This window comes from Eptesicus fuscus, chromosome 9 (genome assembly GCF_027574615.1).
Source record: "Eptesicus fuscus isolate TK198812 chromosome 9, DD_ASM_mEF_20220401, whole genome shotgun sequence".
Classification (NCBI taxonomy): domain Eukaryota; kingdom Metazoa; phylum Chordata; class Mammalia; order Chiroptera; family Vespertilionidae; genus Eptesicus; species Eptesicus fuscus.
In genome coordinates, this window is record NC_072481.1 from 4,696,298 (window position 1) to 4,802,726 (window position 106,429).

Genomic DNA, 106,429 nt, shown 5'->3' on the forward strand with positions numbered 1-106,429 from the left:
CGGGGTTACCGAAACAGCCCCCGCTCCCCCGGAGATTGCGAATTATTATTAGCAAGACCACCCCCTCCCGGGCCGGCACTGCGCGCTCCTGCGTGTGTTGCAACTCCGGCCTCTGGCCCCGCGGAGGCCGCCCGGCGTTTCCCAAAGACGCCTCCGGAGGGACCGACGCCTCGGCGCCACCCCGCGCGCCCCGGCGGCCTCGGTGGGGCGAGGAGGGAGCGGCGGAGGGGGGCGGGGGACACGGGAAGCGCTGTCCGCCCCCCCCCCCCCCGCCCCCGCGGGACCGCCGGCGCCCCGCGCCCTCCGCCGCCCCAGCCTCACGCAGCCGCCCGCACGCCCGAGCCCGGGGCGGGGCGGGGGGGGGGCGGGGGCGGGGTCAGGTCGGGCCGCCCCCCCCCCCCCCCCCCGCGCTGGGCTCGTTTTTTTCACTTTAAAGCCTTCGGTCGCGTTTTGTTCTTTGCACAGAAGTCGCGCTCGGGCGGCCCGCGCGCTCGCACCGGAACCGGCTCCAGGCGCTGGCGCCGGGCCGCGGGGAGGAGGCGGCTTCGGTCCCTGCGGCGGGCGCGGCCCGGGCGCTCGAGCCTCTCGGCCCCGGAGAGCGGGCGGCGGCGGCGGCCTCCCCGGCGCGGTAGGCAGGGCCGGGGTCGGGCACGGGGGGCTGCGGGCCGGGCGGGGCGGGCTCGGGGATCGCGCACTTGGGGACCGAGTGGGTGGGCGCGGGGCCGGGCACGGGGACGGCGGGGTCCCGACCTGGGACCGTAGGGGGCGCGGGGAGCCTGCTGTCGCCTCGGGTCCCGGGAGAGGGGGTCGGGCGCCGCCCGGCGCCGCTGACGATGCCGCCGCTGCAGGCGCGGGCGGGTCGCGGCAGCCGGGGGTCCCCACCTGCAGGGCAAGACGGGGCGGGGGTCCCCGCGGCTGCGACGGCCGTGGCGCCCGGCGGCTGCAGCCCAGGTGGAGGGGCCTCGGGCGCGCGGCCCCCGCCGACTTCCAGGCGCCGGGACCCCCCGGGCCTCTGTTCCCGTGGCCGAAGCGGGGGCGCCCACCTGCCCCGCCCGCTCCGCGAAGTTAGTTTCGCTTTTCCCGCCAGTCCGCCCGCATCTGCAGCGCCGCGGACCGGCCCCTGGCTGTTCCCCCGCCGGCCCGGGAGCGCCTCCCCCGGGGAGCCCGCTGGGCGACACCCGGGCGGCGCCACCCGCCCGCCTCCCCGGAGCCGCCGCGGCTCGGAGCCGAGGGTCATGTCGGGGGATCGTTAAAGCGGAGAACCCGAGCGGCCTGGTCCGTGGGTGCAGCCCCGCGATGGTCACCTGGTCCGGGGGTGAGGACCGGGCGGTGGTCCTGGTCACGTTCAGGGCACAGGCTCCTGGGGATGTGCAAGCCCCGCTTGGCTGCGCCTGCAGGTTTGTGTGTGAGTGAGTGAGTGAGTGAGGGTGGTGTGTGCCTGAGCTGTGTGCCCTGTGAGTGCGTCCCTGTGAGCCCGTCTGTGTGGGTGTGTGACTAGGTGTGTACATGTATGTGAGAGTGTATATGTGTGGCTCTGAGGTATGAGTACACTTCTGCATACATGTGTATCTGGGAGTGTGTGTTTCTGAGTGCATGTGTGTGTGTGTGCATGTCTGTGTGTGAGTGCATTTGTGTGTGTCTCTGAGTGCATTTGTGTGTGTGTGTGAGTGCATCTGTGTGTGTCTCTGAGTGCATTTGTGTGTGTGTGTGTGTGAGTGCATCTGTGTGTGTTTCTGAGTGCATCTGTGTGAGTGTGTGTGTGAGTGCATTTGTATGTGTGTCTGAGTGCATCTGTGTGTGTGTGAGTGCATCTGTGTGTGTGTGCATCTGTGTGTGTGAGTGCATCTGTGTGAGTGTGTATGCATCTGTGTGTGTGAGTGCATCTGTGTGTGTGTGTGCATCTGTGTGTGTGAGTGCATTTGTGTGTGTGTGAGTGCATCTGTGTGTGTGTGCATCTTTGTGTGTGTGAGTGCATCTATGTGTGTGTGTGCATCTGTGTGTGAGTGCATCTGTGTGTGTGTGCATCTGTGTGTGTGAGTGCATCTGTGTGTGTGTGAGTGCATCTGTGTGTGTGTGAGTGCATCTGTGTGAGTGTGAGTGCATCTGTGTGTTTCTGAGTGCATCTGTGTTGAGTGTGTGAGTGTGTGTGTGTGTGTGTGTGTGTCTGAGTGCATCTGTGTGAGTGTGTGTCCGTGTGGAGTGAGTGTGTCTCTGAGTGAGTGTGTGTGTGCCGTCCATGATCACCTGGCTGTGGACCCTCTGGTTCCTGACTTTGGGCTGTGTTGGACCCCACACTCTGGACGAGGGGGCCCTGCTGGTGCCAGCTGAGGCGGGTGCAGATGCCTCTCCCTCCCCCTCTCTCTCTCTTTCTCTGAAAATGAACTGTACGCTTTGGGGTGAGTTGGCAGGGGCTGCTTCCTGAGTGAGTAATATTTAATTAAACACTCCAGCCGGTAGCATCAGAAACTGGTCATGAGTGAGTTTTAACAGGTGTTGGTGGGAAAAGCGCCGTCCAGTGACTAAGGTTTGGTGTCCCTGGAATAAGCCTCCCTGGGATAGGTGGGGGAGGGTGTGGGGTGTGAGGAGAGCAGCAAGCCGGGACCGGCTGCTCCTCCCTTCTCTGCCCGCTCCCTGCCTGGGCTCCCACTCTGGGTGCTGGGAAGCGCTGGCTGAAGCTCTGGGGCAGAGGCTGGCCTCCAGGAGCTGGGAAGTCCTGTCTTACAGGATATCTTCCCCGGCAGAGGCCCAGAGAGGGTGGCTGACTTACCCAAAGTGCACAGCCAGGGCTATGGACCAAGTCTTCGGAGCCCTAGCTGTTGCCATTGGTTACTGTCCCCCCGGGCTGAGGTCATGGGCCAGGCACTCATGCCTCCCCAGCTGTGAAGTGATGGGTGGATTAGATCATTTTAAGCACTCCTCTGACTGCTTTTCTTCTGCAGAGAGTGCTTTACCAGGAGATGGGGGGGGGGGGGAGAAGAATGTGCATGTACACGGATGGGGGTGTGGCATGACCTAATGCAATAACTTTATTAAGTCTTCCTTTTCTTTCCCAGGGAAGCACAGAGACAAAAAAGCAATGGCATGTTGACTGCCTTGGCTCTGACAGCCATGAGCCAGGACGGATGTGGCTTTAGGGAGGTCAAGGGTCAGGGGAGAATCCGTGGGCTCTGGGGGTGCCAGGAGGGAGAGGTCCTGTTGGGGGCGCCAGTGATGTCACTCGGGAGCTGGGTGGGGCTGCATTCCGTGGGCTGGTCCGGCCAGGCTGAAACCCCCCTCCCGGGCTCCGCAGGGCTGCCTCTCAGAACCCTAACGCCCTGGGCAGGCCGCGGGGCGTTGAATTTCTCTGAGGGTCAGGGGCCCGCTGGTGGGGGTCACGCTGGTGGAGGACAGAGCTGTGCCTTCCGCGCTGTGCCTGGTCCTGGCACCCCCTCCTCCTGGGGGAGCAGACACGTGCCTGCTGAAACATCTTCACATTGAGCCAAACCTCTGACCCTACGGCGTTCCCGAGCTTAGCCTGAGAATTTAGCACATCCTTCTCAAGACATAGGTTGTGGTACGTGTGAATCGAATTATCTTTTTGTTCCTGAAAAGTTTGCAAACGAGTGTCTTTTTAAAAAAATATTTTTATTGATTTCAGAGAGGACGGGAGAGGGAGAGAGAGAGAAACATCAACAATGAGAGAGAATCATTGATTGGCTGCCTCCTGCACGCCCACACTGGGGACCAAGCCTGGAACCCAGGCATGTGCCCCGACCGGGAATCGAACCCCGACCTCCTGGTTCACAGGTCGTTGCTCAACCCCTGAGCCACGCTGGCTGGGCGCCAAGGAGCGTCTTTATCAGACCAACGTGCAGGGTAGGGACGGGTGCGTGGTCTCCCTCCGCATAGGGCACATCACCTGCTGCGGGTCCTTCCCCACAGGCCTGGCCGACAAAATCCAGACTTAAAGGGACTTTTCTTTTGGATGTTCCACCTCCTTCTCACCCTGGTCCCCGTGATCTCATCCTCCCCGCCTGCGAGGAAAAGCCCGCCCCCTGCCCTCCGCTCTCCGCCCTCCGCCCCCCGCCCTCCGCCCTCCGCCAGGGGCCAGGCTCAGGCAGCAGGTGCTACGTGCCCCATGGGGGACCTTGTTTGACGATGACGATGACGACGATGATAGTAACATTAATGCTGGGAAACGGTGTTACATGGGTGCTAGGCCCAGGCTCTGGTCTGAGTCCTTGACACATTCACCCTTGTTCTCTGCTAGAACGCTGGGCACCAGCAGGGCTGGCGACGGGGCCTGTGGAAATGGTTTGTCACAAGCTCTGGACCCGACTGACCTAAATGCACGTGTCACCGGCTTGAATTCACCGTCTGGGCGATGGGTGGGGGAGTGTGGGAGCATCTGCGGGTACCTCTGGGAACATGAGGGGGGCAGTGGGTGATGTGGGCCAAGACCAAGGGCATGTGGGATGGCAATGGCGCAGGCAGCAGGATTCTGGGATCGCCCTGGTGACGGGGTCCGGGCGGCTGCGCCAGCTCCGAGTGCCCTTGCCAGACAGGCCGCTAACAGGAGGGTGTGTGCCGGGGTCTCTGCAGTGGGCACCAGGGTGCCCAAGAGCCACCTGGGAAGGCTCTCTGGTTTAGGGTTTTCTACGTTTCTCTTGAAAAGAAATCACAATAACACCCTCATAACATCCAACTTACCGTTTTCACCATTTTTGAGCGGACCGTGCAGGGGCATTTAAACACACTCACACTGTTGTGCAACCATCACCTCCGTCCACCTCCAGGACTTTTCATCCTGCCAATCTGAATCTCTAACACCCCTCCCCCCCTCCCCCAGGCCCTGGCGCCCACTTTCGGTGTCCATGCGTGCGACTACTCGAGGTCCCTCGGAGGCTGTGCCCCTGTGGCTGGCTTATTCACCCGCACGGTGTCCTCACGGTTCATCGTGTTGTAGCCTGTGTCCGCGTGTCCTTCCTTTTTAACCCGCACAGCAGTCCGTGGTGTGGATGGACCACATTGACTTTATCCGTCCACCCGCCGAGGGACACTTGGTCTCTGGTGTTCTGTTGCTCTCCCTGAGTTAGGGCTCCAGGGAGGGGCCTCGTGGTGAGCCTTTGGGGTGCTGTGGGGATGCAGGGGCTCTGGTGGTGGACTTCGGGGGCTCCTGCCTTGCCCTGAGGCCCAGCCTCACAGGCCGCTCGCTGCCCCTCTGGCTGCTCGGAGAAGAGCTGAGGCTGCTGGTGGGAGCTGGGGGGGCGGGGGGCGGGCTGGGAGCAGGGTCTCAGGCCAGGACCCGGGGTCTGGCTTCAAGCAGCCTCTGCACCCCCAGGGCTGCTACCGGGGTGAGAGGAGTGGCCCTCCAGCTGAAGGCCAGCCTCCTTCCCAGGTCAGCACACCTGCTCCCACGTCCTGGCTTCTGCAGCCTGGAGGTCACCCCCTGCCGCCCACATGCACAGAGCTTTCCAGTTCGCTCCACTCACCAGCTCTGCTGCTTCGGTGCTGCTCCCCTGCCCCCTCCTTTCTGCTGAGAGAGCTCCCCCCGCACCTCCTCACCGCCTCCTGCGTCTGCTGAGCCTCCTGGCCCTTCCTGCTTTGTCTCCCCAAACCCCCTCCTCACAGCTCCTTGGGTCCACCCGCCTCCTCAGCAGGTCCCCCCACCCCCCCTTGCTTCAGTCACCAGCATCTATACCCGGTGCCCCCAACGCTGCCCCCCGCACAGACGCGCCACCTGCACATTTCACGCCAACCCGATGGCCTACACGCCCTTCTCACTTAACGTCTAAAAACCAAGTCTCCCCTCGTCCCAGACCCGCTGGTTCCCGGGTACCTGTAGGGAGGGGAGCCAGTCACCCCAGCCAGACACACACTCACCCCTGGAGGCACCCCGGGAGCGGGCTGTGTCCCACCGGACTGTGGGCTCCAGGAGAGCAGGGGGTAGGACGCATGGGTCTTGTTCATCACTGCATCCCCAGTGCTCAGTGCACACAGTAGGCTCCTACTGGATACCCACTGGCCGCATGAGCGCAGCCAAGGCCTGAAGTGGGGTGGTTCCGAGCAGGGCTCGGCGAGGCCTGGACCCGGGCTCAGAGGACACGCCAGCCCCTCCCGGCCGGGTGGCCTGGGCAGACACAGGCTTCCCTTCATGGCCTCGGCCTGCCTGACGGTGCAGGGTGGCTGCCGCCGCACCAGGTGGAGTGAGGTTACAGGGAGGTGACATGCATCAAGACTAGCCACGGGCACAGGGCTAGCCACGGGCATCAGGACTAGCCACGGGCACAGGACTAGCCACGGGCACAGGACTAGCCACGGGCACAGGGCTAGCCACGGGCATCAGGACTAGCCACGGGCATCAGGACTAGCCACAACACAGGGCTAGCCACGGGCATCAAGACTAGCCACGGGCACAGGACTAGCCACGGGCACAGGGCTAGCCACGGGCATCAAGACTAGCCACGGCACAGGGCTAGCCACGGGCATCAAGACTAGCCACGGGCACAGGACTAGCCACGGGCACAGGACTAGCCACGGGCACAGGGCTAGCCACGGGCACAGGACTAGCCACGGGCACAGGACTAGCCACGGGGATCAGGACTAGCCACGGGCACAGGGCTAGCCACGGGCATCAGGACTAGCCACGGGCACAGGACTAGCCACGGGCACAGGGCTAGCCACGGGCACAGGGCTAGCCACGTGCACAGGACTAGCCACGGGCACAGGACTAGCCACAGGGATCAGGACTAGCCACGGGCACAGGGCTAGCCACGGGCACAGGGCTAGCCACAGGGATCAGGACTAGCCACGGGCACAGGACTAGCCACGGGCACAGGGCTAGCCACGGGCACAGGGCTAGCCACGGGCACAGGGCTAGCCACGGGCACAGGACTAGCCACGGGCACAGGACTAGCCACGGGCACAGGGCTAGCCACGGGCACAGGACTAGCCACGGGCACAGGGCTAGCCACGGGCACAGGACTAGCCACGGGCATCAGAACTAGCCACGGGCACAGGGCTAGCCACAGGGATCAGGACTAGCCACGGGGATCAGGACTAGCCACGGGCACAGGGCTAGCCACGGGGATCAGGACTAGCCACGGGCACAGGGCTAGCCACGGGGATCAGGACTAGCCACGGGCATCAGGACTAGCCACGGGCACAGGACTAGCCACGGGCACAGGACTAGCCACGGGCACAGGGCTAGCCACGGGCACAGGGCTAGCCACGGGCATCAGGACTAGCCACGGGCACAGGGCTAGCCACGGGCATCAGGACTAGCCACGGGCACAGGACTAGCCACAGGGATCAGGACTAGCCACGGCACAGGGCTAGCCACATGCTTGGTGCACAGCGTGTGGGGTGGGCGGTGGGCGATGGCATCTCTCTCACCGAACCTGACTGTCAGCTTTTCATTTCTAGACCAGAATTTCCCCTCGGACCCCACGGGAGGTCAGGAACTCCAAGACGAGGCCCCTCTCGTGAGCTGTTATTGGGCCGCTTTAACGCAAACATGTATTGAGCACCTACTGTATGCAGCCAGTCTCCTGGGGCTGAGGATACAGAGGATGGAGAGGGGGTCTCGCTCCATCTCCGTGTGGTGGGGGAGACGGGCCCTGTGATGGCAGTGCCTAGGGCAGTGGTTCTCAGCCTTCCTGATGCCGCGGCCCTTTAATACCGTTCCTCATGTGGTGGTGACCCCAACCATAAAGTTATTTTCGTTGCTACTTCATAACTGTCATTTTGCTACTGTTATGAATCGTGATGTAAATATCTGTGTTTTCCGATGGTCTTAGGCGACCCTGCTAGCGGTTCTCAACCTGTGAGTCGCATAATTACCTTATGAAGTAGCAACGAAAATAGTTTTATGGTTGGGGGTCACCACAACATGAGGAACTGTATTAAAGGGTCGCGGCATCAGGAAGGTTGAGAACCACTGGCCTAGGGCATTATGGGACGGTGACAGGCAGAGGCAGGAGGCATTCCTGGTGGAAGGGTGGCAGGTGTAGACAGTGAGCATGGGCCGGTAAGAGGCTGGAGAGGAGCTGAGTCAGGGCAGAGAGGCAGGAGGATGGCAGGGGATGGATGTGGGGGGAGGGGCTGTGGACCTGTGGGGGGAGGGGCTGTGGACCTGTGGGGGGAGGGGCTGTGGACCTGTGGGGGGAGAGGCTGGGCGCAGGGGATGGACTGTGGCGGGAGGGGCTGGGCGCATGGGATGCTCCTGGAGGGTGAGCTCTGACCTGACCCCTCAGGCAATGGCTCAGGGCCTCCGGGGTGATTACTTTTCCCTGTCAACTGCCCCCCTTCTTGGCCTTGGGTCCCTGCAGCGGGTCCCTGGGTCCCTGGGCCTCCCTCGCGGTGGACGCTGTTTCCTGCCGTTTGCTTTGCGCCTTTTCACCGTAAGTAGCCAGGCTTTGACCCGTGAGCTTTCTGGGCACAGCAGAGGGGGAGGGGGAGATGCCGTCCTCCTGCGGGGGTGGGGATTAATTGGACGTATGGAGCGAGGACAGAGTGGCCCCAGGTTTGTGAGGAAATGGGGGCTCCCGGCAGCAATGGGACCAGTGTGGCTCAGTGGAAATCAACTCCAGGAGGGCTCTAATCCTCTCAATATGCTGACGGCTCTGTGACGTGGGCTCATTAGGGTGGGTTTTTTAAATTGAGGTGAATTTCACGTAACATTACAATGAACCATTTTAAAGTGGACAACTCGGTGGCATTTAGTGCAATTGGCCCTCTGTCTCCTGCGTTCCGCATCCGTGGATTCAACCAGCCGCAGGGTGAGACGGTTTGGGGGTAAAGTTTTGTGGCTGCCAATGTGCTCTGTGGTTGTGTCTGTGCAGAACACATACAGGCCTTTTTTCTCGTCATTATTCCCTGAACAATACAGTATAACAACTATTTTCACAGCACTCCCATTGTATTGGGCATTATGGGTAATCTAGATGTGATTTAAAGTAGACAGACGGGAGGCCCAGCCAGCGTGGCTCAGTGGTTGAGTGTCAACCTATGAACCAGGAGGTCAACCTATGATTCCCGGTCAAGGGCACAGGCCCAGGTTGTGGGCTCGAGTCCCTAGTAGGGGGCGTGCAGGAGGAAGCCAATCCATGATTCTCTCTCATCATTGATGTTTCTCTCTCTCTCCTTTCCTCTCTGAAATCAATAAAAAAATATATCTACACTAATAAAAGGGTAATATGCAAATTGGTCACGATGCCCTCACAGTAACGACCAAACAGCAGGCTGCGTGGGGCGACAAGGCTGGCAGGGGGGTTAGTGAGGGATGACCAAATGACTGAACAGCAGGCTGGCAGGGAGGGCAGTTAGGGGCATCAGGCCGGCAGGGGGGGGCAGTTAGGGGCAATCAGTCAGGCAGGCAGGTGAGCAGTTAGGAGCCAGCGGTCCCAGATTGGAGAGGGTGCAGGCTGGGCTGAGGGGACCCCCCCCACCCCGTGCATGAATTTCATGCACTGGGCCTCTAGTATATAAAATAAGTAAAATAAAGTAGACAGGAGGCTGTGTGTAGGTTATATGCAAATACGGCGTCATTTTGCATAAGGGACTTGAGCACCCGTGGATTTTGGTATCCGCAGGGGGTCCTGGAACCGATCCCTCGCAGATACGGAGGGACAACTGGGCATGCACGGTGCTGTGCAACCCCCTCTCTCCAGTTCCAAAAGGAAACCCTATATCCAGTGAGCAGCCACTCCCCACGCCCCGCCCCAGCGCCCGCAACCACCACCTGCGTCAGTCCATGGACGTGCGTACTCTGGACATTTCCTAGGACTGGAAGCGCCCACCCTGTGACCTCCGGGCCGGCTTCAGATTACGGTGTTTCCCAGGAGGAAGCTGGACTTCCCTTCCTGGTTCACTGGAGGGCGCCTGGGAGGTGGGACCAGAGTGGTTCGGACAGTTTGTCCACAACGTCCGCCTGGAACTGCAGACACCTGCCTGCCTCTCCCCTTCGTTGCCACCAGAGACCCAGCCCCGTCCCCTTGTCGGGAGCAATCCTTCTCATTGTTTTTCGTTTTTTCCCAGTGATCTTTTAGAAATGAACACTTGGAGCCCGGCCGGTGTGGCTCAGTGGATGAGCGTCGACCTCTGAACCAGAAAGTCAGTGTTTGATTCCCGGTCAGGGCACATGCCCGGGTTACGGGCTTGACCCCCAGTGTGGGGCGTGCAGGAGGCAGCCAATCAATGATTCTCTCTCATCATTGATGTTTCTCTCTCTCTCTCTCTCCCTCTCCCTTCCTCTCTGAAATCAATAAAAATACAAAAAATAAAAAAATAAAAATGAACACCTGGGAAGCCCTGGCCGGGTAGCTCAGTTGGTTAGAGCGCTGTCCCCGTATGCCAAGGTTGTGGGTTCAATGCCCCGTCAGGGCATATACAGGAAGCAACCAATGAATGCATAAATGAGTGAAACAACAGATCAATGTTTCTCTTTCTCTCTCTCTCTCTCTCTCTCTCTCTCTTTCTCTCTCCTCTCTCCCTTAAATCAACAATGACAACAATAAAGAATACCTTGCAATGTCAACTCCCTTCTTAAAGCTCATCAGCAGTGACCATTGCTTTTAGGGTACATTCCCAAACCTGTTTTCTGAGACCAGTCAGGGTCTGAAGGGGGTGGACTGTCTCTCAGTCATTTGAAGTTTGGCCCAGAGCTTCCTGCTGGTCTCCGAGGTAGTGATGTCCTGACCAGGGTCAGCCAGCAATCGTGCTATTTGCTCTCTGCCTGCCCTGACCGGTCACCGGCATTCTAGCAGTGGGCCCCGGCCCGGGGGCCCCAGAGCCATGCTACCATGACTGCGGGTTGGGGGGCAGCTTGTAGAAAGGAGACCGGTGGGTCCTGGGTCATTGGAGCCCCCGACGTCTTTTTCCTGCCTCTTCCCTCCCACCCTCCGGCTGCCTGCCGTTTAGTTCAGGGGTCTCCGCTCCCATCTGCTCTGAGCAGGATTCTTAGCCTTTCTCCAGTGCCTCCCGCGTGCCAGGCCCGGTGCTCACCCCGTCGATGGGTTTCTAGTCCTTCCGGCGGCCCAGTGCGTCAGGTACTGCCTCGCCGTGTGTGGACGAGGAAGGAGTGAGCTGCAGGCGCATCTTCTAAGTTGCCGGAGGTGACAGGGCTGCGTGGAGGGTGTAGTTGGCCTGATTCCACAGCCTGTGTCCTTTCTACTGTGACTATCGAACACCTGCCATTTATTGGGCGCTTACTGTTTACCTGCATGGCTCTGGAGGCATGAGAAGCAGTGAGAGTCTGCAGTGGAGCAGGTGGAGGGACAGGGTGGGCAGGAAACGGCCATGCTGGTGGGTCTGCCTCTGAGGTGGGTCCCAGGAGCCCCAAGCAACCCCGCGGTTAAACACGGGGTTCAGGGTACGGTGGGTTTTGTGCAAGGCCAGTTCTTGAGGGCCCCTCCGTGGATTTCCGCGGGAGGGACCCCTGGATAGGACAGGAGGACCCGGGGACCAGAGCCTCGCTGCTTGCTTACCCTGAAGATGGGGGGTGGGGGAGGCGCCGTGAGAGGGTCTGCCTCTCAGTTTGGAGACTTTGAGAAGCTGTCATGAGAAAGGTCCCCTCGAGTGTGAAGCTTGGAAAGCCATCCTAAGGGTCAGCGTGGGTGTGAAACGTATTCGAATTATGTCAAATTATGTGCAAATGTCAGGGTCCCTTTCACAAAACTTCCTGTCCTTGGAGGGATGTGATGTTCAAAGGGCAGGTCCCCGCCTTCCCGCTGTGGCCTGGGGGCCAATTTTGAACCGATTTGCCGGGTCCCTTTGCCCTGCCTGCCCTCCAGGGTCCAGCAAGCCCGTCGCCCTCACTAGCGAGTCACACTCAGGGGTGTCTAGACAGCTCAGGGTAGCGGGTTTTTTTAAATTCCTTCGTCGTTCAGCCAATACTCCGTGAATGCCCGCTCTGTCTGGGCTGTCGCGGTGCCTGCGCTGAGCCGCCCAGACAGCCCCGACCCGGGAGGCCACGTCTGAGCGGAGGCCTGGGCCGTGACTGGGGTTCCTCCCCGCCCCGGGGGGGGGGGTGTCACCACCTCTGAGGCTGTGCTTTGCTGTAGTGTTTACATGTATTTTTTTTTTCATGGAAAATTTTGAGCCCCTGCGAGAGCAGAATGGGAGCCGCACGCCGTCACCGCCCCGCGCACGGGCGGCTCTCCTCGCCCGCCTCCTCGATGCCCACGCACGGCCTCCTTTCCGGGAAGATGGGGCTCTTCGGTTTTTTGTTTGTTTATTTAAAATATTTTTATTGATTTCAGAGAGGAAAGGAGAGGGAGAGAGAGACAGAAACATCAATGATGAGAGAGAATCATGGATCGGCTGCCTCCTGCACGCCCCCTACTAGGGATCCAGCCCGCAACCCGGGCATGTGCCCTTGACCGGGAATCAAACCGTGACCTCCTGTTCATAGGTCGAAGCTCAACCACTGAGCCACACGGGCCGGGCAGCTTTGGGGGTTTAAAACCATGTCCTGGTTTCCTGGGCAGCTCTGACGAGGGGCACCGAGCTCCCAGGGATGCCAGCCCTCCTCAGCTTGCCTGGCTCTGGGAGGAGCTGCGTGTGGGCGCCGCTGCCCCCCCTTCCGCCCCCCCACGCCCCCAGGGTGGGAAGACAGGCATTGGACCCAGCGCAGTCTCACTCTGATCTTTTTTTTTTTTTTTAAAGGGGGGTAGAGTTCTGTATAAGACTTAATTTGGGGTGCGGGGAAGTGCTTGAACTGCTGAAAGTAAGTTGGGGGCGGGGAGTAACTTTGGGGACCACTTTCCTAGAGGCAGGCGGGGGGGGGGGGTGGTCTTCTCCCGCCTCCCGCCTCTGCCCTCTCCCCACACCGCTTCGGGAACTGGCAGCACCCAGGGTGGCTCTGCCGGAGCCGCCGGGTGCTGGGCGCCACGTGGCTTTATCCACCAGGTTTTGGGGTTCGGGGTGCGATCTGTGTTTTCTTCCTGGGAAGGCAGGTTTGGAGCCTCATGGGGAATTCTCTGCGGCAGCCAGACCACACTTCAGGCCCAGCCGGGGAAACAGCCGTGGGGACAAAGAGGAAACGTGGGGCTGGGTTTCTCTCCTGAGGCCGGAGGGTCAGGACGCACCGAGACGGGAGCCCTCGCGATGACCCGTGCTTGTCTCGCTGTAACTGTTTCCCCTGAACTGCTACTAAGACAGGCGGTAGCGCCGACCTTTCTGGCTGGGGAGCAGTGGGATGCTGTCTCTTGGGGATTCGGCGTGTATACAGCAGGCGCTAATGCAGGATTCCTTTCTAGCGTTGCAGTTCACATGCTACCATTGTACATGCCCACTGTGTACAGCTGGGCAACCCTAACGCCATCAGAACCCATTTCTTCTCAGAACTGAAGCCTGCCGGGCAGGTGGGGCCCGGGGCCGGGGGTGCAGCCATCCTGGGTCCCCTAAGTGCTGGTGGCCACGTAGGCAGGTGCGGCCATGGAGTTTCTGGGGGAGCAGCCCCCGAGCTGCGCACCTGCCATCACGTTGGAGCAGGCAGTGGGGGAGAGCCCCTCCCGACGGCAGCGCAGGCGGAGGGTGTCACGTTAAGGTGACCAGTGACAGGGCGTGCCGCTTGTCCCCGGCCGGGCCCGAGGCCGCGGTGTCCCCAGCAGCCCGTGCACAAGGGGCGCAGTGCAGTGCACTGGAGATTTCTTGGGCTCCTGCAATGCGCCGGGCACTGTTCTTTACCTTACTGAGCGCTGCCACGGGCTCTGTTCAGTGGGGCTTCTGATGCCCACTTTAAAGATGGGCAAACTGCAGCACAAAAGTCACATCGCTGGTCGGGATCACACAGCCACGAAGGGAAGCTGGACGCAGACCCAGTGTGTGCTCTGCAGACCCAGTGTGTGCTGGGTCACTGCCCCACACGGCCGCTGAGTGCGAGGAGGCTCCCGATGTGGTGGGGACGGGGCTGGGTCAAAAGGCAGCAGTTCTGTGATCCGGGGGTGCCGGGTGCCACGGGGGAGGTGCCAGGGTGCCACGGGGGGTGCCGGGTGCCACGGGGGGTGTACCAGGGTGCCACGGGGGTGTGCCGGGTGCCACGGGGTGTGTGCCGGGTGCCACGGGGGGTGTGCCAGGTGCCACGGGGGTGTGCCGGGTGCCACGGGGGGGGCGGTTGCCGGGTGCCACGGGAGATGTGCCGGGTGCCACGGGGGGTGCCAGGTACTAAGGGGGGTGCGCCGGGTACCACGGGGGGGTGCCGGGTGCCACGGGGGGTGCTGGGTGCCACGGGGGGGTGCTGGGTGCCACGGGGGGGTGCTGGGTGCTAAGGGGGGTGTGCCGGGTGCCACGGGGGATGTGCCGGGTGCCACGGGGATGTGTGCCGGGTGCCACGGGGGGGTGTGCCGGGTGCCACGGGGGATGCCGGGTGCCATGGGGGGTGCTGGGTGACACGGGGGGGTGCCGGGTGCCACGGGGGGATGCCGGGTGCCACGGGGGGGGGTGCCGGGTGCCACAGGGGATGTGCCGGGTGCCACGGGGATGTGTGCCGGGTGCCACGGGGATGTGTGCCCCTGCCGTTCTCGGTGGCCGGCCCCCAGCAGGCGCTCCGTGGAGGTGGATGAACTCTGTCCCTGCGGAGGCGAGAGGGTGGAGGCTGTGCGTCTCGTGCTTTCCGCTTCGGGAGTGACCACGACAACTTGAAAATGCCCTCAAACGTCCACCTGACACTTTCCAATCTCTGCTGGGCTGTGAGTAGACCAGCTGTGTTCCTCCTGACCCTGCCTCCCTTGGCCCCCCAATAAACAAAGCAGCCGGGGGCTCCCCGTTCTGTGAGCAGCTGTCCTGGACGCGCCCGAAGCGGCGTCTGGACCCCCCGGCCCACCTCCTGTGTGTCCAGAGGGGGGACCCCGAGCAGGAGGCCTCTCCCGGCTCACCCGCCGGAGGAGGGGGGAGGTTAGGAAGGAAGGAAGGGCAGGCTCGGCACCTGCCGCTGCTCTCTGGCCCGTGAACCACATGAAGAGTTTCAGAAAATTACTGCTTCGGCGGAGGGTTTCCCTCGGCCAGACTGGGGCGTGGGTCTTCTTACGTCGTCTTGTTTTTCTGCAAGAAAAATCAGCCTTAACCGTCAGACTTCAGTTACCGTCCCGGGGGATACTTCCTGTGAACGTTTCGAGTGGAAAGTGGTTCATGTCACGCTTCTGAGTAAAATTGGGGTTTTAAACTGGGTCGCAAACTCAGATGCCCCAAGGGGCCTGGAAGAAGGTGCAAGTGAAGAGTGGGGGTGAGGCTACAGGGGCGGGGGAGGACTGTGGCAAAGTAGAATCCCCGTGTCCTGTGTGAGGGGTGGCCTCGCTCACCTGGAGGAGTGGCGTCCAGGGCACTGACAGTGTCCGTTTCTCTTTCGCGCTAAGAGAAGCCAGGAATCCAGTTTTTAAAAGAAATGTTGGCAAATAACTTAGTGGGGTGTTTGTTTGTTTGTTTGTTTGTTTTAAAAGAAACAACGCAGAATAAACCGTCTGGACCCTCCGTGTACAGATGAGGAGGGCAAGGCCAAGGAGCCCAGGGGGTCCCATAGCTTGGGGCTCAGGGCGCTGGGACTAGACCTGTACCCGCTGGCGCCTGGCCTGGCCACTTCCCCCCTCACATGCTGTGTCCTGGGGCGAGCAGGAGGGCTGGGCACTAACTCAGCCAATTCCACGGCACCCCGGGGGACAGGGCTCCGGGGGACAGAGCCCCCAGACAGGGACACCCGCCCATCTTAGCTCCCCCCGGAGTCAGCCCTCAGGGCTGCTGCTGGGGGCCAGGCACGCAGCGCTTTGTGGATGTCTCTGGCGACCCTGACAAGGCCCCTGTAGGTTCTGGTGCCCCATCTTCCAGATGAGGAAACCGAGACTCTGAGAGGCTCCGCTCCCTGGATGGCGTGGGTTTATTCAAACGAGGGTCGGATTCCTGAGGCCAGGCTTTTAAGCCATTGCATGTCATGACCGGGGCCCCTTGTGCCATGCACCCTCGACCTGTGCAGGCGAACGTGCCCTCCCGACGGGCCATCCCTTCTCCTTTGGACCCCTGCCCGGGGCACGCCCTGCCGTTCGGTGTGGAGGTCGGGGCCACCCCACGCCCCTCTCGGGTGGATGGGAACCTCGAGAGCACGGAGGCTCCGCCCACCCAGGGGCCGCTCCCCTCCCCGGCTCACCGTGCTGCTGACTAAATTCTCTTTGCAAACGGCTCAGTTTCACATGCTCAAGTTTCCAGTAACTACGTGGGTGGATTTGTTTCATTTAAGGAGAAAGCAAAACAAAACAAAACACGGAGGGGGTTTTCTTTCCCGAGAAGAGGGCTCGCCAATTATGGGTTTTGGTGTGTGCGGTCCGGGCATCCTGGGCCGCTTCTGCAGCCAGCGGGCTCTTGGCAGGCAGGCCCCGAGGTGGAAATCGCTTAGTCATTGGCAAGTGGGGACGGGAGCAGGAGGTCAGGGAGGTGCAGCGGCCACCGCCACCGGTTCCTGCAGAGGGAACCGCGGCCCCAGCTCTTCCCTACGCAGCCTTGCCGGGCAGGGCAGGGGCGGGGGAGCTGGGGGAAGGGGGCCTGGGCTCGGAAGGAGACACTTCCCAGCTAGCCGCACACGCTGCGGGGCCCGCTTCAGGTGAGTTGGAGATGGAGGTGCACCCAGGCACCTTACATTCTCCGGGGGCGGGGTGGGGAGGCCGTCCCCAGGGGACAGCGAAGGGCTGCGGGCATGTGTGCGCGCGCACACGTGTGTCTTCCCAGGTCATGTTAGCACGCTGGTTTGGGTGGGTCCTGGCCGAGCAGAGAAGACTTCGGAGTCGGGTTTGGGCAGGGTCCTGGGGCCTCTGTGATGCCAGGCCTCTGGATGTGGGGGTTGAGGGGAACCTGGGGGGTTCGGGGCCGACACTCTTTCCAACACATCTGGGAGAGTGTGGGTATCTTAGGGGCCCTGCACCCCTTCAGAGCACCGCAGACAGACCGTGTGTGACGTCTCTGGTTGATGGGTTTCTTCTCTGCAGGAGGCCACCCAGAAGCTGGATTTAGTCTAGGAGTGTTGGCTGGAGCAGGTACAGCCTGGCCGGGGAGGCAGATGGAGGTGGCTGGAGTGTTGCTCGGGTACTTCCTTCTTCTGTGACCTGGGCCTCAGGTCCCCATCTGTGAAAGGGGGTGGTAAGAGTACCTCGTGGATGGAAGGGGCTGGTGTGGGGCGAACTGTCTGGGGCAGTCCTTCCCATAACGGACCCTAGGCCTGCGGTGCAGTGGGGCCTCACCTTTCATCGCCCTTTCTGCTCTGGGGAGGGAACATGCCTTGGAGTTTCCAACCCTTAATCCTGGCCCTTGAGAGCTTGCTTCCTGAGCTTTCTGGAAGGGAAGAGGGCAAATCTACAGTTAACCCTCAAACAGGATCATCTTAGGCATCACCCGCCCCAAGCTAGAGCAAGGAGAGGCAATTGGAGGTCTGGGGGATTTTGATGAGAATAAGGGTTTACGCTCAGCAAGTGAATCCAGGGAGACTTCCCGGAAGAGGTGACATTGGGATGTGTAAGAACTAGAGGGGAGGAGGAAGGGAAGAGGTCTGTCACTGGTGGAAGGGCATGTGGGCATGCAAAGTCGCTAGGGGCTTAGAGGGTAGCTGGCACGTAGTAAGCACTTAATAAAGATCATTGTAAAACTCAGTGTGACTCCAGGATTTTCAGTTTAGGTATCTGGGAGAAAGAGAGAGAGAGAGAGAGAGAGTCAGTGAGTGTGTGTGTGTGTGTGTGTGTGTGTGTGTGTGTCAGAGAGAGAGAGAGAGAGAGAGAGAGAGAGAGAGTGTGTTTTTCAGGCCACCAGCTAGGGGAAGAGTTTCAAATTGTATGCAACTGATTTCCTGTGGCGTGGGAACTGATTTCTTTTTTTTCAGCCCTGCAGTGGCTCAGCTCCTTGGTGGCACTCTTCCTTCTTTACCTTCCACCCGTCCCACATGCTCGCACGAGCCTCTGAGTGCCGGGCTTGTCCTGCTCCGGCGGCCTGGGGGCGCCCCGACAGGAAGCAGGACACGGGCGAGGACCTAGGGGAGTCCCGCCCTGTCACTGCTCGGTGGGGTTTGAAGGGCCTGCTCTCCTGGAACTTCCCGGGGCCCGGACCGGCCTGGAGAGCCCTGGCTGGGTGCGCGGCCCCGGCTCTCGGGCCCTGGGAGCCAGGGGAATCGTGGGCCGTCGGGGCTCCGTGACGAGCCCGGTGGGGCCACAGGAAACAGCTGGGCGCACTCTCCCTTTCCGGGCAGGTCGGGGAAACGTGGCGCTGGTTCTGGGAAGCTCCAGCCCGGGACAGATGGCATTTCCTGTGGCCTGGTGAGGGGGGGCCGTGGGGTCCGGCTGACAGCGGGCGAGGGGCGAAGGTGGGCCTGGGAGACCCATGACGCACCCCTGGCTCCTTGGCTGGGACACCCTCATGCCTCGGCTGCCACTCCACGCGGGTCCCTCCCGGCCTGGGCGTCTCTGCTGACTGGCCCTCTGGCCGCGGCCTCTCTGCTCTCTCGCTGGCGGGATAGCCCTGCCTGGGGCCCGGCATCCTCAGGCTGCAGGGGGCGCGGAGGAGACAGAACCAGGGCCGCATCCTTCGCCGTGGCCCACAAGGCCTTCCTCCGTGTTCTTCTTTGTCCCCACGGCCCCCGCCGCCCCCGCCTCAGGCGTCCAGCATCCCGGGAGGAGCGTGAGTTTTGATTCTGGCTCCGACCTGGGTCCCGGACAATTACTTGGCCTTTCTGAGCCTCAGTTTCCACATCCATAAAAGTGGGCATGAGCCTGGCTGGCATGGCTCAGAGGTTGAGCGTCGACCTATGAACCAGGAGGCCACGGTTCGATTCCCAGTCAGGGCACGTGCCCGGGTTGTGGGCTCGATCCCCAGTAGCGGGTGTGCAGGAGGCAGCCAATCAGTGATTCTCTCTCATCATTGATGTTTCTAGCTCTCTCTCTCCCTCTCCTCTTCCTTCCTCTCTGAAACCAATAAAAATTTAAAATTTTTTTTAAGTGGGCATAAGACCCATGTTGCAGGGCAGGGACCGCTGCGGCTCCCCCTGAAGTCGCGTTGCGGAGGCAATGGGGACATTTCGGGGGGGGGGGGCGGTGAAGTGTGGCTGATGATGGATGGGGAGGCGGCCGGACCGTGGAGCAGCCCCAGGTGTCCGCCGGGAGTGGGGAGCGGGGCCACGGGGCGGCAGGGGCGGAGGGGAATTGGATGGGTGAGGCGGGGTGATGGAAGTGCCCGGGTGTGGCTGGTGTGGTTTGGGCGGGGGCGGGGGGTGTTGGTGAAGCACTGTCCAGCCTGGTGGTTAGAGACAGGACAGCCCCTTGGAGTGAGCTCCCGCGTCCACACCCCCCGGTCCTGGGGCGGGAAGCTGCTTCCCGCCTTTCCTGTCTGCAGGCATCCAGCCCACACCTCCCGGGCGGCCCGGCCAGACACCTGCCTTCCTGGGCCCGGGGTCAGAGGCAGGGCGCTCCTCAGGAGGGAGGACGGGGATTCACACGCTCACGCCCATGGAATGCATGACTCCAGGGGTGGCACCGGACTTCCTGCTCGGCACAGGGCTGGGGTCCCCCGACAGGGGCTCCGCATGTCCGGTTGGGGTCTGCTTTTCACTGTTTCTGGGCACTGCCCCCCCTCCCTTAACTTAGGTTTCTCTTTGCCGCCCTCTTCAATGTTCGTAGCAGAAGCTCCTGCAAATATTCCTGAGCACCCACATGTGCCAGCGTTGTCCTAGGGTGGGGCGGGTGGGGCGGGGTGGGGTGGGGTGGGGTGGGGCGGGGCGGGGCGGGGCGGGGCGGGGTGGCGGCAGGAATAGGCAGGCTCGGGGAGGGTTACCCAATGTCTCCGGGCAGCGCTGCCCTGTGCGGGCAGGTGGGTCTGTCTTCCACCTGCAGCACCTCCCCCCTCCCTCCCCCAGCCGGATGGCTTTGCCCTCCTCTTGCCTTTCCTCCCCGTGCCCTACCTCAGCTGTGTGCAGATGTGGGGTGCCCCTGCCCCCCATTTGATTGGGAGGTTGGAGAGCCTGTTCGTCGTGGTGCTCTGGGGCGCACTGTTGCTGGGGGTTTACACACGGGGTTCGCTCAGTGCTTCTCCTCTATCCCTGGGTCCCCGGGGGAGCGTGCGCCCCCCTGTTCTGTTTGGCAAGTGTTTCAGGCAGCGGAGAGGAGAAACGGGCTTACCCCACATCACCGAGGGAGATGGGGGGGTATCTCCGTGCTCAGTGGCTCCGAGGACATCCTGGGGGATGTACTAGGAGTCGCTGAAGCGTCCTGCAGGGCAGAGACCTGGGTTATCACGGGTGGGTCCTGGGGCCCACCTGGCGCAGTGGCTGGGAACATGGGGGCTCCGTGGGAACTTGCCGAATGGATGAATGAATGAATGAATGAATGCCAGCCTCTTCAGGACACGGAAGAGCTCGCGTCCTTCATCCAGGCAGCTCAGATTTCACGGCCGTCTGTTAACTGTCTCCACGAAGGCAGAGCTCCATGGACCTTGTCCGGCAGCCCCTGAGCCTGGCACAGTGCCTGGCACACGGTGGGATGGGATCGGCCGATTGCTTTTCAGCCATCACTCCATCCAGCGTTAGGGTCTGACCGCAACTCCTGAGGGGCTGCCACCTCTGGCTGACCAGGACCTTCCTTTCGAAGGTGCCCTGGAGGCGGGCTCTGTCTCTTGTTTCCTTGTGGGGGGCTTTTCATGGTCGTCACTGGTGTTTCTGAGGCCGGTTTTCGGGGGGCGGAATTATAGGAAAGGTTGGTGTGTGACCCGGAGGGGTCGCCCCGAGGCTCCAGGGGGAGACCTTCCCCCTTTTCAGACAGGCATCTTGCTGCTCCTCCGCGCGGGTCCCCTCGCTGAGTCCCTGCGGCTGACACGCGCTCCAGGCCCCGGCAATGGGACGGCGGCTGGAGCAGGCGGCGGTGTAACTGCAGGGACTGGAAACGGCCCTGTTTTCCTCTGAGCCTCCTCCTCCTGCCCCCGCCCGCCACACACACACACGCACACACACACACATACACGCACACACACGCATGCACACGCACACACACACGCCCTACGCTGACAGACGCTCTTAAACCTTAGTTTAGTCTGCAGAGCATCGCAGGCGGGGGCCTTAAACATTTACATTCCTCGGGCTTAGCCGGTTCTTTTGGATCCTTTTGTGTCGCATTTCTGGGTTAGGGGTGGGGTGAAGTCCCAAATGTCCTGGATGGCACGGGCGGCCTCCGAGCACCGGGCCGTGCTGGGAGAGGCAGAGCCTGCGCCCCTCCGTGTGACCTTGCCCGGCCTGCTCGCCATCGCCCTGGTACCCACGGGAGGCGCCTCAGGGGCTCGGCTCTCAGACCTCCGGTGAACGTGGCTGCTCAGCCCGGACGGGGTAGGAGAGCCTGCGAGAGCCTGTGACCCGGGAGGGCAGTCGCGGCAGCCCGTGAACGCCGCGTTTCATCACATCCAGGACCCACGAGAGGAAGGGGCGCTGTTTGTCATAAGCTGCCCCGACCGTCGCTGTCACCTGCCATCGACTCCAGGCCCAGCCCGAGAGCCGCGAAGGGAAGATGTGACGCATGCGGAGTCGGGGAGACAGGATGGGGGCATTGGGCTGGCCCAGACGCTGCCCAGTTCATGGGAGAGGCCATTCGGCGTCAGCGGGTACCGGGGGGCAGTTTGGGGGCAGAGCGGGCCTGGGACCTGCAGCAGCAGCAAGAGCAATGCCCACGGGCACCGTTGACCGAGTGCCCGCCGCGTGCGGCCCCGTTTGGGCCCGAGCTGCCCATTTTCCCGCTGCAGCCCCTCGCCCTGCGGGCGCAGCCCCGACGTGCCTGTTGTGCCGACGGGCAGAGGCCTGGCACAGCGCTGGGCAGAGAGTCAATTCCCGCGCTCCCCGCGCTCCCCAAGGGCCTTGATTGGCTCTTTATTAAGGAACCAGATCCCAGGGCGCAGTCCCTGGGGCCCGGCTCCTCCTTCGGTCCGGGACCCGTCCCTGCAGCTTCTCCTGAGCGAGCACTCAGCACGGACCAGGCCCGGGATGTGCACCAGCACCATCTCACCTTAAACCATCCTGGGAGAGAGCGCCGGACGGAGAAGCTGCAGCGGCCGCTGCGACCCGTCCGGAGCCCCCCTCTTAAAGGGGACCATAGTCCCCGGAGCCCCCCTCTTAAAGGGGACCATCGTCCCCGGAGCCCCCCTCTTAAAGGGGACCATCGCCCCGGAGCCCCCCTCTTAAAGGGGACCATCGCCCCGGAGCCCCCCTCTTAAAGGGGACCATCGTCCCCAGAGCCCCCCTCTTAAAGGGGACCATCGTCCCCGGAGCACCCCTCTTAAAGGGGACCATCGTCCCCGGAGCCCCCCTCTTAAAGGGGACCATCGCCCCGGAGCCCCCCTCTTAAAGGGGACCATCGTCCCCGGAGCCCCCTCTTAAAGGGGACCATCGCCCCGGAGCCCCCCTCTTAAAGGGGACCATCGTCCCCGGAGCCCCCCTCTTAAAGGGGACCATCGTCCCCGGAGCCCCCCTCTTAAAGGGGACCATCGTCCCCGGAGCCCCCCTCTTAAAGGGGACCATCGTCCCCGGAGTCCCCCTCTTAAAGGGGACCATCCCCATCCGGCGTCGATAATGGAGGGCGCGGTCAGAGTCTCCTGTGTGCTTTGGCTTTGGCTCAGCTGCCGGGGAATCGCGGAGAGCCCCGCTGGGAAGGCGGCGAGGATCCCGCGTGTTAATGGCTTTAGTGGAGGAGTATGTTATCCCTAGACGATGGCCGCGTTTCTCTCCTTCCCGGCGATGTCCCATCAGCCTTTGCATGCTGGAATCGCCTGTCTTAGGAACTTCAACAGGAATGCTGTTCTGTTGTGGGGAGAGGGGGATGCACCTACCACCTAGCTTCTGACGGCCACTGGGGGGAAAAATACCAAATAATAATAATAATAATAATGAAAATCCCAAAACAACAACCACAGAAAGGAATGAAACCCCTAATTGCTCGCAATGTAGTGTGACATCCGAAATCGGCATCTCCGTAACAAGTGGCTGGTGGTCAGTTTGCTGTCCCAAACGCTGGCCTCTGCGAAGTAGTGACAAGTCCTCACTGAGCGGCGATGGTGCTAGATGCCCGCCTGCCCCTGCCCCGCCCCTCCCGGCCCGCCCCTGCCTCTCTCTGTGACCGGTCTGCGTCAGTACAAGTGTTAGCACGCGTGATGAATAAAACTTCTGTGTGTCTCAGAAACACGCATGCGCACACACGCGCACACACCCCCACACACCCTGTGAGACCCATAAGGTTGTTGCCCTTGCTTTGTAGGTGGGGAAACTGAGGCCCAGAAAACCTCAGGTCACAGCCAGGGAAGGGTCAGGCCTGGGATTTGAACCCAGGGTCGTCAGCTCCATCGCCCCCGCCTGCCTCTCGCCCCCACAGCTTTTCCCCAGTCTCGCTCGCTCGCCTCCCAGGTCGTGTTGTGACTGCACCTGCAGGCAAACAGGATTTACAAGTCCTGACGTGGTGGTCGGCGGGGAGGGCGTCTCAGGAAGGCCCGGCGTGGCGAGTGTCGGGCACAGCCGTGTGGGGAACGGCACGCTTGCCCGTGAGCGCCGAGCTTACAGCGTCCTGTGCTGAAGGCCGGGGAGGCTGGGCCCAGCCGGGCTCCACGGGGCTGAGACGGACAGGACCCCCGGAGGTCAGCAGGGCCAGGCAGGGGGAGGCTGGTGGAGCACGCTCGGTCCTGCTCCGGCCGCCCTGGTGGTCAGCTGGAGGCTGAGGGGCAGCCATGGGGCCCCCGTGATGGAGGGGAGCGCGTGCGGGACCATCAGACACCTCCGCCCTCCCTCTCCCTCCCCTTTGTTGTCTGGCCGCCGCAGACGTCTGGGCCTGCAGGGAGGTTCCTGAATGGGCCTCGGAAAGAGGTCACTCCCTTCCCGTGCCGCCGGCACTGACCCACACGTGACCTTCCCCGTGGTGACAGTGTCTGGCCGTCACTCTTTGATGCTGGCCGTGCAGGGACAGGGAGTGTCTGGGAGCAGGGTGGCCGTCCCTCCCTGCTCTGGCCTTCGACGGCCGGGCCTCCCGTGGGCCTGCCAGTGCCCCCTCCCCTCTGCCATCTTGGAGAGGGGAAACCCACACGGCTGACCCTCTGTCTGAGCATCCGACCTTTTCCGCTCCATGGCTCCATGGGGCTGGCGGCTTTGACGGGCCGGACGGGACAGACTGATTCCTGCTGGGCCAGCGCCGAGGGGGGTGGCGGCTGCACTTGGCCCCTCTCCGGCCCCCCAGCCCCTCTGCCTGGCGCTCAGCAGCGGATGTCTCTTCCACAGAATCGCTGGGGTTTTCCATTTCTCCCCCAGCTGGCCCGGGCGCTGTCCCGCAGGGCCTGTCGGCAGAGATCACGGTGCATCTCGGAAGATGCCCTGTAGCCCAGGCGCCAAGGCGGACCCTGAAGGCCCACACCGTGTCGCCAAGCCGCCCCGCGCCTGCAGCCCTGCGGTGGGGGCCGGATTCGGGCTTCCCCTTAGTCTCCATGGAACCCACCCGTGCACGGCCCCGTCTTCCTCCAAGGAGGTGGTTCCGGCTGCCTCCCCCCACACCCCGCCCCGCCCGTGACCCCCGGGACCGGAGCCCAGCTGGGCAGATGCTGGGGAAGTGGCCCTCGCAGATCCTTAAGGCCGCCTGGGCCTCAGGGAGACGATGCCACGTCCACACCACGGACGTCTGCAGCTGGGTGTCCAGGGTGCTGAGGCGTGGGTTTCTGCTGAGATGCCCACAGACGGCAGGGGCCGTGCCCACGGGACCGTGGGACCATGGCACTGTGAGCCTCCTCCCTCTTCCCCTCCCTCCCTCTCAGGCCCTTCCTCCTGGTGGCCAGCGGGAAATTGGGGGGACTTTTCCTGCAAGAAGAAGAGCCAGCATACAGACCCCAAAGAGGGGGGGTGGCGCCTGTGGGCTTGTCACTGTCTCCTCTTGGCCCCTGGAATTGAGCTCTGAATCTTCCTGGGGCACCCTGCTCGCTCCATTTGGTCCCAGTTCCTGTTTCCTTCCTTCCTTCCTTCCTTCCTTCCTTCCTTGCTTCCTTCCTTCCTTTTTTCATTTCTTTCTTTTTTTTTTTTTTAATTTTTAAGGCCGTATCCCGTTTGTGTGCCAAGGTAGGGGACCAAATCCCTGCAAGTGATCACACGTTCACGCTTTTCTCAGCAAGTTGGCGCATCCGCTGCAGCTGCAATGGGCCCCAGGTGGGCGGTACCTTCTTCTTGCCCCTGCAGGCAGGTGCGTGGTAGGATTCACAACGATTGGTGGCATTAAGGAATTGAATCCTAATTAGCTGTCATCACATCGATCGCCTGCCCCTGTGGCAGGTTCCACTTCGACCCCATTGCTCAGCACGGAGTGGGTCCTCTGTGAGGTTCCGGTGGGGGACATGGGCTGTGTTCAGTGTGGGGAGCGCGTCCCTTGCTGTCGTCTGTGGCGTCTCTTTGTGCCCGGCCTCGGAAGGGCTGGCTGCAGGGGCCTGGGGCCTGGACGCTGTGTACTCGGCAGGAGGCCGGCCAGCCAGCTGGTGGGGATGGGGCGAAGTCAAGACAAAGGCCTGGTTGTGCCCTCGGAGAAAACCCAAACCTGGGTTTCCCTGAGGCTGAGACTGCCGGTGCCGGCTGCCGGGCTGCCATAAAGGGAACTTTGTGTGGCTCCGGAGGGAGGAGGCGCCCAGACTCTCTGGGAACGGCCGGACCGCCTCAGAGTCACAGCTCACGGCGGAGATAACTCCGGTGACCCTCGACCTCTCAGATAGAGCTGACAGACGGTCATGTTTGGGACAAGTCTGTGCTGGGTGCCTGGGGCCAGCATTGTCTGGTCCAGGCCAGACGCGTGGTTTCTTGGAAAACCGAGTGGGAGGGGGCCGCAGGGAAGGCTCCCCCATAGCCGGGAGGGAGCCACCTCTGCCCCACTGCGGACTGGTTTCCAGGAAAGGGCGGCCGGTGCAGGTGAGGGGCTGGCTGCGCCCTGCTCTCCGGTACTGGCCAGCCCCACACGCCGGGGACAGTGTGGGGTGAGGAGTGAGCTCTGGCCGGGGACAGTGTGGGGTGTGAGGAGTGAGCTCTGGTCGGGGACAGTGTGGGGTGTGAGGAGTGAGCTCTGGTCGGGGACAGTGTGGGGTGAGGAGTGAGCTCTGGCCGGGGACAGTGTGGGGTGTGAGGAGTGAGCTCTGGCCGGGGACAGTGTGGGGTGTGAGGAGTGAGCTCTGGTCGGGGACAGTGTGGGGTGAGGAGTGAGCTCTGGCCGGGGACAGTGTGGGGTGTGAGGAGTGAGCTCTGGCCGGGGACAGTGTGGGGTGTGAGGAGTGAGCTCTGGCCGGGGACAGTGTGGGGTGTGAGGAGTGAGCTCTGGCCGGGGACAGTGTGGGGTGTGAGGAGTGAGCTCTGGCCGGGGACAGTGTGGGGGGTGAGGAGTGAGCTCTGGTCGGGGACAGTGTGGGGTGTGAGGAGTGAGCTCTGGCCGGGGACAGTGTGGGGGGTGAGGAGTGAGCTCTGGTCGGGGACAGTGTGGGGTGTGAGGAGTGAGCTCTGGTCGGGGACAGTGTGGGGTGTGAGGAGTGAGCTCTGGCCGGGGACAGTGTGGGGTGTGAGGAGTGAGCTCTGGCCACGTTGAGGAACGAGGGGCCCCAGAGGGCAGACCCGGGGCAGTGGAGCTGCAGATCAGCCGGGGGAGGGTCCAGACCAGGTCAGGGACAGACAGATGGACACCTGTTCCCCCTTCAGGAAGCTGGTGTCGGAGGGGGAGGCCGAGGCCCTGCTTCTGAGGGGGTGGCATTCTGCAGAGCGTGGCGGGGTTCAAAGTGGCTTCATGGGATGGAAGGAGCCACCCCCTCCTTCAGCAGGTACTCGTTGAGCACCCCCTGTGCTCCAGGAGCTGCCCAGGCCCCGTGGGACACGTGTTCTTGTGCGGACAGGTGAGCATCATTGGAAAGTGCTGTGGAGAGGAGCTGAGGGGGACACGGGGGCAGGAATGCTGGGGACAGAGAACAGCTGTCACTTAAACGAAGGTGGCTGGGAAAGGTGTCCGTGATGGAAATGAGGGAACAGCCACCTGAGTGCCCAGGCCCAGTGTACCTGGTATCAGGCAGAGGGCCCGAGAAGTGCAAAGGCCCTGGGGTAGGAGCTTGGCATGTGTCAGAAACAGCCAGAAGGCCAGTGAGGCAGGCCAGAGTGTGGGAGGACAGAGGGGAGAGGTCGAGGAGGCCCAGGAGGTGGGGCTGTAAGGGCCTGTGGGCCGCTGTGGGACATGCGCTTTTCACTGAGTGGAAACACTGGGGGGTCCGGGCAGAGGAGGCTGGTGCTGGGGACCGGGAGGGGACAGCGAGGTGATGAGGGTGAGCAGAAGCTGCCCACGGCCCATGGCTGGGTCCTGGGCAGATTGAAGTAAGACCGACAGGGTTTGCCTCACCCTCGGATGGGCTTAGATTTCCACCCCAGCGCCCACTCACGATGCAGCCGCGGAGGAGGCGGGCCACCCTGAGGCAGGGGGGCCGTTGTTTGCCCGGTGCCTTCTGCACGCCAGGCTCTGGGCCTGGTGCTGGACAGCCTGGTCCCTGCCTTCCAGGAGCAGAGGCAGGTGAGAAAACAGCCTGGCAGCGGCTCCCCGCCGACCGCGGGGCAGGGCGGGGCTGCTCGGCACATATTTGAGGACGGGGTGCATGAATGGAAAGCACACACGGGCGTGAAGGACGCGGAGCAGAGGCCTCTGAGTGACGCCGGGGAGAGGTCAGGGAGGCTTCCCAGGGGGGACCTGAGTCCAGGCTCAAAGCTCCCCGGGGAAAAGCCTGATAAGAAAGCCGAGCGTTCCAAGTGGGAGAAACAGCGTGAGCAAAAAAGCGAAGTCTTCCAAAAGCTTGGCTTCGAGTCAGGTAGGACTTTTCCAGTGGTCAGGGACAGGCACCCAGTCCAAACAGCCTTCAACAAGCCACTGGTTTGCTGAAGTGGAAGCAGCTAAAAAGTCAGGGGGTTTCAGGCGTGGCTGGATCCAGGGGCTCGGACTCTGGCGTGGGCAATTGCCTCTCAGTTTAAGCATCTGCTTTCCGTGTTCGGGGCCTCTTTCTCAGAAGGTCATTAAAGCTGAAATCCCAAGATGGGCTCTGACCGGCCTGCAGACTCCCTGTTAGGGGGTGGGTGACGCCCCAGTGCAGTGGACTGAGGCGTGTCCCCGCCCCCAGAGCTGCGACAGAGTAGGCGCAAACCCCGGGGCCAGGAGTGGGAAGACGGAGTCTCCCAAGTCAGAATGGAGGGGCGTCACCGAAACAAGAGAGGCCCGGGGCTGGGCAGGCGAGTCCGATGCCCACCCCAGCGTGGCGGGGACGCTGTGTTTTGTGTGTTGCAGCCGGAAGGGCAGTGGGGAATGAGGCCACCATCGTGGTCAGAACCAGGTCATAGAAGGCGTGTATACGGGGAGTTGGATCGCTGTCCCTGAGGTGGCCCCATGAACTGGCATACAGCGGGCACTCGGTGAGCTTGCCAAGGTGGCCCGTATGTTTCATGAACGGCCACCAGCCGGTCTGAGCAGGCCCCATGAGAGGCGGGTTGGAGAGGGCTCTGTGTGGAGGCTGGAGGCCGGCAGGGAGGGTGGGCACTGCCAGGACCTCAGGAGGGCTCAGCACAGCCCGGCCCGGGGTGGGGGGCCCCCCTCCAGCTTCCTCCCGCGGTCTCAGGCTCTGCGAGGCCCCTCTCCCTATGGGGCCGTCTGGACAGATTTGGGTGGCGGAGCTGAAACCTGTCATTAGCTTCGCCCCGGCATCCTCCGTGCTGTCCGGAGAGCTGCTCGTTCACTTCCCTCTTTTAGCGCCGGCGACGGTCTGCGGCGGCCGCGCAGGGCGTTTCTAAAAGCGGCCGCTGCCGGGGCTGCCTTTTCGCCTGGGTGGCCCGCTTCCTGGGCTGGCGCGCAGCTCCCTGTGGCCGCATTTCCTTTTCTCCACAAACACTCGAGGGGAGATGTACTTGGATCCCCTGGTCTGCCCTGGCGAGTCCCGGGAGCAGGGAAGATGCGACGGGGAGTCGGGGTCCCTGAGGCTGGTCAGGCACCTGCACCCCCTGTGGTCCGTCTCCCCCAGCGGTGGGGCTGGGCAGAGGCGGGATCCTGCCGCCCCTGGCCCGGGAGGGCCCGGCGGAAGGCTCTGCGTGGGGCCGAGTCTGCTCTGCCCTCCTGGGGTCCGCTGGGCCCGGGTGCTCACGAGATGCCTGGGCAATGAGGCATCACCCCGTGGGGCCGCGGGGACCTGGTCAGCCCCAGCACCGCTCACGTCACTATTCTGAGCCCGTCTCTGCCCCGTGCCATGGGGGCCACCAGACTCCCCCCGTGCAAGCACTCAGACTCACCCGAAGTGTCCGAGTGGCTGCCCCGAACCACCTTGAACAGGGGCTAAAGGCCTCCAAACGGCCGAGGAGGTGAGACGGGGCCTCGATTCCCGGGGCCACCGACTGTCTGGGCGCAGTGTTCTCCCCGGTGATGGGCTGCCTGGAGGGCTGCAGTGGGGGCCCTGGGAGGCAGCCGCTGGGCAGAGGTGCCCGGCCCTCCCACCCCTCGCCAGCCCCCAGAAGTCCCTTTCCTCCCACTCCCTGGCCGCTGCCTCTGAGGGGCTTTCCTCGTTGCTGCATGTTAGTCTGCGAGTGCTCTGAGTCAAAACACAGAAATCCCCCTGCGTGGCCCTGGTGTCTGCTGTCGGGGAGCAGCCGGCGCCTTCTGTGGGGGGTCCCTAATCCTTCCCTTCCTGCCTGCCCAGCGCCAGGTGGGTGTGGCTCCTGGTCCCAGGACCCAGCCTCCTCCCACCCTGGGGTTTTCCGGGGCAGCGCTCAGGGCAGGCATCAGGATGACCCCTGGCCCTTGATACAGCCACTGCCCGTCCCTGGGGAGAGGCGGGCACAGTGCCTACGTCCGGTGCATGTTCCTAAGACGGAGTCCACCACACAATCTAGGTCTTTTGGGGGTACACGTTTTAAAGTTGGCAAATGGGGTTCATAACCCAAAAAAGGCTGGTAGCTGCTTTAAATGAGGCTGTGGCTTGTGAAGGGAGGGGTCAAGGGGCCCGGGAGGTTTGGGGGGGGGGGGGGACAGACAGCAGGGTCCTGGCACTGCCCTGTGCTTTGGGCACGAGGTGTCAGCTGGTGGGCTGAGCCTGCTGGGACCGGCTCTGGGAGGAGTTGGGAGAGGGGCTGGGCCCTGTTTCTTCAATGGTCAACGACATTTTCCAGGTTTAGACCAAAGGTCAGCTAACTACGGGCCAGAGAGTCAATGCAGGCTGCGTGCACCGTGTGACCTCTGCTGCATTTACTTCACTGCTGGTATCGTGGGCGAGTGAGAGAGCCAGTCAGTATGTGAACAGAAGGGCAGGGATGGGTGCCAATAAAACTTTACTGACAACACCAGGCAGTGGGCCCATCGATTGCCAAATCCTGGTCTAGATTCAGAGGACGGGCCCAACAGGGCTCAGAACCAGCCAAGATTGCCCTCCATAAAGCAAGGCCCTGACCTCTGACCTTGGGCTCGAGGCAGACCGACACGTGGGGGCCTTGGGGACGCGGTGTGGACCTCGCAGAGTTTGCAGAGCTGGAGGTAAACAGCGTCGTACCTCCCAGTGAGCGCGCTCAGCTCTGCCTGCACGTTTAAGGGCCAGGTAAGCGGGGCGTGGGGAGAGGCAGGGGCCCTGCTCGGCACAGAATGGAGAAGCTGCAGAGCTGAGAGGGGTTCCGGGCGCTCCACACGGGCGTCCGGGGTGTCGTGGGAATCGTGCTGCGGGAAGAATGTCCCTTCTTGTCCAGTGTGGGTGCCACAGAGTTAAACACCTGCCAAGCTCCTGTCCTGCAGGCCTTCTCAGAGCCCTTTTTAAAGATACGTTTTTATTGACTTCAGAGAGAGGAAGAGAGAGAGACAGAGCCATCCACAAGGAGAGAGAATCATGGATCGGCTGCCTCCTGCACGCCCCCTACTGGGGAGTGAGCCCGCAACCCGGGCGTGTGCCCCGACCGGGAATTGAACTGTGACCTCCTGGTTCGTGGGTTGACGCTCAACCACTGAGCACACTGGCCGGGCCCTCAGAGGCTGTAAGATGCTGGTGGGTTTGTGACTCTCTGGGGGGGTCTCCGCTCCCATACTCGGTGCTCTCAGGAGCCTGCGGATCTGTCCGGACCCCGTGGGGGAAGAGCTGATCTCCCTCCGCCTTTCGTCTTAGGGATGTGGTGTCGGGCAGCGGGTTCTGGGCGGCGGGAGCCAGTGGCCACGCGTGGGTGCAGGCAAAGAGGAAGCTGAGGGTCTGCACGGGTCTCAGGCCACTGTTCTGGGTCCGCAGGGCACCCTTGCTCACCAGAGTCCGTGAGAACTTGCCGGGCTCTGAGGGCAGGAGGCGCACGCGGAGGTTTGTTTCCAAGTCCAACGTGAGGTCGTGGAGAGCAACGGTGCTGCAGTTAGCTCATGGCTGGGTAGTTAGTTGGTTAGCTCATGGCTGGGTAGTTAGTTAGCACGTGGCTGGGTAGTTAGTTGGTTAGCTCGTGGCTGGGTAGTTGGTTAGCACGTGGCTGGGTAGTCAGTTGGTTAGTTCGTGGCTGGGTAGTTAGTTAGCTCATAGCTGGGTAGTTAGTTAGCACGTGGCTGGGTAGTTAGTTGGTTAGCTTGTGGCTGGGTAGTTGGTTAGCTCATGGCTGGGTAGTTGGTTAGCTCATGGCTGGGTAGTTAGTTGGTTAGCACGTGGCTGGGTAGTCAGTTGGTTAGTTCGTGGCTGGGTAGTTAGTTAGCTCGTGGCTGGGTAGTCAGTTGGTTAGCTCGTGGCTGGGTAGTTAGTTAGTTAGCTCGTGGCTGGGTAGTTAGTTAGCTCGTGGCTGGGTAGTCAGTTGGTCAGGTTAGGTGTTGTTTAAGGTGATGCAGGTCTCCCAGGGGGTCCAGGGCTCTGCATGGTCCTGTGGGGAGGGCCTGCCTCCCAGGTGCGTGGTGGGTGCATTAGTGTGGGCACCTGTGGAGCTGCCTCCGCCCGCCTCGGAGGTCTGGGCTCCTCGGATAGGCAGGAGGAAGCCACCCGCAGCGTCAGAGCAGGAGCGGCCCGGGGGCAGTCACGCACGTTCCTCGGAGAATGCACGCACGCTACGGGCGCGTGTTCCACAGGATGCTCCCGGGGACACAGGCGGTCTGAATCCGCAGTTAACAGGGAGTCGGGGTTTGTTCTTCGAGCCCGTGTGCCTTTCTGACGGTAACTGTTGCCACGATGCAGGCAGCTTTATGGTTGTTGCCGCCGGTGTGGCGCCTCACGGTGAAGAAGTGAAAGATGCTGGGTCTGTGGACCTGAATAAGGACGGATCACCTGACACCGGCCTCGTCACGCTGACGGTTCCCACACATCCGTGGCTTCACGTGCGCACTTTTGGGGGGGACTGTTTCGTCTTTGCCAACCACCCCTCCTCCCTTCCTCCCTTTCTGCCTCTGTCATGCCCGTCCCAATGTTAACCTGGAGCACGTCTTCCTGTCCCTTTTTGAAAAACTGTGGTAATACACGTAACAAAATTTACCATCTGGCTGAGTCATCTTGAGCTGCTCTGACAGAAGACCACAGACACGGCGGCTTGCACAGCAGACGTGTATTTCTCACGGTTCTGGAGGCTGGAAAGTCCGAGGTCGAGGTGCTGGCAGACCCAGTGTCTGGGGAGAGCCCTCCCTGGTCTGCAGATGGCCACCTCCTTGTATCCACGTGTGTGGAGAGAGATCGTCTCTGGGGTTTCTGCTGAGAAGGGCACGAATCCCATTCACGAGGGCTCCACCCTCATGGCCATTTAATCACCTCCCAGAGGCCCCACCTCCATTGAATGTTTTAGAGAGAGGGAGGGAGGAGGGGAGGAGAGAGAGAGATACATCGATGTGAGAGAGACACAGCGATTGGTTGCCTCCCACACTCCAGGGATCGAATCGAGGTATGTGCACTTGATCGGGAATCGAACCCAAGACCCTTCGGTCCGCACGCAGGCCAACGCTCTAACCACTGAACAAACTGGCCAGGGCTGTTTGTTGACTTTTCTCCTGAATTGCCTGTTCGAATCTTCTGGCCATGTGACCGTTGGGCAATAGGAGGGCCAGCAGCAGATGTGACAGGCTGTTGACAGCCGTTCATTGTAGGTGTTGAAAATACGCCTCCTTTGTGCATTTTTTAATTACAGATTTTCCAAATGAAGACAGTGTCCAAGGGAGAGCGTTGTGGGAAGATCGGTTGAGGTCAGAGAGACGCTGTGGGCAGGGGGACCCGCGTGGAGGCTCTTAGGGGCACCAGCCTGGGAGGCGATAATGACTTCACACTGAGAATGGGGACAGGTTTGGGCAATTATGCGCGAATTCGTACCATTTGCTGATAATGTGGGAAGCCGAGAAGAGGAGGAATCCAGGAAGATGGGGCGTTTGGATCTGGGTGACGGGCTGGGAGGATAGGACAGAAATAGCAGAGATGTAGGGGCTGGGAGGGGCCCTATTTGTTTGGGGGGTGGGCTGTGAGTGATGGGGGACAGGGTTGCCCTAAGAGTGCTGCGTTGGACCAGCCTGTAAGCTGCGTGATTGTCTAACCCAGTGGTCGGCAAACTCATTAGTCAACAGAGTCGCATATCAACAGTACAACGATTGAAATTTCTTTTGAGAGCCAAATTTTTTAAACTTAAACTTCTTCTAACTCCACTTCTTCAACATAGACTCGCCCAGGCCGTGGTATTTTGTGGAAGAGCCACACTCAAGGGGCCAAAGAGCCGCATGTGGCTCGCAGCCGCAGTTTGCCGACCCCTGGGCCGCTAACCGCTACGCTGTACACCTGAAACTCGTACAGAATAATACTTGAGTCTGAGCTGTCGCGAGTGATGCTGTGGGGTGGCTGTGTCGAGTTCAAGAGGACCCGTGGAGGGAGGGCCCCTCAGGAACATCTGTGTGTCAGGGGCAGGAGGAAGAACTGGCAAAGGAGCCGGGGTGGGAGCCCTGCCGCACGGGGAGCATCCGTCACGGAAACCAGCGTTCCAAGGTCAAGGGCGTGGTCGGGATTCTTCCACGCGGTGGGGAGGAGGAGGAGATGCTTTTCCGGCCGTTCGATGTATTGATTAGGAGGTTGTGACCTTGAAGGAGTACTTTCCCTAAAGCGGTTGGTGCGAGAAGTCGTCGGCTTGCTGGGTTCCGCAGCCTGAGTGCGTGGAGGGTGACGAGGCCACAGGAAGTGTGGGCGGCTGCAGGAGAGGGTGCTGGGGGCACGGGCTCTGTGGCACTCCGCCTCGGCCTTGGGTCCCATGCTCTTCACCAGCCGCCCTTGTGGTCCGTGTGAGTCCTAGCAGGTTCCCGGTCCCCTGTCCTTGGTCCCCGGTCCCCAGGGGAATCTACCAGAAGCGGCCTCCTCCTGAGAACCCCGAGAGCCGGGGTCTGCCTGTTGGGTGTCTGCTCACGGTGCGGCCCCCAGGGACCAGCGGAGACATGACTCATTTCCTGGACAGCAACCTGTCCCAGCTTCTTAGCCATTTGGGGCCTGGCCTCGCGTCAACGTATCTTCCTTTCAAGGCCCCGTCTGTTTCCTGCCGGCTCTGTCTCCCTGTCAGGTTCGCGAAGCACCTGCCGTGGGAAGCAGTGGGTGAGGAGCCCCATAGACTTGCCCGGGAAGCAGCCTGTGAACATTCAGGTCTCTTCCTTCTTATTTCAAACTAGAGGCCCGATGCATAAAATTCATGCATGGGGAGGGGTCCCCTCAGCCCAGCCTGCACCCTCTCCAATCCGGGACCCCTTGGGGGATGTCCGACTGCTGGTTTAGGCCCAATCCTCAGGATTGGGCCTAAACCAGCAGTCGGACATCCCTCTCACAATCCAGGACCACTGGCTCCTAACTACTCACCTGCCTGCCTGCCTGATCACCCCTAACTGCTCCCCCTTGCCAGCCTGGTCACCCCGAACTGCCCCCCCCTCCCACCAGCCTGGTTACCCCTAACTGTCCCCCTGCCGGCCTCGTCACCCATTACTGACACCCCCTGCAGGCCTGGTCACCCCACACAGCCTGCTGCTCGGTCATTTGGTCGTCCCTCACTGACCCCCCCTGCAGGCCTGGTCACCCCACGCAGCCTGTTCGGTCGTCCGCTCGGTTGCGATGGTTGCTTAGGCTTTTATATATATAGATGGAAGGAAGGGAGGTTGGCAAACAGGTTGAAGGAGCCCGTTAGCCAGGTAAATAAATGGTGACTCTCTGCCTCTGCTGCCTCGAGGCCGCCTTCCCTGCCCAGCACAGCTCCTGGGAAAACTGCTCCTTGCATGGACACTGGTCGACTTACAGATCAGACGGGGCACGGCCAGGGACAGCTGGCCAGGTGTCTGAGCATCGTTCCAGGAGCCTCAGGATAGAGGGGCCCCTTTCATCATGTAATCTTTCTAGGCCTCGGATTTTCCTTTTTTCTTCTCATATAAAACGAAGCCTCTTTTAATTGTGTAAAATACAGGTACCCTAAGATTGGCCATTGTAACCATCATTACGAGTGTGCAGTTCAGTGGCAGAAGCACTGTCCCACGGTGGTGCAACCATCACCACCGCCATCTGCAGGACTTTCTCATCCTCCCAAACTGAGACTGTCCCCAGGAGGGGCCGGCTCGCCCTCCAGCTCCTGGCCACCATCCACTGCCTGTCCTCAGGGCTCTGGCTCCTGCAGGTGCCTCACCTGAGTGCACGCGTGCGGTGTCTGTCGTTTTGTGACGGGCACGTGATGTCCTCAAGGTTCATCCGTGTCACTGGATCCGTGACCAGGCCGTGTCCCCTTCCAGTTCCATTGACGAGACCTACTGCACAGCGATGTCCGTTCATCTGTCCAAGGGCACGCGGCTGCTTCCAGCTTGTGGAGATTGTGAATGTGTTCGAGACCCGGCTTGCCCTTCTTCTGGGTCTGTGTCCCCAGCAGTGGAAGTGCGGGAACACGTGGTACTTCTGTCTTTACTTTTTTTAATATATATATAATATGCTTCTTTTTTTAAATACTTTATTTTTTAAAATATATTTTATTGATTTTTTTTTTTTTTTTTTACAGAGGGGAAGGAATATGGATAGAGAGTTTGAAACATCAATGAGAGAGAAACATCGATCAGCTGCCTTCTGCACGCTCCCTACTGGGGATCGAGCCTGCAACCCAGGCACGTGCCCTGACCAGGAATCGAACCCTGATCTCCTGGTTCATAGGTCGACACTCAACCACTGAGCCACGCCGGCTTCACCATACTACCCTCCGCAGCAGCTGCCCCATTTTACAAACGAAGCATTTTTATCCGGTTTTCTGTAAGGTCTCTGTGGGCTTGACCAGACAGTGGGGGCTCTCTGGTTCCAGGGTCAGTGGCTGGAAGATGACCGTGGGAGTTGAGGTGGGGCCACCTGAGCAGCAGGTGACAGTCATAATGACAGCCAGCGCCTGACACCTGACTGTGTGTGAGGGGCAAAGTGCCCCGAGCGCCCCAGCACAGCGAGGGCCGTGGCAGCACCCAGTATTGTCTGAGGACCCACGTGTGCGGGGGGACCCGTTGGCCTCTTCGTGAACATTCCTTGTCGCCTGGGACTCTCAGCACGCCTGCACAGTCCTCTGCGGAGGCTGCGGGGCCTCCACCCTCCTGCCTCCTGTGCCGTCTGCTGCCTCCCCGGCTGCATTCTCGGTTCCTCTCCCTGTCTCTGTCTCTGTCTCTGCTCGGTATGTGTGTCTCTGCTTTTCTCTCTCTCCCTGTGTCGCTGTCTTTCTGTCTGTCTCTCTCTGTGTTATTTGTGTGTCTGACTCTCTCTCTGTGTCCGCTGGGAGGCCTCGGAGCCAGGGTCTGACTGGGGAGAACTAACCTGTGGGCCGTGCGGGGTCAGGTGGGTGCGACAAGTGTTCAGGTGGCTCCCCTGTTTGTGGGGGGTTTGCACCTGCTGCCACATTCCCCCGCCCAGGTCGGCGGTCTGTCCCCCGAGAAGGCTGGGGGGATGGGGTGCTCCCCTTCTGAAGAGGGAGCAGAGAAGAGAGCATGGCTGGATCTGTGCAGGGCTCAGGTGTAAACCCACAGGGACAGGGGGGCCCCTGCACGTGCCCCTGCCACCTGGGGGAGACCTGGGGGAACTGTCACTTCCTGTACCCCATTCCACTCCGGTTTCCGCTTATGGGGACCTGGGACCCCGCCAGGGCCCAGGCTGCGGGGTGCCCCCGAGTGGGGGAACCCCTTTTCCCAGGGAGGAGGTGGTGGCTGCTTGGGGGTTCCAGGTGTGCGTTGCCAGGAGGCAGTGGGGATCAGTGACCAGGCTGCGTCCCGGGGGAGGGCCGCGGCGTGGGTGCAGCGGGAGCCCGGTGCACAGGCATCTTGTCATTTGCTGGTGAGTTTCTGTCCGTTTCATGACAGGTTGCCTGGGGACAAGACAGCTGGCCGTGCGGGAAGGGGTGCTCGGAGGAGGCTAAGGGACAGTGCTCTCCCGCGTCCGCCCTGCAGCCCGGGCGGGCGGGGTCTGCGGGGAGGGCGCCTCCCCACCTGCCGGGCCGCCTGTCACTTTGCAAACTTGACTCAGTGGCTGCTGAGATGGGCGAGTGCACCCCCTTGCGTCTGTGTGGGCGGCCTCCTCTGGGACCTCAGCCGGCTCTCGGGGCGTCCGTCCCTGAACCGGTGGACGGGTGGGGGGAGGGTCCCTGGGTCCCGGGACGCGCAGCAGCAGGAGGAAGGGCCTGGTTACCGGGGGCCCCGGGCCCCAGCCGCCCTGCTGAGGGCGTTTGAGAACCGGCCGGTTACCTTGTAATTGTTCCCAGCAGTGAGGCCGGTCGGAGGAGCAGGAGCCGCTCCAGGGTTTGTTTGCCTTCTGTGTTCCCCGGGCCGGTGGTAACCAAGGGCCGCTTCCCCTTGGTGACGGAGGAGCTCGCTCCGGCCAGGGCCGCTCCAGCCCCAGCGAGCGAGGTCGGGGGACCCGGCAGGACCCGGCAGGGCCCGGCGGCCGGCACACGGGGCCAGGTGCTGCCTGCAGACCTCTCAGCTCCCCCCTCCGAGGACCGAGGGCTTCTCTCCTGGCGCTCTCCCCCGGCACTGCCCGAGTCATTCCAGAACTCCGGACCCGGGTAGGTGTCTGGGCGCCCGTGAGGCCACTGGCCAGCGGGCCGTGTGGGGTGGACCTCAGGCGGGTGGACCTCAGCCAGCATGCGACGTGGGGCCCGGAGTGACCTTCCTTCTAGCTTCCCGCAAGCCCCTGGGCCCTGAGTAATTCGGGGAGGTTTGCGGGGGAGCAGAGCCAAGCTGTGAAGCAGCCCAGGTTTGGGCCGGGGCAGGCGCTGTGGCCAGAGGGCAGGGCAGGTCCTGGATGGAGGGGGAGGCGGGGTGCGGCTGTTGGTGTGAAAGGAGCAGCATTATGACAGGTGTGGCCACGAGAAAGCAGCAAGGCCGGGTGGCTGGTGGCCTCGGGGATCCTGGAGGAGCAGAGGGGGCTGAGGGGGCTTTACGGAGCTTGGAGGTGGGCAGAGGGGAGCCCCTGCTCAGCTGTGAGCATGGGGAGGGGCCTGGATGTGGTGTTTGCCGTAACCTTGGTCTTCCCGACCCCGAGCAACCGAGACCTTCAGGAAGGCAAGGACCCCCCAGGGCCCGCTCCCGTAGGTCCGGCAGCCCTGCCTGTTACTGGGTTAACCTGTCGGCTTCTGGACTTGGTGTGTCCTGAGCCAGTTTCAGGGCCGGCATCCTGCAGAGGGATGGCCACCCTGTGTCTCTCTTTCTGAGGTGTTTCTCCCAGGCCTCCACGTCAGGAGGACTCCCACCACAGCCCGCACCCGCCTGGGCACGTATGCCCCTGGGTGTCCGGCTGCGGTGCCATCCCCAGGCCGTCTGCGGGGGAGGGGCCCGGGCACTGCCTTTCCAGCAACTCCCAGGTGATGCCTGAGCTGGGTCCCGGCCGCCCTGGTGGGACCCGATGCGGGGCACGCAGGGTGACAAGCGCCGCACCCCGAAAGTGACTGCTTCTCCAGGAAGGAGTTGGACGGCTCCGCGTGCAGGATCCCGGGCGTGCCTGCTTTTCCGTTTGGGGACCTGGAGAGGGGGTGCTGTCCATCAGGAGAGGTGGGATATCGGGGCGAGGGGCCGGGCCACGGCGCGTGGGGCCCGCCCGAGCCCCGCTGTCCGGCTTTCACACGGATTCCTTCCACCGGCCCAGCTGCCGAAGCGATTAAGCCTCCGTGATTCATGGCAGCGCGTTTCAAGGGAAGGCGTTGTGTTACGAAAACGTGGGTCCCAGCGGCTTGTTTTGTTGGCAGGTCTGCTGCCTCAGCAGAAAGGAGGCGCTTCTGATATGGGAACGGAAACTTGGGACCGCGTCAGCCGTCCTCGGCGGAGAGGACCGCGGGCTTCCTGCAGCCATGGCAGCCCGCCGCCCGGGGGGTCCCCGCGCCGGGGGCCGCGTCTGGGCCGCCGGGCTGTGACGAGGCAGGCCCTCCTTGACACAGGAATGCGGGGCATGGCCTCTGCTCCCCGTTCTGCCTGAGAAGGGACGTGGTTTTATTTTACGGGGAGTCCACCGTGCGGAGGAAATACCTCTGCAGCACGGCCTGTCTGAGGTCTCGGGGCAGCCGTGCCGAGGCGAGCACGTGAGCTGTGCATCTGTAGCCCCTGCGTGGATCTAGGAGCCGGGGGGCAGGGGTAGGGGGGCCTGGAGTGGCTCGAATGGCCGGTCCTGGGCTGGCTTACGTTTCCGAAGTTGGGCCGACAAGGGTGCCGGGCAAGCACGTGCCTTCGTTCTTGCTTCTTCTCCCCTCGGCCCTGATTGCCACCCGGGACTCGCCCATTAAATGGACATTGGTCCAGTTTCCTTTTCCCACTTCCCCTTCTTCCTCTGTGTTCTCAGAGGTGACAAGTGGGACAGACTCGCCCCGGGTCACAGTTGCGTTCCTGAGACAGTTTTCTGAGTGTGTGTGTCCCGGCCATCTGGCCCCGGAGACACCGAGGGCCCCACAGACCCCCCGCCACAGTTGCCACCCCTTCCTGGAGCCAGCACAGTGGGGGGCTTCCTGCGGAGGCCTCGCTGTCACCGTTAGTGAGCGTGGGCTGAGGGGTGGGGAATGGGTTTCGGGGTCTGCGTGACTGCTCTGGAGACCCCATTCTCAGGGGACCAACCCCCCGCCCCGTCCTTGGGCCACTGGATGCCAAACCCATCACCGGCGTGGGCTCTTTGCAAAGTGCCGAGCTTTCCAAGGGCTCCTCGTGCAATCCTTTACGCCCATAACGGGGTCAAACAGTCATCACCCCCATTTCAGTGGATGAGCACCCCAAGGCTCAGGGAGGATGGAGAACGCGCCCAAGGTTGCCCAGCACGTGGAGCTGAAGTTTAAGTCCAGGAGGCCCCACTCCAGACTGCAAGTGTCTTCTCCATCGTTGTCGGCACCTCGTAAGCCAGTCGCCCTCGACTGGCCCTGGTCCAGTTCCAAGGAGTCTCAGATAGAGGCAGGGGGGGCCACTCAGATGAGGATCCCGAGGGGTGGACTGGGCCTTGGGGTCACTATAGCTGACCCCCATATTGCAGGATCAGGAACTGGGTTTCCCCCCGTGTACCCAACGTTGATAGAGTTTGGAGATGTCTATCAAGCTCACAAGAGCCTGATGTATAGACCTGAGGCGAAGGGGCCACAAGGTCAGGATCGTGCGTGCCAGAGAGCGGCCGATGGGAGGTGCAGAGCCCGAGCTCAGGGCACCGGCGAGCAGCCCTCAGGACTCGCACCTCTGGCCTGTGGCCCGCTAGCTCTGTGGTCACCACAGGGGTAGCCCTAAGAAGAGCTGGAGTCCTTGGGCCCATGGAGGAGGCCGCCACCTTCCTGGGCTGTGTCTGTGCCCTCACTCGCCGGCACCTTCCTTAAGCAGCCCTTCCCTTAGACAGGTGTGACGTCACCGACTGGGTCATAGCTAGTTGGGGTGACGCTCTGCATTCTGGCTTTCCCACCACCCACAGCCCAACATGCCTCCCCGCTCCAGCCCCCTCGCTGGTCACCCTGCTTCCACTCTGGCTGCCAATAGCCTCGTCTCAACAGCGCCGCCCACAGGGACTCTGCTGCAACGAGTCAGACCGCGTCCTCTGCCTGCTCAGAGCCCTCCTGGGTGTCTCCTCACACCGGAGACGAAACCCAGTCCCCTCCGGCCCCCGCGGCCCGGGGCGCTGCCCTCTGCATGCTCTCACCCTGTCTCCTCCGATAGCCTCTCCGTCCTCCGCTCCAGCCAGGTGGCCTCGGTTCTCCCAACATGCCAAGCGTGCTCCAACTCAGGGCATTTGCACTTCCTGTTCCCTCTGCCCAGAATGCTCTTCCCATCCTCTCCCCCTCCCCCGCTTCCCCCGGGTCTCTCTCTGTGTATCACTGGACCAGAGAGGACTTCTCTGGATTCCCCCTCCCGCCCCCATCTCCTGCTTTGTCCTCACTCCCAGGCTTCGTCTGTCTTGAACACTGACTCCCGGGCCCTGTAGTAGCTACTCATGCATTCCGGGCTTGTTTCTTGAGCACCTACTATGTGCCAGGCTCTGTTCTAGGCATGGGGGCTACCACCGTGAGCATCACAGACAAAGATCTCTGCCCTTGAAGCTTTCGTTAATTGTTCAAATGACTGTTCCCCGTCTCCCCCACTAGACTCCGCGCTCCATGAGGGCAAGTTCTACTTGTGTGTAGATTGCAGGTGCCCAGCAGCTACTGGTGGAATGGATTCCCGCCCGAGTCCCCTCGTGTGGACGTGGGTGTTTTCCAGGTGCCTATCAGCTGACCCTTCACAGACTGCTCTCAGGGTGGGCCCCTCTGCGGGGGACGGCCTTGTCGATGTTGTCGGTTCCTGCCAGTTCCCACCAGGGATGATGCGGGCGGGACACTGCCCTCCTTTCCTGAACTCCAGTCAGGAGGAGTCACCCATGAGGCTCCCAGTTGGGGAGTCACCCACTTTGTTGAGGTCCCCAGGGGCTGAGGAACAAAGAAGGGGGTCTTGGGAAGCCCATCTGGGCTTCGCAGGTGCGTGTGGGATGGGCGAGTAAGCAGCTGAGATTTAGTTGGTACCTACTGTATACACAGAGGCCTTGAGCAGGGTCCTTCTCGGCCAGCTTTTCGTGTTTCACGGGAGTGAGCCTGGCCAGACAGTGTCTGTGGGCGGCGGCGGTACCGGCATCCCCGGGTGGCTCTGTGTGGCAGCTGGTCCGGTCACCTGTGCATTAACCGGGCCAAAGGCCACGCTGGGGCCGCACCGGTGACAGGCAGGCCTCGGCACCGTGGGCGGAGGGAGGAGCGGATCGGAGGGCTGGGATGGCTCCTGCTGTGCCGATGTGGAGCGGCCGCAGGGTGTTGCCTTGCTCTGTGGAAAAGCAGGGCCTGGGGATCCCTGCACGTCTCTCCGCTCGACCCGCCTGGTTCCCAGGGTGGGGAGTGTGCGCACAGGCGTGATCCGCCGTGACATCGGTTCTTCCATGTCCTCATCCTCAGGCCGGCGGCCCTGGTGCGTGCCGGCCACCCCCTCCCACATCACACTTGGGGTGCAGGCGCGGCAGTGCAGGCGCGCATTCCGGATTCCTCCGGAGAAACGCGATCTACAGGTGCCGTCTCGGGGCCGTGGTGTTGCCAAACCGCAGCTCTGCGCTTTTTCCTCTGGAGGAAGGGGAGGGGCGGGGCGCGGGGGACGCAGCTCTGGAAGGCGGACTCCCCACGTATGACTATCGTTAGCCGTGTCCCTGTGTGTCCCCCCGGCGAGCAGGCCGCTTCTCTGCGCTGTGGCCCCTCCCCACTCCCACCGCCTGCCAGGCGGGTTTGGGAAGGCGCACATTTTTCACCTGTGTTTTTATTTGTTGAGGTGAAATCCACACAATAAAGCAATAACCTTAGTACAGGTCCAGTCAGTGGCATCTAGTACATTCACGATGTTGTGCAACCACCACCTCTATCGAGTTCCAGAACATTCTCATCCCCCGCGCCCCCAAAAGAGGCTCGGACCCCGTTAGCAATCGCTCACCATTCCCCCCTCCCTGGCCCTGGGCTCCTGGCAACCACTCATCTGCTTCCTGTCTCTGTGGACTTACCTATTCTAATTATTTCATATAAAGAACATGTAACAGCCCTAGCTGGTTTGGCTCAGTGGGTAGAGCGTCGGCCTGGGGACTGAAGGTCCCGGGTTCGATTCCAGTCAAGGGCACGTGCCCAGGTTGCAGGCTTGATTCCCCAGTAGGGAGCGTGTAGGAGGAAGCCAATCAATGATTCTCTCTCATCATTGATGTTTCTATCTCTCTCTCCCTTCTCCATTCCTCTTTGAAATCAATAACAATTTTTTTTAAAAAAAAAGAATGCAATATGTGACCTTTTACACTGAGTGGCCAGATTATTATGATCACTGAACACATAATAATCTGGCCACTCAGTGTATATCCTATATAATAACAAGTTAATATGCAAATTGTCCCCTCGACCAGGAGTTCGACCAGCAGGCAGGCCGGCCAATCGCCCATGTCCCCTCCCCTGGCCAGGCTGGCCAGACCCCACCCATGCACGAATTCTTATTGATTTCAGGGAGGAAGAGAGAGATAGAAACATCAATGATGAGAGAGAATCATCGATCGGCTGCCTCCTGCACGACCCCCACTGGTGATCGAGCTTGCAACCCGGGCATGTGCCCTGACCGGGAATAGAACCCTGACCTCCTGGTTCCTAGGTCGACGTTCAACCCCTGAGCCACGCTGGCCTGGCAGTACTTCATTCCTTTTTATGGCTGCACGGCATTCCACCGTGTATGTGTTCTACAACTGGTTTATCCACCCGTCCACTGGTGACCATTGAAGTTCACCCCTCTATGGCGTTTCTGCAGTAATGCAGCAACGGTGAGGAAGTCTGAGAGAAAGGGAAACGCAGAAGCTCATCCTCCACACACAGCATTTTCACTTTCCTGGGTCCCTTTTCAGCCCTTTCCCCGCATCTGCCTGCGGAGGCTTTTTCTAGATTTCACTCTCAGCGCAGATACAGTTGTGCCTTTCGCTCCACTTGCCGTGGCAAACCTTTGCCTGTGCCCCTGTACGGCCATCCTTCCGGCCAGCACCTGTGGGGCTGTCATACCCCCGGAGGCGCCAGCGGGGGCGGCCTCCTCCTGCCTCCCTGCCTGCCCCCCACGGGGCCCGCTGGCGCCATGGAGCCTGGCCCCCGGACCCTCCCGCGTGCCGCCTTTGGACTCGCTGAGGCCCTCCCGGGCGGCCTCGGCGGCCCAGGTGGCCAGGACCTTCCGGGTTGACTGGGTCGGAGGAGGAAGGCCGCAGCGCACGGAGGAAGTTCCTGCAGTCCGCGGGGGCCTCCGAAGTAGGTTTACGTCCTTTTTGCACGGACCGGCCTGTGCCGCCCGGATTCACCTCTCCCGGGGCTTCCTGCTGGGTTCCCAGAACCCCCAGGGAGGGGGATTAGGTTGCGCCAGGAGCCACGCTGCCCGGTTTCTCAGAACCCTTTCCAAGTTCATTGGCTGCCGTCCCTTCCAGGCCCCACTGACAAACCTTCCGTCCACTGAGCTGTGCAGGAGCTCCTGAGCGCCGGCCGCCGCCACGGTCAGCTCGCAGCCCGGGACGCCTGGCGAGGGGGTAGACATGGGGTTTCCTTCCACAGTGGTCGGGGGGGTGCTGAGGGCCAAGATTTGAAGGGTGGTGAGAGGAGAGGTGGCCGTGAACGAAACGAGCAGAAACTGCTCTGGGGCCGTCCTGTTATGGAGAAAGTTCTCGCTTCGTACAAACACCTAGAGGTCCCTCTGTCAGGGAACGTTGCGGAAATGATGACAGTGGGATATTGTGCCGCTCCTGACACGTGAACGTGACCTCCGCGCTGATACATGAGTATTTGGGGAAAGCACACTGGGGAGGACTTGGGGGGGGGGGGTCCTTTGCTGTTAAGTGGACTGTCTTTGCATCTGCACCAGAGAGTGGGAGGGGGACCCTTTACCTTACGGTTTACATGTTCCCGGGTGGAGCTTTCCCAGGAGCATATGTAGGGTTTGAAATCTGTCACGTCAAGATAGCACAGGAAGTTTTACAAATTGTGGCTATCAACCCGCGCCTGCCGGTTCTCGTGTCCTGTGGATGGGAGTTTCCAAATATTGAGCTCGAGTCCTTTCAACCAGCAGCGCCTGATCCCCAGGAGGACTCATTAGGATGCAGACGGGGCAGGGGGCCGGGGGAGGGGGCACCCCGCGTCTCTGACTCAGGAGGTCCGGGCGGGGCGTGCCTTTGCGGCTCTAACCGGCGATGCTGATCTGCTGGTGCCTGGGGACCTCACTTTGAGAACCACTCCCGTGAACCCAATGACAGGAGAGCATCCCTCCAGCCTCTGCCCCTGGAGGACGTGTGTGGGACGTCTGCCCTGCGGCGGGCCCAAGGGGATGGTTGATTTGGGGGTTCTGACGTTGTGCCCCCACAGGCAGCTTTGCCGGAGTGCGGCCTCACGGGCGGCGTCCCACCTCCCCACCCTCTTCCCGCCTGATGGAAGGGTGTCTGCGGGTCTCTCCCCTCCCAAAACACCCTTCAAGGTGGGCTGGGCTCCTCGGCCGCCCTGTGAGGCCTGAACCTGGGCCTGCCTGGGCACTGCCTGGCCGAGTGCCCTCCGCACTTGGCATTCACCATTCCATCCCTTCAGGTGTCCACGCGAGTTCGAGGGCGGCGGGAGGGGCGGGGCGCGTCGTGGACGCAGCGGCTGAGGCTGCCCGTCACCTGGGGGAGTGCAGGCTGCTGCCCCCGGCCAGGGAGGGGCGAGGAGGGACCAGTGTCCCCGAGCCTTCCCCTTGGGCTCCCGTGGGCTCTCCCCGGGGAGGTGCCGTGGCACTGCTCTCTGCCCGCCTCCCTGCCCCCTTTCCGTGGGGCGCCCCGGTTCCTACGTGGACCAGGCAGGCGCGGTGAGATAGACGGATGCCCAACCCCAGGCTGGGCGACGTCAGGGGCCCGGCACCGGGACTCCATCCCCACTGCCAGGCGACGGCGGGCCTGCCACTGTCCTGGCGCACTTTCCGGGAGGTCTCGGTGGCCCGCGGTGTGGCACTGAGGTCCCTCCGAGCCCAGCCGTCGCCATCACAGCCGTGGCGGGCTGCGGCGCGCCTGTGAGCTCTAGTCTCTGTATGAATGTCGCTCCCCTTTCCCAGGCCCGGCCCCACGGGCTCGAGCCCGTTCTGAAAGTGCCTGATGAGTCATCCGGGTCCTTCCGTAGGTGTTTACGGCAGGTGCGTTTCTGGTCTTTTGAGGTCAGAGGCTAGAGCTCTGGACCGACCGTGGGGGGACTTTTCCCTCCAAAATCACTCGTCAGAACTTTCCAGAAGGGTCCGACACTTGGGTTGATTCTAGGGGCAGAGACGTTTGCGTCCCTGCTTGAGTGAGCACACAGCTCAGGGGACAGGGGGGAGGGGGCGGGGGCTGTGACCACATGGCACTCATCCTGCTGCGGGGGCACCGCCCCCAGGGCTCCGTGGCCAGGCCTGCATGGAGGATGCCCGGGGCGCTCCCACATGGAAGCGTGGCGGCCGTGGCTCCCAGGAGCCCGGGCCCTCACCGGCAGGCAGAGCCGGCGCTCAGCCAGGCGGCAGAGGTTGCCATCACCGAGCTGCGAGGATCACAGATCGCTCGGGGCGGCTTCTCTTGCAAAACCCTGGGCTGCAACCACCCGCGTGTGGGGCGGAGCTGCAGCGGGAGGGAGCGTGTTTGATCTTCAGGTGAAAGGAGGCTTTATAAATAGGTCACCTTGTTCCACATCCTGAATTTCATTCTTTCCCCGTCTTGGGTCAAAACAATGGTGTTACTGTTCGGGGGTCAGTGGGACGGACGGACGGACGCACTGAGGGGGAACTGAGCGGAGAGGAGGTGAGTGTGTGTCTGCCGCTCCTGTGGGCCCCGCCCCCACCCCGCTCCATGCATTTGTCACCCGTCACCCTGGATGTGCCGCCGGTACCACCCAGAGTGCTGCTCCCTCAGTGAACTCTCTCTGACACACAGAACAAAAGGATCGGTTCGTGTGGGCGGGGCGGGGCGCTGAGCTGAGGGGGCCTTTGGAAGGCTGCTGTGGAGGGGACTCCACGGAGCGCCAGGCAGGTGCTGAGCCTGCTGTCCTCGAGCCCAGGGTTGAAATTCCTACCCCTCTCCGGTCACTACCCTGCCCCCCGCCCCCGATCCCCCTGCCCAGCCTGCAGAGGGGTGCCCGGCCCGCTGTCCAGCCCGGCGGCTGGGGTGCGGGTCTCCCAGCTCGCTCGTTTCCTGTGTGGGCCGGTGGAGACAGACGGCGATCCCATTTCTACGGGCAAATGAACGTTTGCCAGTTAGAAGCAGTGTCACCGGGCATCTCGGGAGAAATCGCTGTAGAAATAACGTCCCCCTTCCCCCCTTTGGGGTGGTTCCAGAGCTCCCGCTGGGCGTTTGGACCTTTAGTTTCACTGTCCGCTGTGGACTCGGGGTGCGTCTCCGTGGGCAAATGAACATGTATCCTCTGCTCGGTGAAAAGGCGCGACACCAGCGGGGAGTCTTCAGGAATCACGTTGGTGGCCACTTGTTCTTGTGAGTGGAGGGTGTTCAATCCATAGTTTTCAGCCTTGTATTCCTTTGGGTGTGCTTAACAGTCATCGTCATGACAATGCAAGTAACATTTGCATCTTTTAAAGTTTCCATTCAATACGTGTTGAAAGTGAACTGCGTCCCCACTTTCCGCGCCCCCTCACCCCCCCACAACCTCCAGGGTAAACCATTGTGAACGGTCTGGTGTTTGTGCTTCTAAACCCCTCCCTCCCTCCACCTACAAACAGATACAGGCGCACAGAGAGAATCTTCTTTTTTTAATATATTTTTATTGATTTCAGAGAGAGATATAAACATCAATGATGAGAGAGGGAGAGAGAGATATAAACATCAATGATGAGAGAGAATCATTGGTCAGCTGCCTCCTGCACACCCCACACTGGGGATCGACCATGCAACCTGGGCATGTGCCCTTGACTGGAATCGAACCTGGGACCCTTCAGTCTGCAGGCCGACGCTCTATCCACTGAGCCACGCCAGCCAGGGCGAGAGAATCTTATTAATCCTGTTCATACAGAGCTGGGATCTCGCGCTGCATACTGTCCTCCAAGTTGCTTTTTAAATGCGAGCATCATGTCTCACTTTATGTGACGCCAGCACATCGGGGCGGGGCGGGGGGAGGGCTGCCTCCTCTGTGCACGGCTGCGGCGTTCGCCGCTCGGTGCGTGTCTTTGCCCACGTGCCCCTGCGCGGGGTTCTAGGGTTTCCTGGGAGAGCGAACCCGAGGGGGGGGACCGCTGGGTGTGTTACGCCTGGGTGGCACCTGCAGGCCGAGAAGCATGTCCCGATTTGGGGTCTGTCTCTGTGTCTGGGACACACCCACACCTGTCCCTGAGAGGCACCCCCACATCCCCTCGGGTCCCTCAACCTTTTGTAACCCCGTGGGTCCCACATCCCGTCCCCTCTCGCTGTCCTCGGCCACATCCCTTCTCTCCGTGAAGTGTGAGGTGAAAACAGTGGGTGTGTCCACCCCCTTGTGTCACGAGAGAATCTCTGCCGCAGATCATTCAAGGCCGGGCCCCCCACACCAGGTCTCCGACCCCCACAGCGAGCCTGGTGCCTCCGACTCCTCCTCGCCGTCCAGGGATCAGCATCCGGTGCTGGGCGCCTCCAAGTCCGACCTGCTGCCCCTCCACCTGTGGGCACAGAGGGTCCCGCTGGGGAGACGAGAGGGAAGGGGTTTGTGGGTGCTGCTCTTGCCTTCTGTGGGGAGCTGTGGCCCCCCAAACCCCCTCGAAGCAGGCCTTTGTGATGCGGGCGCTGATCCCGGGCCCCAGGCTGAGCCCACGCTGGGAGTCGGCCCTGGGAGGAGGGGGGAGGCTTTGGGGCACGCCTGGGTCCCCCTGGAATGCCTGATGGGCAGCCGGCTCTGGGGGGTGCAGGGACAGGGGGGGCTTTTGCCCGAGAGGCACCCCTTTCGCCGTGAGCCATGAACTGGCTTTGGACTCAGCTGATGACGTGTGGGGCGTCGGGGGGGGGGGGGGGTGCTCAGGAGGGGAAACCACAGCCCTTAGTGACTGACTGAGCGCGACCCCCATCCCCTCGGTCCCAGGGCTTTTGGTCGCGTTCACTCTGTCGTAAGTAAGTGCAACATCTGGAAGGCCTGCCACGCTTCTCGTGTGTGTGCGTGTGTGTGTGCGTGTGTGTGTGTACACACCTGTGCACACTCATGCCCTCTGTGTCCCTCTTCAGGGAAAGATGAGTCGGTGTCTGGGTGCAGCACAGGCGTCCCCGCTGTGACCGTCACTCCTGCTTCCCTTGTGTGGGTGTGTGGTCCGTCCCCCGCTCCCCGCAGCCAGCCCTCCAGCGCACGCGACGGGACCCTCACAGCCACAGGCCCGGCTTTGATCTTGGGGACTGTCCTCCTCTCTCTGTCACCATGCCCTGCGGGGGCCAGTGCTGCCGGGCGGGGACGGGACGAGAGGGTAGGTGAGTGGGAGGAGGGTCCGGTGCAGCTGTGACCAGCGGAGCTGAGGGAAGGGGAGCGTGAAGATGAGGCGGCCTCGGGGGCAGGCTCCGCTGCGTCCCCACAGAGCTGGGACAGGGAGAAGGCCTGCGTGATGTGCTGGCCTGGGCGGTGTGCCTGCCACTCGGGGGAGGACGTGTCCACACGACACTTCCCGGGCGAGTGGGGCAGCTCTCACTCGCCCTCGGGCCTGCGAGCCAGACCCCAGCCGAGCTGCCGAGCGGCCGCCGTGCCGACACACACACCTCCCGGGGTCTCGGGAAGGCTGTCCTTCCTCTCCTGCGCTCCCCGCCTGCCTTTATGGCCACCAGTTCTTCTCTGACCCTTTCTGATCTTTAACTGGTTTTACCTGGAGAAAAAGATGCTAGGAGAGCCCAGCCCAACAGGCCACCCCGTTACCCATAGAAAAATGGTCCTGCAGGTAGCGCTCCTTGGAACACGGTGAGCACACGCATGGGGATGTGTGCATGGGTATTCATATGTACACACACGTGCCTCCGCCTGGTGGAATCCTCACCCTGCTGCATTTGCGCGTGTTGACGGCCTCCTCCCCCGGGCCCCTCCCCCAGGCCTGACACCGGCCCTGCAGCCCCAGGGACTGAGGACGGTGGGGACGGGGTGTCGTGTGGGTGATCAGAGGTTTGTGGGGACAGGACAGCCTCCTCCCCCGTGCCCCTCCCCCAGGCCTGACACCGGCCCTGCAGCCCCAGGGACTGAGGACGGTGGGGACGGGGTGTTATGGGGTGATCAGAGGTTGGTGGGACAGGAGGGGCACAGTCCAGGAATCTGCCTGTCTTGAGGGTTGGCTGAGACAGCCGTGGGGAGGAGCGGGCGATGCGGTCTTGGAGACACGGTGGCTGACGTGCCATGTGCTTTCTGGGAACATCCTGCTCATCAGCCTGGATGCCGCAGCTGCTGGTGCTGAGGGTGTGCGCCCATGTGAGCACCCGTGTGTGTGTGCACCTGTGTGTGTGCCCATGTGTGTGCACCCGTGTGTACGCGCACCCGTGTGTGTGAGCACCCATGTGTGTGCACCCATGTGTGTGCGCACCAGTGTGTGTGTGCTCCCGTGTGTGTGAGTGCCCAGGTGTGTGTGTACCCATGTGTGTGTGTGCTCATGTGTGTGTGCCCATGTGTGTGAGCACCTATGTGTGTGTGAGTGCCCAGGTGTGTGTGCACCCATGTGTGTGAGTGCCCATGTGTGAGCACCTATGTGTGTGTGCACCCGTGTGTGTGAGTGCCCAGGTGTGTGTGCACCCATGTGTGTGAGTGGTCTCCCCACGACCATCCTCTCCCACAGCGCCCTTCCCCCCCCCCCGCCCAGTGTCACCTGTCATCATGGTCTCCCCACCGCCATCCTCTCCCACAGTGCCCTTCCGCCCAGCGTCACCTGTCACATGGTCGGGGTGGGACCCTCCTCAGTGAGATTCCGAGGGGCCTTCCCGCTGGGATGACAGAGCCAAGAGCAGGGCAATGGCTGTCCTGCTCCAAGGGGCAGTGAAATGAACTCGGGAAGTTAATTTCCTCCCCGTCCTCCCAGAGAGCAGACCGTGTCCCCCCGGGTCCCGCAGAGGGCTCACTGGGCACCGGCAGAGGGGGGTGTCCACACAGAGATGGGTGTGGTGCTTCTGACTGAAACCCGCTGTCCCCAGCTCAGAGGATGCTCGGATGGAGGTTGGGGGGCATCCGCAGGCCAGTCTGTGGGGTCACCGGGACCACGTTTCCACACCCAGCCTCAGGCTCTCCCTCCCTCGCAGGCCTGGCACGCCAGCCCCGAAGCCATGGGGTGCCCCTCAGTGGGGCCGTAAGGGGGATCCTGGAGGTGTCAGTGGCTCTCGGGGGTCGATGGGACTGAAAGCTTGAAACGGATTGTCCTGGGAGATCCAGGATGTGAGGTCTCTGAGGTCTCCATACGCACAGAACTTTCTGGAACCAGGTGGGCCCCCAGCTGCAGAAGGACGCCTCAGCTCTGCACCGGCTTTGCAGGCATTTGTCACAAGGGGTCCCCAGCCTGTCTTGGAAGAAACGACTGGGAGGGGGAGAAGCATGGCCTGCCTCTGAGTTACGGGGTCCGGGGCCCAGGGTTCTCATCCGGAACGTTCCCTCCGCCCGGAGCCAGCCTCCAGGAGGCCGGCCTGTCCCGAAGGAAGACATCGTCTCCCGGGACTCCTCCCAGGGCAGGGCCAGCTCCGGGCGGCTGGAGGCCTCGGGAGCGCCCAGCCCCTGCACGTCCCTCCTCTCCGGGCCTGCTGGTCCCAGGCGCCCAGCTTCCCTGGTCCCCGCCCTCGGGGCCACGCAGCGCTCTGTCTTTGCTTCCCGGCGGGAAAGCAATGAGCCCACTGCGGAGGGGAGCCCCGCAGCCCCCACCCAGGCTCCCTCGTCCTAGGAGCCCAGCCCCCACTGGGCAGCCAAGCGTCCCGCAGGCCCAGAGAGAGGCTCAGGAGCCCAGTCCCTGTTACTTTCCCTTCTTCAAGGCGGGCACGGGGGTTGGGGGGGGGGGGAGATGGGACGGCAGGGTGGTTGAGTCCCTCAGCCCCACGTTTCAGCCCCTCCTCCTGCTGAGCCCCCTGATGGCGGGGGCGGCACAGAGGCAGTGAGGTCTCTCCTCCCACCCACCACCTGCCCTCCCTTAAAGGAGCCAGCGGCTGGGGCAGCCAGAGCAGGAGTGAGGGGTCTTGGAGTCGGACTTCCTCCCAGAGGGTCTGCTGGAGCCCGAGGAGCCCACGTTGGCTTCCGGTTGAAGGAAAAGGCGGTGGTCATCCATGGGCTGGCCCAGAACGCTGGGCGGCGGGCGAGGCTCATGCCCCCTGGCATGGGGCTGCCTCAGGGCCTCCAGAGGGCGTCACGGGCACCCCAGTCCAGGCACGATGCGGATGTGGGACCTGCTGGAGGGCTGCTGCAGGCTCAGGGCCCGCGAGCGAGCAGAGAGCCCGGGGCTGAGGCCCTCGCTGACCGGGAGTTCCGTGGCTGCCCAGCCCGGCCTCCCTCCCCGGCGTGAGCCGAGGGGCCTGCGGGAGGCGGCTGTGCCGGGAGGGAGAGCGGCTGGGAGGGGCGTCTCAGGGCTTTGCCTCCCAAGGCAGCAGGCATAGGAAGTCAGCCCTCCTTCCCCCCCCCCCCCGTGCTGGCACCAGGGCAGATGCCCACCGCACGGGCTGATTCCAGACCTGTGCCCACTGGGCCTTCTGCCTGAGAAACCACGATTAGGAACGTGGTGCCCCCGGCACAGCGGAGCATCTCGCCGCCCTTCCGGAGCCTTCTCTCTCCCGGCGACTGCCAGGCTGGGGCCTCTCCCTTAGGACAGCTCACCTGCGGGGACAGGGCAGGGCTCCCTCGGTGCCAGGGCCCCGGCCGGCCCGTGTCGGGGGTGATGGGAGCCCAGAGCCGGGCTGCGGGGACGCGTCTGTGGCCGGCCTGTCGCTCTGACCCTGGCCTTCCCGGTGGACCGTCTCCCCCGCCCCCACCCCTGCTCACCGGGTCCTGTTTCTCTTCCCCCCCGGTAGGCAGCACGGACCCCGCCGCCGCGTGCAGAGGCCGCCTCGCCGCCTCGGGAGCAGAGGCCCCGCCGTTGATGCGTCTGCCTTGGGAGTCGGGGACGCCGTGAAGCCGGAGGCGAACATGGGTCAGAAGGTCACCGGAGGGATCAAGACGGTGGACATGAGGGACCCCACGTACCGGCCCTTGAAGCAGGAGCTCCAGGGCCTGGACTACTGCAAGCCCACCCGCCTGGAGCTGCTGCTGGACATGCCGCCCGTGTCCTACGAGGTCCAGCTGCTCCACTCGTGGAACAACAACGACCGCTCGCTCAACGTCTTCGTCAAGGAGGACGACAAGCTGATCTTCCACCGGCATCCGGTGGCCCAGAGCACGGACGCCATCAGGGGCAAGGTCGGGTACACGCGGGGGCTGCACGTGTGGCAGATCACGTGGGCCATGCGGCAGCGGGGCACGCACGCCGTGGTGGGGGTGGCGACGGCCGACGCCCCCCTGCACTCCGTCGGCTACACGACCCTCGTGGGGAACAACCACGAGTCCTGGGGCTGGGACTTGGGGCGCAACCGGCTCTACCACGACGGCAAGAACCAGCCGAGCAAGACGTACCCGGCCTTTCTGGAGCCGGACGAGACGTTCATTGTCCCCGACTCTTTCCTGGTGGCCCTGGACATGGACGACGGGACCCTGAGCTTCATTGTGGACGGACAGTACATGGGCGTGGCTTTCCGGGGACTCAAAGGCAAAAAACTGTATCCTGTCGTGAGCGCCGTCTGGGGCCACTGCGAGATCCGCATGCGCTACTTGAACGGACTCGACCGTAAGTGTCTTCTGCACCGTCCCAGGTGGCCCTGCCCCGGCCGCCTGTGTCCGTGGGGTCCTGGGCGGGCCTGGCCAGGAGCTTGTGCAGTCCTTGGGACTCAGATGTCTTTCAGTAGACGCCCCGGCATCCTCAGGTGCTCAGAGGCGACGCTTGCTTGCCTCTGGTTAAATGGAAAGTTCTCACTGGAGTCTGCCGGCCAACCTGGCAGCACCTCGTGGATGAATGAGCGGGTGGATGGATGGATAGACGGGTGGCAGGTTTGATGGATGGATGGGTGGATGGATGGATGAGTAATGAATGAGTAGATGAGTGGGTGGATGAATGAATGGATGGGCGGGTGGGTGGGTGGATGGATGGATGGTGAGTAAATGAATGGATGGATGGTCTTTGATAGATGTAGTCTGTTTCTGGTTGACCTGCCTTTAGAATTTGCGTTGACCAAGTTCTAGCACAGCAGCCAGCGTGTTGTTGAGCTGGGGTTTGTGGCGTTGGCGGTAGTAGGTCCTCTCGCATAACTGTGCTCACATAGTTGTAAGCAAGTGGCCTCTCTCGCTCATTAGGGTCTTTCTCTCTGTGCTGGCGGCTCCGGGGTCCCCTGAGGGGGTCTGGGGAAAAAAGCCGGTGAGGGACGTGGTTGTTCTAGATGCCCTGCCTCCCCGGGGACAGTGGGCTCTCAGAGTTGAGGGGCAGGGGACCCGGGGTGACCACGTTTCCCGGCCAGGTGCCAGGCGTCCTTCCCCAGTTGGCAAAGACGAGGGATTCGTGTTGGGTTTTGCTGCTTTTTTGTAAGAGCTGCTGCATGTAAAGGGACGGGCACACATGTCCCGGGAGGGCAGTCCCACCACGCGTTCTAGAATCCATCTCACGGAGCATTTTCCCTGCCGCTGCCGGCAGGAGTGAGGCCAGGCCCGTGACGGGAGCGGAGGAGGTGAGGGTGGGGACGTCGCTGAATCCGGGGCACTTCCAAAGCGCATTCATTTAGCCGTGCACTAGACACGGCGTGGGCTCTGGAGCGCGAGTTGTGTCCCAGTCTCCGAGGACTTGGAGAGTGTGATGGGAGCTCCCTCCTGGGCTGCGGTGCTGGGCCGAGCATGGTCACACGGGCCCCCAGGTAACCGCTTCTCCGAGAAACGCGGAAGTGGGCGCATGGACGCCCCAGTTCCGCAACCTTCTGCTCCCATAAATAGCGCCTGATTCACTTCCTGATTCCTGAGCTGCGTCCTGGCACCCGCCCCCTCTCATTCATATAAACGATGCAAATGAGCGAGATGGCACAGCGGCCAGGGCTCACCCAATAGCTCGGCCTCCTCTGCTTGGGAACCTCCTCGGTGGATCCCAGTGGGCACCCAGCTTTGTGGGTGGAGCTGGGTACAGAGCCTGCAGCCCCCAGCGAGAAGTATTGGGGCGAGCGGGGGGCTTCTTGGGGCCTGTTAGCAACCAACCAAAACCCGTGGGACAGGCGTTCCGTAGCACAGCGCCCACACCTGCCTCTGTGGCTGGCGCACGCTTGGCCTCCCCGGCCTTTGGAAACCAGCCAGCCCATGCCCCTGCCTCACTGTTTGGCTCCTTCCTGCGAGATGGGCTGGGGAGGGTGACCTCTTTGTGTACTGAGGCCCCGGGAATAGACCCACGCCTGGGACGCCTGGGTGATGGGTCCTATTTTCAGCTCATAAGGCATCCCAGCAGCCGACAGCTGCCACTCCGGCAGCCCATCGTGGGAGAGGTGGCATGTCTGAAGGACACGCCCTTCTGGTCGCGAGAACCCTCCCTAACTGGGCTATTCAGTGTGGCCCAAAGGTGGCCAGGCAGGGGAAGCGCCCCACCCCCCACCCCTACACACACACACCCTCACCCACCCCCTCACCCCCCACCCCTACACACACACACCCCCACCCCACCCCCCACCCCTACACACACACACCCTCACCCACCCCCACCCCACCCCCATACCCGCCCCATACACACACATACACACGCCACAGCTGCTTTTGGGGGGAGCCGTCGGGCCTGCCCCTTTGGGTGAGCTGCAAAGAGCTGCTGGGAGCTTTCGCTTCACGTTGGTGCAGAAAGAGCCGCACTTTAGCGTTTCATAGACGGATGTATTTCCGTCTTCTGGCCTTGGGCTCTCAGACCTGGGGCCCCGGCTCTCACCCCCCCGAACCTGCTTCCCCATCGGTAGGATGGTAGGATGGGGACCACAGCCCCCACCAGGCACACGCTAGGAGCCCCACGAGCCTCGGCTGCCACTGGGGCTGTGATGAGAGCCACCCGAACTAGGGCAGCCGGACGCCGGCTGGTGCCGGCCCGCTGTGCACAAGTGTCTCTTCATAAGGGGAGAGTGAGTTGACCTGAAACCCATTAAGCCAAGAGAGTGTGATGGGAGCTCCCTCCCGGGCCTCACTCCACAGCCCGGCGGGGCTCTCGGGCCACCGTCAATGGCTGTCGGTGCCTCCACGTGCCTCCGGCCACCAGGGGAAGCCCCTCTGCTCCCGGTGGGGGCTGAGCCACGTCATGAGGAGGAGGGACTGGGGAAGATGGAGGAGAGCCGCTGAGTGGAGGAAGGAAAGCACCTCCAAACTCCCCCACTCGGCCCAGCGGAAGGGCCGCTCCCCAACAGCAGGTCCAGGCCGAGCGCTGCTGTTTCTGGCCTTCGGGACCTCAGCTGGATGGGACTTTGGGGACCATCTGGTTCGATTCTGTATTAACAGATGGGGAAACTGAGGCCCAGGCAGAGGAGTGATCTGCTGTGCAGGGCACAGGTGAGGAGCCAGATCTGGGGCCGCCTGGGCAAGGATGCTCTATGGTGAGGGAGACCCCCAAGGCTCTGCAAGGAGGAAGGGGGAGAAACCCGGCCCTGCTCACCCGGAGTCTGTGGCACCCTTGACCTTCAAGGATGCAAGGTCATTCGGTTCATGCTCCGGCCTCCAGGAGCGGCCCGGGTTCAGAGCACTCCATGGAAAAGGTTTACTACTTCAATTCCTTCTCCTGTGACGGCCCACGGGCGACGGACAGCAGTTGTTTGTCTTCTTCTAAAGCCTGGGATTTAGCAAACGCCTTATCAATCCTAAGATTTGTTTTTTCTAAGATCAGGTTTGTTGAGATGTAATTCATACGCCATCCCTTCACCCACTTAAAGTGGACGACTCGGCGGCCTCTAGTGTATCCACGGCTGTGCAGCTGTCGCCACAATAGACTTTAGAACCTGTCCGTCACCCCAAGAGAAGCCCACCGCCGTGAGCCGTCACTCCCCCTCACCCCGACACCCTCAGCCATAGGATTGGTCCTCAGTAATTCGAGTTTTTAACGTGACTTTTAATATTCTGAGACACAGTGGTGACTATGGGAGAACTTGAACCCATTTCGTGTTGGTGGCATGGGCTCCCAAGGGAAATGCTGGGGTCTCTCTGGGTTTTGGGGGGTCTGGCCTTCGCTTTGCTCACAAAGGAGTCTCAGAGTCAAGGGGCGCCCGTGGGTGAAGCCGCAGACCCGTTCGCGTCACCCTTTCTATGTCCAGAACACTGAGCTCCCCGGGCCCTGCTTTTAGGGACGAGGGAAGGGGAGGTCACCTCGGGAGAAGGGGTGAGCAGGGCCTCGGGCCTGGGAGGGAAGGATTGGCGGGCTCCTGCTGAGGCTGAAAGTCTATCTGAGCCGCTGGCTGCACGGAGCCGCCCTGGCAGGAGGACAGGGCCGGGCCCTCAGGGGACACAAGGACACGGGCGCCCTTACGGGCTGCAGCTAGAGGCCTCTTCCCAGTCCAGGTGCCCGGCCTGTGACCTTGGCCTATGACCTCTGTGCCTCAGTGCCCCCAGCTGTGAAATGCAGATGGGAACAGTACCCGTGGGCAGTTGGGGGTCTCACAAGATAATTCCTTTCCCGAAAGCTTGCGTGCAGTCTGGTGCGGGGCGCACGCAGGGAAGAGCCGGCTGCTGGAGCCCCGGCGGCTGCCGCTCGCCCTGGTGTCAGAGGGGGACAGCCTAGCTTCCTGTCCGCCTAGCAGCGCGACCCTGGGCGTTATCCGGACTCCATCCCTCCGTCCCCTCGTCTGCCTGTGATGGTGAAATCCTCGTCGCCCAGGTGGTGGGGAGGGAACGCGTGTTTGCAGAGAGCTTGCGCAGGCGCCCGGCCCAGGGTGGGTTCTGTGCTCGCTAGGAACGATGACTTTAAGATGAAAATCACCCTGTGAGTGTCCACGCGAATAGGAAGGACGCTCTCCTGTGGGTAGTGTTTGCCCAGAGCCGAGCCAACCTCACACGCTCTCTCTCCTCGGTCTCCGCAGCCGAGCCCCTGCCGCTCATGGACCTCTGCCGCCGCTCGGTGCGCCTGGCCCTGGGGAAGGAGCGTCTGGGCGAGATCCACGCGCTGCCGCTGCCCGCCTCCCTCAAGGCCTACCTCCTCTACCAGTGACGCCGCCAGGACCCGGCGCGACAGCCACCGGTGCCAGCGCCCAGCCGCCCGCGGACCCTGCGCCTCGGACGGCGTCCGCAGCCGTGGGAGGAAGGCCTGCTCCTCCTCCTCCTCCTCCTCCTCCCCCCGCCGCTGCCCTTCGGGACACGGACGCGGACAGCTCTGGACACAGCCTCCCTGCCCCCTCCCCTGCATTGGCGAAGGCCCTGCATGCCAGTCCCAGCCCCTCCTTGGAAAAGGACACAAAGGACCTCCGGAAGCCCGGCCCTGCGCTCCCGTCTGCTCTCGGGTGGCCTGGGGAGCCTCCACCTGCCGGGTCCCGGGGTGGGGCCTGCAAGAGGCGCCCCGGCCCCGAGAGCAGACCCAGGGGTGCTAAGAGGTGCTCAGACAGGGCTTGTGCCGGGACCAAGCTCAGGACGTCAGAAACACGCCGGGACGAGGCAGCAGCCAGGAGGGACCGCCCGCCCACGGGCACAGAGGCTCAGCGTCCGTCCCGATGCCGGTGCCCCGGACCCTGTATTTATTCTCTTAACAATAACGAAAGCCATTTATTTATTCCACTTAGAAAGGGACCTGGCTCCGGTCACCTCGCTGGAGGGCTCTCTCGCTTTTCTCCCACCCGCCACCCCGGGCATGTGTGTGCCTCGCCTGTCCTCGCCGGGCTGTCTGTGGGGTGTCCCCACGTGGGCACAAGTGTCTTTGTTTGGGTCCCTTGACCTACGGTTCCCCGGGGGCTCTGCTCTGAGTTCCGAGCGGTCGGAGTATCTTGGGGGTCACGGCTCCACGGCGGTGGCGGCTCCCGTGTCTCCCTGCCGTGACTGACACGCGGGCTCCCACACCTTTGCACGTGGTTTATTTCCGTGTCTTCCGTGGGCTTTGGGCGTGGGTTTGGTTTTGCTTCTGCCTTCCTCGCTGAGATGTCCCATGTGCACCCTCAGAAGCTCCGGCTTCCCACGGGACGACCGGACCAAGGAGGGAGGAGGAGCGGGTCTCTGTCCCTGAGGAGCGGAGAGCAGGCTGGGGTGCGGGGGACGAGAGAGGCGTCACGCCTCACGCAAGCCCACGCGCGTCTCCGCGTAGTGCCTAGTTCATCACGACCCCCCAGAGCCAGAGGGGCGGGGCGGGGCGGGGCAGCCAGCAGGAGAGGGGCCCCCCTCCCTGCCACAGCCCCCCCACGTAGCAGACCCCAGCCCCTGCCACCACGTTTGCCATTTCTTTATCTCGAAGTCGACTCCGTTCATTTCTGTACAGGTACAATAGATGACTTTATTTGTTTAAAATGTTTAATATATATGCATATATATTTGTCCGTAAGAATTATGTTTTAAACAGCTGCTGTAGGGTACCTTTAAAAAAAAAAAAAAAGAAGTCTTCCAGTGGAATATATTTTTAAAGCACAACCTTGGTGCCAAGACTGGGTGAGGAATGTAAATTGCCCCTTATTATTGTGAGGTTGTTGTTTCAGGCCTTACCTTCCCTGTGAGGCTTTGGAAGATCTGCCTCCCTCCTGTTTCAGGCTGGGTCCCGCTCCGATGAATGTTGCACATGAGAGTTTCACTCACACAGCCCCAGCCTTCCCGCCGGACCCAGCGCCTCCCGCCGCGGCTGGACGCTTGCAGGGCTCTGTCGTCTCTGCACCGTCCCCCCGCCCCCAGCGTCCCCCTCAAGCCCACCGTTCTCTCCTCTCAGCCCAGAGCCCTGTGGCCTGTACAGTCTTGACACTCCCATTCTATTTTATGATGGTTGATCATAGTCAGTAACCGAATAAAGGAAAGTTTATTAACTTTTGAGTCCCTCTTTGTGCCTCAGGGGAGGGGAAAGAGGGGGCCAGCTCCATGGGCCCCGGTTTTCAGCGGATAATGAGGGGATTGCCGCCCCCCACCCCATTCCCCTCGTCAGATGCCAGCCAGAGCCCCCAAAAGAGCAGGAGGACCCTGGATGGGTGATCCTAGAACGTCCCCACCTCTTTTCGGAAGTCGGTGAGCCCGCACCCCGGACTGCGGGCCTTGCTGACCTCATAGGAAGGACTGCACGCGTCCCGGGGAGCCTGGGGCTGGCCCCCGTGCTGTGAAGCTTGAGGTGACAGTGGGCTGTTAGGAGCAGGCGTGGGTGCCCTTGGAGTCCGGGCTCAGGGCAGTCGTGTCTGTCCCCAGGGCCAAGCACAGGGATGCCCTGGCCGCCGCCGTGGGCAGGGTCCTCACACCCATCCCCCAGCCGAGACCACGGGAAAGGCTGGCTTATGGGAGGATGGGTGAGTGATCAAGAGAACAGTTGAGAAATGATCACGTGTTGTGACTAGTTTCCAAAGAATGAACCAGAGTGCATCCTGTGGGCATTTTTCATCCTCAAGGCACGTCGGGGTCCGCTGGGCTGGGGAGGGTGCTGGCCCGACGGCCGAGCCCCTGGGACCAGAGTCCTGTGTCCCTCTCGGAGAGCCCCCGGCCCGCTCTCCCCAGCCCGCCTGCGTCAGCAGCACCTGGGAGGTGTTTGTTAAAATGCACGTCTCCAGGCCCCGCCTGAGCCGGACCGAATCCACATTTCTGGGGCCAGGCCCAGGAATCGGCTGTTTTCTCAAACTCCCCGAGTGACCTGGCCCGAGTCGGGAGCCCACTGGGACGGTGTCAGCTCTTTCCCTCAGAAAGTTGCTGGGTAAAGGGGAATTCTTTCGGTGTGTCGGTGGGTTGGCCCGGCGACAAGCACACGGCCTCCTGAGTCAGACCTGGGCTCAGACGTTGGCGCTGACCCTCGCGAGCGGTGTGATCTGGGGTGAGCCTCCCTGAGGGACGGTCCTCCTGGGCCCATCTCCTGGGAGGGGGGCAGGGGTGAAGTGAGGTGTTAGAACCGGCCGGCCGGGCGGGCACCCTGGCCAGCGTGCAAACACACGCTCTCAGAGCCACACACTGCTTTCTGTTCTGGAAAGGGGCAGTCCAGGCCTGGAATTGGCCTTGGAGAAGGGACCGGACGTTCCTAAACCGACTTCCTGATAAATGTGCTTTCTTCCCGGGTACAGTCCCCCAAGATCACGGTGGGTGTTGGGAAGGGGACCCCGAGATGCCTTCCCCAGACACGTGTGGAGGGAGGGGGGTCTGACATGGTTTTTAGGTGGCGTCTGGAGCTCTGGCTGGCTTGGCCGGGTGGCCGGGGAGGCGTGGGGTCAGGCGGTGGGAGCGGGGCGGGTGTCGGGAACACAGGGAAAAGGAGGGCCTTTGTGCAGCCTGGAGACTTCTGGGGTGGGGAGGGGGGCAGGCTTTCACGTTGAGGGGAGCGGTCTTCATAAAACCATCCAGTGGACCGGCCCATGTGGATGTAATTAATAGCCTGCCCTCCAGCAGGTAGCGAGCAGCCTCTGGATGGGAAGGGCCCTCCCTCCTCCCTCCTCCCTCCTCCCTCCTCCCTCCTCCCTCCTCCCTCCGCATCCTTGTCCATCTCCTGCACTCAGCTCCCCCCACCCTTCCTCCCGCCCCTCGCTCCTCTCCTCGGTGAGATGAGGAATGTGGACTTTACTGAACCATAAAGTATGCCGGGGGAGCCGGGGAGGGGCCGAGGACAGAGCAATTAGTTCATGCTGCAGCCCAGACACCCAAGCGTGGTTGGAGTCCAGCTGCAAGGAATATTTGAAATAAATGAGCTGCCCGGGGCCAGGCGTTTGCTGTGTTTTCGGGACGGGGCCATGGCAACCGGGGAGGAAACCATGAGCTGGGACTGGGCTCTAGAATCAACAAATGATGTCCTGGCCCGCGAGCCCAGAGGAAGCCGCTCACGGCCCTCGGGGGCTCCTGGGGCTCAGCTGCTGGCGGCACCGGCCTGGTGTGCTCGGCACAATCCCCTCCAGCTCGGGCCTCGGTGTCCTCGGCTGGGCTCTGAGATATTTTCCTTTTCTTCTATTTTTCTTTTTCTTTTTTTTCTTTCTTTTTTTTTTTTTTTTTAAGAGAAACGCTTTTAAAAACCACTTCTCCGAACCTTTCTTCCCAGGCTGCTGGCCTGGTGATGCGTTTCCTGGGCAGAGGGGTGGTCCCCGTGGAAAAGCCCGGACTGAGGGCAGCGGGCCACAGGGAAGGGGCGCTGACCTTGCCCGGGGCCTTCCCCCCGGCCCGGTGCACCCCCTTCCTGGTCGGCTCCAGAGGCAGGAAGAGCGAGGCCGCACTCCCCTCCCTGACTCCTCTGAGGGTGACCTTACGCGTCCCTGAGAAAGCCCCCGAGAAGCACACGAGCCACGGGACCGAGTTTGGGGGCTTCCGCGTGAACGTCACCGGCGCCTCCTGCATCACCAGGGGCCTTGGGGGGGGGGGGAAGCAGAAATCCCAGAAACGCGGATGCAGGCGCGGGGCCGGGACGGCGCTGTGAGGTGCCCGTGCTGATGCTGGCACGGTGGCGGGTTTACGTGCTGAGCCTGCTTCCTCCAGAGGCCGCAGGGGCTGCGGTCCGGGGAGGCTGAGGGACCCCTGGCGGCGGTCAGCTCTGTCGGCTCTGGGCTCAGAGCACATGCAAAGGATGCCCAGGCCGGGGCTGCGACGCCGCGTCTCCCCGGGCCCCGACGTGCTTGTCTCTGAGGGAAAGCTCACGGGGGAATTCCGGGAGCCGGGAACCAGCTCGGGCTCCTCGGCCCTGGGTTTCCCCGAGGAAGCGAGTGCTGGCAGCTGAACCGGGAGCTCAGCGTCTCGGGGCCCCACCTTTTGGAGATTTTTCAACGAAAGCGCGTTGGCGAAGGTCCTTCCCGGGGATCTCCGTCAAGCAGGGCGGCCGGCAGGGCTGCCGATGACCCCGGGGAGAATGAACTTCAGCCGAAAAGCAAAGCCCTGCGCCTCGCAGCTGGTCCCCGCGCTGGGGCCGCGTGGGGGGGAGAAGGGCCGGCCCTCGCTGCCCTGGGGATGGAAACCCAAGAGCCCTGTGGCCTTGCCCAGGCTCTCTGACCCCCCATTTCCACTTTGTGTTCGTTTCCTGTGGCTGCCACAGTGAATGACCACCTGCTGGGTGGCTTCATACAACACACATGTGAATCCTTGCAGCTCTGGAGCCAGAAGTCCGAACTCAGAGCCGGGCTCCCTCCGGGGGCTCTCAGGGAGACTCCTTCCTGCCTGGTCTCCCTGTCGGCCTCAGCAGGACCATTGTCATGGATTGGGGGCCCCTGGGTCATCCAGGATGAAGTCATCTGAAGACCCTTAACTCAGTGGCCTCTGCTAAGACCCTCTCTCAAATAAGCTCACATCCAGCCCGGCCGCCGTGGCTCCGTGGTTGAGCGTCGACCTATGAACCAGGAGGTCACAGTTCAATTTCCGGTCAGGGCACATGCCCAGGTTGCGGGCTCGATCCCCAGTGCAGAGCATGCAGGAGGCAGCTGATCCATGATTCTCTCTCATCGTTGATGATTCTATCTCCCTCTCCCTCTCCCTTCCTCTCTGAAATCAATTTTTTAAAAAATATTTTTTTAAGCTGGCTTTGAAAAAACACACAAATGAGGTCACATTCACAGGGCCCAGGGTCAGCACATGGACATTCCTGTCTGCGGGCCACCACTCAACCCTCCACACGCCTTTAGAACCGGGACTGAGACAGTAGCCACTGGTGGGATGACCGTGAGGGTTGATGGACAGTGAGGGTGGGACACAGCCCAGGGCCAGGCCTGTCCGGATGCTGCCGAAAAGGCAAGCCTCCCCATCATTATCGCCTCCCTCCTGCCCCTGCCCCTGCCCCTGCCCCTGGCAGCAGTCCCCTGAAAGCAGATCTGCTGTAGAATTGAGGGGCTTTCTTCTAGGGGGTGGGTGCCCAGGTTGCGCGTGGAATCCTCAGGCTCAGGCTCAGGCCAGATGTGGGGAGAACTTGACACCTGTCCGTGGACAGAGACTTGGCCTCCCTCTCTCTCTCTTTCTGGGTGTCCCTCCGACCAGCTACAGTGAGTGGGTTGGGTGGTCTGGGAAGGCGCGGGCATTGCCCAGAAGTCGTCGGAAACAGAGGCCGAGCCAGGGACGTGATGCCCCCGGTGCCAAGCTCCCCGCGGAGGCTCAGTGCCCGTCTCCCTCCATCTTTCTGTGGGACCGAGGGAGGCGGCTGGCCGCCCCGCAGCTGCCCAGCCGGGCCCACTGGGAATTGATCGTACAAGGAAATGGAATGTGAGCCCCGGGCTATTTAAAGAGCAAGAGCGCCCGGGGGCGCGGCGGGGGCGGCCACGCAGGGTGCCTGGGGGCGGCGGGCTCCGCGGTGCACGCTGCACATGGTTTGATTTACTGGACGGCCGCGAGCAGCTCCGGCTTCAGACAGAGAAGTATTTGAAGCAGCTGCCAGATGTTGTGTCTGAGCCGGGTCTTTACAACTTGCTTACTGGTTAGCCGCCTGCCTCCCGCTGGAGTCCGGCTCGCCCCGGCGGGTTCAGGGCCCTGGCACTGGCCCATGGGCCTTTGCTCAGCGTCCCAGCCGCTCCCTCCCCCACCGCCGAGCCTGTTCGGCCTGAGGGCAGCCAGGGTGGGAGCCCGGTTTCCGAAGCACCTCACCTTCCCGGGGGTGGCAGCCTGGCCCTGACTTCGGGGCGTCTTGCAGGCACCCTGAGCTTATGGAATGTTCTGGCTGCTGGACGTTCTGGGATGGACAGAGACCCCCAGACGGCTTTGCCACGAGGCACCTGCTGGTGCAGGCCCTGCTTTCCAGCCTCTACATGCCGCGTGGAAGGCCACGGGGGACCAGGGCTGGGACCGGTTCCTCCAGGGGGTTCTGGAAGGTCCCCAAACCTCTGGAAATCCCGGTGAGCCAGGGAGTTCCCAGGGAGGCACCAGCGGGTCCGACCTCTGCATGGAGGCCACCGTGTCGGGCCAGAGGCCAACCTGATGAGCGAGCCAAGATGTCCCCCGTGTGAGACTGGGGGGGTGCACAGGACTCAGGTTTGGGGGTGTTTCTCAGCCCCTCCCCCCACCGAGGAGGCCTGTGACGGGAGGCACATGACTCAGTGTTCACTCCTGAGGCCACTTGGAAGGGCTCCTCAGATGCTGTGGGTGACAGGGGGAAGGGGGGGGACGCGGGCAGGGGGAGGGGGTTAATCTCGTTGCATGTGAAAGCGCACTTGTCGGCCCAGGAATCCCGGACGCCGCCCAAGTGGACACAGTGTTCAGTCCCCTCCTGCGAGCGCCACAAGTGTTTTGTCCGCTGGACAGGCAAACAGCCCCGCCAACGTGTTAGCGTTCGGCTCTCCTCGAACGGGACGCCTCGAGGGCCCGCTGGGAGGAGCAGGGTCCCGAGGCTGCGGGGCTGGGGGAGCAGCTCGGGGCCCTGGAGACCCTGCCTCCCCGGGCTGCCAGGGGAGACCCCCTGCATGCCTCTCCGACAGCCCTAAGGAACCCGACTTCTGGGGAAAGAGCACCCCAGGGCACCCTCTCCCAGGAGCCCGGGTTCCCAGAAATGGTGGCGGAGTGTGGGGAGTTCCAGGCTGGCCCAGGCAGGGAGAAGCCCACAGCAACCCAGCAACCGGGCAACCCGCCGGAGCACAGAGAGACCCAGCAGGGGGCAGGGGGCAGGGACAGGGGGCGGGGGGCAGGGACAGGGACAGGGGGCAGGGGGTAGAGGGCAGAGGGCAGGAACAGGGGGCAGGGACAGGGGGCAGGGACAGGGGGCAGGGGGTAGAGGGCAGAGGGCAGGAACAGGGGGCAGGGACAAGGGGCAGGGGGCAGGGGGCAAGGGGTAGGGGGCAGGGGGCAGGGGCAGGGAGCAGGGGGCAGGGGGTAGAGGGCAGGGGGCAGGGACAGGGGGCAGGGGTGCTGGGGTTCGGACTCAGAAGGCCCGTCGCCGATCCCATGACTCAGGACGCTGCCCCTGGGAGCCTCAGTTTCCTCTCCTGTAAAACGGGATAATGACACCTTCCAGCCAAGCTCGTGGTGCTACAAAGACCAAGTGAGTCTGGGTAGGGGCGATGCCCTGAGGAGCTGCAGAGCCCACACATGCCCAAGGTTTTATTATTATAGCATCTATTTATGGGGAAGAGGGGAGATACGCACCTCACATGGGCCTGCCCCTCCCAGGGAGCACCCCTCCCTCGGGCCCTGTGGCCTCTCCTCCTGCACCCGCAGCCATCCCTGAGAGCGGGCACCCCTCTGCGTCTCCCCCGCCCCCAGCTTCCTGGAAGGATGAGCCGAGGCAGCAACCAGCCCAGACGCCCCTCGGAGGACCCAGGCCCTTGAAGTCCTCCTGGCCCCCTCGGAGGGAGACCAGCAGGCTTTTCCTGTGGGAGCAAGAACAGGGGCCACAGCCTCCGTTGTCCCATTTGGCAAACACGTCTGGACCCCTTGTCTCCGCCAGACGCCGGGGTGCACCAGGGATTCAGACTCCGAAAACCAAGCCTTTGAGCAAAGGGCTCAGGGGGTGGGCACAGACCAGCAGACGTGAGCGGTGGGACTCTGAGTGATGCAAGGGAGGGTGAAGGTCCTCTGCCAGGTGACCAGGGCAGGGATGCCCGGCGGGCTTTGAAGGGTGAATAGGAGTTTTTCACCGGGGGGAGGGAACTGAGCCCCTCGGTGTAGGTCCCTATGAATCGGGGTCGGTTGAGCCTGCCGCGGTGAGTGGCCTTGGGTGAGGTGCTGGGAGCAGTGTCTGGCCCACGGTGAGCGCCCTTCCGTGGTGGGTGCCCGCAGCAGTACGACTTCTAGTAACCTCAGTCATGCTGGGCTCACAGCCTCTGCGCCCCACGGGCACCCCTGGAAGGAGCCCTAAACTCAGACCCTCAGGGTCCTCTGTTCTGCTCCCGCCTGCGGCAGCTCCTGGCCCAGGCCCTGGCTCTGGATCCCCCCCACCCCGGCTGCTCCTGTATGTGTGGCCCCTTGAGCCCCACCCTTGGGCGTCTCATTTTGGGGAGCAGCCACAGTGGCTGCTTGGGGCCCACTTAGCACAGTGCAGTGTCCTGGGAAGGGGGTTCGGTGCTCCCAGACCTCTTCTGTGCATGGTGAGCGCGCCCCCCACCCCGACACTCTGGGGGTGTCAGTGGGTCAGCCCAGTGAAGCTGCTGCCATGTGTGGGGGCGGGGGACAGGGCCCCAGCACCCCTAGGTAAATCGAGGCTGCGACAGGCAGGCCGGGCTGGGCCTGGGCCTGGTGAGACATGAGGCTGGCGGCTAGGAAGGGGGGCTGGGGCGCCCAGGTCTCCTCACGGCGCCGGCCCTTTAACTAAGGGGCTGATACGATCAGATCATTGCGAGTCTCCTGCCTGTCACCCAGGACCTGAGTCTGTTTTCATGTCTGTCTCCCGCCATGTCCCTCGGAGGGTATCTGGAAGGCGAGACCTGAGTCATGTAAATAAACGCTCCATCTGTGTTTGTGGGTTGATCGAGGGAATGAAAGAACGAACGAATGAATGAATGAATGAGGTGGTGAATGTGAGCCTAGAGCAGGTGTCCTTGGTCCATCACCCAGAGCCTGGCTCTGCCTTGAAGCCCAGAGAGCAGGTGCCCGGCCACAGCCTCTGCCGGTTTCTGCAGCCTCCGCGGCCTCAGGCCTGCCCCAGGCGGGCACCGTAGCCCTCGTCCCGTCGGTCACCCTGCTGGTGAGGGAGAGGCTGTAGCTCCCGACGCGCCTCTCGCGGAGGAACCCCAGCAGGACGTGCTGGCTTCCCCGGGCCCCGTCCCTCCTTGTTTTCTCTGAAAACATCCCCACGGCCAAGAGCACTGACCGAGCGGGTTACCTTGCTCTTCCCGCCCAGGGTTGTTCCCAGCTCGTTTTTATGAGCTGTTTAATCTGCCGTCTTCTGTTCTCAATAAATGGGGCTGCGCATTCCGGGATGGCCTCGAGTGATAACACCAGCTGTCTAGACAGAGGCCAGCCCACGGACACGATCGTAAATAAAAATAGCTTTGTGCTCGGCTCTCGTGAGCCTGGGGAGGGGGGAGCAGACTCCCCGCGGGCGGCTGGGACTGGCTGCCCGTCTCCCGCCCGCCTCTGCCCCTGCCCCTGCCCCTGCCCTGCAGACCCCAGCCCCACAGACCCCTGCCCCACACCTGGGGGGCCGATGAGCCCACACTGCCTGTGGGAGGAAGGAGGTCCGACCTCTCTTGGGGGGGGGGCTCCTGGGACCCCAGCAAAGCATCCACCCCCTCCATCTGGCCTGGGGCAGTGGACACCCAGCTGGTCAGTGTGGGCTTCAACTTTGAACTCCCAAGTCAGCGCCCCACCCACTGGTCCCAGGCAGGGAGGCTGGGGAACCACTTGGGTTCAAGTGAGAAGGAAGGGCGCCCTCCCCCAGCACAGACCCCGGCGGCCGGTCTGAGCCCTGCTCAGCCCACGAGGTCAAGGCAGACTTTCCAGCCGCTCGCCGCTCCTCCATCATCCATTTGCCCTGCCTGTCTCGTGCCGCGCCTTCATTCCTTCACTCATTTGGCCTCCACTTTTCCTTAAGCCCTGCCGGCGATGGTGGGGATCGGGGCTGGGTCCGAGAGCAGCAGGCCTGCAGAGGGCCCTCAGGGTATCCCCGAGCACAGCTGCACATGCATGTGTGTGCGTGTGCGTGCGTGTGCCAGGAGTGTGCAGGGGCCTCCTGAGTGCATTCAGGCCAGGGAAGGGGGCTCGGCCAGTGACACCAGCACAGGCCGGAGTTCTCACATTTGCCCTCACGCTCCCACATAGGCCAGTTTATGTCAACGCGGACAGCAGCCCTTCACCTGAGGCTGCCTGAGCAGCACGTGACCTCGGCCACCTCTGCCCTCCCCCAGGCCCGAGACTGAGCCCCTGGGCAGAAAGCTGGCTCCTCCTGGGCGGTGGCCTCTGGTGTGGGCTGGGGGAGCCCGGGGTCTGTGGGCAGCAGAAGAAGGAGATTTGCACAGAACCAAGAGGCGATGCTTGGAGATGGCCCCTGGCCTGGGGGTGTGGGAGGGGGCACTGTGGGCTGGATCCACTCGGGACATGCGTGTAAGTGCCGGGCACACGGTACTGGTGCTGTGGATGAGGGGGCTTCTGTTTTCATTACCGGGGCCCTGGGACCGGGCTCCGAATCGGGTGTGCAGCCCACCCAGGACAGGAGGGCCTCCCAGGGGGACTCCCTGGCTTCTCCAGCCCACAGGGCAGGGCCCCTGGGAGCCGAGACAGAGAAAATACGGGGTCCACAGGCAGGAGGGGAGGGGGGCGCCTGGGCCCTCCCCCAGCTCCCCAGAGCGACAGCCAGGGGGGTGCCGGTGCCTTTTCTGTGGGTCTCTGCTGACCTTTGGCGTCTTGAGGGCAGACGTTAGCGAGGAAGTCCCCAAACCAGGCCCGCAGCCTGCGCTGGGAGGGCTGTCCCGCTCAGCCCCCACGCTGGGGTGGCCTCTGCCAGGACCACTCAGACCGGGGTCCCTTCAGGAAGGGGACTGCACACTCCTGGGACTTTTCCTCTTCTCCCCTCTCCTCTCCCCTCTCCCCTCACACCCCCAGCGTCAAAAGGAGAGGCTCTGTCCCACGCATTCGATTGTAAGAGAACGCTGTAAGGGAAGATGCTTCCTGTCGCCCCAAATTACTCGGGGGCCAGTGTCCCTCCCCTCACTAGGAGGCCACCCCAGGCATCTTCCTTCCCTGGCTGTGCGGAAAGGTGTCCGGGAAGTTCCAGGGAGGGACAAGACGTCGCTGTCCCCGTCCCCCTGTCCATGAGCCTCGCACCTCCGACTTGTCGATGCCGGTGGCGTAAGCTGGAGGGAAGTCAGAGAGGCAGGTGGGCCGGCCAGGGACAAGCAGGAGGCGGCAGGCTGTCCTCTGCACCAGGGAGGGCCGGGCAGGGGGCACCTCGCCCAGGACAGGAGCCGAGGGGAAGAGGAGGCCACAGCACCCACTGGCTCCAGAGAGAGGACAGCAAGGCCAGGGCAGATGAGGCCACACCTCATGTCCTGTCCCCCGCACGCCCTCCCCCTCCCCCCAGCTCACAGGAGTTGCTAAACAGAAGCAGAGGTGATTGAAGACCTGTGAGTCCAGGGTCAGGAAGGAGCGGTTTGGTCACCGCTGGGGCGAGTGACCCGTGAAATCAGACCACGCGGGGCTGTCGGATAAACCACCTACCCACCAGCCACGACGTGGCGGCCAGGCCCGGGCAGGGCCCTGGGAGGGTCTGCCTCCGTCCGCTCTCAGCACGACCGTGAGGCCGCTGTCCACCTTGGTTTCACGGAGGAGGAAACTGAGACACAGACGGGACAGGTTTTCCCAAAGCGCCCCTCCCAGCTGGGAGGAGGCAGGGCCCGGGGCCACAGAGAGACGCTCTGATGCCAAGCCGGCCTGGCCCCTCCGCCTCCCCGTGTCCCAGGCCGCCTGGCACCGAGTTGGCACAAAACATGTTTATTCAACGCGCGAGCCAGAGAAAACAGAGCCTTCCCTGCCTCGCTCCCGGGTCTCTGCATTCGCTGAGGATGCCGAGGGAGGCGAGGAGCACAGGACCCGCGGCCCAGCCTTCACGGGCCTCCCGCCTGGCTGGACACCAGGTGGCCAGAGGGGACGGGGCGACACAGGACCCGCTGCAGAGTGTGGCCCGACTGCCAGGCCTGGGGACGAGACGCGGAGGCGAGGATGAGATTGGACAGGACGCGTGTCCCGTGTCCGCTGCGGGTTGGGCAACCTCTCACATCCCGAGTCCCATTGGGTCCTCGTGCAAAGGGCGCGGGATCCTTCCCACAGCAAAGGGCCCTGCGGTCCACAGGGTCGGGGGGCCGGCCGGCGGGGCTCCGTGGTTGAGCATCAACCTATGAACCAGGAGGTCACAGTTCGATGCCCGGTCAGGGCACGTGCCCGGGTTGCAGGCTGCCTGGTGTGGGGTGTGCAGGGGATGCCGATCAATGACTCTCTCTCATCAGTGATGTTTCTCTCTCTCTCCCGTCTCCCTCCCTCTCTAAAACCAATAAAAACATATATTTTTTAAAAAGGGTGAGCCTGGGGTGGGGTGAGCTGATCCAAAGCGCTAGGAGGAGGCAGCCGGGCTCCGGGCTCGTTCACTTTGTGGGGAGCATCAGGCAGACGGAAGGGGAGTTCACACAGCGCCCACGCGCGCGCCCCCCGCCCGGACAGACTGCCCGCGCCCCCCCGGACCTCTGTGGGCCCCTGTGCGGCGGAGGGGGAGGCCCGGGGCCGGTCTGTGTGCCCAGCCCTCCCGTGGCTGCGGGAGCCTGATGAAGCCTGCCCACGGTTCCCACAGCGCTGCAGCCACCGCACCGCCCTTTCCAGAAGTCTCCGCTGCTTCTGCCTCCCTCGGGGGCGGGGGGGGGCGCCCTGCCTGGCATGGGACCCACTCCGGTGTCTTCCCTCGGACTCAGCAGCCACTGCAGGGAGCCTGAAGCCCAGGACGAGAGCCACCTTAGCAGCTGCTGGAGAACGGAGCCGGCACAGCCCACGCGGTCAGGCCTCGCTCCCCACACCCCGCAGAACTGCTCTCCGGGGCACGCAGGCTTTCCCGGGGACCCCGAGGGCATGGCCCCTGGCAGGGAAGCCCGGCGGTCCGGAGCGGGGGTCTAGTGCCACGTGCCCGCCGCAGGGATTTGGGCGGTTAACGCGGCCTCACTGAGCCTGTGCGCCTCCAAGTGGGAGTGATGCTAGCTGTGCAGCCGGAAGGAGGGGGCGGAAGGGCCCGGCTGGTCATCGTATCCGCCTGCATCCCTCCAGGAAACGGGGTCTATCACAGCGAGGTGCCGGGGACCCTCAGAGAGAAGAGGAGCGTGTGGGAGCCTGCGGCTGGCACCCCAAACATGACAGGACAATGGTGGGTGGGGATCAGTAACCCAAGCCCAGCATGAAGGGTAATCGGGCAGAGCGGGGCACCTGGAGGGGAGCAGTGACCTTCACTCAGGGGACACAGCCAGTCCACACGGGCTTTGGAGTGTGTTGAACAGTGTCCCCCAAAATTCACACCCCCCGGGAGACGGCCACCTCATGTAATTAGTTAAGGATCTCGAGAAGGGATCCTCCCGGATTTAGGGTGGGGCCTGATCTATCCCTGGAGAGGGTGCCGGAGAGACAGACAGAGGAGGAGGCCGTGCGAAGACCGAGGCAGAGCTCGGCGCGATGCTCCCACAGCCAAGAAACACGGGGCGCCGCCCCCCCCCCGCCCCCCCCCCGGGCTGGCGGCCCCTCCCCAAGGGCCTCAGAGAGTCCGTGCCATTCAGACTTACGACCCCTGACCTGTGAGAGAATACATTTCTGTTGTTTTAAGCCGCGGGGTCTACAGCTCCAGGAAACTGATCAAGGCCTGAAGGAAGAGAGCGGGGAGAATGAATACCTCGTCCTCGGTCTCCTCCCTCCCTCCAGCCCTCGGTGGGGCTCCCAACCAGAAGGGGTTCCCTGTGGTCCACGCGGAGCAGCCCCGAGGCGGAGCCAGGACCCGAGGGGCAAGTAGAGACGCGAGATAACGGGTATTATTACGGTGACATCCCACCCGGGCCCCAAAGGGAGGGCTGTGGCTCCTCTGTGCCCAGGAATGTACAACCAAGGCCTTGGAGACCCTGACGGAGCCCCGCCTGCGCCCAGCTCCTGTGCTGACGGTGCTAATGACAACGCCGGCAAAGTGCCCGCTTACTCTTTGCCCGTTATCACCTGGGCATCCAGGTGCTTTCCCGCCGTGCCCCCGGGCCTCTGCCCAGACCATGGTGGAATAAAACATCAGAAAAGAGGGTCCCCATTTGCAGGAGGGGGTCCAGAACTGAGGTAGGGGCCACCTGGGGAGGGGTGTTCTCCATCCCCTCCCAGGCCACACAGCGGAGGGGGGAAGACGTCCACGCAGGGGGCTCGCTCGGGGTTCGTGGAAGGTCCCAAATAAAACTGTGGGAGGATGAGTGCAATGCCTCATGATGCCCCCAGCAGGCAGGGGGGGCGGGCATTGCCACTGCTGGCTGTAACCGCAGCCTTCCTCCCCCGCCGAGGCCGCTCGCCTCCGTGCAGACGGCGTTCGGGGCATTGTTAGAGGACTCCACGTTAAGCTAAACAGGGTCTAGTGGTTCCTGAGTCCGAAGGCTCAGCCTGGGGCTGCTCGGGGCCTGACCCCTCTCGGTTCTGGGTTTGACTTCCTGGTTGGGCTCCCTCTCCAGGCAGGTCCCCGCCCCGCGCTGGCCAGATGGCCACCGGCTGCTCCAGGCTTACGTTCCTCCTCCGCCACCTCAGTGGAAAGAGTGATCCTCTCTTCCCCGCGTCTCAGCAGAAGTCCCTGTGGCCGTGGAGACGCGCCGGCTCTGACCTTCCCATCCTCTGATGCCCTGCTCCAGCCTGGGACCCAGCAAGGCCTTAGGCTGTTTCTGCAGAGGCTTCTGATTGGCTTCACCAGCTTTGAGTCCATCTTTTTAAAAATGTATCGATTTTTTTTTTTTTTTTTTTTTTTTTCAGAAAGGAAGGAAGAGCGAATCCTTGATTGGCTGCCTCCTGCACATCCCCACAATGGGGACTGAGCCTGCAACCTGGGCATGTGCCCTGACTGGGACTCAAACCGTGGCCTCCTGGTTCATAGGTTGATGCTCAGCCACTGAGCCACGCCGGCCGGGTGAGAGTCCATCTTAATTCTTCAGGCTTTCTGGTGACATCCAGAGTCCAGGCGGGTCTCTCTGAGACATGGCATTCCAATCAGAGTCTTAGTCAATGAGACCACACAGTTTGGAACTGGTCTTACTGGGTTTATGCAAAGAAATGTATTGCCGTGGCTCATTCATGAAGAGCTGCCAAATTCTGGAGAGACGGGGTGAGGAGGAAAAACTAAAAGTGAGCAATTAGCGTTCCCTGGAGTGGCCAACAGATCCCACAGCCTTTTCGAAACCGGCTTCCTTATTGGCAAACACATTGGCGCTTCGAGCGTCGGGAAGGTGAGACCAGGGAGAAAGAGCCACTGAAGAGGCCGAGAACCGGCCACTGCCCGCTCTCTCCGTCCACCCCGCTCTCTCCGTCCACCCCGCTCTCTCCGTCCACCCCGCTCTCTCCGTCCACCCAGGTGGGCTCTGGGGGAAGCACTCCAGACACAATAACGGGCTGTGCGTTTTGTTTGTGTGTGTTTTTTTAAGGGAAATGATTTCCGAGAGGAGAGGAGGGTGGATTCCGACCGTCACCCTTCCCTGAGTTGGCACCTACGGGACGGATCACACGTTCAGCGGATCTTGGCAGCCTCCGGGGCTGGAGGGGCCCTGGCGGTGCTGCTTGTTGGCCAGGGACTGGGCCCTGCTGGACGTGTCCCGGGATGGTCTCAGAGGTCCCAGGAGGCAGGAGAGGACGGTGCTGGCCAGAGAGTGGTGGGTGCTGAGGCCCAGGGTCATCTACCTTCCACCAACCGCGGGGCCACTCCATGAAAGCCCGGAATCCTGCCAAACTGGCCCCCAGGCGCCTGAGGCCCCCTGCAAGCTTAGGGACCAGCTTGGGTAGGACCCCGGCCTTTCTGGCCTCCAGGAGGAGCCGGTCCTGTGGGGCTGAGGGTGGAGGCTGCTCCTGGTCCCTGCAGGCTGGTCCCCGAGGATGGATCCCAGAGCCCACAGTCCTCTGTCCAGGCCTCGGTGACCCAGCAGCCGAAGAGATTTAAAATGACGCTCCAGCCCTAGCCGGTTTGGCTCAGTGGATAGAGCGTCAGCCTGCGGATTGAAGGGTCCCAGGTTTGATTCCAGCCAAGGGCACGTGCCTGGGTTGCGGGCTTGATCCCCGGTGCAGGAGGCAGCCAATCAGTGATCCTCTCTCATCATTGATGTTTCTGTCTATCTCTCCCTCTCCCTTCCTCTCTGAAATAAATTTAAAAAATAAAATAAAATAAACTGTGAAAAAAGATTTATGAATAAATAAATAAATAAATAAATAAATAAAATGACTCTCCAGCCCTAGCTGGTTTTTCCCAGTGGACTGAAAGGTCCCGGGTTCGATTCCTGTCAAGGGCACATGCTCAATCCCCAATAAGGGGTGTGTAGGAGGCAACTGATCAATGATTTTCTCTCATCATTGATGTTTCTATCTCTCTCTCCCTTTCTGAAATCAATAAAAAAAAAATTTTTTTAAAGAAAGAAAATGACTGTCCGGCGACATCAGGGAGGCCGAGTGGTGGCCCTCGCTTGGGGTGTGAAGCCGGGCCCTGCGGCGGCTGCTCCGTAGGCACGGGGCCCCTGGCCAAGGCCAGCCGGCCACACCCTTGGACAAGCCAGGTCTTTCCTGAGTGGAACGCACCAGGTCTTTCCTGAGCGGAAGCAGGGTTCAAGTCCCGTGTGCTCTGCGGGACTGAGGAGCGCGCAGGCCGTCCTGTCCCACAGAAAAGGTGGGGAAGTCTGGCCGGCAGCCGGGAGCTTATGGGAGAGGAGGCTGAGGCGCTTCCAGGCGCTGCTCCACCCTCCTGAGTCACACGGGAACTGGGCAGGTGGCCGGGGAGGGCTGGGGCCCCACAGCCTTGCTAGGCTCACAGTGGGGACAGGGGGAGGGGCCTGGAGCCAGCGAGGGAACGCTGGGAGGAGGGTACAGCTGCAGGCAGCTCTCCCCCACCCCCAGCCCCCACCCCGTTCCAGGGACAGGGCCCACCGAAGACCTCATTCTCTGGACATGCTGGTGGGCCCCACCCACAAGGACCCGGAGGGGGTGGGGGTTGGGAGGTGGCCTCCCCATTCCCAGCTGACCCCATAGCAGCCACGCCTGGACTCATATCCCTCTCACTCTTCCCCACCCACTCCCCTCCCCCCACTTAGCTGCTCGCCTTCATTCCATCCCCAACATCCAGCGCCAGGCCCCGCTTTGTCCCAGAGGGTCACCCACAAATTAGGGACGAAATAATCAGCAAGAGCTGGGTTGCATGCCCTGGGAAAGGTGGCTGAGAACCAGCCAGGGCCCCATATACTGAGGGGAGGGGTCCCCGCCCCGCCCTGCCCCAGGGAGGATGCTGATGCAGACCTGCCAGTGCCAGCATCCTGGGGCCACCCACTGCCCCACCGATTTGCAGGCTGCCTTTGGGCACCCCCCTTGCTCGCTGTTCGGTGCCTCGGGCAAGCTGAGCCATGTCGTGCCAGCTGCCAGGCTGGCAGCCTCGCGCATCCTGCAGCCGGAGGCCCAAGAGGGAGGCCCCAAGAGGGAGCGGAGCCTGCGGAAGCCTGGCCTTGGCTGACACCTCCGGCCTCCCACCAGGGAACCCCACCGCCTCTAGTGTGGACAAACACCCCCAGAGCCCGAAAAAGGGCAGCCATCTCCCCAAGAATCACGCAGCCAGGCGTGGCTCTGCTGGGAGCCGCTGCGGCAGACGCTGGGGGCCGGGATCGCGGCTCTCTGCCAACCGACACGGGCTTTGGGGTGCAGAAGGGGAGCCAAGCGAGCTCAGGCTGCCGAGCCAGCCTGGGTCCAGCCACCCGGCCTCCTCTCACCCAGGCGGGCCGAGGAGGACCTGGGGGAGGGACTTGGTGCCAGCTGCTCCCCTGCACGGGGACTAGGGGCCGGGCAGCTGGGATTAGTCAGAGGTTCCGAGTTGGGTCCTTGGCCAGCCCAGCCATGGGGCGCTTCTCCAAGCGGAAACCTCGGCCCGGGCTTACCCAGGGGTTGGCTCAGGAGCTGGAGACATCGATGGCCAGGCCGCGCCATCTGGAATCTGCAGGGAGAAGGAGCTTGGCTTTGACAACTCTGGCCCCGAAGGAGAGGGGTGAGCGCCTTCCTGCCGGAGCGTGGGCACAAGAGGGGTCTTTACACCCACGGTTGAGCCTCTGATTCAGCCAACCAACAAGTAGCCCTGAAGCCCGCGCCGTGCCAAGCCCCGGGGTGGGCGATGGGATGCGGAGATAGACGGGTCTCAGGCCCTACTCTAGCGGGATCCCGGGCAGCCCGGTCGGTCTGTCTGTCTGTCCGCACAGATGCCCAGAAGCCCGGAGGAGCGGGCTGGGAGCCACCTGGGACCTGCCCCAGGCCGGGCCATGCAGGATGGGGAGTGAGCTGGGCTGCCTGGGCCGCAGGACGGGGTGAGGATGCGGGAGAGAGGCTTCGGGGCGGGCAGTGTCTTGTTCAGCCGTCCCTTCCCAGCGCCCCCAGCGCGCCAGGCCCTGGGAGGCCTGAGCAAGGGTGCCAGCCCGCAGCCAGGGGAAGTGACTCGCCGCCGAGGCTCCTGCAGGCTGCACCCTGGAGAGCACACAGGAAAGACTTTGCAAGTTTTACGGCCACTGAAGTCAGCGCAGGCCGGGGAGGGCGCGGGCCAAGCGGCCGGTTCTAATTAGGGGATTGGGCTCCTTGCAGCGGCCCTCGGGGCCGGGCGACGCCAGGTTTGCAGAACGACCAGCACTGTTTGGCAGGGTGTCTCCCAGCAACGGGGCCACGCTGGTGGGGGGCGGGGGACACCTGGAGCGGGTGAGAGCCACAGCCAGCCTTGCCGAATGGCCTGGGAGCAGCCAGACCTGGACCCCCAGGTCTCACTCTTGCCCCCGCGAGGGGCTGCTCCTCCAACCTCAGCCCAGGGCAGCGATGCCAGGAGCCCAAGGGAGTTAGGGCGGGGCCTCGTTCTGGGTTTCACTCACTGCCTCGGGTTGCCCAGGTGAGCATTCACCACTGTGCCTGGCACACACACACACACACACACACAGTAGGTGCTAAAAAAAAATAATAAATGGACAAATAACTGGAACCTAGTATCCAGACAAAGCCTAGCATACAGTAGGTGCTCAAAAAAAAAAATGTAGACCTGCCTGGCTGGTTTGCTCAGTGGTTAGAGCGTCAGCCCCCAGACCAAAGGGTCACGGGTTCAATTCTCAGTCAAGGGCATGTACCTCGATTGCTGGTTCCCCTAGCCCCCGGTTGGGGCACATGTGGGAGGCAACTGATCGATGTGTCTTTCTCACGTCGATGTGTCTTTTTCACGTCGATGTTTCTCTCTTTCCCACCCCTCCCTCCCTTCCACTCTCTCTAGAACTCAATGGGGAAAAAATATACTCAGGTGAGGATTAAAAAAAAAAAAAAAAAGTAGACCAAATAGCCAAAGTCAGTGTTTAGAACTCGGCCTGGCATACAGCAAGCACTCAATGTGTGTGCTGAACGAACGAAGGCACGCAGTGCATCTGCAGCAGGGGCAGGAAGCTACGGAAGCAGGTGGCCCGTTGTGTCTGCCCGGTGTCCGCAGTGCCCGAGCCTGGTGGGGGCGGGGTGACGGAGGGACACTCGCCAGCGGCTGGTCGGACAGGGTGAGTCTGGCCTCTGAGTGCTATTCCCGGCAGTTCCTCTGATTCACAGCTGTCCCAGGAACAGTCATGGCTGTGTCAATAAATACGGGTGACTCCGAATGACCTCTCCCTCTCCCCCGAAGACCCAGCCGGGCCGTTGTTAGGGAGCCAGCCTGGGAATCCTGGCCGGTGCAGGTCGACCCGGGAACCCCTCGCTGCTCCCAGCTTTGCATCGCGCCCACAAATCCCAGACTCCCGGGAATTCACAGGCATGGGTGCGAGGGGCGGCCAACAGGGAGGCTGAGGCTCAGAGCCAAAAAGCTGCTCTACCTGGGCTGGGGGGGGCGGGGGGGGGGCGGGTAGCCAGCCCGTCCTCCCACACCCTCGCCTGGAGGGCCCTCTGCCTCCCTCCCTGTTCTGAGAGGACAGTGTCATGTCTCGTGTGGACAGGACCGGTGGACGGCCCTTGCCGTGACCGTCACTGTCTAGGTTTAGCCTTGGAGAGAGTTCCCAGTCTTTCCTCAGCTGCATCCCCTTTACCGGGCGGCAGGTCTCACTGGGAGAGGAAGGGGCAGCCGTGAGCACACAGGGTTGTGTCATCTCAAGTTCAAAAACTATGGATTGGATCGGGGAAAAGGAGACATGTAATACTTTAAACAATAAAAAAATTTAATTAAAAATAAAACCATGATTGGGTGCTCTGAGAAGTTGGGGGACACACCCAAGCCCGGCGTCTCGGCCCTGCCTCTCCAGAGCAGGCTCAGGGCTGTGATGGGCAAGTCCAGCTGCTGCCGAAGGGACTGTGGAGGTGAAGGGGACATGCCACCAGACACCACGTGTAACTCCTGGTCGGCTCCTGAGTGACAGCAACATGTAGGGACTACTGGAGCCCAGTCCCGCATCGCATGTTGTATAGCACTTCTGCACCAAAGTTACACTCCTGGGTATAAACATGGGACTTGGGTCACGCAAGAGAGTGTCCTTGAGCTTAGAAGACACTTGTCTAAATAGTCAGGAGTGAGCCCGGCTGGTGTGGCTCAGAGTGGAGCGCTGGCCCATGAACCAGGAGGTCAGTTCCCGGTCAGGGCACACGCCCGGGTTGCAGGCTCAATCTCCATTAGGGGGCATGCAGGGGGGTAAAGAGATGTTCCTCTCTTTTCCCTCTCCTTTCCTCTCTCTAAAAATCAACACAAATATATTTAAAATAAAAAGAATATTCCGGAGTGAAGCGTCACTGTGTCTGCCCAGGAATGAGCCCAGCAAAGCCGGGGAGGGTACCCAGGACGGGGCAGCCTGGCGAAGGCCCGCACTCGGGGACAGCTGCCCCGAGAACAGGCGGGGCTGGGAGGCCTCAGGAGGTGTGGCACTCAGCACTCAGCACTCAGCAGGCGATGGCAGGATGCGAGCAAGACCAGGAAGGGGGCAGGACCAGGAGGGGGCAGGTGGAGAGACTCGGGAGGTCCTTGGGAGGCAGAATTCACACAGCTCGGTGCTGGTTTGGATGTGGGGAGAGGGTGTAGAAGGGTCAAGAGCTCCTGGTTTGTGACATGACATCCGGGCACTTGGAGGGGCCACCGTCAGAGGCAGAGGTCTGGGGGATGCAGATTCCCAGGGGAGGCGGCCAGGGTCTCGGTTGCAGACATCAGAGCTTGGGGCCATGGGGCATCTCAGTTAGAGTCCCAGGATTTTGCCTAAATAACCGTAAAGCCAGAACTCCGGCCTCAGTGATGCCAGCCAGGTATGCTGGACAGGAATGGGAGACAAGAATTTTCAGCCTGGGTGGAGGGAGGGGGACAGATATATAAGCGGATAGTTGTATGGGGCCAAGGAAAACTTCATGGACACCAGAGCTGAATGCCCAAGGATTAGCAGGAGCTGGACAGCTACGAGTGCGAGGCAGAAGGCACAGGTGGGGGAAGACATGAAGGTGAGAGAGGGAGAGAGTTACTGGGCTGAGTGTATTAGTTTCTTGTTGCTGCTATAACAACTTACCACAAACTTGGTGGCTTCAAACAACATGCCTTTATTCTCTTCTACTTCTGGAGGCCAGAAGTCTAAAATCAGTCTCACTGGGTGTTTTGGACTGAATTGTGTCCCCCACAAATTCATACATTAAAGCTCTAACCTCCATTGTGACTACATTTGGGGAAAGGGCATTTAAAGAGGTAATGAAGGTTAAACCAGGTCATAAGTGTGGGGCGTTGATCCAATAGAAGGTGTCCTCATAGAAGGAGGAGACACCAGAAGGACCACACACACACACACACGCACACACACACGCACGCACAGAGAGAAAATGTCATGTGAAGACACAGTGAGGAGGTGGCCATCCACAAGCTAGGAAAAGAGACCTCATCCAAAAGTGAATTTTCTGGCACCTTGATCTTGAACTTCCCCAGCCTCCAGAATTGTGAGGAAGAAATGTCTGCCGTTCCGGTCTCCCAGTCTGTGGTATCTGGTTATGGCGGGCCAAGCAGACCAATACCCTGGGCTGGAATCAAGGGGTCAGGAGGGCTGTGTGGCTCTTGGAGGGTGTAGGGGGGGATCCGTGGCCTCGCCTTTCGCAGCTCCTGGAGCCCACATGCTCGGTCTCGGTTCACTCCGTCTCTGTTCCCGTCGTCACATCTCCATCTCGGACCTGGACCCTTTTGCTACCCTCTTCCAAGGGTCCTTGACATTGCATGGGGCCACCTGGATAATCCAAGGAACTCCCCCGATCACGGTCTTTAACTCTCATCACATCTGCAGAATCCTTTTTGCCATGTGAGGTCACATAGTAGCGAGTTCTGGAAACTGGGACCTCTTCGGAGGGCCAATATTCTGTCTACCACACGGAGCTCAGCCAAAGAGAAACTTGTGTGTGTGAATGTGGGGGGGTGTTGGGACTTGGGGGGCCATGAGAATGCAGAAAGAATCTGAGGTCAAGACATTTCGTATCGGGCCTAGTTTTAAAAAATCAACTTGAACTGGTTCCTCCTGAGGACACCAGGCCATTCCAGCAGGAAGAGCAGCAGCAATAACCCCTGAAGGCTTGTCTCTCACGCAACAGAGCCAGAAACCCAACTCAAACCAGCTTAAGGGGGAGGGAGGGAGACCTATTTGTTTTTTACCTGAAAACCATACATGGGCCAGCTTCAGCTTCAGGTACATCGAGATCAGGAGCTCAGCCCGGTCAGCGTGACCTATGAACCAGGAGGACACAGTTCGATTCCTGGTTGGGGCACGTGCCTGGGTTGTGGGCTCGATCCCCAGTGTGGGGTGTGCAGAAGGCAGCGGATCAATGATTCTCTCTCATCATTGATGTTCTCTCTCTCTCTCTCTCTCTCTCTCTCTCTCTCTCTCCCCCCCCCTCCTTCACTCCCTCTCTAAAATCAATAAAAATATATTTAAAAAAAAAAAAGATCCATGAGTTCAAATGACATCATCGGGTCCCCATCTTTCTCACATCTCTAAGACAAAATCTTCTCTATGGACAGAGGATGAGGGTCATCGAATCTCAAAGCCTCCCCACCTTCCGGCTCAGTAGCCCCCAGAAAAGAGATCAGTTGTCCAACAACTGGCCAAAAAAACGGGGAAAGTACCTGGGAGGGTTCTGATTGGCGAGCTGGGGTCATGGCTATTTCTAAGCCAATCGATGCAGTCAGACCATTGGGTAGGTACCCTGATTGGCAGGCTCCGAGTCATGGCCCCGCTCCAGGGAGAGGAGGGCGGGGTCTTGGAAATGATGGGGACAGAGGGACACTGCCCCTAGCAGAGGGAGGGGGCCCTGGGCCTACAGGAAGAGCAGTGCCCCTGAGGGCGTGGCCTGGATGAGGCCCCTCCCAGCTTTAGCTCCACAATCTTCCTCCCAGGAGACCCCCGTCTCTAAGGAAGCCTTGAGTGGGCCCTTCTATCCCTGAAACCAGAAGAGTCCAACTATAGCCCGGAGGGGGGTTCCTCTCCCCTCCAGGCACCGCCTTCTCCTGGGCCAGTGGCCATCTTGTGGGTTCGGCCATCAATTCTGGGGCACCTTGGTGTCTGAGGCCCCCCCTCATACCATTTGTCATTGACTATCATTTAACCATGATGTTAAGCGTACAATCCCAACCTAAAATACACGTCTGGCGGGTTAAAGGAAGCGTTGCTAAGACGGTTCATCTAAATTCCAACACACCAGGCCTGGACACACGGCCGGTCCACAGAGCATCCCTCTCCAAAGCGCATGTTCCACATCCAGCGGGCGCGTAGGGGATGCTTTTTGGTGGAGTTAGGCCGCTAGAGAATGGAACCAAACTAATTGTCATCATCAAAAAATTAAAACGTGACCCTCTCTGGTGCCACATCCCCTTGGGGCTTGGGGCAGAGCATCTGTTCTAGAAAAATACCCTCAAGCGCCTCTCGTGTGCCGGGCCCTGTGCCGGGCACTGGAGGGCAGTGCGGACGGCAGGTCCTGGGCGCCTCATCACCACCACCACCACCGCCCCCCCCCCCCCCCCTCTCCGCCGCCACCCACTCCTGCCTGAGCCCGGCCCAGCCTCCCAGCCTGTCCTCACCCCGACCCCAGGGCTGGGCCAGCCTGACCTGCTTTGCCTTCTAAGTGGAAACAGACTGCTGCAGAGGGAAGTCGGCTCAGGGCAGAACCCCGGGACTCTGGACATGGTCACCTCTGACCACGAAGAAACAGCTGTGGTTCTCAGAAAGCTGCTGAGAGCCTGGGGGGTGGGGGTGAGGTGGGGGCCCCAAGAAGGAGGAGGCGGGGGATGTGGGGAGAATGGAGATGCTCTGAATCACAGGATCTTATTCGTGTGGGCAGATGTGGCCACAGGATGGGCTGGGGCGGGGGCGGGAGAGGTGGCCCTGGGTGGGGAGGCGGTGCAGAAACAGGCCTTCTCACCCTGCCTCCCCCCCCCCCCCCCCCCCGCTCCCGCACACCCTCCCTCTCCCGCATGCATTTCCTAGGAGGAGGAAGGAGGGCTCTCTCCTAGATCGAGGGTGTGTGGGATGGGCCCGGGCCTGGGAGGGGTGAGCCGGCCTAGTCTGTGGGGGTACGTGAGTCAGCAGCCCTGTGGAGCCACCTGAATCTTGCTATCACATCCCTGGGGGCCAGGGTGGGGGCCTTGGCAGAGCCGTGGGGCAAAGGTCCCCACGTGAGCAGGGCGAGGCAGGGCAGGACCCAGCAGGTCTGGCCCCACCGAACCTGCTTCTGATGGGGCCACCAACCCGTGGCACCAAGATGGACACCCCCACCCACGGCCCACAACGGCCCCGCCCCCTGGGAGAGGGAAAGTCTCCCACTGGTTGGAGGCTCCAGGCTTTGGGCAGGTGGGGATTCATTCACCAATTCATCCCTAGAAACCCATGGAGGAGGGCCCGGAGGCGGGGGTGGGCCCGAGGACAGCCGGCCAGCAAGCTGGTCCCAGGGGCAGCTCCCAGGTCGAGGATGGAGGTTCCCCGGGTCTGAGGGCCAGCACGGAGCAGCTCTCCCCCCGGAGCCCGGGCCACAGGCCTCACTCTTCCCGCAGCCGCAGGGAACTTCCAGGGAACCGGACCTCGAGCCCAGAGAGAACGCCTCCAACATTCCTCGGGCTCTTTCTCCCCGTCAACCGCGCATCTATTTATAGACACGGAAGTCTGCGGAGAGAGGCCTGGGAGGAGAGCGCCGCTCGGTAACGGGCTTTTCTTCTCCTGTTGGTGTTGACTCCCCAACCCCAGGGTGAGGAGAGAAGATCTTTTCAAAGTATCCTTACTCTCGATCTAAGTATTCGTGCGTGTCATAAAAAAGTGGGAACGCCGAAACCGGTTTGGCTCAGTGGATAGAGCGTCGGCCTGCGGACTCAAGGGTCCCTGATTCCGGTCAAGGGCATGTACCCTAGTTGCGGGCACATCCCCAGTAGGGGGGTGTGCAAGAGGCAGCTGATCGATGTTTCTCTCTCATCGATGTTTCTAGCTCTCTATCCCTCTCTTCCTCTCTAAAAAATCAATAATATATATAAAGTGGGAAGGAGAAATTGAAATCACCCAGCGCACATTTTGCAGGGTTTTCCGTTGCTTTCTCTCTTAGGCAGACCTGCTGGATAGAGGGCTGTGGTTTGTTTAACGTGGTTATCATCGTCTTACGTTATTGCGAAACGTCTCGGTGACCACTAAGTCAGCACAGGATTGCCTCTTTTTAAACGTCTCTCTCACATCCACGCAGCGGGTAAAGCCCTCCCTCCTTTAGCCTTCTCCCCGTGAGCGAACACGGGAGCTTCCCGCGCTCCACGGTGGTAAATAACAGCGTCGGGAACATCTTCAGAGGAAAGTCTTTCTGTTCTTGGGATTCCCGTCTTCGTCCACATTCTCCAGCCTCCAGGTGCGGGCTGACGGGGTGAAAGGCTGCCGCACCGAGGAAACAGTGAACTTGAACCCAAGTTAGTCTCCCTCCCAGCCCCACCTTCAATCCTAACAAAGGGCCCACATGCCCACCCCACCCCCACCCCCAACACCCATGGTTTTCAGGGTCAGCAGTGGTGTCGTCTGTGAGCCCAGCCCGGCCACGCTGGCCAGGATGCTGTGGAGGGAGAAGAGATCTGAAAGACACCCCCTTCCCCCCCCCCCGCCCCGCCGTATCGTTGGGGCGCTAAGGTCTGTGTGAATGAGCAGCTTGGACAAGAGGGAGAAAGCCCTGACCATGGGTGGGACGGCACATGCTTAACTCATCCCCCCTCAAGTCCCAGGCCTGTCTCCCACCCACCCTCCCGGCCTCCCTCCGCTCCCTCCCAGGTGCCCGGGTGCTGTTTTCTGCGGAGACCCCAGCGTCCTTCCCGACTGGGGGGGTGTGGGGGAGGCTGCCCCATACACCAAGGGCCAGTGACTTCCTGTCCCAGCCAGACTGCGGGGACAAGGGGTCCTGGGTGGCCGGGCCCCAGAACCGAGAGGCAGCTGGCTCCTGGGAGCAGCACCCCTACGCACACACTCGCACCAGTGCACTCACACTCACCCGCACCCCACACTCACCCGCACCCCACACTCCCCCGTACCCCACACTCGCCCGCACCCCACACTCGCCCACACCCCACACTCACCCGCACCCCACACTCACCCCCCACTCACCCGCACCCCACTCACCCGCACCCCAATCACCCTCCACTCACCCGCACCCCACACTCACCCGCACCCCACTCACCCGCACCCCACACTCACCCGCACCCCACACTCACCCGCACCCCACACTCACCCCCCACTCACCCGCACCCCAGTCACCCCCCACTCACCCGCACCCCACTCACCCGCACCCCACTCACCCGCACCCCACACTCACCCGCACCCCACACTCACCCACACCCCACTCACCCCCCACTCACCCGCACCCCACTCACCCGCACCCCACTCACCCGCACCCCACACTCACCCGCACCCCACACTCACCCACACCCCACTCACCCCCCACTCACCCGCACCCCACTCACCCGCACCCCACACTCACCCGCACCCCACACTCACCCGCATCCCACTCACCCGCACCCCACACTCACCCGCACCCCACACTCACTCTCACCCCACACTCACCCGCACCCCACACTGACACGCCCTCTCACGCTCCTGCCCCCACACGCCCCGCTCGCTGACTCACACCTGCACGCGCCCACGCGTCCACTCTCCCCCCCCCCGCCCCCGGGCTCGGAATGCGGGGCCCCTGCTGCCCCTCAGAGGCCGCAGGAAAAGCAACTCCTGCCCGAGGAGAAGCTGCTGACAGGCCGGGGGCCTCAGCGGCAGGCCGGCCTCCGCGCCCTCCCTCCATGGAGGCGGGGCGACACCTGCTTAAGGACCGAGAGGAATGGTCCCGGCGTGAGTCCTGGCTCCCCACATCAACTTCCAGGCGACTGGACGCAGCCTCAGTTTCCCTCTCGGTAGGTGTACAGGCTCCTTGCAGGAAGGCCGGGCGGGTAGGTGGCATCACTCTGCCCCGCAGACCTGGGAGCCAACACCACGGAGCTGCCCGCTTCCTGCCCGGCACAGACACACCCAGAGGCCCCCGGCCCCCGACAGGCCGACATCATCCCCAGACTGGGGCAGTCAGCCCCCCCCGGGACTCCCCTCCATTCCCTTTGGCTCTGCTCCCCGTTCTCTGGTGCTTGTCCTCTCCTGCCCTGGGCACACGCTCCCCCTCCCACTTCCCGGACCACTTCTCCCCCACACCCATCCCCCGACCCTCCCCCTCCCCGTCTCCTCTCCACCTCCCATGGCTCCTGGGTCAGCAAGGGCGCCCTGTTCCAAGCCCGGGGGGAGGGAGGGTGGGAGCACGCGGCTGGGCTGGCGTGTGAGTCCGGGTTCCTAGGACCCTCCCCCTGCCGTCCACCAGCACCTCCATCCTCACCACCAGTCAGCCCAGCCAGCGTTCCTGGAACCAGCTAGAACCTCAGCCAAAGAGGGCCCCTTCCCGGGAGCAGTCTCCACAGACAAGGGCGCATGGGGCGTGGGGGGGAGGGGGAGACTCCCCCGGGAGCTGCGGGAGACCACGACTGGGCGCGACCAGGGCGGCCTGGGCACCAGGAGCCATACCCGTCCATCTGGCCAGGAGCCCCGATGGCTGTGGCCTCTCCTGGCCCTGCTCTCGCTCGGTCTGGGGCCAGCGCTCATCGGCGGGTGCTGTGGGGCAGCCTGGGTTGAGGTCCCTGCCTGTCGCACTTACCACGAATCCGGTGCTGCCGGGTGAGAACGACCAACAGGTTCTCTCTGCTTCCCGTTCTGAACAGACGTGAAGCGGGGCCTGGGCCCGGCAGGCCGCGTGTGAGGCCCAGCAGCGGCTCTCCTTAGCGGCGTGACCGGACACGCGACCTCACCTCCCACCTCCCGAGGCATCAGCTCCTCCTGCAGGACGGCGGTGAGCAGAGGCCTCCCCTCTCGGACGGACGGAAGGTTCAACCAGCTCAGGCCGCAGAGCCGGACACGTGGGAGCGGGACGGCCTCACGGGAAAGGAGCAGCGGCCGCGGCTCTTGTCGGGACTACGTCTCAGCTCCACCTGCGCCGGGGGCCAGTGCAGGAGGCCGGGCGCTGCGCCAGGTGTGCCCCCGCCATCGGGGGGGCCTGAATGGTGGGGCCTGAGCACTGAGCTGACACAGGCTTCCCCCTTCTTTGCAGTCTGGACCCCCCCGCCCCGCCCCAACACCCCAGACAGAAGGGGGATCGGCTCAGCTTCTTCTACAGAGCTCCGTGAGGCCGCCCCGTGCTGCAGGCAGGGTGGTGGGATGAAGGGTAATAGTAACTGCAGCTGGTTTTCGGGGTGCAGGGGAGATGACGCCAACCTCAGCTTGGGAGGATTGTTCCACTTGCAAGATTCTGTTTCCTTCCTTCCTTCCTCTCTCTCTTCCTCCCTCCCTCCCTACCTCCCTTCCTTCCTTCCTTACTTCTTCCCTCCCTCCCTCCCTTCCACCCTGCCTGCCTCCCTCCTTCCCTTCCCTTCTCCCTCCCTCCCTCCCTTCTTCCTTCCTTCCTTCCTCTATCCCTCCCTTCCTCCCTCCTTTCCTTCCTTCCTTCCTTCCCCCACTCCTTTTCCAAGAAGTCCCAGATGGTAAATGGGTGGGTGGATAAAAATCAGGGACAGGTCGAAGCAGGAACCAATGAAGCAGGTTCTCCTGGGAGAGACTCATTCTGTTACTAAAAGGGGGGAAGTGGAGGCTGGCGGGACAGAGTCACACAGGAACTCCGCTCTGCCGAGTGCAACGCTGGGGTCGAGATTCGATCTGAGAAAGGCCTCTTCCGGGGTTCCCTCCCACCCTGCGCTCCCAGGGGACATGGCAGGCCGAGGGTGAGCCCACCTCGGAGACAGTCAGCCAGCGTGCCCCCACCCACGGCAGGCACACCGTGGAAAATGAGGCGCTGCCCAGCCCCCGCTTCCTGCACAGCCTCCCCGCACCTAGGCCCGGCTTTTCCGCTTGGTCAGCTGTTTTAAAACAACCCTTTCCAAGCAGCCCAGACGTGGGGGCTGTGGCTTGATTTGAGGTTAAACAAATAAGTGCATGAATCCACCAACACTCGAGGAATGAGATTTCTCCGGGCGCATTCCCGAGCTGCGGGCTCCAGAAATGCCGCTGCCCCCGTCGCTGGGTCCAGGCCACGTTCCCCTCTCTGAAGGCATCTGGGTTGCTTGGGGCCAGGCTCTGCGCAGAGCGGGGACTCTGGCGGAGTGGGGGGCCGGGCACACCGCCTCCTGGCAGCATCAGCCTCCCACCCCGTGCCCCCCGGGACCCCGGGAGCTCCTGGGGCAGTTCCCGGCCCGCTGGGCCCTGGCTCCTCTCCATCCTGGGGGCCTGGGCCAGACTGCTGGCTGCTGGGGGCAGACTGATCTTCTTCCCATGTTTTGAGGGTAGACAAGAATGAGAAGGGGGCGGGGGAGGGAGACCCACATTCTCAAACAAATAAAACTCCACTCCACCAGACGGGAAAGCTGAGCGCCTCAGATTGTGCTCCTTCCTCCTCTCTCTAAGGGACGTCGGTCTTGGTGCCCAAGCTGGAAGCCTGGACCTCCCTCCTCTTGGAAATATCCTGGAGCAGAAACAACAAGCTCACCCACTACGCCATTTGCTCCCCTACGGGTCCGGCGGTGCCACGTGACCTGTTTTGGCCAATGAAATTGAGCAGGAGTGATGTGTGTCGTTGCCAGGCGGAGGCGGCGAAAAGCCCACACTCGAGTCTCTCTTGGGCCTCTCTGACGTGACGATGGAGGAGTCCGGATGGTGCAGCTGCAGGGTGGAGCTTCTGTCCGCCTGGGTCCCTGGGTGAGTCTGTGGAACAGAACCGCCTGCTGACTGGCTGGTCACACAGCATGAGCGAGAAACAAACTGGTTGTGTTCAGCCAGCAAGGCCCAGGGTTGGTTGTTACTGCAGCAGCACCTGGCCTGCCCTGACTGCTTCAAGCTCCGGGCACACTGGTAAACTTGACCGTGTTGTTCGCTGAGAGATTGGCGTGCAGGAGGTGGCAAGCAACACCCCACCCCTCTGGCCAACAGCCTTCACTCACAGGATTGCTTAGGAGCTAATATTCAGGGGGCCCCATGGTTCCCCATCTCACCAAAGATTTAAGGAGCTTCTCTGAGGCGTGGGCCTGGGTCTGTGCCTTCCTTTGAATTTCTCTATAGCGCGTGGTTGACCCCGGCCATAAAGATGGCCCTCTCTCTTACCCCAAGGCATGGGAGAGGGCGTGACACCAGTGAGACGGGGTTCATCCCTATTTTAAAGACGAGAGCATTAAGCTCAGCCAGACTTAACGTCCTGCGAGGTCGCATGGCAACGGCAGAACCTGACCCTGGGCCTTGCGTCTCTTGGCACAATGCCGGGATTTCTCCAAATGCAGTTCCCAGGCTCTGTGACGGGGCTCTGTGACGGGCCCTGGAGCTGTATCTTCGAAGCTCCTGGGGCGCAATCGCTTTGCTCCCTGTTTCTGAGAACCCTGGCGCCACATCATGCTGCCTCGTCCATCAGACAAAGCCACCCCGGAGCAGTGGGGCTGAGGGGAGCAGCCAAGAGCCACGTCCCCAACTTAGACGACAACCACCTGTGTCCCCCCAGCCAGACTGCTCCGCGACAAACTCTCCCCAAAGAGCCATTTCTTTGGGTTAAAGCACAGCCGTCCCCGAAACACCTGACCTCTCCCCGGGAACTCACTCAGGTTGTTCCCAGCTCAAAGCAACTGCCTGGAAGAAGCCACTCTGCAAAGTGACGTTTCTGCAAGGAAACGGGGAGTCAGGGCCTTGGTCTGGACGTGCAAATCCAGCCGGAAGCTGCAGGGGGTGAGGTCCTGGGCGGCAGGAAGAGGGGCGGGGGTGGGGGTGGGATGGGGTGGGAATGGGGGTGGGGGGGTGGAGTCTGAGGAGAAGGAGAAAATGCAGCTGAGGGAGGTGGTTCAAACCTCACACAAGAAGGAGTGAGCCCTGACCGGTTTGGCTCAGTGGTTAGAGCGTCGGCCTGCGGACTCAAGGGTCCCAGGTTCAATTCCCGGTCAAGGGCATGTACCTTGGTTGCGGGTACATCCCCAGTAGGAGGTGTGCAGGAGGCAGCTGATCGATGTTTCTCTCTCATCGATGTTTCTAACTCTCTGTCCCTCTCCCTTCCTCTCTGTGAAAAATCAATTTAAAAAATTATATATATATAAAAGAAGGCGTGAGAAAGAACTGGAGAAAAGTCTTGCCCTCACTGCGTGCTACCTGTGTGAGCTTGCAAAGGTCACCTCCTCTCTCTGAACTCCGTTTTCTCACCTGTGAAACGGAACGAGTAACAGAACCTCCCTGGCGTGAGGCTGTTGTCAGAATGCAATGCACGTGTGCAGGTGACGGTTACCCTTTATCCGTCCCCCCCACGGCCCACAGCTGTTCTAAGTGCTATGGATCTCTTACTCATCGACTCACTGCAACGGCCTTCTGATGTGGTTATCGCTTCACCCGTTTTATAAACGAGGAGACGGAGGCACAGAAAGGGAAGTCTCTGGCCCAGGGCCGCAGCCAACCTTTGAACCCCGTCGACCAGACTTCAGAGGCGGGGGGCAGCGGGAGGCTGGGGCTCGGAGCACCGGCTCCCGTGCCCAGACTGAACAGCAGCCATAACTATCAATGTCATTACTGATATTGTTAACATCACTACTTGGCCTCAGCACACAGACCCGCAAGGAGCACTCTGCCTGTTCTCCCCTGGGAGCTCCCCAGGACGCTCACCCTACTCCACAGCCAGAGAAAGACACTGGGTGGCCCTTCCCAGAGACCCTGCGCGCGCCCCAGCGTCCCCCCTCAGTGGGCACCGACACAATGCCGGCCCTCCTGCTCCACGGCCCCACCCGACAGCTGTCCTGGGACCAGTGCTCTGCTGGCTGTAACTCGTCTGCTTTTTCCGTGCCTCTCCTTAAGTCAGCAGCGGTGTTGCAAGAAGAAAAGGAAACCAGCAGTGTCTATGGGCAAGTCTCCATATCAAGCAAAGCCACGTGTGTCACTGGCCCTGACGAGCTGGTGAAATAATATGATCGTCTCCGTTCTGCAGGTGAGGAGACGGCCCGGAGAGGCCCAGGGACTCGCAGCAAACCAGGAGCACGGTGCCGCTCCGAAGCCGTGTCTGTTTGCACCCAAAGGGCTGATGAGAAGTGATGGCCAGCGGGGGCTTTTAGAGCGAAGCCCGGAGTTGCAGTTCCCTGTTCCTCATCCGTCCCTTCGCCTGTGGAGTGCTTCTTACTGGCTGTTCTGTGGGGACGCGGGGTCGCTGACAGTAGCAACCTGGCCTCGGCTTCCTTCTGTTCAGCAGGGGTGCAAGTCTATGCTAATCGTGTATTTGGAGAGACTTCTTTTTAAAAAAAATATATTTCATTGTATTTTTTACAATGAAAAAAAAAACAAGAGAGAAAGGGAGAGGGCTAGAGAGTTAGAAACATTGATGAGAGAGAAAGATCGATCAGCTGCCTCCTGCACACCTCCTACTGGGGATGTGCCTGCAACCAAGGTAACATGCCCTTGACCAGAATCGAACCTGGGACCCTTCAGTCTGCAGGCCCATGCTCTATCCACTGAGCCAAACGGGTTAGGGCTGGAGAGATTTCTATCGTCCCCAGGTTCTTTGAGGGCCGGCCGCGAGCCCAGGGGCTGCTTTTCGGGGATGAGGGGGGGCGGGGGGGCGGGGGGCAGGAAGAGCCTCCTCCTGGGAGAATCCCGGCTCTGGGTGTTTCAGGAAACGTCTGACCTGCCGGCTTCCATGTGGCTGATCAGTTAGAGCTGGGGAAGGGGGGCCGGGAGGGGAGGTTTCCCGTCAGCCCAGCTTTTGTCTCTCACATGAGCCCGAGACAGACAAACCACAACCACAGACTCGACCAGCTGTGGAAGCACCGAACAGGAAACCCAGAACATCTGGTGCTCCACTTCCTCGGAAGGCTGCGCAGGCTGGGCGTGTGTGTCGGCCGGTGCGCACGTCTGCTTGCTCTCCCGCTGCTGGTTAGTGGGACGCGGATGCAGACAGGGTAGGAAACCACAGGCCCTGTGGTGACAGGGCAGCCAGACACCGGCTCCCCAGCCCCTGCAGAGCCTCGTCCTCAGACAGCGACCCAGGCTCTGCCCTGAGCTCACAGGCCGCCCTCCGACCCCCGGCACATGGTTAGCGTCAAGCCACCGTGCACTTGGAGAAAAGGATTTTTTTTATTTTTTTTTTTTGTACTTTTGGATTTGGGTGGTTTTGGAGGAGCTTGTTTGGGGAGGAGGTGGGAGGGCTCTGCTTAAATATAACTTGGCCTCAGCACACAGACCCACAAAAAGCAGCGTCTGGGTGAAAGCTGTTTTTAAAACAATTTGAGGAGAATCTGCGGACGACCTCTGAGGCCGGGGGCTGGTCAGGAGGCTGTTTTCCCACCAGTGGTGGTGTCCTCGGTATGAGGCCTCAGACAGACAGACAGACTGAGAAGGGAATAAATGTAAGGAAGTGGAAAGAAAAGATTCCTCAAACCCAGGCATGCGGTTTAAGTCTCATCAGTCACCTTTAAGAGGTAGGCATTTTATATTTATTTTTATTGATTTCAGAGAGGGAGAGAGAGATACATCAATGATGAGAGAGAATCACCAGTTGGCTGCCTCCCACACACCCACCACTGGGGATCGAGCCCAAAACCCAGGCAGGTGTCCCAACCAGGAATCGAACCATGACCTCCTGGTTCATAGGTTGACATTCAACCACTGAGCCACACCAGCCAGGCTGGAGGTAGGCATTATTATGCCCATTTATATGAATCATGTAATTGAGGTGCAAAGAGGGTAATTCACCCAGGATCACTCAGCAAGTAAGGAGCAGAGCCAAGGTTCGGAATCAAATCTGACTCCTGGACGAATGCTAGATCCTAGATCACACTTCATTCTCCCCATGAGCAGTAACAATCCAAGCTGTGCCGGGCACACAGTTGTGCGATGTTTCTTGAGTTAATCAGTAAAGCGAGCTACCACCTATGGGGGAATTGCCATCACCGCTATACCCAGGGCTCAGCATACTGCCCAGGACAATGGGTACTTCCTAAGTTTCAGAACCAGGGCAATTCATTTACCTGCAGCTCATGTACTTAGCCAGGTGGACTTGTTAGGATCCTGCCTAAACATCTGAAAGCAGGTTAGAAAGAACCATGACCGGTCAACATAAGTCCCAAGTCCTTAAAAGTTCCCGCACTTGACTTAGAGAACTCAGGCCCTCAGGAGGAATCTGGTTACCTTTACTTTACAACTGGTGCAAAAAAAAATTTGCTTGCTGATCCTACAAGCATCGGTTTAGAAAGGATAGAGGAAGCTTGCTGGCAACAGCAATTTGGGAATTCAGCTGGCATTTTCAGACTGGTAGGTGGTAGTATGGATGCAACGAGGAATGCGCCAGAAGAGGTGAGAGACTGACAAGACAAAGTGAACGAACTGTCTGATTCTCGGACAGCTGCCCTCAAAACAGCACCCAGAAAGCCAGCGAGAACTAGCACCCCCGATGATTTCTCTGGCTAAAATTAAAGGCGCGCCAGCGAGGGCAGGCAGATAATTGTGCACGCTCACGACTCAGTGTTTAAAAGCAACAGGAGCCAAGCTGAGGTGACACATGCGCAGTGTCCCAGGCTGGGGAGCCCTGTCTGCAGAGCCCTGTCTCCGGAGCCAAAGCTGACGTGGTTCTAGCGCCGCGGGGTGCGTGACGTCATCCTAGCGCGCCTCTGCCGTGCGGAAGCCCTGAGCTGGGACTGGCAAAAGCGTTGCTGTGGAGACGGTGCGTCGGTCCCCGCCCCCGAGAGGGGATTGGAGGAGAACTGGTCAGCTGACGTCGGTGAGGTTCCGGAAGCACGCGAAAGGCCCTGTGGAAAGCTCTCCGCGCGGGTTCCCTTGGCAACCCGGACGCTCTCGCTCTGTCCCGACTGGCGATCCCAGGAATCCCCAAAGGTAGAGTCAGAGCCCAAAATTCAGTTTGTTGGGTTTCTTAAACTAAAATAGTAAATATCGGAAGTGCCTCTGGTCCAAGGAAAGTAAAAAGTCAAGCTGCTCTGGGTCGGATTCTGCGGGGGGCAGGAGGCCCCAGTAAGGCTTGACTGTGTTGCTCTTCTGCGCAAAACCTTCCGAAGACTCCTCTGTCAGCGTAAAAGCCAACATTTTTCCATGGCCAGACATCCCTGCACCACCAGCTCCCGAAACTCCCTGAGTCCCTCTCCTAATTTTGACTCCCTCGCTTTACTCCAGCCGCATAGGTCATGTGTCCTGCCTCCTTCTGCCTCGGGGACACAGAATTTAGGTGTCCTCAGACATCCCCAGGGCTCCCTCCCGCGCCTCCTCTGAGGCTTGGCTCCAACATTCCTGACTCCAAAAGGCCTCCTCTAATCTCCTGACTTTACAAATCTGACTCCCTGACCCCACGTTCCCGTTGGGCTCCATGGCATTTGTCACCTAATATACACTAAAACTTATTTCTTTATCTTATTTGATGTCCTCTCTCCATATGAAGGCAGCAGTTTTGTCTCTTTGGTCATCGCTGCATCCCCAGTTCCTAGATGGAAGCTGGCACGTGATAGGTGCTCAGTATTTGTTGAGTGAATGGATGTATTTCAAAATTAGAGGGTTAAGTAGTGGTTAAGTGCCAGCGCTTTAGGGGCTTGGGCCCCAGTCCCCCTTTGCCCCTTAGCTGCTTTGTGACTTTTAGGAAGTTTAACCTTTCTGAGTCTCAGTTCTTTAATTTTTTAAAATTATATTTTTATTGATTTCAGAGAGGAAGGGAGAGGGAGAGGGAGAGAGAAAGATCAATGATGAGAGAGAATCATTGATCAGCCGCCTCTTGCATACCTCACACTAGAGAACGAGCCCAAAACCCAGGCATGGGCCCTGACTGGGAACCAAACCGTGACCTCCTAGTTCATAGGTCAACACTCAACCACTGAGCTACCCCGGCCGGGCTCAGTTTCCTCACTTTTTTATATCAGTGAAATAATACGTCTGCCTTTCATTAAACAATATGAAACACCTGCCTGTGTGACCAACGCACTGCTGGTTGCTGGAGACGTAATGGAGAACCTCAATGCACATGTTTCCTCACTCCCCTGGAGTCTATATCCTGAGGAAGGATTACAGACAATAGCCATACAGTCATCCAAATAAACGATTATTCACAAGTTGTGACAGAGGACAAGCAATTAGTGCTGAAGTGGTGAGGGTGGGAAAGAGTTCTTCTTAATTGTATTAGTCAGCTTGGGCTGTCCTGCGAAATGCCACGGGCTAGGTGGCTTAAACAACGGAAACTTATTTCCTCACAGTCCTGAGATCAGGGCGTCAGCAAGTTTGGTTTCTCCTGGGGCCTCTCTCCTTGGCTTGCAGCTGGTCCCCTCTTTCCTCTGGGCACTTGCACTCCTGGTGTCTCTCCAGGGGTCCTAACCTCTTCCTGCCAGGACACCAGTCAGATTGGATTAGAGCCCACCCTAGCAGCCTCATCTATACTAAGAAAAGGGTAATATGCTAATTAGACTGAGAGACCTTCCAGGAGACCTTCTGGACGTTCTTCTGGACAAAGCCATGGTGGCGGGGCTGAGGTATAGGTGGTTAGGGGCCAAGAGGGGCGGGCAGTTGTGGGTGATCAGGCCAGGATGGGACGGCAGTTGTGGGTGATCAGGCTGGCAGGGGGGCCAGTTGGGGGTAAGCAGGCTTCAGTGGGGGTCAGTTGGGGGTGATCAGGCCAGCAGGCAGAGTGGTTAGGGGCAATCAGGCAGCCAGGCAGGCAGGTGAGTGGTTAGGAGCCAGCACTCCTGGATTTCGAGAGGGATGTCCCAGATTTGAGAGGGTGCAGGCTGGGCTGAGAGACACACACACACACACACGCACGAATTTCGTGCACCGGGCCACTAGTTTTAACATAATTACCTCCTTCAAAGCCCTATCTTGAAATATAGCCACAGCCACGTTCTGAGACGCTGGGGTTTAGGACCTCAGGATATGAATTGGGAAGCACAGTTCAGCTCAGAGCTTTAATTAAGATCCTAAGGCTGCCTTCCGGGCAAAGAAAAGAGTATGAGTAGACATCCTATGACAGGAAGGACTGTGACAAGTTGGAAGGAATGACAGGCCCACGTGGCCTGAGCTCAGAGTGAGGGGTCTTGGGAGGGCATTGCAGAGAGCAGCCTGGGCAGGGCCGAGGAGGACACCCAGGTCTGTTGTTGGTGATGCGATGAGTTGCCTCATGAAAAAGTACTCTTGCCACCAATGGGCTGGAAGGAGGCTACTCGGGGCTCCGGAGTGGAGTGGCAGTGAGGGCTCCCTGGCAGACGGCGTGTGAGTGTCTTACAGGTAAGGGCCCAGGAAGGGGTTTTTTAATTAATTAAATGTATGTGGGGGACATTGGTTAATAGGCTCATATAGGTTTCAAGTGCACACTACTGCGGTACGTGATCTGTATGTCGCATTGTGGACCCACCACGTGTGGCCATGAGTGTTTCCCGTCGATGGGAAGACTGAACGAAAGAGAGGCCAGGAACGGGCTTCACCCACTGAAGTAGCGAGCAAAGAAATGTCAGAACACGCTAAGGAGAGGCATTCAGAAGCACTGAGTCTCTGTGTTCCGGGTGCTGCATATAGTGTGGTTTATGACGAAACGGGAAGTTTCAGATGAAATCAATGCAAAGGAGAAAAGGTGTAGAGAGAGCAGTTGCACACGTACCCACTTGTCTGTCTACTGGGAACCAAAACACGGTGGAAATGACTTAGCGAGGAGAAGCACTCGTCTTCATTTCCTGTCTCAGGTTCAGCTCAAAGCTTCCCCGAGGTTTACCCTAGGGCCGTGGTCGGTAAACTGCGGCTCAAGAGCCACATGCAGCTCTTTGGCCCCTTGAGTGTGGCTCTTCCACAAAATACCACGGCCTGGGCGAGTCTATTTTGAAGAAGTGGCGTTAGAAGAAGTTTAAGTTTAAAAAATTTGGCTCTCAAAAGAAATTTCAGTCGTTGTACTGTTGATATTTGGCTCTGTTGACGAATGAGTTTGCCGACCACTGCCCTAGGGGAACTGATACGCAGCAGGTATTCCTAAAAGACTGGGGGTGAAGGGGCGGCCATCTCCCACCAGCTCTCCGTAAGAGTGGAGCTGGGCAGCAGGAAGTTTCCTCACTCCCTTCCCAGAATTCGGTGCCAGGAAATGGAACCTGGTGTGGCCGCCCACCCACCATCAACTCGAATGGTGACTCCGCCCTTTGATGACAATGCAGCGGAGACTTTTCCTCGGAAGGAACCACATGAGCATTGCCTCCCCGTGGCTGAAGAGCTGCGCCTGTCCTCTTGGACACCCTGGACTACGGGCCATCGGCCAGTGATTGGGAAGGTACTAGGAAGCCCATTCTAATCTGGGACAGAACTGACGGTTAGAATCTGCTCTGTAGTATTAGGCCACATCTGTCTCTTGTGAAATCTGGTCTGGCCTTCAGGAGCGACACAGACCCTAATCCCTCCGCTTGATCGCATCGAGTGTTTGACACTAGCTGTGCGGTGCCCCTCAGAGGCCCCTGGTCTTCTGTTCCCAACTGAACATCGGCCCCGAAAGTATTCTTTTCCTAACAGCGCTTTTGTGCATAGCCTTATGCATAACCCTTTGCATACTTGTCTTTGTTTGTTTTTTTAAATATATTTTTAATTGATTTCAGAGAGGAAGGGAGAAGGAGAGAGAGATAGAAACAACGATGAGAGAGGCATTTCGATCGGCTGCCTCCTACGCGGCCCCTACTGGGGATCGAGCCCGCAACCCGGGCATGGGCCCTGACTGGGAGTCGAACCTGGGACCTCTTGGTCCATGGGCTGACGCTCCATCCACTGAGCTACACCAGCCAGGCTGTAGACTTGTCTCGGGATACATTTCCATAAACTAAACTGGTGGGACAAATGGTCCATGTGATCGCTTTTGCTGTACATTTCCAGGTGACCCCCCAGAAAGAGAGCTTTTGCTTATACACCCACGGCGAGCCTGTTGCCCCGCGCCCTCACCACCGGACCTGGGGAGTTTTCACTCTTTTAATCATCGCCCGTCAGAAAGGGGAAAGTCATTATCTCCCCCGGTTGCTCTCATTTGCATGTCTTTGATTGTGGGTGGGGTTGGACATGTTTTCCAGCTCCATCCTATACTTTTGCAATCAAGTTTTGGAGCCCAGTGCAGGACCTTGCATGTATTCCAGCTAAATTTCATCTTGTTGGATAGGCTCATTCTTTCCTGCTGAGATAATTTGGATCCCGATTCTGTAATTCCAACATATTGGCCTCCCCTCCCAGTCTCGTGTTATTTGCACAGTTGATAAGCAGTTATCTTTGGCTTTATCCAAGTTGTTGATAGAATGTGAAAGGGTTTGGGGCCAAGGACAGAACTGTTTGGCAGGCCATTAGAGAACGCCTGGGGACAGCACTGTCCCATCTGCTGTTAATATTCCGCCTCGCTAGGCAGTGGGTGGAGCCTTCGCCTGGGACACAGAACCAGGCGTGGGCCCCAGCCTTGACACTAAGTAGCTACGTGGCCCTGAACAGGTGGTACCCCCTTAAACAAGCATGTGCCACCTGATTTTCTAATGTCCCTTCGAGCTCTGGCAGTCTTTGTCACTCTTGTCCGTAAGGATTTCATGAGAAACCCTGACACTGTTGTCAAAAGCCATTGCGCTGTGGCAAAGGCGGTGCTCACCTGATTTATAATCGAGTGAAAGACATTCCTCTGATCATCGATACTGACCTTGGGAATCCCCCTTTCTAAATACTGGTCAACCATTCATTTCATTATCTGCTCCAGAATTTGCCCGTGATCAAAACTAAGCTCGCTGGCCTTACGTTGATTCAATTCATCTTTTCTTTTTTTTTTTAATTTGGGACATTTATCTCAATTCCCCACCATTCCTGGAAATACCCTGAGACCTCAGAGGTGCTCGGCGCTCCCTGCCCAGGCTTGTCAGCGCCGATTATTTTCATCTCGAGAAGGAACAGCCACTGGGCTTGCCTCCTCCCGCCCTCCCGCGTGGCCAGGGCGCCCCGGGTACCCAGAGGGAGTTAATAAACAGCCTTGGCCGTGTTGAAAGGAAACAGGGCAAACGGCTTAGGTTACGGGGGAAGGAGGTCTCTGTGAGACTCACGGATGCCAGCTGCTCTCGTCATCAGCTGGAGAAACAGCCCCCGGGCCTGGGACAGGCACCGCTTATGCAGCTCCACGTATAATGAAGAACAGAAGCATCCACGGACTCGTCTGCGGATGAAATGGGGACACATTACAGCGCCTTTCTTGGCATTACTTTACTGTCAACAATCGGATGAGGCGATCCTCAGGAAGGAGGAGTAAGCATAAACCCGGTGTGACAGACATAAAGAAACTAAAAATGAAATTGGTAAGTGCTTTAAGCGGCGTAGTGGATCGGTCACAGCGGAGTCACCTGGCCTTCTGTCGCCATGCCTGGGATGCCGCTGTTGGTTTACACCTCGTAAACGTATCACTGGGTTGCGTCCATTCGGAGTGTCTGTTCTCACTCCTTCAGACTAGCAATGGCCGCGACAGTGACCACAGAGGCTCACGCTCAGCTCTTCCACGTGGCAGGCTCTGCTAAGTGCTCCGCGTGAACGAACCCCGGACGCCTCCCGCCAGCGCCCCGGCGAGCAGGTGCTGTGTCCACTGGTGTCGCTCAGGGGCTGAGATGGAGCCACAGAAGACAGTCTCGGTGACCTGCCCCGGTCACCCGTCTTGTCGGGGGCAGAGCTGGGGAGGGAACCGGGGACTCTGGCTCCACGCTTCAGCTCTGCCGCCTGCCACGTGCGCGAGGATAAGGGAGGAACCGCTTCTGCAAATGACTCCTCCCAGAATGTGGAGCTGCGTCGCACCCGGTGGTGTCGGGGACTGTGGTAACTGCCCCACTCCTCCGTCTCCCAAGTGAGAAGGAAGGAGGAGCGAGGGGGGAAAGGGAGCCGAGGACAGGTCCCACCTGTCACCCGGGTGCGCAGCCTCTGAGCCAAGCTGGGGGGGGGGGGGGGGGGGGGCGGGGGCCAGTGTAAGCCAATGTGAGAGAGGTGCCCACCAAGTAGAACACAAACACCAGGACCCGGGATTGCACCCGAGCCCGGATCATGGGACAGACCCTGCTCGCCAACCCGTCTTCCAGCAACAGGATCCCAAGGCCAAGTGCGGTAACCGCTGGCCCGCGGAGCGCTCCAGGCGCGGCCAGGACTGAGCGCCAACCGACGGGTTCCCAATATTGTCTTCCAGTTGCTAGACTACGCTGCTTTCCAGTACATTATCTGGGGCATAAAAGCTGAAATGTAAGTAAAGCATTTTCACACAAATAATTTCAACCGCAACAAGGCAATTGGCTTCTGATGAAGTTGGCAGGAAAAGGTAATGAACTCACTGCGATTGACATATTCAGAGTTCCTCTCGCCAAGTCCAATTGGCAGCTTCGTAATTATGGGAACGTCCCTGTTATTTCCACTCCACCGGGGCTAGGCCCGCTGGTATCTGATTCAGTGTTTACTTCATGAATGAGGTCAGTTCCCAGCACAGCTGGGGTTTCGGCGGAGGACTCGAGCTGCTGGTCAGCACACAGCGTTCCCACTAGAACCTGACCGGAGCCGTCAGGGCTTCCAGGCCCCCTTCCCGCAGCTCGCCCAGGGCAGCCACTGTCTCTGGCGTTTTCTGGGCTCTGGCCCCGCTCGCTGCTCGCCTAGCCCTTCCCTGCAGAGGCGGACAGAGCCCGGGCTGCAGCCTGGCACACCGAGGGCACGTCCCAGTCCCCCAAGCCCGGCACTCACTCTCCAGCTTGCCCCCTTGGTATTGCAACATCTTGCCCCGTAGGAGCTTCGGAGCTGCCAGGAAACAGGGTAGGTTTGTTTGTTTTGTTTTGTTTTTTTTTATTATTTATTCCAGGATGGCTCCACTTGTGTGGTGAGAGAGTGACTCAGTGCCTTGGACGCCACCTCCAAAGGTAACCATGTCCCACAGGCCGGCGTGTCCCGGGCCAACTCCCCACACTGGTGAAAACAAACACAAAAGCTCACACGGGCTCAGGACACTCCTGTGTGAGAGCACACGTTTATGGAGCAGTGTCTTCCCGTTCCCGGAGGGACTGGGAAAACTGCGGGGCAGAGAGGAGAGGCGGCAGCCCGCAGCCTGACAGGGGCGCAGCCGTCACTGACCTGTCCACCCGCGTCCTGAGCCCTGCGAGTGGCCGTGGGCCCCGCACAGCGTGGGGTTGAAGTCTGAGGCGGCTCCGTGGCGATTTCTTCATCTCCGTGCCATCAGGTGGTGGGAGGCTCAGAGAGAGCCATTTGGTTTGGATCCCAAAGTAACTGTGGGCATCAGACGCTCGAGCAGGGCTGCCTCACAAAGTCTGGGGGTGAACGTGGAGCGGGAGGTGGGTTAAGAACGGGGTGCAAGGGCAGACCCAGGAGGAGGCTTCCTCTTTCTCGGCCTCCGCGAGGCACAGTGTGTTCCCAAGGCCGCGTCCTCGCCTCCTAACAGCACTGTGAGACCCTGGGCCGCTGATGCGCGGAGGAGACGCCGTCCCAGCGTTCTTCCTCGGCCCCGAACGGCCGTGTGAGGCGAAGACTCGGCGCACTCCTGCCTAATGGGTCCGTCCGGCTGCCGCAGGAGGGTCGCCATTCCCGTGGGGTCCAGAGAGCCTGCCCAGGGCCATCCAGGTCACTGCTCTTCCACGCTTCCTCGGGGCACAACCTGTCTCCGACCCCAGGTGCTAGGCCGTCCCCCGCTCCTGGTACCCCAGCGCTAGTTCCTTGCCGTCAGTTCCGTAGCCTGTCTCATCCACCATTGTCCCATCACGTCATCGTATCCCCGATCTGGTCTTTCCCCTCAAAGATGCTGCTGGAAGTTTTTGAAGATGGGCCCTACGCAAAGCTCATTCCTTGGCACGCTCTGGCCCCATCGCCGGTGCCCTCTGCCCGCTCGGCTGCAGCTGCATGGCCGCCCTGCTGAGGCTTGAACTCACCACTCACCGACCTCAGGGCCTTGGCACGTGCCATTCCCTCCGCCTGCAACACTCTTTCCAGGTCATCCACGTGGCATCCTCTCTCCCTCCCTCCTCACAGGCCCAATACTCGGTGCGACCTCCCCTACCACTCTGGCCCCTGGTCCCTGCACCTTCCACGCATGCCCCCTTCCTCGTGTGATCTCCCACGAGCTCCCATCCCCTCGAAAACAGCCCACACGGCTTGTGTCTTCCTTACCTGCCTTCTCCACCGGAATGTCAGCTCCACGCAGACAAGGAATTTTGACACTTTTGTTCGCTGCCCCCAGTCACTAGCCTCAGCCCTGGGCATTTCTGCCAGAGTTTCTCCAGTGACTGAGGAATTCACTCTCGGTTAAGGCGCTAAGTGAGCTCTTTAAGCTGCAGGAAGCTGTCGGTTCCTGGGAGAGACCTGTGGACTGGACGATGCTTTGCCTCCGTCCCCTCCTGCACCGCCCCTGGGAGTCTGTATGTGCTGCTTTCCGGCAGGCGGGTCCCTCCAGAGGGAAACAGAGGCCCTGTGACTTAGGAAGGCAGGTGCGCCCTCCTCCAGGGCCCGGGCTCCTGGCTCCCATGCGCTCCCGGGAGCAAATGCATCTGCGGTGCTGTCACTCGCTGCTGTGGGCAGAGCGCTCCCCAGTCGGTGTGGGCGAGGCAGCTGCGCAGGCAGGCGGCCATCACCCAGCTTTCCAGGGAGCGATGCCCACGCCACGGGCAGAGGGACGGCGCCTGCAGCCAGTCGCCCGCTGGAAAGTCTGCGTAAGGGACACCTGGAGGAAGCGGGCCTGCGTCGCCCTCTCCGCCCGGCTGTAACCCTGTATTTCTCAGCCCAGCATGGTTACACACCGACCTCCCACCCCAGAGATACGCCGGCCAGTCCCCGAGGCTCACCCCATCTTTACAATTTGGAGGCTTACAGCTGGTCGCTCCTCACAGATCAGAACTACTTTTCTTTCGTCTGGCTTGAAAAGCCTTTTGTGAGACGGGGAGTGACCCACGAGTAACCTCTCTATTCCTGTCTGAAGGGGAAATATTTCCAGATCAGAGACCACGCGGCGGTGCCAAGCCCGGGCCTATGTGAATACTGGATTATGCCTCCGAGGCCCGGCCCTCACCCCGTGCCAGCCGCCGCTTCAGAAACCAGCCAGGAGCCGAGCGGAGCCATCGCGAATCAAGAGGTTGATTCTTTCCCCCCATTAAGTCGTTTGAAACCAACGTTTCCACATTTTTGGGGGTTTGATGTCATAAAATTCCCATGTATGACTGCATTTTGAGAAACAGAGTCCGTGTGTGTGTGTGCTGGAATGTGAGAGATAACTTAGCAGCCTGGGACTTAGAAAATAAACTCCTGAGCTCGGAATCTGAGATGCGCAGGCAGAAGGGCCGCGGCCTCGGCTGCGTGGCGTCGTGGGCCGTGAGGACTGGCCGGGCTGTCAGGAGTGAAGTGCTGATCTGCAAAGACCCGTTTTCCGAGCGCCAGCTGTCCTTCCCCCAAGTGCACGTCAGCAGGCTCCTGTTTCAAACTCACACCTGGCGCTCCAAGAGTCCTTGTTCCCAGGGTGCCCTCTTCCCCTCGGGTTCTGGTCCGCCTTCCCCTCCCCGTGTTGGTCTGTGCAGCCCCGCCTGCTGGCACGGAGGGCCATGTGTCACGGGAGCTGGGCAGGGGGGTCCTTCACCTTGGCGGCTGCCACCAGGCCGGGCCCAGAGGCAGACAAGACAGCCCTGGAAACTGCCGGGAGAGGCCGCCAGGCGCCCAGAGATGGGGGAGGAGGGCTGGCTCCTTCCTCTTGTTTAAGAGACGGCAAAAACAGACACGCCATATTTTATGCCTTCACAGACGGCTCTAAGAGGCCCTTGGATGGCCCCGGGCCCTGGGGGGGCCTTACCTAAATAAGCTCCGGATCTGTCAACATCAGTTTGGGGAGGGAGGGGGGTTTAGGAGGGGGATGAGAGAGGCCCGGCTGGTGTGGCTCAATGGTTGAGTGTCAACCCACGAACCAGGAGGTCACAGTTTAATTTCTAGTCGGTCATGGCACACGCCCAGATTGGGGGCTCCATCCCCAGTGTGGGGCGTGCAGGAGGCAGCCGGTCAATGATTCTCTCTCATCCTTGATGTTTCTATCTCTCCCTCTCTCTTCCTCTCTGAAATCAATGGAAATATATTAAAAATAAAGTCAAAAGAAGGGGGATGAGAGATGCTGGAGACAAGGAAGCGGAGGGATAGGCAGCAAAGGCAACCTGAGGAGGAGAGAGACTAAGACAGTGTCGGGCCCGAGCCATGGTGTGCATCGTCCTGCAGGTCCAGGTCCCGCGCCTTAATTACGGGGCGGGCAGCGGGCGGCTGTGGTGTACGGCTACGGAGTTGGTTCCTATGTGGTCCCGATGGTGTAAAACTTCCCGGTTCTGATCCTCACAGGGGCCTCCTCCTCCTCCTCCTCCTCTTCCTCTTCCTCCTTCTTCTCCCCCTCCTCCTCCTCCTCCTCTTCCTCCTCTTCCTCCTCCTCCCCCCGGCACAGCCACCGTCACGGGCAGGGGCAGCCAGCCGGGAGCACGGCCGCGCTCGTGTTGTGTGAGCTTTCCGGGCCGGTTTCAGAGACAGGGACGCCGCGCAGAGAGGAGCAGAGACATTCCAGAGATTCTTCACGTGCAAGCGGATATTTCCTCTGAGGGTTTCTAGACTAAATAACACGCCTTGTGTCTAAAGGACGGGGTATACTGCTGACCGGGCAATGCTCGCCGCACAGGGTGAGCGCAGGGGGCCGGGCGCTGGGGGCCGATGGAAGGTGAGGCTGCCTGAATCGTGTGTCTCCTGGGAGAATATCTCCCTCCACCTGACACGACACCCATTTCACCTGCGGAGGGGAATTTGTTGGCAGACCTTGGGAATGAAATGGGCTGGACTTCTGAGAATAAATATACCTGGGCCTCTCATTAACCATGTTCGTGTGTGTGTGAGTGTGTGTGTGTGTGTGTGTGTGTGTGTTTTAATCCTCACCCAAGGATATTTTTTCTATTGATTTCTATAGTGGAAGGGAGGGAGAGAGGAGAGAGAGCTACGATTGGTTGCCTCCTACCAGGATGGAGGAACCTGCAACAGAGGTATGTGCCCTTGACAGGGAATCAAACCCACGACCCTTTGGTCTGCACATCAATGCTCTAACTAGCCAGGACTCATGTATATATTTTTTTAAATATATTTTTATTGATTTCAGAGAGGAAGGGAGGAGAGAGAGAAAGAGAGAAGAGATAGAAACATCAATGATGAGAGAGAATCATTGATCGGCTGCCTCCCGCATGCCCCACACTGGACCGAGCCCACAACCCAAGCATGTGCCCCTGACCAGAATCAAACCTAGGACCTTTTAGTCCGCAGGCCGATGCTCCATCCACTGAGCCAAACAGGCCAGGGCTCATGTATATTTTTAATCGACTTTATTTTTTAGAGCAGTTTTAGGTTCATAGCAAAATTGAGGAGAAAGTACAGAGATTTCCCATAGATCCTCCTGCCCACCCCACATGCACAGCCCCCTCCCCCACTATGACCATCCCCCACCAGATGGAACATTCGTTAGCCATCGGTGAATCTACATTGCACCTCATTATCACCCTAAGTCTGTCCGTCACATTAGGGTGCGCTCTTGGTGTTGGACATTCTGTGGATTTTGGCAAATGTCATGCAGAGTCATTTCACTCCTAAAAATCCTCCCCTTATGCATCCCTCCCCCCCTCCTCCCCACCCCCGATCCCTGGCAGCCACAGATGGTTTTACTGGCGCCCTAGTTTGGCCTTTGCCAGGATGTCATGGAGTTGGAGTCACACGGTCTGCAGCCTTTCCAGATTGGCTCCCTTCACTCAGTCACATGCACTTGGGGTTCCTCCATGTCTCTGCATGGCCTGGTAGCTCCTGTCTTCAGTGCTAAGCAATACTCCATTGCCGGGGCGTGGCCATGTTTGTGTACAGGGCGTGTACAGCAGCTGTGGCTCTGATTTGCGTCTCTCTGATCGTGAGTGGCATGGGGCACTTCCTCCTGTGTCTGCTGGCCATCTGCATGTCCTCTGCGGAGAAGAGTCTGTTCAGGTCCTTTGCCTGAAGAAGTCTTTAATTGGATTGTCTGTGGTTTTTTTTTTGGGGGGGTGTTGAGTTTTGTAAGTTCTTTCTAAATTTTGGATGTTCACCCCTTACTAGCTGTATCACTGGCAAATACGTTCTCCGCTTCAGAGGGTTGTTTTTCCATTTTGTTGATGGTTTCCTTTGTTGTGCAAAAAAGTTTTAATTTAATGTAGCCCTGCTTGTTTATTTTTTCTTCTGTTTCCTTTGCCAAAGGCGATAGATCAGAAAAAAATATATA

General features: G+C 60.9%; 1 protein-coding gene and 1 long non-coding RNA gene across 2 annotated transcripts; both read left to right on the forward strand.

Moving 5' to 3' along the window:
- The first annotated feature begins 474 nt into the window (after positions 1 to 474).
- On the forward strand, positions 475 to 59,896 carry SPSB1 (splA/ryanodine receptor domain and SOCS box containing 1). The gene is made up of 3 exons (XM_054721239.1): positions 475 to 628; positions 52,897 to 53,705; positions 57,985 to 59,896. The coding sequence occupies exons 2-3, from the start codon at positions 53,012 to 53,014 to the stop codon at positions 58,110 to 58,112; spliced, it is 822 nt and encodes a 273-aa protein (XP_054577214.1). The 5' UTR covers positions 475 to 628; positions 52,897 to 53,011; the 3' UTR covers positions 58,113 to 59,896.
- A 34,030-nt stretch (positions 59,897 to 93,926) lies between these two features.
- Positions 93,927 to 103,342, forward strand: LOC114235243 (uncharacterized). The gene is made up of 3 exons (XR_003621422.2): positions 93,927 to 94,023; positions 100,985 to 101,042; positions 103,106 to 103,342. It is a non-coding gene; the product is annotated as an uncharacterized LOC114235243 (long non-coding RNA).
- Positions 103,343 to 106,429: the final 3,087 nt, after the last annotated feature.

What these genes read in the sequence shown, in the direction of transcription:
- SPSB1 (XM_054721239.1), top strand. Translation starts at nt 53,012, where the DNA reads ATGGGTCAGAAGGTCACCGGAGGGATCAAGACGGTGGACATGAGGGAC. An exon ending in CTACTTGAACGGACTCGACC is followed by an intron (nt 53,706 to 57,984) that starts GTAAGTGTCTTC and finishes CGGTCTCCGCAG; the next exon opens with CCGAGCCCCTGCCGCTCATG.